The sequence below is a fragment of the Larus michahellis genome, chromosome 10, assembly GCF_964199755.1.
Source record: "Larus michahellis chromosome 10, bLarMic1.1, whole genome shotgun sequence".
Taxonomy (NCBI): domain Eukaryota; kingdom Metazoa; phylum Chordata; class Aves; order Charadriiformes; family Laridae; genus Larus; species Larus michahellis.
In genome coordinates, this window is record NC_133905.1 from 15,830,547 (window position 1) to 15,962,622 (window position 132,076).

The 132,076-nt window shown below is 49.5% G+C and overlaps 3 protein-coding genes and 1 long non-coding RNA gene across 7 annotated transcripts; 1 reads left to right on the plus strand and 3 right to left on the minus strand.

Annotated features, from left to right (window-relative positions):
- Positions 1-5,060: 5,060 nt before the first annotated feature.
- LOC141749420 (uncharacterized) lies at positions 5,061-24,370 on the minus strand. The gene is made up of 4 exons (XR_012589348.1): positions 24,297-24,370; positions 8,695-8,900; positions 7,820-7,942; positions 5,061-5,688 (listed from the first exon to the last, which is right to left on the minus strand). It is a non-coding gene; the product is annotated as an uncharacterized LOC141749420 (long non-coding RNA).
- Positions 22,355-27,509, plus strand: CAV3 (caveolin 3). Its single transcript, XM_074602855.1, has 2 exons — positions 22,355-22,647; positions 25,458-27,509. The coding sequence occupies exons 1-2, from the start codon at positions 22,534-22,536 to the stop codon at positions 25,797-25,799; spliced, it is 456 nt and encodes a 151-aa protein (XP_074458956.1). The 5' UTR covers positions 22,355-22,533; the 3' UTR covers positions 25,800-27,509.
- Positions 27,510-28,443: 934 nt separating this feature from the next.
- On the minus strand, positions 28,444-35,928 carry OXTR (oxytocin receptor). Its single transcript, XM_074602854.1, has 2 exons — positions 34,827-35,928; positions 28,444-29,912 (listed from the first exon to the last, which is right to left on the minus strand). Exons 1-2 carry the CDS (start codon positions 35,755-35,757, stop codon positions 29,665-29,667), a joined length of 1,179 nt encoding a protein of 392 aa, XP_074458955.1. The 5' UTR covers positions 35,758-35,928; the 3' UTR covers positions 28,444-29,664.
- Positions 35,929-59,770: 23,842 nt separating this feature from the next.
- On the minus strand, positions 59,771-121,292 carry RAD18 (RAD18 E3 ubiquitin protein ligase). Of its 4 annotated transcripts, XM_074602995.1 has the most exons (14): positions 121,132-121,152; positions 120,625-120,706; positions 120,153-120,234; positions 116,534-116,595; positions 114,989-115,059; positions 106,774-107,129; positions 104,518-104,617; positions 100,944-101,128; positions 97,445-97,521; positions 96,581-96,641; positions 90,577-90,711; positions 87,202-87,358; positions 75,740-75,802; positions 59,771-64,436 (listed from the first exon to the last, which is right to left on the minus strand). In XM_074602995.1, exons 3-14 carry the CDS (start codon positions 120,223-120,225, stop codon positions 64,334-64,336), a joined length of 1,443 nt encoding a protein of 480 aa, XP_074459096.1. In that variant the 5' UTR covers positions 120,226-120,234; positions 120,625-120,706; positions 121,132-121,152; the 3' UTR covers positions 59,771-64,333. The 4 variants fall into 4 exon arrangements, with proteins under 4 accessions (XP_074459096.1, XP_074459095.1, XP_074459094.1 ...); XM_074602994.1 differs by lacking the exon at positions 120,153-120,234 and having other exon boundaries at positions 59,771-64,433; positions 121,132-121,292; XM_074602993.1 differs by lacking the exon at positions 120,153-120,234 and having other exon boundaries at positions 121,132-121,281.
- Between the last annotated feature and the right edge of the window lie 10,784 nt (positions 121,293-132,076).

Sequence of the window (132,076 nt, forward strand, 5' to 3'; positions counted from 1 at the left end):
AGAGGTACAGTAGCTCTCTCCTCTCCGAAAGCAGGGGAAACTTGTCTCATCATCCCATATTAAACTCACGGGTTTGTATATGCCCCGTGGAGCAGGGCAGTCGCTCGCCGGGCACGGAGCACTGTGTGCTCACCCGGAGACACCCAGGACACCCCTTGCCTTCGCTCATCAGGGACCACCGTTAAACCCCGCTCGCTGCAGCCGCGCTCTGCAGAGCAGCAGGGACCAGGAAGAGCAGGAGGCTCAAACCGCCCACAGAGAGGGCTGAGGGCTGCCGCGCATCCCCCACACCCCATCCTTGCTCGCACCCAGCACAGCAGCTGGAAGTGTCTCTTCCCCAGAGGCTGGAATACTTGCCCAAGGGTGCTCTGGCCTGTGGCGAACCAGCATGGAATGGGAAGAGGAGGAGCTGCCCAGGCGTCTTCTCCAGCCTCGCTGTGCTGGCCCAAACCTCAATTAGGATAAGTTTTTCTGCCTAATTTTTTTTTTTTGTTTTATCCCAGGAGTAAAAATAGTTGGGCTTTGTTCTTTTGGGTGGGTACCAATAATTTTTAATGGCAATTTTCCCATTCAAAATGCACACTCCAGACTATTTCAAGAAGTAAAAACAGTTCTTTGCCAAAAGCAAGTGCTAATCCTTTATCTGAAGGTATTAAAATACCGTCGTTAGTTCAAGCAGAAAAACAATGCTTCCTGCCAGAACCAGAGCTATCTTTTCTTATCATTAAGTCATGAAGGGAAGAAGCAATAAATATAACAGTACACCAAAAAATGGTTGTTCTAATGAGTAAAAATAACTCTGTCAGAATAGGTACATGTAGCAGATACTTATCCAAAAATACGGAACTGAATAGAATAGTCCAACGGTTTCAAAATGAATGTGTGCTCTGGCATTGGCAACTGGAATACCAGGATGCTGCCGGATCCCCGCGGGGCAGGGCCGGGGGGGCCACGGGCTGCGGCGGGGGCAGGGTCAGGCCAGGAGGGCTTGAGGCTCCTCTCTGCTGGATTGGCCACCAGCCCAAAGCCCAGGTGCTGCCCCTCGCAGGGCGGTTTTCCAGGCGGATCAGGGATGTCACACTGGTGCCGTGGCCCGCCGCTGCCCTGCGAGGCACCCTGTGCAGTGACAGGGGCTGCAGGGAGAAGCCACGGGGAGCTCACCTGGACCCGCAGGTGTGAGGCACTGGCAGGCACCTCTCCCAGTCAGCAAACAGAGTGGGGGGTGTCCACGGCCATGTCCCAGGGCCCGGGGGCACCATCATCTCCAGAGCGTCCACAAACCCGCCTGGGATGGGGGAACAGGGCAAGAAGAGGTAGTGTTAGGGCCATGGGAACCTGCCTGGGTGCCCTTCAGCACCCAATGGGAACGGGGACAGCCACTGCCACCCCCATCACCCGCAAAAGGAGCCCCCAGTCCGCACCAGCTGCCCAGCGCTCCCCCTCGCCCATGTTTTGGCTGTGGTTCTTTCCCAAGAAGTTGAGCCCAGTCCACCAGGTCCCTCCAGCTGCAGAGACTGGACACGTGCGGGGAATTGGTCATCAGCAAATGGCGCAGACCCAGCAGGAGGACAGCCCGGCACCCCTCACAGCTTGGGGGCAGGGGAGCTCGCAGGGCTGCGCAATCCCCGGGCACAACATCTTTGACTTTTTCTCTGGAAAAAGCCTTGCAGAGGGGCAGTTTTGCCCTCTCCTGCCCGGCCCTGGGAAGGCCGGCTGCCCACTGATCGCTGCCCCAGGACGCCAAGCCCCTTACCCTCCCAGGCCTCGCTGGCTGGAAGAGTGCTCCTGCTCTCCGTGAATATTTCCAGCTGGTGCTGGATAACCAAATGAGAATTAATGGTGGCAGAGAGCCCGCTGGAAGGGGACAGAGCTGGGGGCTGAGCCCCGCTCCCCACCGACACCAGCATGCACTGAGTTTCACAGGACTGGAACCAGTTCCCGTGTTGCAACCACCGACTTCCCGCTGCTGGAGCGGCAGCTGGGAAAGAACAAAAACCAGAACGGGCCCTTGTTTTGCTGAGAGGCTGCTTTTGGGCTGGCCGGTGCACGGCTCTCCCCGTCCCACAGAGGGATGGCAGAGAGTGTCCTGTGTCCCCCCATGAGCTCCTGGCGCGTGTTCAGCCCCGTGATGAACACCAGAGCGCCACGCTGCCAACCACAGCCTGTGCTCCGGTGCTGACCTCCGCAGAGAATCCTCACCGCAGCTCAAGAAAGCGATGCGCAGCTACTTTTTTTAAAAATTATTATTAATTTTTTTTTTTACATCGGCAACAACACATCACCTCCTTACTTGACATGTGTTCAATGCAGTCAGGCTCCAGCCCACCGTGTGTTTTGTTGGGGCAGCCCTACAGCGGCATTTGCTGGCTGCAAACTGTACAGAGTCATCTTTGGCTTCATCTTCAGTGATCTATAAGATGCTGGGGCAAAAAGAACAAAAACAGGTAGTTGGAAAATGCGTAGTTGATGTGATCTCCTGAAAGTTTTTTAATCACAAGGGGAAAAAAAAACATTAGAAGACCAGTCAAGATTCATTAGCAATTTCCATGCTTCATTTAAGGTTGTCCACATGGAGGTTTTTTTTAATAGGCCAAATCATTGTGATTTTCCCTAAGAGCAGAGCCCCCAGTCTCAGCAAAGAGCTGGTTTAAAGGTCTGTCTCTAAGCAACCAAAACTCAGTGCACTTGAGCGCACATTTGCTTGTCATCCCCCATCACAGCCCCTGCACAAGCGGGGCCAGTCTCCCCTTTGGGTCCGACAAGGAGGAAAGCAGTGTCGGAGGAAGCCCCACAGCTCCTCCCGCGCAGGGGCACCACTGTGGCGCGTGCTGGGACCACCATCGCTTCGCTTTCATAGGAGGCAGAAAATAACTTGTCATGTTATTTGAACATATTTCAACAACAGATGAAAAAGATGGTTTACCTCTCTTCCACTTGAAACGCCGCGGGTTTTGGAGGGGACAGAGTGGGAGAGTGTTCATGCCCTGGAAGGCAACAGGAAGGCGAGATTGCTGCTGGCATTCAGTGACTTGCAGCGGTACCGCTTAACGTTGTGACGAAGAGCCAGGTTCCCTCATCAGAGAGGGTGATTTGCTCCTTTACTCTTCCCTCTCCTTCCCCCACTTCCACTCCTGCTCCCCATTGCCCTGGGCCCTCACTGGCCGCGTGGTCCCGCGCGATGCTGCGCCTGCGCCAGGAACCTGCAGGGCTGCTGTCGGCACTGGGCTCCGTGGCCACCAGCTGCAGGGTGGGCACAGAGGGCTCCTCGCCGGGACGGGGAGCCGCAGCACCGCCAGTGTGCGAGGGGCTCAACAGAAATGATCTCTAGAAACGCCCCCAAAGCGCAGTTACAAATCGCCACTGGTGTGCAAGGAAGAGGGGTCCCCAGGAACTCTGCGAGCAGCATGGGCGGTATCTGACACAGCATTTATCACTCCGGTGATGAGATCTTTTCCAGTGCTTTTGCAGCAATGGGAGAGCTGGACATCAAACCAAAGGGAAGGCGAGCAGCCACAGCAGAGAACAAAGGCAAGTCCCAGGCTGCCTTCCCAGCTTTTGCATCTCATCTGCTGCTTTGAAATATGGAATAGACAAGAAAAAGAAACAGATCTCAAAATGATCTTCCAGAGGAATTTGTTCAGGCAGATTCGTTCAGCTCAGTGCTCTCTTATCCAAATCAGCTGCAAAACTAAGTTATTTTGGTGGTGAGCAATGTCCTCACTGATTTCAGACTCACTCAGAAAACAACCTGCTGTGAACCAGCCCTCTCCTCCTAATCACCTGGAATAAACTCACTGCTCTGTCTCCGGTCCTGCCCTGCCTCCCGGCTTGCTTTGCTCCACAGCGTCCTTTCCCACTCTGGCACCCTCTGTCCCCTCCTGCCTGGACACCGGCCCAGCCCTCGGAAGAGAGGGTGCTCTGACATTTGCTCCTGCTGCAAAACCAGAATTTCACAATGCTGCCTTCCAGTACATCGCAGCAGGCAGCAGCACTGGCCAAATGGCACCCTATAGCCCTTACCGGCCAACTGGCAGCCTATAGCCCATCCATAGCTCGACAGGCGCAGCAGGGCTGACCAGCGCGGCCACTCCAGAGAGCGCGACTTTAGCATCAGTCCCATCACCCCCGGAGCTGCTGGTGCTGCCCATACCTGGCGCATCACAAGGGGGAGGAAGGGGAGGAAGGGGAGGAAGGGGAGGAAGGGGAGGAAGGGGAGGAAGGGGAGGAAGGGGAGGAAGGGGAGGAAGGGGAGGAAGGGGAGGAAGGGGAGGAAGGGGAGGGGTCTGGGGCTCCGGGGCTCCCACAGCTCACTGGATCTTCATTCCTGCTCAGAAAAATGCATACATAAAGCATCCCAAATGAAACACGTTCTGGAGGCAGGCAGGCTGGGCAGGGAAGCTTTGTATCAGCCTGTTCTCTCCTTCAGAGCAGCAGCACCAGCGAGGGGATAATAAATCTTGGAAAAGGAAATTGGAAGAAAGTCTGTGACTGAGGGGAAACAAAGGAAAGCAAATGCATCTCTGTGAGCGGTGGAACTAATGAGGTTTGGTTCCCTTCAGATTTGCCTCTTGGTGATGAAGCCTTGCAAAATCATTCTTAAATTTTCTGTTCTCTGCCTAGCTATGTTATCCGTCTCTTTTTCCTGCTGACAAACTCTTACCAGACAGTATTTTGAGGCACCCAGTGTGCCAGCTACCACCTTGAACTGCAGAAAGGTTCAGCCGTTACTGGCAGCACACTCACAAATGTCCCCAGCTGCCCATTCTTTTTAATTTGGGAGAACGGGCAGAGGAGGAGGATGCTCTCGGGGCCGGGGCAGAGGAGGAGGATGCTCTCGGGGCCGGGGCAGAGCAGGAGGATGCTCTCGGGGATGGGGCAGAGCAGGAGGATGCTCTCGGGGATGGGGCAGAGCAGGAGGAGGATGCTCTCGGGGCCGGGGCAGAGCAGGAGGAGGATGCTCTCGGGGCCGGGGCAGAGCAGGAGGATGCTCTCGGGGCCGGGGCAGAGCAGGAGGAGGATGCTCTCGGGGCCGGGGCAGAGCAGGAGGATGCTCTCGGGGCCGGGGCAGAGCAGGAGGATGCTCTCGGGGCCGGGGCAGAGCAGGAGGATGCTCTCGGGGCCGGGGCAGAGCAGGAGGATGCTCTCGGGGCCGGGGCAGAGCAGGAGGATGCTCTCGGGGCCGGGGCAGAGCAGGAGGAGGATGCTCTCTGTCGGTACCTCACTAGATGGTGCTGTGGGTCCAGGAACAGCCGCCGCCGCCCGCACTCGCTGCTGGAAGGACGGGCTCACCCGCGTCTTCCTTCGCCGATGCGTTCGTTAATGATAAACTAAATATACATTTTTTTCTTCTTTTTTTTTTTTTTTTTCTTTTTGCTCGTAGCTCTCCGGAGCGATTTTTTTCCCTACGGTGCAATCTCGATGCCATGAAATTTTCACGAAAAGGTAACTAAGAGCATAAATTCACCCCGCACTTCAAAGAATGATATTGAAATGTTCCTTCTTTTAGAAGTTTTGCAGTGCTCGCCCATAAACGCACCCGGGCTCTCTCCCCTGAGCTCTCCTCTGCGGAGGGTTAGGTAACGCTGGCGGCGTTGGCTCAGGGATGCAGGGACAGCAATGTGACGGAAGAGGATACGAAGCTCTCCTGGCCTCTGGAGTCGGTCGGGACCTTGAGTCCTCGTGTCTATTCTGAAAAACATGATGAAAGATTTGAAAATGTGGCATCTTCCTGAACCAAATCAAGCCCTCTAGATTCCAGAAAAAAATGTCAGCCAAACATTTAGGCTTTTCACTTTGCGTTATTTGTTACGTAAAGTACAAAATACTGTACTTGGAGGTGGAAAATAATTTCCAAATCAAAGTTTGAAATATTTCGATAGCATCAGAATCTCCCACACCCAGCTCCTACAGTCTTCCATACTATATTGATCCAAAACAAAATTCTAGTTAAATAATTCCAGCTTGATAAAATATTTAAAGCTGGTGTGTCTATTACCAACATCTATTTTTCATTCAAAGCTCCTAGGAGCACCTCTGTTCTTCAGCCACCTTTATGAAATATTCCTTTCACCTACTTTGAAGAGTCCATACAAAACCTTTTTAAGAACAAAGACTATTTCATACGAGTTCTACAAAGAAGAAAGTTTAAACTCTCAGTCCTTACTCTGCAAATGCTCTAGAGCACCTGAACCAGCCACCATTGCATTTAAACTGACCAGAATAAAGTCAGGAGTGCTTGCATCTGGGTTTTTCACCCCCCTCTCTATTTTCTATACCAAGTAGAAAATGCCCAGTCACTAGTTTTAGGAGGGATATAACACTGTGGTCGACGTCAGTTCATTTGTCATGTGTCATAGTTCACTAATGACATTTTAAAGAAAGAATAGCTGTAGCCGTGTCCATGCGACAGTCCCAGGGAAGGTGAAATATGCTCCCAACCCTGGGGATCGACGGTGCTGAGGATGCCCCAGGTCTCCCCTGGAAGGCGGCGGTGATGCAGCCCAGCTCCGAAAGGTGCAAACCATCGGCACTTCTCCCGCCTCTGGGCCAGATTTGATAGCTCAGCAGCCCTGGAAACCATGCCAACAATGTAGATTGACAAAAAAAGCAGCATTTGGCCCCGAGTCCCTCCAATATTTGTTTTTACTATAAAAGGAGAACTGGACTGTAGATGACACATGGGTTAGCTGATCTAGTTACACAAGTAACTGGGAAAGCAGAGTGTTATGTTTGCAAATGCTCTTTTCTGCTTTTGACAGTTCAAATTCTTTTTAAACTTCACCTCAGGCTGCAAGAGCTGTTCTGTCCCCAGACCTGTAGCTCTGCTATTTTAAGCGCTAATAAGCACCGTCTCCCTATCAGGCACTGCTCATCTCGGAGCATCTCCATCCATTGACCGCCTTGAAGAGCTTGTCAGTAAACCCAGCTCTTCGGTTTTCTGCATATTCAGAAATACTATTCTTCCTAAAGGAAGAAAGCTGTACTTACAGCTTCCAGGTTTGGAAAGGAAACCCAGTGGGGTCTGACTGAGCACACCACGGGCCCAGCAGCCCAGGTCAGCACCTTTCTCCTCCTCCTCTCCTGGATTTCCCAGGGTGGAGGCTTTGCCATCAGAAGTCTCTGCTTCCCAAGACAGCCTGGGTGCAGGCAGTGCTGGAGAGCAAACCCGGACCCCCAGGCAGCAGGTTCCAGCTCTGCTTCCCGCAGGTCTGAGGCTCAGAGCCCCAGAGGGTTATGTCTTTATTTTCATTTTACAGCCATTTTACAAAGATCACCAAGCAATAAAAAAATACAGCCTCAAAAGCAACAGCAGTAAAAGAAGGATGGCTGAGAGTTTAATCCAAAGCGGCACAGAGCAATCTGGGAGCTTTGCCTCAGCTCCAGCTACTTTATCAACTGCGGATGGGAGCCAAACCGCAAAATGTGTGATGGGGATTCACAAACCAGAAACCTGGAGCTACCCAGAGCTGCAGGGGCTTTTGAGACCATCTCCAACGGCAGGGCAAGTAACAAACACCCTTGTTACCGTACAAGAAGCGGGAGGGTGGGGTGGAGGCTTGCGGAGTGGTGGCCATTCAGGCTCGGCGGGCACAGCCCTGGCCCGGGGCTCCCCTCGCCCGGTCCGTGAGCTCCGGCAAAGCTCGGGGATGTGGAGGGGCCATCGCCCACCGGATCAGCCCCGAGCCAGGGCTGCGCTTCTGAAAACCTCACCAGTTCCAGAAGGGACACCACCACCTCCTGCTCCTCCTCTGCTTGCCGCTGTATTTGACAGCGTATTTACCATGAAAAGAAAGGATTTTCTGCCCGTGTTAAGACCCACCTGAGATTTAACGTTTGTTGTTAGCCTTGCCTTTGCACTCGCAGGTGGATGCGGCTCAGCAGCCGCCCTCCTCCTCCGCAGGTGGAGCAGACGTTGCGCCCTTGTGCGAAACAGGAGCTGTGTCTGTTGTCAAAGAAAAATAGCTTCAGTGTACGGTGAGAAAGCCGTTGTGTACCTGCATTTCACCTCACTCAGCACCGCGAGGCGGCTCCGATGCAGCTGTATGAGTGTGCCGTACTCCCCCATCGCCCTCCAGCCGCACCACCTGAACCCCTCACCGGGAGGGCCGTCACCAGCCTCCGTCCTCACTGCCCGGCACGTTCCTCCCAACACCCGACTCCTCCCCGGCACATTTAAGCCCGTTGTGTTCTGCCTCGCTCACCACAGATGTGCAAACAGACAGAGTGAGCCCTTTCTCCGAGCATCAGCCCTCAAAGCATTCGCACAATATCGTTGGAAAAAATTGCGCTGAAAATGTCAAAATGGGATTTTTGATTGCTCTGCTTAGGTGGAGGAAGAGCATTTGCAACTAAGCACATGGCAAAGCAGACATGAGCACACAAAATATTCACATGTGCATTTATATTTGTCTGGGAAAAATACTGTTGGAAAATGTTGCCCTTCTGCTTATAACCACTGTGTCCTGAGGATGAATAATTTTGGCTTTTTCCAAGAAAGGGCTCCAAATCAACCATAATAGCAGGGTTTCAGGCTACTTCTTGTCACCAAGGGACAGGGTTGGTTGATCTTGCCATTTACTCCCGCTGACACCCCTTCAGGAAGGGCAGGTGAGCCGTGGATGTGCCTCCGCGTGCCCCGGGGCTTCTCAGCTCTCCACCCCTGCTGCCCAGATGAACTGTCGAGTCGCCACTCACCAAGTTGGCCTTCGCCAGAGCAGGGTCCCACTCTCCCCTCTCCGCATGGAGATGTAGCATTCCCCCCGCAGCACAGGTGAACCCGGCTCCAGGGTTCGAGCTGCCTTTGCGTACTCCCCACCACGGCCCCGCGGAGGCTCCGGCGCCCTGTGCTTGTCCTCTGCAGGGATGCACAGCTTTCCCCTCTCCGTATCTAAGTAGTAGGGCTTAAAGGATGGAAGATCTCAGTCTTTAAAGTGATAAAGCTTTCTCACCAAATTCTTTTCCTTATTATCAAAACAAGGGAAAGAATAACATTTATTCAATCACATGGCTATTAAAGTATCTATTTTTCTGGACTCTGGCGCAGCTTCCCTAAAGACAGCATTTTCTTCATGCAATACCAGCAAGTCTTGGGCATGACTTTAGAGAGCACAGAAATAGTGTGTGGAAGGAGAAAAGCAGTATCGCTTTCTTCCAGATATGGATACCAGTTCCAATGAGGGATTTACACACACAAATACAATCCCTTTTGATTCCGACATAGCTGGCATCTCGTTAGACCCTCTTCTACCTTTTCTTCCATCTATTATTCCATCGTCGATTCATTTTCTTGTACTCTCTATTTCGGGCCATCTTTCGCCTCATCTTCAGTGTGGCTCAATCAGTTTTTCTCCTTCAGCCCCCACAAGCACCCCCCCCAGCCGCTCCTTCCTCCCCCGGTGCGGGCAGAGCCACCGGGGCGCTGCCTCCACCCCGGACCTGCAGCCCAAGGAGGTGGTGGGCACCTCTCCACTCCCTGCCACCCGACACAGCCAGGCGTCGCAGCTCCTCTCGGGCATCCCCAGGAAACAATGGCTCTTCCGCTGTGGGCTTGGACCTGCCCAACGCACACTCCTGTCCCGCTCACGCCTGCCCCAAGTCAAGGCAATTACACCGTCCTTTGCTGTCACTGCTGCCAGCCTTCCCCTTGGACCCTCTGTCACCTCAAGGGTGGCCAGCCCTGTCACAGCTCAGGCAGGGTTGTGGTGGCAGTTTCTACCCACCCCCTGTGCTCAGTGGGGCCATACTGACATGGGGCAGGCTGGCTGCGGTCCCAGCACACACTTGTACAGTTTTATGATATGTATGTTCATGCCGCTTCCCATAACGTCCTCCAGATTTTAAATCAATCTGCAAAGCCGCTTTGTGATGCCTGGAAATCCAGGAAAACCATCACGTCCAGGTCTGGATCCCATAGCTCAGAGGTCTCTTGCCCGTTAACACATCCCCATAGCCCAGCTGCCACCACAGCTGGAGGTACAAAAGGCCACCTTAATTACCAAGGTGTGCACCGAGGGCTGCACCACCCCGTGACCCACACAGACGTCCTCTTGCACGGCTGAAGGCAACAGCAAAGCTCCCATTTGTCCCAGAAGGGCAGAGCTCTTTCAGGAAAGCTTAAATTTGCGCACAAAGATTGTCCAGCTACAGCTAAGCAACCGCCACGCTGTGGTTTGAACAAGGGCACGCTGTCACAGCTACTCATGATTTATATTGTATAGTCAGGGGAAGTCTATGAATATTAATTCATTTAGTTCTGCTCTCATAAATAGACCTAGACAGCCAACACCCATAAAAATACAAATAGTCCAGTGTTAACTCTTGGAAAACTCCAGCATGAAGCCGGAACAGGCTCACAGATCGGCAGCACGGGCCAAACCCGGCTGGGGTTACTGCCTGCAGGCAGCTCCAGCCACAGCAGATACACCCGCACCTCACAGGATTTGGCTCCCACATACTTAAAGGCAAAGAAAAACATATTAGTGTTTCCAGCCTTCACCATTTTGTCTGCAGCTAAAATGTCACTTTTAATAGAGCGTAGCTTGGTGTATAGAGCTGCTGTCCCTCTCGGAGAGCTAGAAAAGCCACGGTTGGACTAAATGATCTGAAAGGTCCCTTCCAACCTAGACAATTCCATAAAAAACGCGTCCCAAGCATCCACCAATGGATGTGGACAGACCAAGATGAAATCCCAGAAAGCTGTCTGTAAGACAAAGGCAATGGAACAAAGTAAAGAGTATTTCTATTTCTGTTAGCCTTGAGCATAGCAATCAATAATGTCACGCACTGAAGAACTGTTTATCTCAAATGGAATTTCCCTTCTCCATTTAAACATCTCTGATACGTGCCTTCCACATTTCAGCTCTTCTTAGACACTGGTGAAATCGCCTGGTTCCTATAACATGTTATGAATGGTCCTGGGTGCCCTGCTCACATTAAAACAACACAGATCAGGTACTAGGTACTGGCCACGCTCCAGAGGACACAACAGCGTCCGCATTCCTACAGAGTTACAATGCTTCCTCCAAAGACTGGATTTATATCCACATCCAAGCTAAATAAATCATGTACCATGGTCCCTAAACAACGCACTTATCACACTTAGTGTGAATAACGAAATGTCATAATATTTTTCCAAGACATGTGGTTTACTTTGTTTTCAATAACTAAGGTCTAGCAGCAAAAAAAAAAAAAAAATGGTGATGTTTCTTCTCAGTGTTACTCCAATCTGCTAGTGGAAATGGACCTTGTGTGGACGGGGCTGGAGGGGCGGAAGGTATCTGGGACTCCCCCGGAGCAGGATCCAGCGTGGCCCCATAAGGCACCATCTCCTGCTCAGCAGACCCGGGCTGGGCGCAGCTCGCCAGGCGATGCTGCAAAATTAAAGCCAAGGAAACCCCCGGAATGGGCAGCCCAGGAGCAGCACCCTGTGCTCGGGCCAGACGAGGAGTCCATGATCCACATCAGCCCGAACCGGTGGTCACGCTTCGGGGACAGCCCCGGGAATTACCTGCAGGGACATGCTCTGGAGACCAAGTCCTGTTTCCCATGCTGTGCGAACTCATCTCTGGCTGTGTCTTCTGATGCAGCGTCCCACTGCCAGCGACAGCCAAGGGGACAGGTAAGAGTGCCAGCAGGTTCTAGACAATCTTCAAAGCTGGAGGGGGGCAGCACCAGAAACATTCACGCTTTCCCCATCGGAAAACAACCTACCATGAGGTGCTTGCCCACGGAGAATTTGCCGACTTGCTCCAGCAACACCCCGTGAAGCCCAGCTCCCGCAGAGCATCCCCAGCCCTGGGCCACGGCGGGTTCCTGACCTGTCCCCTGCCCCACCTGCACCCACCCAGCATCGTCTCAGCCTCCAGATACACCACCACGGGAACACTGGCAAGGGTTAATTCCCCCATTATCATTATTTTTGGCACAAAAGCCTCTCGGAAAGTCTGCCCTGCACAGCTCCCACGCTAGACCATCGCCAGGGCACGGGGAATAGCCATCAGCATGGCCATGGGCAGCTGCAAACACGGACCTGCTGCTCTCATGGCAAGAGCTGGAGGTCCCAACACACCCAGAGCAGCAACCGGCTCTGCCAAAGCCACCTCTGCCTCCCCGCTGCCCACGGGATCTCCCACCAACCCGCAGGGAAAATCGCTGCAAGACCATGGGCAGGCTGCGAGGACATACACCACATTTAGACTGGTGGATGAAACGGCAAATTCAGAAGAAAATACCTGTAACGCTGTCATTTATCAAGGGCAAAAAATTAGAACAAGACTGTCATGAAGTTGTAGCAATAACCACCAAGTTTTCATTTCCGCTCTGAAACCCATCTTCCCAAGCTGTAAATCAGACTGAAAATCATGAACTATATATTGAAGCTCTGTAAACTCTGTCTCTCAGTGGGATAAGGTCTACGCCTGGGTCTCTCGCCGCGGGGTCCCTACCTTCGCAGCGCAGCAGGAGATGCTCAGGTTTAAAACGCGAGTGGCAACAGCAATGTAAACCCCATAGGAACGACTCTGCTCTATCCGGACCTGGAGCCTGCCGCAGTCAATAATGGGCAAGGAGCACCACCGGTCACGCCACCGCTGCTTTTTGTGGCAATATTTGTCCTGGCAGCTGCAGCCTGTGGTCAGGGCCCCCGGAGAGCAGCGCACCGGCTGGAGACGTCTACGCGAGATATCTGTACTGATGAAAACCCAAGGTATGCATTACCCTGCTAAAGCCCAGGAGGGAACAGCAAAGTGGCTTGGACCCGAGCGCAATCAAACAGCAATCCGTTCCTGGCAGTCTGATCTTTCATGGAATAGAAATTCTTTTTCATGTCGAACAAAGACTTTAAGGATTGAGAGATCACTCTGGCTTTGCAGAACTGGGCCACGGTTTTTATACATGCTTCATCTGAGCAGACAGTATTTTTCCAGTTGCACATTGCCACATGCGATGCTATAGATGAAACAGTCACCCGGAGGAGAGGGAGACGGGAAACTCTTTTCACGTTACTATATTGGCCAGTCTCTTCAGCACTGTTTTTTCACATACTGTCAGCATACTAAGCTGGGATATTAGGTGCTCACAAGCTTGTCGTCTTTTCTTCTGGCTTAAAGTAACCCCACTTTAGGGCTGACGCTACCTGCAGGGACCCTGCGCCCTGCCAGCCAGCCCACCAGTGCCACAGGAACACCGCCTGCCCCATTGACCTTACTTCTAAAATTGCTGTTTTGGGGGGGAAATGGTCAGCAGTTACATTGGAGCCTGAGTCCGCCTCAGCATTTAGCTTTTAGACAGCCACTGCCAAAGAGAGTACCACCACAATAGGTCAGAACAAGAACAGGACAGGGAAGAGCAGCTGAAACCTTTCACGTGCAAAGCTCCCACTGCTAGAAATAGGCATCTATATTCTGCACTGGGTTATTAAGAGACAACCCCCCCACCTCCCAGGGCTCGAAAGGATTTTATTTGCAGGCATTAGGAGCCTCCTGGACGTGCCACAGCCAAGCAATATTGATCAACGCTGCAAAAATCCCTCTGCACATCTTTGCCATGACATCATCCGACGAGCAGCATCTTTTCTTATTTATGAGTGGTAACAGGCACTGCTTTCTGCACTTCAGCTTTGGCTGCCTCGCACAAACACTTCACGTCGTGCTTTATTCAGACAAAGCCCAACTTGGCCTAGTTCCTTCCAAAGACGGACCGGGCTTCTGAGCCCCGCTCTTTCAACCACGTCACCTCTCTGCTACACTGGAGTCCATCACGAGAGCACTGTAAAACCTCCCAGGCGGGAAAGGGGAAAAAACATCAGCTGGAGCAGCCCCCCCCCCGACGACCAGGTCAGACATTCAGCAATCCCACCCCACGCACCCTGCTCCTGCCATTGCGCAGGGTGAATTTTCCCCTGATCTCCCTTGGACCTCAAAGAGGGTAGAACGCTTGCTCTTCTTCCTCACGCATCTGGTCTATGTTGCCAAAAAAATGCCAGTCTGGAGGATGAGGGTGGAGCCCCGAAACCATTGGTAAAACCTTCCTTCTAACAGCAGCACTCAGCTGCAGCCAGGGGCAGGCTGTGAGGAGACATGCCCCAGTTCTCCCGGGCTCCTCCATCCGGGCCGGGACAGTCGGTGTGGTCCAGCTGCAGCGTGGCTCATGCTGGTGAAGGAGCAGAACCACAAGTGTATTTATGACCTGTCCTTGCAGCGCAACAGCGGCTCCTCCGCACCGCAGCAGCATGAGAAAAGACCCCAGGGCCACCCAGGACAGGATCCGGCCACCGCAGCCAGCCTCCTCTGTCACATCAAGGTTGACAAACTAAGCGGTATCAACCCCAACTCTCCTATATACACATCAGCTGAACTCTCTTCCCACTTCAACCCATGGAGCTGGAAAAGTGAATTTGACTTGGCCTTGCCGTCCCTGGGTCAGCCAGCTCCCTCCCAAATGGGAGGATTTGGTGACTTTTACAACTGCAGCTCCAGTTGAGGTCTGCATAATTTTGGCAATAGGTGCTGCGCAGCAAAGCTAAACAATACAGGGAATCCAGGCAGCAAAATTAGCCATTTCTAAAAATATAGAGATAAAGTAGTAGGGCATCGCACACCGCCATCTGCTCCCAGCCTCACCCCACCACCGCAGCCCCTGGGAGCAGCAGCGGCCGCGTCCCACCGAGCCGGCTCCCGGTGGGGCTGCCGGCAGCAGAGAGAGAGGTGCCCATGGCGGGGGACGCTGGCCCCTGCCCCCCCCGACAGGCTGAGGTCAGGAGAGCAGAACTTCTTACTTTCTTCTTACTTAAACCCGTGTTGCAGAGCCCCCATTTGGGGTCATTTTCTTGCCAGCAAGACAGTTTTAACTGCCCGATTCCCCATCGCATTCGCTGCAGCTTGGTGCAAAGCTCTCCTTGGAGCCCTGACTGCCATCTTCTGTACGCTGGCACTGCTGCCCCTTGTCACCCGGCTCCTCGGCTGCAGCTTGGAGCCGCGTTTCTCTTTGCTGACAGGGAAAGCATTATGCTACTGCTGCATGGCTTTTGATTAAAGGAAAAAAAAAAAACAAAAACTAATAACACCAGGATAAATAATAGCCAAAGGCAAGTTTCGACCCTAGTTCTAATCGGCAGCTCACCAACTAGTTAAATCTGATTATCAGACTACCCAATTGGTTATGTCACAAGCGATAAATCAAGAAAAGACTCTCACTTGATAAGGAAAAGCCAAGCAAGGCTATTTTAAAATGAAAATCCAAAGGAATTTAGAGTGCTGGTGTGAGAGAAAAGAGCTGAGATTAAGAGGAGATATAAACACAAGCTGAAAGGGGCCACTCCAAAACCGTCCTCCTGTGCCTTCAGCAGAGGAGGGACAGCATGCTGTGAGCTACTCCAACATGGGGTTTTCTCGGAGCAGGCTGGAGGGGGACGGCAAGACCCTGCTGTTGGACCCCCCCCCGCCCTGCTTGGCCTCAGTGACACCGCGGAGCCATCAGCCAGGGCTCCGTGCCCCCGAGAGTGGCAGGGTGCAGCCGGCAGCACCCGGGCTTTGGGTATCCGCACAGCGGTACGGCCGGCCCTGGCCCCAGGGCTGCTGGTGGCCCACAGCAGCGTGCAAAGGGTGCAGAAGGGTGGCTGCTGCCCTGAGACACCCCAGCTGCTCCACACCTAACACGCTTTTTCCCCTCCAGTCTGATAGAGGACACAGCCACTTGTTCAACGGTTTAAACGTAGCTTTGCCCACAGCCGTAAGAAGGTGATTGAGAGGGATTTAGGAAATAGCTAGCAGTTACTCACAGGCTCAATTAGTGCCTGATGAGCTGCATAACAAGAAATGCAGCTGCAGATATTTCATGTGATACCCTGTGCTCTGATATCATTAAACACAGCATTAAAAGCAGAAACTCTTCAGTACCTGGGGCGTCTTAATGTGATAGCACCCTTCGGGTCTCCCACTGCCCTCCAGCATCCATCCCTGAGACCCCCAGGTCTGGGACAGCCCCATCCCCCTCAGCCATCGGGGAGGGCTGCATCCCATCCCCCCAACCCAGACCCAACGGCTCTGAGCGCAGCTGGTGCGCCCTCAGCCTCTGGGCATCACGGAGATTGTGAGCAAACACATCCCAGGTACGAGCAAAAAGCAGCTCATAACTAAAAAACAATAGTAAGAGTTGTTGATTGCAGACCACAGGATGAAATGCAGCTCTACGTGCTTTGTGTCACAGCTGAGCTCTCCCTCCCTGCGCTACCTTGTGGGGCTCCACTACAAATAAAGGATTTCCACCAGGACAGCCCAGCTTCTGCTCCCTGTGATCCCGGACTTGCCCTCTCCCGCTCACATCCACAGCAGTGGCAGCACCTGCCTGCCCGGAGCACCCGCTCTCCAGCCCCACAGAGCATCCTCAGCCCGTTTGTGTCCTGCTGGGAAAACGGTCTCGGGCTCCTGTCCCAGATGAGAATGCAAAAAGATGAGGTGGTTGTATATCCACGGGGGCATGAATTTGATATTCATAGACTTTCTCTCTCTTCTAAAGGGCAAAACACTTTGAATTGAAACAAACTAAGACCACGACTTGAATGATAAATGAATGTTTTCTGTACTTCCTCGGTGAAATTTAATTTTAATTGATATTAAACATGACAGTGCTTCTACTAAAACTTTTATTTGCCAGCCACCTATTACAGCTGCCTCCGAAATGGCAATGCCATGACATCCCTACCCTCTGTGTCTTCTGTATGCATTAGCACTTGAGGACAGACGAGCAAGGACCCACCCGAGCAGCGGGGACGCCGTGCCGCTGGCAGGGAGGCAGGGCACTGCTCTCCACACCAGCCCTGTGGGGCCAGGCTTTCCATCCAAGGGCTCGGACACAAATAGCTCCAGCAAGGCTGCGTTCCTCTTTCACAATAACAGGGAAGGAGATCCAGGCAGGAAAAGGGCAAGGTGCCGTTTGTGACGAAGCAGAGTTCTGGCTTGCAGAACCTGTGAGAGGCGAGAGAGACCAGGAACAGAGAGAGGGAATTCGAGGCAGATGGAGAAGACCCATCCCATTCACTTGGAAGCACTCAAAATTCCCTCAAGTGCTCTCAAGTTGACCAGCAAAAGTGTGCATTAAACACTTTTCTCACTTGGGTTTTTTGCTCCTCCTGCGCGTTTTGATCCAACTTGTTTACGTCAATAATAAATGATTTCTGGACATGAAACTCAAGGTGCTGCATGGTGCAAACCTTACATGGCACAAAGTCATTGCCCACGGTTCATCCTGGTGCTCTTTCAAGGCGTCGAAGGAAGACAAGGAGATGATCAGGTGTTTGCAGCTCCATTGGCCAAGTTTGCAGAATTGGTACCCAAAATAAGAGAAACTCATCCCAAGCCTGCACACGCCTTCTCCTGCCACCAGAGGAGACCCAGCCTCAGCTTCTGGCCTCCAGCACCACAGGGGTAACGTGCCAGGGAACCACAGACAGGATCACACATCACCACCGCTTCCAGGCTCCCGTTTTCAGGGAGAGGTAACACTAGGGAATGGATCATTAAAATTGAGCTTTAACCTGCCACAGACAGTCAGTAGAGCTAAAAAGATGCTCAAGGGAAGGAGACATGAAAGGTAGTTTTGTTTTGCTTTTTAAGACGGATGAAAGGGGAGCTCTGCTCCAAGCACTGAAGGCAGATCTGGTCCCTCACTCCCATCTGGCAGCACCTTCCACTCAACTTGAAGTACTCATTCATTTGCTTTCCTCGTTACACACGCTAAGCTGAGCTGAAGGATTAAAACCCCCTGAGGTCAGGACTTATGTACTGAGTCATTCCTCCTGCTTTCACCTAAGACTTAATTTACCAGCATCGCTTTGTAGCTGGCTCTCCTCTCTCCCATGGCATACCGCATGCTCTCAGAGAACTCGATACCAAAAGCTTCCAGTTTCTTCTCTTTCTTTACTGTTCCTTCACTGCAATTCTAGGCTAATTTTCATAGGAGCTTTGATTTCTATGAGCTTTATTTCTGCTTTATTCTTCTCTACTCGAGAAAAACAACATTTTACTTGCCGGGACCAAGCAGCAGGTTATTTATCTGACCTCTAGAAGCCTTCTAAATCCATAGCACCCATCCTTCTAGCCCACAGCCAGCCCAGGTTTTAGTGATCTGTTTACAAAAAGAAATATTTCCCTTGAGCCCCCGTGTAAGGCTGGTCAGGGGGGAAATGGTAACTCTTCGGTTACCAACTCTTTGGTTCTGCAGAATTTTGTCATAAGGTTTCCTAACAAACATTCTCAAAATGAAAGACGTGCATTTCCGTGCAGCTGGGCTTTGGCTCCTGGGGGGCTCTCAGCCACCGGGGACAGGCAGGGGGTGGTGAGGGGAGCAGCACCCAGTCCACGCGGCAGAGGCAAAGCGAGAACATCATGGCAGCCCCTCTGGGGAAGGTCTGTCCAGCAGAGAACACAAAGCGAGCTGAGGAGCACTCAGCAGGCTGTGGAACTTGCCCTGCTCCTGCCGGATCACCTCTGCTGTGTGTGTAACTCTTCCCATTCTCCTGGGAGAAAAGCAGCCTTCAGAGACCTGACATACAGGGAGGGAGGGAAAATACTCCAAGCTAAACAACAGTGGTGGAGTCTCCTCCGCATGCTAAGCGATGCCTGACACTTTGGGAAGGTCTGGGGATGAGGAGGACCAAGCCACTTGCTCAAGCTTCTCTAGTAGGCTCCAGACCAGCACAGAGAGCCAGCGGCAGCCACCGCACCTGTGGGTGTCACGGCACAAAGCTTCGAGAGGGGCTGCTCGTAGAACAGGAAAGAAAGCACAGCAGCAGCCAAGCACCGAACAAAGGAGGCTCCTCAGCGCAGTGGTCACCAGCAATATCGTATTTACAGGGCAGGAGCCATCCTCTGGTAACGGGCACACCCCAGATTCCTGCAGCAGCGTAGGGAGCTGGGTTTTAAAGCACTCAAACGTGCTGCGTGCATGCAGGAACACTCGATCTGCCCAGTCTTTTGCATGAGCCTGAATCCCTCCCTCCACGCTCGGAGCTGGACAGACAGACAGGCCAGGGCTGGCTGGGGACGGCCGCACGCGGGGACCAGCTGGAGCTTAGGACTGGCCCGGAGCCTGGGCAGGCTGGGGCAAGAAAAACTCCGCAAAGAGAAACCCCCGATTTGGAAGGAGGAATGCGTTTGCTATATGAAAGCTGGACTTTATATTGAAAGGTACGATGACTTTATTGCTGTGCATCTGGAGTGTGAGTTGGTGCAAGTGAAGGGCACTGCCAAGAAATTAAAGGCTGAGTCTCCCCACGGCCAGATTGGGAAAGAGCCTCCGCAAGACAAGCCATGGCCAGCAAATTCTTTCAATCTCATCTATATCCATCCCCAGGCAAACATTAATATTTGCTAAAACTGATATAGTTTTATCATCTATACTTAGCAATTAAACTTCTGGTTGCCCTTAGTTACTAACTAATACTACTGTTAGTCCACTGTAGCCTCTGCACACCAGAAGCTTTTACATGGTGTCCCATTCACGGTGTTAAAGTACTAGGAAATAGATTTATTTATAGCATCCATGGTGCAACAGAATATTCCTCCTCTCTCTCGTTGCTACTTGAGACGCGTACAAAGTGCACATCGGCCACTCCGCAGGTTCACATTTTCCTACTCCCACGCCTTGGCCGCCAAAGCCGTGTGCCCGGGGGCAGGCAGCACGGACCAGCCCAGCCCGAGCCCAAAGACAGCAAGTGACTCACGCCATTAGAAATCCCATGGGAGAGGTGGGGAGGGCTCAGCGAAGCAGGGGCTGCACCCCACGGCCACACTGCCATCCCCCTGCACAGCCCTGGGGCTCAGGGCAGCCAGCCAAGCCCCCCTGGGCCACAGGGAGGGCACATCACCAAATCCCCCCTTCCTGGGGTAAAGCCTTCCGTGCGGGACAGGTCGATGAAAATGCAGCAGAGCAAATACCTTGTGTCGCACTCCTCTGCCTGGCCGGGGCCAGCGCTGCCAGCAGCAGCTGTGCCTCCTAAATTCGGCACTGGTTCCCAGCCAAGTGAGCATTGCTCGTCCATCAGACGGCGGTTACTCACGCACGCCGCCTCCACTCACACCAGCTGTGTGCTCCTTCAGCTCAGAGTAACGGGAAAACAGCTTATTTTGCAAAAAGAACCCTTGACAATCTATCCTGAAGTGCTCAGCCATCGCAGCAGTGATGCCACAGAACTTTGTCAGAGAGGAATTCAGCCGTGGCAGAGCAGGTCTGGCGTTAAAGCCGGTGCCCAAAGCTTTGGAGCATGGAGGAGTTTATACTCGCAGCGCCAGCCTCTGCTGGGTTTGGGCTCTTCCAGCCGCTGCTGCCAAGCAGGAGCTGGCGCTGGCACTGTGGCAGAGGGTGGTCACCGACCGAGCGTGGGTCCGAAAGCCCCTCCGAAGGGCAGAGACTGGCAGCTCATCCAGAGCCAGGCTCCGGGTGCTCCCACACCCGCCAGCTCCAGGCACTGGCTCCCAGCTGCGTTAGAAACCTGCAGCTGTGCTAACGCTGTAGGAAGGGAAGGGAACGGGGCCAGACCGAGCCACCCCGCCAGTGAGAGACCCAGGGATGCGGAACTGGTGCTGCTGAAGGGTTTCCAGTGTCCTTTCACCGGCAGCAACGCAGCCAGGACAGTGTCACCTGGAGCACGCTGCCACAGCCTACCCAGATTTAGATCCTCAACCCCACACTCGTAAACCCTAACAGAATTTGTCCCTTACCATAGATGCCTCCTTTACCCTGCAGTTTTGCGTGGGTCCTTTCCAGCCCCAGTTCTGCCCTTTCTCTCCCTGCAGGAGGAGTCCAGGAGGTCTCTGACAAGCTGCGGCATCACAGTTTTAGCTGTGGATGTGTCACACCTCAAGACACCACCACATCTGCTTTCACTAGAGCAGAAATCCCAAGAAAAAACAGTTTCCAGACTGAGGTACCACCCTGACTCCAGAAAAAATGCTAAGGAACAGCAGGGGCAGCGGCAGGAGTTAGAGGAGGCCGGCAGCCTTTGCCCTGCGGTAGCTCAGCCAGGCCCTCGCCATCACAAGTTCTTGGGGAAAAATGAATACGCCCGAGAGCCCTGCGAGGCCTCAGCCAGGTGGAACGACACAATCTCATTTCGCGCTGTACTACATCAACTCGAAGGGCTGGAACAAAACCATTGCAGTGCGGAAAGCACCAGGCACCGAGCCACGTGGGTTCGATACAGAGGGCGCTGCCCAGGCACGGGTGTTTCTGGAAGGCAGCAGCCTTTCACAGGTCACGTACCCCCCCCATGCCAGCCGAGCCCAGCAGCTCTGCCGTGCCCGGCAGTGGTGCAGGCACCACTGGGGCACTGACACCCCCCCACACTCAACCAGCTGCAGTCACGCCCCCCACCCCCCCCCAAGAGGTTTTGCCTCCCAACCCCTCAGTGTATGGTACCGATACGCGGGGCTCACGGGGGGGAAGTCACAGCCACCTCGGCTGTGTCACCCGCACAGCACAGCCGGCTGTCACCAAGGGCATCCCCAGCACCACATGGGGAGACTAACACAGCCACAAGGGACACGTGGCGGGAGAACAGAGGTCGGTTATCCCAATATTACTTCAAATGAAAGCATTTATAAACTGATTTAACAGAAGCTTTGGGTGGGTGGTTGTGGGGGTTTGGTGGGGGGTTTTTTTGGGTTTTTTTGTTTGGTTGGTTTTCTTGTTGGGTTTTTTTTTTTTTTAACAAAAACACATGAATTTTAAACAAATCCTCAGTTCACGAAAACCAAGAGAGCAGCAGAGAGATTAATGAGGATTACCAAAATACAGCACAAGTTAAATAAATCATCATTAATGTGCTAAATGTCACTGTGCCCAGCGCTCGTGGAGGAGACACGCCAACCGTTATCGATCTGTGGGTTGGTCAGTTGGATTTCCCCAGGTTTCTTTGTATGAAAAAGCTGGAATCGAAGGAATCCAAGCTGATACCATGAGCTGCATTCTGGGCTCCCCGAGGGACCCCAAGCCTCGCTGGCCGTCCCAGGACAACATGGCTTATCTGGGTGATATTTATAGATGCGATTCATGTCTCTCCTGAGCCGCTTCATTTACAGAGTCATAAACAACTATTTCCCTTGTAAATGGCTATTTCTCTTAGGCTTTTGAGGACTTTTGTGCCAGTTTGGCTATCGTTTCTCCCACGCTGCCTCCCCGCGCAAGGAGGAAATCCCAGCTGCAGGGCTGGGCTGGGGGGCTGCACACCCATCCCCTGTGCCACCCTCGCCCCGGCTCCAGGGCCGCCAGCCCCCCCACACACATCAAACCACCCCCAGAGGTGACACTGCGGGGGCTGTCCCCAGCAAAGCCCCTTTAAGGGCTCTGGGGCAGCGGCGGGAGGCGCAACATTAATTTTAGCCTGGAGCAGCGCCAGGGGCGCAGGGCTGCAGGGCAGCTGCTGCGGGCAGCAGGGGGGAGCGCCTCCGCACCCTGCCCTCCCCCGGCCTCCCCAGCACAGCCCCTCGGCCCCCTCCCCAGCCCGCCACCGCCCGCAGCCAAGCTGGCGGCAGAGCAGCCATGGCAGAGGAACAGACGGAGCTGGAGGAGAGGATCATCATCAAGGACCAGCACACCAAGGAGATCGACCTGGTGAACAGAGACCCAAAGCATATCAACGAGGACGTTGTAAAGGTAGGATTTTCCTGGTGCCTCAATGCAATCGGTATATTGGCGTTGTCATTCCCTGACCTCCCCCAGGGCTGTAAGCCCCTGGTTTATGTGCCGCAAGAGGTGGCTGTAGGCCGCCTCAGGCTGTAGGGACGAAACCTGCCACAAGCCACAGCCCTGCTGCCAGGGCGCCCCAGGTGCCGGCCGGGTGGCTGTGTGCTGTGCATGGCTCCGATTAACACAGCATTTCCCATTCCTTGGGGGCGCTCCCCGACTTCATGGGCTCATAGCTTGAAAATCTGGGGGGGGCACCTTCCTTTGTACTAGTAAGTGGGTAAAAATAAAACAGGGTCAGCCCATATCACTAATTGAAAAGGAACCTTGGAAAAAGGCTGCTGATCTTCAAGACCTGACAATCTGAGCACCAGAGCATTTGGATCCGTGTTGTCCTACTTGGAAGAAGATTGTTTCTCCCCCACGGCAGCCGGAGGGTGCAGCAAGCTGCCTCTGACTATTTTTGATCAAAAGGAGTTCTCACTCTAGCTGAAGAGGGAAGCATTTTCCCAAATGCTGACCACCAGAGCTTGGCTGCTCTAACCTTTGTTAGTATTACGGCACAGATAAATTTGGCCCAAAGGAGATCAGGAGGAGATGGAAGGGTTTTGTTAAAACTGCACCGAGAGATCAAAGAGGACGTCATGCCAGAAGGGACAAAGCCTGCTCACAAAGGCTTTGGAACAGACCATGACCTCAATCATACTGCTGAAATGCAAGCTTGCATTTGTGCATTGAAGCACAATTACAGCTAAAACCATGCACATGGTCAAATGGGAAGCCCCCAGATGGGCTGTGACAGTGACAGCCATGGTTGGGCACCCTTCTGGCACAGCGAGACGTGCCTGGAGCAGCAGCCAGGCACCTCAGTACCTTGAGCCCATTCCCAGCAGTGTCCCACATCTGTGCCACACGGTCCCAGCGCGGCTCAGCCACACTGCCAGGGTGGCGAGGACCCGGGCAGCCTGTGCCAGGCAGCGCTCCGGGGGACACCTGCCTGCTCCCCAGCTTAGGGACATCACCAGCTACCGCCAGTGGGTAACGCCAGCGCCTTCCAGGCCACCCCTAACCCCTCGTGCCAGCCCCATTCCTCCACCCCTGCCTCTGCCCAGTCAGGGATCCCCAAAGTCTGGAAGAGGATTTTCAGGCTCATATGGCCACGCTGCTGCTTCATCAGAAGGGCAAGTTTTCAGAGCATTTGCTCAAGCTACCTCATGTTCCTCCTGCCTTAAAAATAGCCCAGCTGATAAGGCTGGGGAGGGAGGGCAGAGCCAGCCCTGGGGATGGGGGCACCACCCACCCCGCTGCCACTCGCCGGGCTCCTGCACCGCCGTCCCGACGGGAAAGCCAAAGCCTCCCCTCTGTAGCGGGCAGCAGCACCCAAACCACCCCGGGCACGGGGGCACGCGGTGCTCCTGCAGCACAGGGGCAGAGAGGCGCAGGGGGGCAGAGGGGTCTGCAGGCTGGGGGGTTCCCCTGGCCATAGATAAGCCCTCCCGAGCTTCACGGAGCAATGGCTGGGATTTGAGACCACATTACAGCAGTGGCACCAGCCAGAGGGGTTTTACAGAGCTTTAACAGCCTCCTCCCAAGCAAAACAACTGAGCAACGAGCCGTACCTGCATCTGCCGGCCCTGAGCACCCCCATAAGGCTCAGGGTTCAGCTTCTGCCTCCACCACTCCTCCAGACCCACTGCCAGCAAATGAAGTAGCAAGGCAGAGACTCTCCTCTTATACCCTGCTGCTCCCTTCACTAATTGATCCCCTGATTAGCTCATTAAGCCCTCGGGCAGCTGTGCAGGGCTCTGCTGCTCGCTTTCCCAGGAGCTCCAACTCACCTGGCTGCAGATCCCTAATCTGCGTCGATACTTCCCCGGTACCTCCTGCCCACTCCAGGAAATTAAAGATGACGCAGAATGATTTCATGATCAAAGTGCTTGCAAAACCAGAATGGATATTGCAAATTAACACAAATGTACAAACAGACACATTAGCTTCCCGAGGAAAGGCCATGCTATTTTTCAAGACAAATGGCTCGGCTCCTGCATTCCCTAGAAATGAGCTCTGCCGCACTGATATCTCCACGCGTAGTTCAGAGGCTTTTAAGAGTATTTGTCATTCAGAGACACTCCCAGCGCCTGCACATAGCAGCAGTGTCCCTGTAAGGGCATGGCCCAGCCGATCTCTCTCCCGTGTCAGATAGAAGGCAGGCAGGCAGACTTGAGCACCTCGCCTGCCCAGGTATAAATAAATTAATTGTAAACCAAGAGGGCTGTTGGATTTTTATTAGCAGAAACCACCTTCTTGCCGAGCAGGTGGCCCATGTCCCTGAATGCTAAAAAAGGCTAGGAACGGGCTCCGGCCTCCTCCGGGGTAAACACTCCCACGCACAGCTCCCATTGCAGGGCTGGTGCCCGGCGCTGGCACCTGGGGGTACGGCAGACGGCAGGGGCCTGGGGACGGGCCATGTGGCCCGGGGTGGCCAAGCCCAGGGGCTCCTGCTGCGGGCTGGGCCTGTGTGCCCCCAGCCAGGCAGTTCCGGGAGCCCCCCACCACCTCCCGCTTGGATCCTGCGTGGAGCGGGGGCTCTGCTGCTGCAGCGGGGCTTGTCCTCGCTCAGGGGGTGCCGGGGGTCTGCCCCCGCCCCAGCACAGCCCTTGCTCTCCCCAGCCCCTCCGTTCAGGCTCTCCTCTGCCGCTGCAGCAGATCCTCACCCTCGCACTGGCGCCCTTGCTAGCCCCCACAACCCCCGCCCCTTACACCCTTCTTCTCCCTCCCAGGTGGATTTTGAGGATGTGATAGCTGAGCCTGTGGGAACATACAGCTTTGACGGCGTCTGGAAAACCAGCTACACCACCTTCACCGTCAGCAAGTACTGGTGCTACCGGCTGCTCTCTGCCATCCTGGGCATCCCCCTGGCAGTCGTCTGGGGCTTCCTCTTTGCCCTCATCTCCTTCTGCCACATCTGGGCAGTGGTGCCCTGCATCAAGAGCTACCTGATTGAGATCCAGTGCGTCAGCCGAATCTACTCCCTCTGCATCCACACCTTCTGCGACCCGTTCTTTGAGGCTCTCTCCAAGATCTGCAGCAACGTCCGAGTTGCTCTCCGGAAGGAGACCTAGGTCCCTAGAGCCGCCCCCACCAGCCCTCGCCCGACCACCCCTGCCTCCTGCCGTGTGCCCTGCCTTCGCGCACAGGGACACCCGTGCCCAGGGACCTGCAGTGTGGTGGGACCCTGCGGCAGAGCTGCCGGGGATGCTCCCTGTAGATGGAGGCATGCCAGGCTGCTCCTTTCTCCACCCCAAAGCCAGAAGCTTTAGGAGAAGAAAAGCCCGTTGAGTCTCAGCAGCCCAGGGAGACCCCTGTGCTCTCCAGGCCCCCAGCATCACCCTCTGCTCCTGCGGGAGGGACCACAGCATCTCCCAGACCACAGCCCTGGGCCACGACCCGCAGCTGCAGAGCGAGAATCGAGGGTGCAGAGATGCTGCTGGACGACAGACCAAACCCTGCACGCTTCTCCAGCCCTTCCTTCAGTGTAGCATCACCAAGGCATACAAATTATTATTATTTGCTGCAAATGATTGTTGTTGTGGAAGCTTCTGTATCAAATCACGCTGCACAAAAGTTTTATGGATAGAATAGCGAAAGCAAACTTTTCTTTTTTTGTGTGTGTTTGCATTTCAGCAAAGCTTTGAAATCCAGATCAATTAGTGCATGAAATGTTATGTCTGCCTCCTGGGAGCACGTGCTGGGCCTGGGCCACCAGCAATTGCAAAACCGCATGTGGCAGGGTGACTCATTTATTAATTGTGGGGCATCGTTATCCTTTGTGGCCAGGATTCCAGGGGCAGCATGGGACCGGTGGGCAGCTGGTGAGCACGCCGGGGCTGCAGTGGGGCAGCTGGGCAGAGCCATGGGGAGTAGCGAGAACAAATGGGTTTTGATAACTTCACTTGAGAAATGAGAAGCTTGGCTTTACGTAAAGCTTTGGCTTCTTTCTCAGGGAGAATGTTTACTACAGAATCACAGAAGGGTAGGGGTTGGAGGGACCTTCAGAGAGGGCTCTACGTGCTTGCTTGCGTGACGCTGGGCAAGCCCTAGCCTGCAGCAATGTGTTCTTCTTCCCCAGCTGTCTCTCTGCTCCATGCCCTGCCCGGCTCCGCAGGAGGAGAACCTCGTCCAAGGCACTGCCTTGCGCCCTTCCCTCCCACAGCATCCCACGGCATCCCACGGCATCCCACAGCGGGGCTCACCCAAGCGTGCCGGGGGAGCGGACCAAGGACCCTCCTCTGGGACACGGCCCACTCCCAGCCACTCCACTGAAAACATGAGGATGAGGGGAAAAAAATCCAATTTGGAGCTATTTCCTCCCCTGTATTGTCAATTAATTTGCTTAGTCCATCCTTCATGAAGCCATACTTTGAGGCACTTAAAGGCTTTTTTGGCTCTGGCCTCAAGTGCTTTGCTGAATCAGGGCCCAGGAGGTCTCGTTCAGAGGTTATTCTCGATTGTATTCATGTGCTTTTTTCCCTTGGCTGCCAACAAAGACTTGGAGCCAAAGTTTCTTGTAGTGCCATGCCAAGGGCAAGAAAGAGTTAGATTTTCTATTGGTGCTCTTCCGATGGGTTGGGATTGTGGTCTTTCATTATTCCATAGCAATACAGCACCCATGCTCTACCAACACCAGGCCTTGAGATGGATGGAGTGATAAAAAAAAAAAAAAAGATATTTAGATAATATTTAGATATTTGTAGGGGAAAAAAGGTCTCAAAAACATTTTATCATGAGCATTTTTTAAAGCTTTTTGTGGGAATAAAAATAATTAAAAACAATACTGGGATTGTATTCTTTTTAATGGCTTTTTGTTCTAGTTGTTCACAGCTTGAACCCAAAAAACCTCCAAAATCCTGATCTCCCCTCGCAGTGGTCTAGGGGTTCCCTGCACGTGGAGCCCGCACTGCTCAGTCATCAGCACTTTGCTTTTGAGCCTTTGGCAGCATGTTAAATATCCTTCCACCGCGACAAAGCTGGAGTTCCTCTGCCCATCCCCATGTTGCTGCAGGCCGGGGATGGCACGGGAGCTTGGCGTCACTCGTCTGGAGATGGCAGTGTCCCCACGCGGGGGGCACGGCCCTGCCTGACCCCGTAATTGCGGCCAGAAATTGCACCCGGGGCTCGCCAGGCAATGCCCTGCCTCTCCCGGAGCTTCCTCCTTGCTCCGTGCATCAGTCCCGGGAAAATCTACCACCACGTTGGGTTTCCTTCCTGGCAGACGGAGGATGTGCCAGACCCTCGGGTTCCTGATAAAATTCAATTTTCAAAACCCCCCTCCTTCTTCTGGGCAGGAGCCAATTACTCTCAAGGAGAAGGAAAATGAACACGGGAGGAAAACGCTATGTGCTTTCCTATTGGATTTAAACCAGCCCAGTAAAATATGCTGACACCGAATGTGCTGGGTCGTACTTAGCAAATGTGCTGAGAGCTCACTTGAAGCTACTAGAAAAAAAATCAAAGGAATGCCAGGACGTGAAAGGTGGAAATGCACCTGTTGATGACAGTGAAAAAATAAAGTACATGTTTAAATGCATTTTTCATATTCATTCCCAACATGAAAGGGATGCATGCAGGCCTTGCTTCTGCGCCCCCCCCTCCCGCTGCAGTGAGCGAAGGCAGGGGCATTGTCTGCGGTCCCCAGCTCCCGCTGCCCGCCACGCAGGGAAAGCCCCCGCCGCTGGAGCCCCCCTCCAGCCCAGCTGTCCCCCCGCCAAGGGCTGTGTCACGGCGAGCGTCACGCCATGGAACAAAGCGGCGTGCAGGTCTCAAGTGCTTGGTGCCGTGCTCTATAAACAAAAGCATCGTTACACGGAGCACACTTGGGTCTTGCGTTCAAAGCGTCGTTTCCCATCGGATTCCTTCATTTTCTTAGTCTAGTGCTCCTTCTGCACCTCCCCTCCCGCTTTCCATCAACACACAGTCAGAAAACTTTATTTACAGGTATTTCTTAACAATAAAAAATCCATGCCATAAGCATGACCTTGTGCGTTACAGAGCAAGAAAATTGCATTGGTGTAAAAGACTAAATGCGATCTGCGGTAAACCCAAAGCAAAAGCTTGGTCTTGGGGGACTCAGCGGGAGTTTTTCTGTTAAACCCCACGGAGTCCAGCCGGCATCCCAAACGCCTGCCTTCAGAGAAGCCTTTGAGCACACTCAGCAAACGTGTTATTGCACAGATGCCCTGACCCTGCAGTGGTGTCGCTCCCCTGGCCCCCGCTGCCCCGCACGCGCAACCTCACACAGCACACGGAGCCAGAGAGGGGTAAAGACACCCGGGCACCAGCGCTGTCCCCCCACATTGTCCCCAGCCCTGTCCCCTCTGCGCCCCTGCCCGTGGTGGCAGGACTGCCCTGCTCTGTACCGGCGGTGCCATGGGGCTGGGGGGCAGCAGGGCTGGCACCCAGCAGGGATGCAGGGATGGGGCTGTCTCTGCCCCACAGCGCTTCAAGTGCAGCAAGCGCGCCCACGTTGAGAGCCCGGTGCCCGCAGCGCTGCCCCATCCTGTGGGATTCCTGCTGCAGGCGGTGGTGGGGCCGGGTGCCGATGCCCGTGTGCCCGGGCTGGCACCTCTCACCCTGTGCTGCTGCCCCTTGCATCCAATGGGGACATAACATGCCTGTCCCAGTGGCACGGGATCATTCGGGGCAAAACCTGTCCCTCCCGGTGGTACCTAAAAGCCACCGATGACAGTGGTTTGGGGGCTCAGAAGCAGGTTCCTGGCATCCAGTCCCAGGCAGCACTGAAACTTGGACGACAGAAGTCCTCCTCCTCCCCCCTCAGTTAAATAATGACTGCTGTACATGCTCACACGTGCACAGACATATATACACCTATTTACAGAGAACCCCCCTTGCTTGTCCGAATCCCAGCTTTTCCCTGGGAAGCGCTGGAGGCAGCAGGGCGGTGGAGCGAGGTCCCGGCCGGCGATGCCCTCACGTCATGGATGGATGCATGAAGCTCCTCTGGCTCGTGCTCTTGCAGCTGAGGACGAAAGAGGAGGAGTTGCTCTTCTTGCTGACGCTGAGGTCGCACGCCGGCCGCGACTTCAGGTAGCGCGTGGAGCAGCAGAGGAAGCGCCGCATCAGGTCGTGGAAGAGGTGCCCGGTGTACAGCATGTAGATCCAGGGGTTGCAGCAGCTGTTGAGGCTGGCCAGGAGCATGGCGATGATGAAGGGGGAGGCTGCAAGGCAGAGAGCACAGCAGCGTCAGGACACAGCGCGGGTGGTGAGAATCACTACCCTGGGGTGCCAGGCACACACCACGGTGGGCTCTGCCGAGAGCCCTGAGCTCTGCCGGCATTGCAATGCCTGCAGGAACATCACGGTCGGTATATCCGTAAAGAGCTGGCAAATAAAGGGGGGGAAGCAAGTCTGGTTTTAAGCAACTCAGTTCTAGGTTTTTTCCCCCAGGAGAGCTGTGTTTCCCCGCTCAGCTCCTGCGCTGCTGCCTGCTCAGCGCTACCCTAGAAATGCCTGGCCGAGGGGCAGAGCTGCCCCCAGCACCACCTGCGCAATTTGCCTCTGCGGTGCCCAAAGCGGGGAGGAGCGAGGGCAGCCTCTCCGAGTTGCCATGGCAAAGAGCAGAACCGGGAACAAAAAGAGCTGCGTGGCTCGTTTTTCCCCACCTGTGGCCGATTTGGGGCTGACTAGCAGCTTCCATCTGCTCCGGCTGTGGGGAAGCCACACTATCCCTCGGCCCCAGGGCGTCCCCAGCTCCCGGGCTGTCCCCGCCACCAACACAGGGCCGACAGGACAGCGCCCTGCGTCCCATCCCTGCCTCATCTGTGCCTCTTTGCCTGGCGCTCTTCCAGCCCCAGGAGCGGTGGCATTTTTCTTCCCCTGGATTAATTTTCACATACGACACTCTGCCAGGGGAAATGAAGGCCATTTCCATCTCAGTAATGACGCCCAGGAGCCTGGCAATGCCTGCTGGCTGCAAGCGGAACGCTGGCGACAGGAGGCGATGGCGGCAGCGGGGTAACAGGATGCCAAGTCTCTGCCATTCCCGGGGCACAAAGTACCCGACAGTCTGGCGAGAATGGGCCGGTGGGACTCGCACCCGCCGTGGCAGCCCCGGCCCCCCGTGGGGCAACTCCCCCAGAAGCGGCTGCGGGCAGGGACGGAGCCTTTGTTCTGCTCCCCGCGTTCTCAGCCCGGCCCCTCGTCCCCTTCTGCTCGCAGGGGACGTGCCAGCAGCGAGGACGCATGCTTGGGTTTGGCTGCTTCTGGTCCCCTTCTGCCTCCGCAAAAATCCACTCGCAGTTTTTAAACTAGAAAACAAGTGTGAATAATGAATACTAGTTTCCAAATTCACCTTTAACCAACTCATGCATAATTCCTGCTCTAGTGATGTCTGGTCCAACCGCTTTTAATTTCAAGCATATGCTAAAAGGAATCCATGGGGAATGGCTTACAAATCCTGGGCACAAGACCTGAAATTCATCATAGCATTTCTATCCACTTAAAAAAATCCATCCCCGGCTGACTCAGCTCTTCTCTCTCTGAGGGAGATAAATTGAATTTCATGGAGCTTACTGCAGGGCAGGAATTAAGCATGGATCTCTCCCTCCTCAGCAGGGCTGCTGGTGATCGCCGAGGGGTGCTGCAAAGAGCAAGCTCTGCTCCTCACAGACCTTCCCTCTCCTCAGGCTCCAACACCCCCACGCGGGATGGGGTCGGCGCGCTCTCCGGAGGGGTCGGCAGAGGCAGGAGGCCGTGCCCGGGGAAGGGCTGCCGGACCCGCTGCCAACGCTGCTGCAGAGGGAAATGAAATGAGGACTGCTCCTTAATTCCCACACCCAGACAGATGCGATCACTCACAGCCCACGACTCAAGGCATCAGCTCCCGAGATTAAGGGACCAATATAACGGAGTTGCACTGCTTCACAGCCTCACTATTACCTTCACAGATGCTTTAAGCCAACTTTGACTGAAAGCTCAAAATGCCACATATAGCTTAAATTATCTGTAAGGTGCATGGAGCAGAAACCTCATTTAAACTAATGTTCTGTGAAGGATCCCCAGAGCCGAAGCTGACACCTGAATCACAACCTGCAGCTCCAGACCACACTTCCAGAGGCTGTAGGTTTGCACAGCTGGCAAAGGTGGGGACCACCGCTGCCTGTCCCGGGGACACCCCACTGCCAAGGGGGGACATCTGATTTCCCGATACCCCACCGACACCCCCAGCCCCTCCCCGGGCACGCAGCAGACCCACTGACAACCCTGGCACCGCAGCAGGGCTCCAAAGTGTTCAGCACAGACTTTGAGGCACTGTCACCTGCCCAGGGCAGCCTGGGGAAGGGACACCCAGGGGCTGCCTGGCCCCGACGTTCCGTGGAGCCCGATGCTGAGCAGGGCGATAGCGTGGCGGGGGGAGAGGGGGCGTGGGGCCACATGGGTGGCATAGCCTGGGACCCCAGCCCCATCCTGCGCTGCCTGGCACTGCTCAGGGCGAGGGTCCAGCCTCTGCGCTTCACTTGCCTTATTTTATTTAAGTTGTTTTTTGAAGTGAGGAAGACCTGTGTAGAAAGCCATTGAAGTGGATCAGTACTAGCAGAGTGAGACCCCTCTGATTATCACTCTATAACTAGGAAAGGAGGGCTGCTTCAGTTTGTTTCCTTTACAGCCTCATCTTTTACCCCTGACACACCCCAAACCGCAGCAGACTTTGCCCCTGCGAAGGTGCAAGCACGGCCCGTGACAGGCCGGGCCAGGCACCAGGCAGGAGCAGTATCGGAGCTATACCCACAGCAGACCAAGTGCCGCGCATCCCTCTGCTAACGGCTGACACCTGCGTCTCACCGCGCTCCGGGATGCAATGCACGGGCAGAAACCTGCAGGGCGCCTGCTCGGGATTCATTAGGATTCAGGTAGGTATAAGGAGACCTTCCCTTGCCAAGGACACTCTTTATGTCATCCTACATAGAGAAACCTAAATATTGCCTTAAGTAAGCGACCCTCCATCACACAGCCTTTGTGATCTGCTCGTCACCTCCCGGGGTGCAGCCCCTCGGTGCTGCAGACACGACGGAGCCCCGGGCTGCACAGCGAGCACCCTGCCCGCCTGCGTCCCTTCCTTCCCCAACATGATGCCCGTGCAGACTGCAAAGCCTGCAAGACGAGAAACAGCCGAACTCCTGTCTGCCACGGGGCACGCCTCGGTCGGGCGCCCCGATGCTGCCCGGCCAAGGCAGCCCAAGCCTCGGAGCAAAGGAGAAGAGATCCGGGACGCTGGGCAGCACGGTCAGGAACGCAGCAGACAAAGCCCGTTTCTTCTGCAGAGATGGGGACCCTGCCGCCCCTCTCATGCCTCTGGGCTGCCAGGGAGGAGGAGGGTGGGCCTGGGAGGAAGGGCTGGGGTCTCCCGGCATTCACCATCCACAATAACCCGCCCGAGGCTTTTCCTCCCCGTGCCATGAAAGCCTCCAGCAAATGCCCTGGCAAAACTACCACCCTTTACTGCAGACACGGGCCCCCGAGCAACAGAAAGGTGAAGGAAAGGGGAGTTCGTTACAACTCAGCTGGGCTGGAGCTTCACAAAAGCAAAGCAAAGCCGAAAGCAAAGGCGTCGCGGGGCCGATTGCGCCGGGGGGAGCACGAGAAAGGTTCCCGAGTCAGCAGGCAGGCCTGGGAGCACACACCCCGCCGTCCCCCCGCGCCGCCCGGACCAGCACGGCCGCAGGGGTTTGTTTGCGGATGAGTCAGGTGGAAGCACTCCAGATTGCAGGTTTGACATACAGCGAAAGGGAGAGATGCGACTTCATCCCAGGGCACATCTAAAAGCTAGAAGTTTCTGCCAGCCTGAATCAGGTGGAAAACCAAGAGATGGCCGCCTGGAACACCTAGGGAGGTTTAAAAAGCTGTGCTTCACTCCTCCACCTGAAATAAAAGGAGCAGAGAGGAGCAATAAAGGCAAAGTAAGGAGAGCTGGTGCCAGGCAGGCTACCAGCTTCGGTTTCTGGTAGAAGAGATGTGAACGGGCTGGGGGAGACGGCAGGTTTTCCACCGAGTGCTATATAGCTGGAACAGGGTTAAAGAGGGGAAAGGAGTGCCGGTGTAAGCAAGCCGAGCCCTCCGCTGCACAGCCCCTGCCGCGGCGGAGCTGCCGGGGGAGCCGGGAGGGGGCCACAGCTCATCATTGCTCTTTGATGTCCCCAGACTCAGCATTTCGGCTGAGTTGGCTCAGTCTGGCCAAGGAGAAGCTGTCCCTGGACGCACTTTTCTCACACCTCACAAACTTGTGCAGAGTTTTTCTTTTAAGCTTTCCCGGGCGGTTCTCCCTGTGGGTGCAGAGGGACCATCAGCCACCTCTGCCCGGGGACAGCAGACACGCACAGCTACAAGTGTGCAAAAGCAAGGAGGGTAATATATTTGACTCTGTCTGCAACCTTAGTGATGACAGGAGCAGCCAGCACCAAGTATAAAAAATGGCAAATCAGTGACACCATGTCCTTTAGGAAAAGCGTTTGCCCATAAATCAGTGGCTTTCTGCAGGAACTGTGCTTATTAGTCAGAGACAAAATAACAGCAGCTCTGTCCCGGGATGGATGGGAATGGGAGAAGAGCAGAAAGAAAAGAGGGCAAAAGAGTAGAAAGCAAAGAAGTCAGTGAGGACAAAACGATAAAGCAAAAGAAAAGAAATCGGTCACTAATGCTGTGCAGTTTTTCTCCTGAGGCCAGCGCAGGGCTGAGCTCCCACCAGCCCCCACGATGCTCCAGCACCCAGGGTGGGCAACGGAGCCAAGAGGAACCCCGGAGCAGCCCCGGAGGGCTGAGCTCCCACACCCGGGGACAGTGAAAACCTCCCGAGCCACCATCCACATAGCCCGAGCCCTGAGTTGTGGTGGCCCTGAACTTGCCGGGGGCTGAGCCAGCCCTCGCCTGCACCAGGGAAGCTCACGTGCGGCTGCTGCTGCCTCTCGGGTGTTTTCCCATTTCAGGACTTTTTCCTGTCTCCCTCCCAGCCCCTGAGACCCGGCTCGGAGCAGTTTCTGGCTGTCGCTCACAGACCCCGGGCCCGCTGCCGATGTCCCTGTGGCCACTGAGCTAAGCAGTCCATGCAAACAAAGGGCTATGGGAGGGGGAGGACATACCTTCCTGCGGAGCATTCGTGTCCCACACAGACCACATCTGCACAAAAAAAAAGGGAGTCCAGCACACTATGAAAGCTAACACTATGATGAAGGTCATTTTGACTGTCCGGATCTTGGCTTTGGAGATGAGCCTCGTGCTGCTGACCCTGGCAAACGTCGTCCCGCTGCAGGAGCTGGAGCTCAGACCCACATTGGGCCCGTGAGCCGTCTTGAGCTTCACATTCTGCCAGATTTTGAAGCTGATTAAGCCATAGCAGATGCTCAGCATCAAGACAGGGATGATGTAGACCATAAGGGTTATCCAAGTGACATAGGCTTTAGGTCCCCAGGGCTGTATGAAATCTGCCCAACAGTCATAAACTCCATTCCCCACATCCCTCAGAGAAAATATGTGGATCTGAGGGATGCTGACCAGCAGGCAGAGCAGCCAGGTGAGGAGGACAGAGACCCGGTCTGCTCTCCTGTGCAGAGACCTCAGTGGCTGACAGATGGCCAAGCACCGGTCCAGGGACATCAGCAAGAGCATGTAAGTAGAAGCAAACATCCCCACTACCTGCAAGTACTTAATCAACCGGCAAAGGAAATCTGGCCCATAAAACCTGAAGGTGATGTCCCAGATGAGCTGGGGCAGCACCTGGAAGATGGCCACGACCAGGTCAGCGATGCTCAAGTGCTTCATGAAGAAGTACATGCGGGAGTGCTTCTGCCGGGTGGTATGGATGGCCAACAGCACGCACAGGTTGCCGGTCAGGGCGAGGAACAGGATGAGGCAGAGGACCGTCACCTCCACCTTGGCCATCTCCTCGTTCCTCTTCAGGGGGTCCGTGGTGGTGTTCCTCCCGGAGGTCTGGTTCTCCAGGCGGAGGCTGCCGTTCCCCAGAGAGCTGTTGATCGTCCATACGCCGCTCCCCGCAAAATACAACTTCTCCATGACCGGCTCCGTCCCACATAGAGCCTGGTGGCAGAGAAGGTGGGTGGCAGATCCTCCACGAAGGCGTCCCCGTTCTCGCTGGCCGTGTCCCCGCCGCGGCTCTCACCTCCGCAGGCTGCGCCGCTCCGTCTCTGCCTCCCTCCGCGGAGCAGCCTGGCCCTCCCCGTCCGCGTCCCCGGGGCCGGCGGGCTCCGGCGGCTCCTCCCTGTCCCCTCCCCGGGCACCCGACGTTTCCGCAGGCTCCTGCCCCCAGACAAAACCGAAGCGCAGGAGGCGGGTCAGGGGAAAGGGCCGTCAGAGACGCCGTGTCCCCGTCCCAGCCCTCCCGTGCTGCTGTTCCCCGCACCCAAACCCCGCTGCAGCATCATCTCCCCGTGCCCGTACAGCCGGGGGGAGCGGCCAGCTCACACCCCCCCCGCCTGAGCAGCCCCGCTCCCACCCGCCACGGCCCGGGCAGCTCCCCGGGGAGCGCCGGGGTCCCGCTCCCACCTCCGGCCCTTCCGGGGGCAGCCCTCGCTTCCCCTGCCCCGCTGCCGGCAGCGGCCCCGGCGGGGCGGTGCGGTGCGGGGCCGGACCCGGACCCCCGGGCGGGAAGAGAGCCGGGGGCTGGATCCTGACCCCCCGGGCGGTGCGGGGGTCCGGGACGGACCCTGCCCGCCGGCGGGCGGCTGCGCTGGGAGCGGCGGCCGCGAGAGGGAGCGGCAGAGCGGAGGCTGCCGGCCGGTCCCACGGTGATGGGCGGCGGCTGGCGGCACCGGTGCGAGCGGGGGCTGCAAAACCCCGCCGGCGACCAGCGTTCCCTCGCCCAAAGCCCCCCGCGACCCATCCCGTCCCGCGCCGGGCAGACCCCTGCGTGGGCGTGAGACGCGGAGGGTGGGAGAGCACCCAGGCCGGGCTCACCGCTTCTGAAGGCCGGCCCCGGCCCTCGGGGGCCCGTAGCCTCCCGGACGGGCAGAGCAGGGAAGACGCGGGGCGGCGAGGCAGGTGGGGTTTCCCCGGTGTAGCGCTCGGGCACGGCACCGAGACCCCGGCGAGGAGCTCGGCCGCCCGCGGCAGCCGGCTCGATGCTCTCGTTGTCTGACAGGCGCTGCGAGGGGGTGTCGGACGGCAGCGAGGAGCGCTGTTCGGGGCTCAGGGCTCCGCTGACCAGCCCCAGGTGGGTGCCCAGAGCGGGGGCTCCAAGAGCCCCCAGCAGCTGGAGCTGCCGGTCATGAGCAAAACCCCACGGCATCTGCGAGCACAGCCGCCTTCAGGGGAGGCTCGCCCTTCTGTTACCTGGCAGTTAAAACAATCACAAGAACTTTTTTTTTTTCTTTCAGGACGATTATTTTAGAGTATTATTAAACTTCATTTCTATAATAAACCAAATTTCTATAAAAGAAAAGAAAGGTGGCTATTTGACATCATTTTTGTCCTGGTTTGTGGTACCACAACAGTTTGCCATCAGTGCCACTAGCTCAGCAGCACATTCCACTGGTTTTCCAGAGACTGGGGCTCCCTAGGAGGGAAGCAGGGACCTAGGAGCGCGGGCAGGAGTGTTCAGGAGAGCATCTAACCACCTCAGCTCCCCATCCCCGAGCTCAGTGGCAGCAGCCACCGAGTCACTCCCAGGCCTTGTAACCAAAAGGGTGGCTTCAACGGGAATCACCTGGCCTGGCCGCTGCAGCCCCTGAACTGCAAGCACAAGCCAGCAGGGCTGGTGCTCGTCCGCCTCTGCTGCCTTCCCCTGAAAGCCACATCTCAAACTCTACTTAGCCTAGCCTTAGGCCTTGAATAAACATCTCTGCAGTTATTTTTAAAGATTTTTGGGAACCTTTAGCTCCATGCAAGATGTAGAAATATTAAATACTTTGGCAAGTTCTTCCCTCCAGGGTTCACGTTCTTCCTCCTTCAGGCAATAAAACGGCTGTGGGAACTGCTGAGGATAACAACTCACCATGTGCAGCACTTTTTTTTTCATTGTTCTGCCTTTTTCGGGAGGGTTCTGTAGGAGGAACTGACCGTGGGTGAAATCCTGGCTCCAGTGGGGTCAAGGGGAGGTTTGTCCTCGTCTTCTGCACGGATCCTCTAGCAGCTTGCAGGGCACCCAGAGATGGTGAATCTGCTTTGGGACCCAGCTGGGACGGCAGCACTAGTGAGGTACTCGCCTCAGGTGAGACAGAGCAGCCACTGGTCCTCTTTGCCCTCAGCTGAGGTGCCATTCACAACTACAGGGATACTAATTTCCTCACAGATTAGAACTGAACCACTTCTAGTGCAGAAAAGAGCCGTACGCCAATTGTGTTGCTTAGACATGCTGCAGCTGAACGCCTCAAAGAGTGGTGTGTAATTGCTGAACACATTTTATTTCAACAGTGAATCATAAATGCTAAGCTGTGAAAGAGCTCTCCTAGGATTCATCCTGTTTGTCCCCTTGCCAATGCCAAACTGTTCCCAGGACTGCCTTTTCTAACGCTCTGGCTGCTCTGATTCAGAAGTGCAGGGGCTTAGTGAGCCGCTCGCTGTTGAGGTGAAGGATCATGCTCCTTGAGGACTGAACGTTGGATTTAAAAGGCTAAGTCATGGAAGGTTTTCATTAGCTTTACTCTAAGTGTCTTGGCTACAGCCAGGCTCTTTGCTCACATCGCACTTGCAGAGGCAGGAGCCTGGAGGGGATCGGTGCAGCTGCGTCAGGGAGCCGGGGCCTGCGAGGGAGCATCTCCGCTTCCTCATGGAAGGGGGCTGCAGTGTTACCCCTCCCCATCACGGAGGGGATGAATTTCAAGAGAGATGCAGACGCTGCTGGGTGCCCTGGGTGCACATGCATCCCCGGCCATGGCAGTGTGGCCCCTGGCCCCCCACTGCTCCCCTTCACCATCGCTTTCCTCTGCCCAGCCTGCCTCCTCCCCAGCAGCCATTTCCCATGGCTTTGTGTCTGGACAAGCTTCAGTCAGAGCTTTGTGTGCACCTTGGACTGGTTTGCCACTTGCTGAGACAGCCAAAGTGCTCCCACTGCCCAGCCATGAGGACCTGCCCAGGGAAGCCATCCCCATTCACACAGAGCGTTGCTTCCCTCCTGGGCAGCTCGGCGACAGACACCATTCACCGGGGTTTGGCATCGACCTCGCCAGTTGTGCAACATCTGACTCTTCCACGTATTTTCTCATCTGTGACCCTGTTTTTTGGCTGTCAGTTTGGCACTGAAGATGTTTGTTTTAGTAAGCACGAAAGGGAAGAAATAAAAAAGAAACCTCTCTGGTTGAAAATCAAATTCAGTAGCATAAAGCAGGTTGGTGTCCCGACATGGTGCCGGGGCAGCAGCAAGGCTGCGGGGACGGAGCAGTCCCCCTCCATGGCGTTCGCAGCCCAGCTCCCAGCGGGCTCTGCCCAGCTTATTTCATCCCAGACCCCAAAACTAAATGGCTTGAACCAGCTCTGGGACACATGTATGCCTGTCACCTGGGCTCGCAGGAGCCGTTGAGGCTGACGCAGCACTAACGCTTTGATAAAAAGAAAAAAAAACCAAAACCCAAACCAAGCCCCGCAGGTGCCCGCTCCTCCGCCATGGGCTGCACCGCCACATTGACCACTGCCTGGCTCTGGATTTGGCCATTAGCCTGCGACAGCATCCCGGTGCTACCTGACGCGTGCCAGGGCGAGGGCAAGGCTCATAGAGGAAGTCACTCCGTCACTAGACCAACAAACAAGCTTTTCGGCAGCTCCGGGAGCAGAGGTCCGAGCTCCCAGAGCCACCCAGCCACCGCTGCCCCCAGCCCCAGCCTGCGGCGGAGCTCCTGGGGCTGCTGCTCCCGCTCCCTGCACAGAACCCCCACCCCGCAGCCCTCCCGCCGAGCCCACACCTGCCCAGGGGAAACCGGAGCTTCTCCCGGTCCTGCCCGGGAAACCTTCCCCTTCCTCACCTCCCTGGAGCCCCTGGCGCAGCTGGCCAACATGGCACCCAGCGTGGTGCATGGGAGATGGGCACAGCTGAGGAGGGTGACCCCAAGTTATGCTCGGGGCACAGAGAGCAAAAGATGCAATAAGCAGAAAACTCAGGCTTTTTTTTTTTTTTTTCCCTTTTCAACCTTCCCTTGCTTATTTTCTTTTTCTCAGTTTCTGTTAGAGGAAAATTTCCAACCAGTTCTCAAAACCACTAAGTCCAGTCAAAATAAACTCACCCTGCCACTGCCAGCTGCCATAAGAGTTCACTTCATTGCGCCTATAAACATTAATTTGAGCAAATAAAGATGTGACCGAGCAGCGGCTCTGTGCCACACAGCCAGTGCCCGCGGGCGCAGCCCACGGTGACACCAGTGACCGTGTCCTCTTGCAGGGGAGCCGGGGTCCATTCTGCCGCGGCTCCCGGTGCTGGCTGGCAAGTTCGGCCTCCCGACCTGGGAAGACAATAACGCTGTCACTGTGTGAAATTAAAATGCTTTACTGTTAATTGTGTGGGCTTGTTGCCTGCTGTGTGTCTGTGCCATGGAGGAATGGTTTTGGTTTTGCAACTGGAAACTGTATTACTGGCAGACGCCGCTGTTGGGGGGTTTCCCTCCGTGAAGGCGTGAGAGTCAAACGCAAGAGCTCGTCGTTCTGTCCGTACGGCAGTTTTCTCACATAAAAATTTACCACGTGTAGAACCCCAGCAGGGGCTCAGCGAAGAGGCACTTGCTGAGAACAAGGTGGTTGTTTCGCTGGCAGAGCCCTGGGCACAGCAGGGACGGGGAAGCAGCCCCGCGCCCCACGCTGAGCCCCACGGACCTTCTCCACAGCCACGGTCGGACTGAAGGCTCCAGCCATGAGGTTTTAATTGCCTCTCCTTCAGCCTGCAGTGGGAAGAGAGCAAAGGGAACGGCTGGAGCAAAATGTCCCACCTACGCAGAGCGGGTGGCTGGGGCTCGGGCCAACATCCCGCTCCTGGTGCCATTCCCTGCGCCGGCCCCGCAGCAACGGGGGATGCTCGTAGCCCCTCACAGCCCCTCGCAATCCCTCACAATCCCTCGCAGCCCTCGCTCCTTCTTCAGGCAAAGCGGCGGCTGCCCCACAACTCAAAAACCAAACACACGTGATTTTAAAGCAAAGAATCTTGTGAGAATGAAAGGGTTTTCTGAGTCACCCCCAGCTCCTTCCAGCTTTAAAAATTCAAGGATGCCATAGAGTTGGAAACATTTTTATTTTAAAAATACATGCTCTGGAATAATCAAAAGCACAAACGCTACACAAAGCTAAATTTAATTGCGTTTCAGTTTACTGCTGCATCTGAAATAGCTGTTTTTCCAATAGCTATCTTGAATCCCAACTTTATAGTCCCCATGACACAAGAGGTCTGGCAAAACTTCAAGTCCAGGCCACTGTTTTACAGAAGGAGTCGCAGCCGCTCATGAACTCTCGCGTATGGACGTGGCCCATAGCAGGCATTGCAAGCTAGAAAATCAGGATATTTTATCTGGCTGCTTTTGCATGGGAATTTATCTTTATCCTAGAATTTTTTCCTAGTCCTCACCCCCTGCACTCAGTCTACAAGAGGCCCGACTTTGGTAAATTTACTAAAAATACAGGGATGTGCAGTCCCATGCTCACACCTCCCTGGAAAAGGCGTAGTAGTGCTTCAGTAAAAGCTGCTGAATGTCAGGAGCATTAGATAAGGCCTGGGAATATACTAAGGGCAGAGAGAATGATGAGTGTTTCCCTGTCTGTCTTAAATGTGCACGAGTGAATCCCCAAGTATGATATAAAATTCCCACATAACTATCCGTTTGGCATACTGATTTTCAGAGGAATACACACTGAGAGGAAACATTGTAAAATGTACTGTACTTAAGTCAACAGGTCTTTGGAGATGGAACATGGAAATACAAGCGATGCACAAAATTATTTGGTCCCAAACACTCATTAAAACTTCATTGTGATAATGAGGTCACTGATCATTGGTAATGTGCTACACGTCTTTTTTAAGATGCGGGTAAAATACTCCTAGGTAATGCCATACCAGCACTTACATCATCTGACTGCCCAAACCATAGTCTTGGCCTCAGTATTTTCAAACGAAAACAAATGCCAAAACTAGTCCTCAGATTGACTGTAGTAAATAATCTCATGGGAAAACACAGCCGAAGGCCGTGGTCACTTCAAGCGTTCCTGCTCTGTCCGCGCACAAAGGGGCTTGTTGGGGCTCGGCACGGAGCTGCTGTGATAACTGTTGTTTTGTTTTGGAAACTATATCATCAAAGCATTGCTGGGAGGGAAAAACGGGCCAGAGAAGCTGGCTTGCACACAGGCAAACGAAAAAGGGAGGAACAACTTGGATGCTGCCGTCTCAAGCTTTAGAAAGCGTTTCCAGTTGAAAAAGAGAATTTGCATGAGTTCATGCCACATATCAAGACCATGTCTTTTTGTTTATCTAGGAACACTGAGCTTACTCAAGGAACTCGGTGTTATGATCCTTTTACATCATGTTGCTGTAAGGTTCACGGGATTGAAACCATTTCCTTCAAAGAAGTCCTTTACTTATTAAAAACTGTCAGCCTCTGCTCCCGTGGCCTCCTGCCCCTGGCCGTGCAGGAGCCCAGGTCATGCTCATTCAACTTCTCCAGATAAAGTCTTGAAAAAGAGCCTCAATTTGTTGGCGTTAAACCAGCCCCCGTTTCCATAACCGTTACCATTAATGCTGCAGCACTGCAAGTAAAAATCCCCCCCAGAGCCTCTGGAGATGCGCCAGTGTTTCGCTCGGTGGCCAGAGCTGCAGAAGGATGCCACCTCCTGCTCTCCCGAGGGACGCAGCAGCAGCGCCCCATGCAAACCGGTGAGCTTACACCTGTGCCAACAAGAGAGGGCTATGGGTCCGGCTGATCCTATAATCCAGGCCGATCCTGTAATCCAGAAAGTCCTGTTCAGGCTGTGGCAGACCTTCGCGAGGTAGACATCCAGGGTTTCTGCAGGGAAACCCACAGGTTCCCATCTTCGTCCCCTGGGGCGCGGGCTGGGGGGTACCTGCCGCAGGGGGGGAACGGGAGCATGGGCACCAACACTGGCTGCAGTGGGTCCATGGTGGGACCACAGCAGAGGTCACCTGCGGAGAGAGGAAGGGTGGCGGGGGTTACACATGTTATACCCAACATATATAACTCTGCACAGGGTAATAAACACCCCCTCCACACCCCTCCTTGCAGGCGCTGAACCCGCCTGGCTGAGTGTACACAGCTCCAGAACGGCATTGTTCATGCTAAAATGTTTCTCGCTTCATCCCATTACGGCCTCAAAGCCCATAAAAGTCAATGGAGCCTGCACAGACCTTGGGAATAACAAGCTGACCTAATAGAGGATGGTGGAAATATGTATACATGTGGTTTTTAACAGAGACACTTCTGTTTCAAGCTTTTGGGAGATTATATGCGAATTTTACTACTTCTTCTGTTTGTTTGTTTGTTTGGGTTTTTTTACTGTACTTCTGTATAACTTCATGCTATTTATTTCAGTTGCCCTGAATGCTCACTCATCAACAAGGAGAAATCAAAAGCAAAACAAATGTCTCTGTTGCGCCGAGGCCATTCTGGCTGGGGAGGGCAGGGGGTACCCGGGGGGACGGGGCCTGCTGCCCCCGCCTACACTGGGCCGGCAGTGGCCGCCTCCGAGCGGCTGAGGCCCCGACGAACAGCCATCAGAAAAATGCAAGTGCAGCAATAGCGAGTTTTATGGCATCTGCAAAACCAAGGTACGAAGCGACATATTATTGAGCATCACCTCCTGGCACCTCGGATATTAACTGAATATTTCCATACACGTAGGTATGCATCAGTCATGTAAGGCCAAGTACCTGCTGTGCAAGCCCTGGCCCCGTGCTGCCGGCTGCAACCCGGGCACAAAGAGCCACAGCAGAACACTTTTCTCCGTTAAAATGAGCCGATTTCTATTTGAGCATAACATCTTGCCTCGTTACAGTAAAGATAGAGGAGCCAGAACAAAAATCAAATATATACGTCTGCTTATTTTAATTTGTGTTCATATGTAAATTAGAGAATTAATATATGCATAAAAGAAAGTGAATCAACTTTGCTGCTCGCCATCACTTCCACAAAATCTGTGCTGAGTGATACGAAAGGGACTGCAGTCCTTCTCAAGGTAATGAAGCATATACCTGTGTGTATATACAGGTGTATATACGTGTGTGTGAGAGTACGTAGGTAGGTGTACGTTTAGAAATGTCCACAGCGGAGTGTGTGCGTGTGTGCGTGTCTATATACACCCCCTGCCGTGGCTCACTGGCCGTTTCTCTCGCGGAATACCTGCCATGCGAACCACGCGCCTGGGCTCCAGCAATGCATCCGCGGGGCCAAATAATTAACCAGGGCAGCAAGCTCTCACTCCGAAAATGAAGCCCAACTACATTTATACAAACTTTTCTGCCTCACTAATTATTCCCCATTTGCAGTAATGTGTTTACCTTCTCCTTCCCGAAGTTAGTAATTTGTCCTCCTCTCTATTTAATTTCAGGTGGCTGATTTGGAGCCAACTCACCAATTTGTTAGAATCACTTGGAATTCAGGTCCGCTCCTCCAGAGTGCTTGCAGCAACTCCTCCACCGCTGGGCTCTGAAAAAAACATGATTATTTACTTTCTTCTGAATGGAAAATAACCGGTGTTAGGCTCGCCCAACAGGCAGTGGTGATGATTTAGCTTAAATTCCCACACCTGGGTAAGGCATTCCAATCCCAAAATATCTCTTCTTCTACCAAAATGGACTCGCCGTAAACCAAAGGGTCGTTTATTTATTACCCCTGCCAGCAAACACGCCACACTTGGAGAGCTGGCCTCGAGGCGCCAGGGCCCTGCCTGTCCCCTGCCCACGTCCATCCTCCATCGCAGGGACACACAGCCCCCGCCGTGTCCTCGGCTCCCCCCGCCTGGCCCTGCCTGCGCTGGCACCTCTCAATGCCGAGCAGAACCTGGCCCGGGCTGCCCTCCCGCCCCGCAAAGGGCAGCCTCCCCCCGGGCTCAGGTACGCTCGGTTACTGCAGGCAGCTCTCGAGGAATAAAGTACCATCTGGTTTATATAAGCGGAAAAGCTCCCCGACTGCTTGTTCTTGGCTGTCCATTTTACCACACTCTATTACAAAACCACCTTCAAGAAAAACACACTGCGGTTGTGCGTGCTGCGCTCCAGCCGCCGCTGCCCAGGCGGAGGTGGGAAGCTGCAGCTCGGTGCCAGCGCTGTGCAACACACGCGCACCCACGCACGCGTGCACGGCCCTGCTCAGCACGGGTGCCCCTGGTGCCCCCAATACGGCTGCTGGAGGCAGGATGCTGGATGTGGGAGGCAGGACGCGGGAGGCAGGATGCTGGATGTGAGATGCTGGATGCTTTTTTGCTGGCTGGTGGAAGCGGCTCTGCAGCTGCTTCACACACCTGCACCCAGCACCGGCTTTGTGGGACGGGGCTCGGCAGCTCCAGGGAAACCCCCAAAGCCGGGGTGGTGCCTGCAAGACTTGAACAGATACAGCTCAAACCTCCTGGGAATAATCACAGAATTGCGGGCGGCCTGTACTCAGCCTTTATGACCCCAGCCAGGTACTACTCAATACTTCTGCCATGTATAAAGTAATCAGGATGGAATACTTTATTATGAAACTTATTCTCAGCTGAAACCTTGCACAAAGAAGTGTGTAAACCACTTAACGCAAAAACACAAAAAACCCACCCAAAACCACAGCATGCACGGAACAGGCTGATTTAAAGGCTTTTTTCAAGATTATGGCATTAAACTTTGAAGACGACACACATTTCCCCCCAGTCACTGCATGCTTCATGCCCTGGGCGTTCACGCAGTTTTACACTCTATTTTCCCATCTGGCACGTTAGTTACTTTGCAAGTTCTCAGTCTCTGCCCTCAGCAGCAGGGCTGGTCCCGGCCTCGCAAGGCTGCGTGCTCCGTGTTATCCCCCTATATCAGTACCTGCAAGCACTTCTGCCTTCAGCCCATTGCATTGAATAAGGCAAAGCGGAAAGACCCACTCTGCAACGCCTACCACAGTGGGCTGCTTTCACCCAGATATTTTTTTTTAACATCAGAAGTTAAATAGCTGCTTTATAGAGAAAGGCTTCAACTGGGAAAATTCCTACTATCAAAATTAACACTTCTGCTGATTAGACGTTTCAATTTAAAATGTGTGTTGACACCGGGCAAGAGTTAGACACTGGAGCGCGGGGCCCCAGATCTGTGGCGTGTGGGACCCTCCTCATATGGGTTCCCAGAGCCACAACGGCTTGTACGAACAAAGGGGTCTGGTCGCAGTGGTCCTTCCAACAGGGCAAGCTATGTAATCATCATTTTTTCATTCTGTTTTATGTATTTTGTTTGGGTTTTTTTAAACCTCAAATTGCATTTTCTCGTGCATGACCATCACTTAAAAAGTCAACACAATGGAGTGCAAGACAGCAGCAATTTTTCTAAAAACCCCTAAGCAGAGGAGCTCTCACATGCACAGCAATTTTCACTTATGCAAACTAAGTCCAAGTAAAGTAATTTTTTATTTTTTACACCGATTGTTCCTTCTGCATCTAGACATATTCAGCTGGCTTTTAAACCAGGCCCTTTCCGTCAGGGTCAGTGATGGGTTTGTCCCTAGGTGAATCCAGCCCGTCCCTGGTAAGAGGAGCAGCAGCCAAAGGTGTCTTAATGGGCATGAACGGAAACTAAACAAACAAATGTAGGCATTAATGAGCAAATCAGAATAACAAGCTGTGATTTGTCAACCATTATCAAGGTAAAGGGAACTCAGCTGGCTCCTTAATTAATTGTCACTAAGTGCGAACAGGGGCCCAGCATGTTCTGATCCCCTGCCAAAGGCTTTCCAGAGCGCAGGGGATGAGGAATGGCTGATCCGCCACGGAACAGGGAAACGGGGCGCTTGGCGGGCAGTGACTGACGCGGGGGAGAGCCACGCGTGGGTTTGCCAGGCAGAACCACGCCAGGGAACCCTCCCTCCCGGGGGCGGCAGACCCTCGAGACCCAACCCCAGCCCCAGCCTGATTTCCCGGAATGTTAAAAGCTGCAGCAAGTGGTGGGGACGTAGCATCCTGGAAGACACAACCGTGCAATAGGTGGTCCTTGCTGCCTTTTCTCGGGCAGCAGCAGCCCGGGCAGGGCACACAGCGGACAGAGCTGCCGACGGGGCTGCTGTTGCCCTGCGAGAAGGAGCCATCTCCAGCGGCAGCGAGTGCTGCTCCCAGGATCCCGGCGGGAGAACAGGGCCAGAGCACAGAGAGCATCCCCAGAGAGAGGCGCGCTTTTCTGGGAAACCAGCAAAATATGTTCCCTTGTGCCCTGCGTGACGATGGTCGTTAACCCAGGCAGGCGCTGAGCTTGGGCTGGGAGCTGCAATCACAGCGACGCGACCCCCCGGCTATAAAAAGAGACATGATTCACATGTGAACCCAAAAAAAAAAGGTTCTTTCTAACAACAGTCAGACACAACTCGCTCACTGAGCTCACAACAGTACCAGAGTAATTGCCAATGCCCCGGTGAGGAGACGGCAGGGCAGTGCCGTGCCAGCCTGGCCTGCCAGACCGTGGCTCCCTGTCCCGAACGCAGCCAAAGCCCAGCCTGGCTCCTGGGACACCAGCAGCCTCTGCCCGAGCAGTTGGATGCCACTCCTGGAGATCCTGGCATGCCACGTCTGCCCGTGCCCGGGTGGATCGATGGGGATCGCAATGGGGTTTAGGGATGCCAGGTCCAGTGCACTGATCGCCACCGACCGCCCCGGAGCACCTCTGCCTCCGCTGCCCAAGGGAGAGGTGCCCGTGAGCCCCTGCCCCACAGCTGACAAGGAATTAAAAGCCATTTTGGGGGCTATCGTTTTGAGTGGAAAATTACTTACTAACAAAGATGCTTCACTGAAATTTTATCACGCCACTTCATATGCATAAAAGTAGCTGCCTGACACGTACAGCCAAAGGGGAGTCACCCGGGATAACGAGGTGAACCAGGGACAAAAAGACCACACGTGTTCACATCACACGTGCAGATCCCCAGCGCTGCCGAGCTGCTGCCTTTTTCCCCAGTTAACGGTGCTGGGGGAACCAAAGGTTTGTTCCAAAAGTCCTCCTGCACTTCCCCGCTGCGTTACTTCATCTCCTAACTGTGAATCAAATATTCCAAAGCAAGGGGGGGAAAAGGGAGAAATCAGGGGCCAGTTTTAAAAGATTAGACTAATCACGACTAGAAACCTTTTGAATTTCAGGACAGAGTGTGTAATTAGAATGTGTGTTACACCTCAGCTGTGAAATCAGCGCCGGCGCAGCAGGAGAACAGGCTGCAGCAGCTTGGCCCCGCGCTGGGCAGGTCGGGGGGGGCTCCATCTGCCAGAGACGGGCTGAACTGTAAAGCGCTCTGCGGGAACGCTCCCTCTGTGGCCACCGTCGCAGACTTCCCTCTTGGCTTCATCTGCTTCCAACGCAAGATACTGCTCCAAGCATTAAATCATAGAACAGTTTGGGTGGGAAGGGACCTTAAAGCCCACCCAGTGCCACCCCCTGCCCTGGTCAGGGACACCTCCCACCAGACCAGACTGCTCCAAGCCCCGTATATTCCATACCCCAACACACGCCCAGTGCACAAATCGGGGCTGGCCGGGGGCAGGGACGCGCGATCGCTGCTTGGGACCAACTGGGCAACCCATCACCGGGTGGTCAGCAATTGCATTGCAGCACTTATTTTGTATATTCTTTTACCAGTACTATTATTATTATTATTATTACTTCTTCCTTTACTGATCTATTAAACTGCCTTTATCTCAACCCACGAGATTTTTTTAAATTTTTTTCCCCTTTTCCTCCTTGTCCCACTGAGGGGGGCAGTGAGTGACCGGCTGCCTGGTCCCAGCTGCCGGCTGGGGTTAAACCCCCACAACGGCACACGTTAATTCCAAATACTCTTTTTTATAAGAGCGTGGTTGGTTTGTTGAATGAGTTAAGGCAAGCTATGCTGTATTTAATGTTATAATTTATCCAACTGGTTTCCTCATTAGCATTTTAACGCAATCCTACGGCTTTCCGCTATCCCAGCAGAGTGAGCAGGGAGACAGGGGCCGCATCCTCACATGGACACACTTTTGCCCCAGCGCAGTCCCTCTGCTCTGCAGAACGTGCTGCTGGATCCCCGTCCTTCCAGGTAAACTCTTTCTGTTTCACTTGCAGACGTTTTTATATTTTTTTTCCCCAGGAAACAAATGAATGTTTTGGATTTTTAGCCCTCTGATGATTCAGTTAATGAGGAACCTGCACTTAACCCAGGCTTTCACCATGAGCCGAACACAACAAACAGGACAAATACTCACTGCTCTAGCGCTTGGCTAAAGCATTTCGGACCTTCATTGAAAGGCACACTATAATACTGATGAAAAATATGCTTCTGCCACAGAAAATACTGCCTTTTTGTCTTAAAAAATGTGAACTACCAAAACATCAAAAATTCAACTGGACGTTAGACCTGGAAAGTCAATGGGGAAAAAAAAAAAAAAAGTCAGCATTAGTTAAAGAAAGCAGATACTTTCTGTAAAAGCTTTCGTTAACTGGGAAAACCAATTTTCCCCTGTGATAAAAGTTGAGATGGAAAATTTTCCAATCACCTGATCCTATACCAATTTTCAGAAAATTAAACCATTTTTCATCTTGTTCAGACTCTAAAGCGTCTACAAAAGCCAGCTGCTATTCTATTACTTCTGACACAGAACACCTAAATAAAGATGGGAGAAATTTGACAGGAGAAATCAGGCCCAAGTGGTCTCATTTGGAAACAGAACTCCGGGACTACGCTGATGGTCAGGTTTCTCTGACCAGCTGCGGCATTTGCGTTTTGCCCAGGCCAGGCCGTGCGGGTGCGTTCCCACCCCATTCCTGGGCTGCCGGGCCCTGGTCGCTCGCGGGGGCATGGAAATGGCTTTGGAGAACAGCCACGGGCGTCACAGGCTGCGGCAATTCCTTTCATTTCCAAAGATATCCCTGCCCGAGAAAAGCAGTCTGATGGAAACACCTTGTCACCTGCAAAGCAAAGGAAAACCGGGTAATCCCCCCCCTCCAAATCCCTGCTGAACCCCCCCCGCCACTGCCTCTGGGAGAGGGACCGGCAGCGGGAGGCCGAGGGGACCCCGATGTCGCTGCCCCCCAGCTCCCCACCACTGCCTTTCACACGCCTCCCAGAGACGCGCTGTTGGGGACGGACATTATTACTGTGTCTGTGATTATTTTGTTTCAAGCGTTGCCCTCCTGCCCTGGCCTGAGGGACCGCTCCGTGACTAAATTAATTTCCTCCTGAATGGATTTTCTGCCTAAAGCCGCCCTTCCCAAAGCTTTCTGGCCGCGACCCCCCGCGCAGCACAAGGCGTTTGTAGCGGGTGAGTGTAAGATGTGACCAACGCCATCCAAAAGTAATGAAAAGGTGAAGAGAGAATGGCGTGCCCCGCTTTATGATCCCTCAGAATAACTGTGTTTTTTCCTGCCTTTGCCACCCCCGTTGGAGCCGAGGGCTGGGACACACGGGGCTGCGCTGAAGCCCAGGCGATGCTCCGCTCCGCAGGCGCTGCTCGGGCAGGAGCCAGCACACCGGCCTCTTGCTGCATCTCACCGCTTTTAAGCGCTGCCTTTGCTCCTCTTCGCTGTGACTTTTGTCCCCAGCCCGGCCGTTCGCAAGTCCCTGACGGCTCCCAGTTGCCCCTTGACTCGGTGACGGAGGAGCGGAGCTGCCCAAGGGAGCGAGGGGACGGGACAGCGTGGTGAGGACACTGCGTTTCCTCCGGCAGTGTTGTTTTTTCCCTTACATTATCCAATTTATGTGAATTTAGGGCTGGTGAGAGATGTGCAGCCAACAGCCCTGGGGGAGCCATCGATGGCACCCTGCCGGGACCGGCAGACAGCGGGCACCGGTCCTGCCCAGGCACCCCGCTCCACTGGAATGGGAATGAGAGCCACTGGGCCACCAAATCCACAGTTTTTTCCTAAGCCTCTGCATTTCCAGGGCTGTCTGCTCCACACGCCTCCGCAGCTGCTCCGCACGCCCAAACGCCCGCTCAGGTTTGTCACATGCACAAACGAAACTGCCTGCCTTCGGCAGTTACTCACAGCTTGTCACAACAAGGACAAAAACCCCTGTCTCACCCGATGGTCCACTTATCTCCGCTCATCGTGGTGCTCATCCTCACACAGGAGCGTGGGCCCGCGGTCCCTGCCCCACGTGCCACACACCTCCGGAGGCACCCCCCCCAGGGTCTCACAACGTTTCTCACGCCCTGCAAAGCCACCAAAGGAGGTGACAAGCCACAGGAGGAGGTGATAAGCCATGGGAGGTGACAACCCACGGCAGGAGGTGATGCACCAATCGCCTGTGAAAGATCCCAAAGCGGTTTCTTAAGCTCAGATGTCTCTAAATATGCCAGAGAAGATGCTTACACCAGGTACATTAAGTGAACACAAAATCTCCCTCTTCAGCAGATGCCCACATTAGACTTTAAATGGTGACTTCAACAATACGTGATATAAAAAAAAAGAGTCTCAGCAGGTTGTTGACAAACCAGTTTGATTTATGTCTGTGTTGAATGTGTCCTTGCTCCTCTCTCTCTCTTCTATTACACCAAGTAATTGCTTCATTATCTTAATGCTCCAATTATTGTGGTAGCACAGCTCTTTAGCTTATTTTCAATGGAAATGTAATCATCTGCAGCCACACCAGTTCACTGATCAAAGATGTTGCGGAATTGATGACCTGCTTCATCCCTGCATACGAATGTCTTTCCAAGTCGCCACCCAGCACCACCCTGGCTGGTTTGCCGAAGCTCTTTGCGATATTATTGCTCCTCAAACACAGAAGGTTGAACAGTTTACCCAATGACGCGTGGCGAGGAGTCAGTAACAGCTGAATTTGCGTGAAGGGATCACCAGGATCAGGTGCCGGCGGGTCCAGCGTTTGCTAGTTGCTCCTGCGGTGTGGAAAAACTCCAGAGGAGGAAACTCGTCTCTCCAGGACAGCAGTCGTGGCCGAGCACAGCGAGACACTGGCCCGCTGTGGGGCTTGCTCAGAGCGCGGCGGGTTGGCCCCACGTTACTGGGCAGCTCCGGTGGGTTGCAGCAGGTGAGTGCGTGTCCCAGGAATGTCCCAGCTGTCGGGATGTCACCTTAACGCTGAGGCTTGTCGACACACTATCAAACTCCGGAGGAGCTGCAGTAACTACCCCCGAAACAAATACATCTGATTTGCATCTTTGTTTGCAGGCTTGTTTAATTGCTTGACACTGGCACTAAATGAGGCACAAGAGACGCGCTCGCGTGCGCTGGGATCTCTGCTTTGAGCCAAGGCTACATTGGGAAGCACAGAGATTTATTTCTGTCGATGTCCACTGAACGGTTTCAGAGCCCAGGGCGGCGGCTGCAGGGCAGGAGCTGAGCCCTGACCCACTCCTTACCCCGCGGCACCCGGCACCTGCGCGGCAGAGCCGAAACCTGGGGCGTGGATTTCTGCCTCTGCAGAAAGCGGGCTGGCAGCCCTTCCGTGCAAAGGCCTCCCCAGAGAGGGCTGCGGGTGGTGGCGTGAAAATTCAACATGGGGCACAGAGATTCTCCCACGTAACAGGGCAAGGAATGTTTCACGCTGAGGGCGGTGAGCCCCTGGCCCAGGTTGCCCAGAGAAGCTGTGGCTGCCCCATCCCTGGAGGGGTTCAAGGCCAGGTTGGACGGGGCTTGGAGCAGCCTGGTCTGGTGGGAGGTGTCCCTGCCCAGGGCAGGGGGTGGCACTGGATGACCTTTAAAGGTCCCTTCCCACCCAAACCATTCTGTGATTCTATAAGTTTAAACTTAGATATAACACCTGCTGGAGCATTACAGGGTAATAATACTCATCAGCACCTGCAGGACAATAATAAGAGCAAGTCTTTTTAGATGAAAAATAATTAGAGCACGTAGAAGATTTTATGGCAATGCCACTAAGTGTACGTTTAACACTGAGAACAGTGATTAAATCCCCGTGTGCTACAAACCTTTCCAAACCTCCTGCTGTCGCTCTGCCCTTGCTCTCCTGTTCACACGGTCTGCAGGGGCTGCAGCCCCATCCTGGAGGTGCGGGTGGGCAGGAACGGGCCCACCTCCCCCCCGAGGGACCCCAGGGTGCCCCACAACGGTGCGAGTGAACTGTTGGGACAGAGCTGGTTTCACCCACGCCAACCCTGAACACCTGGCAGCAGCGAGGTGTGCAGACCCCGCAGACCCCGCGCCCCAGGAGTGCCGGGGCTGCACCTCCTCCTGCAATAACCCCCCCAAGGCTGGCAGCTCCCTGCACTCCCTGTCCCCTCCCTGCCCCACAGACAGTGACAGCCCTGTGCCACCCACTCTCAGCATCGCCGGCGCTGGCCCTGGCAGCCGGGCGAGGGAGGAAAAAGGGCACAAAATCCTCTTAACGCCCACAGGGACCAGGGAAACGGCTCACCGGCCACCGATTTGCAAAACCCTGAAAAAAACTTTAAAAGAATGTAAGCTGTTCAGTGTCCGGCCCTGAGGTGACCCTAATGTAAAAAAGTGAAATGAAGACTTGAAAATGGGAGTCCCAGCCTAAACTTGCTGCTCCAGAAAGGCTATAAACTGACAGCAAGGTGGTTTGAGACGGCAAGGGGGATCATTTCTCTTGCTGAATGGCTCATGGGGCCATAAAAGCTGCCATTTCCACAGCGTGTGGCGCCGTTCGTCACCGAGCTCTCTGGCAGAGCCGACATTCAAGGGGGGGAATTGACTCATAGGGTTGAAAAATTCCTCCGTGTGCTCCTAACGCTGACGCGCAGCAGCAAAACTGAAATTCGTGACATCCTTTCCCCAGTTGTGGGGGCAGCTTGGATCCAACTCAGGCGGGACACTTCCAGAGAGCCGAGTTGCCAGAACCAAACCGGCTTTCAGGGGGCTCTCTATAGCCTGTTAAACATGCCATGCAACTGTTTCATGGAAAATTAAACATTTTGACCAAGATTGCAGCTTTAACACGTTCACATGCTGTAACAGCATGGGGGTAACGGTCGTTTTCCAACAACAGCAAAATCTTCCGTCCTTCCATGCCCTCCTGCAGCTCCAAGGCTGCTGCGGGGACCCCCCAACCTGGCCTGGAGAAGCTGGGGAGCACCCAGCGAACCCCGACGGGAGGCAGCAGTACCTGCAGAGACAGATTTTGAACGGCTCCTGCCCTGCCCTGCCCTGCAAAACCCGACCTGACGGGAACGCTGCAGTCGTGGCACACGGTTACCTCGATGCAGCAGCTTCCACACGAGAGACCGCAGAATTGGTAAGTTGGGATGGAAACCCAAAATTTTGCTCAAAGCAGAGCCAATACCTATGAGTCACCTACGCAACACACCTATGCCACAGAGAAATCATTTGCTCTTCGGGGGGAGGCTGCTAGAATGCTGATGGGTTTACTTTCGGTAGGTGTGGGCTCAGCTCAAACACGCTGCGGTGAGACTTTTGCCTTTATTTGGGCTAGCACCATCCAGGAGCTGTGCGTTAGGTAAATCACCTGTGCCTGTGAGCCAAACCAATGTGAGCTGCAAATAAATTGTTGTCTGCAGGGCTACTCCAGCGAGGGATTTAAAAAGAAAGGCTTTTCCTGGAGAACACAAAGCGGTATTCGATCGACTTTGATCGTACCTGGAGAGGCAGGGATGATCTTACCGGGAATCAACAGCTCGCTGCAAATTAGTACCAGCTGAGGGGCCTTAGTGGAAAAGAAGACATGAAATAGCATCAGTCCTCGCCGCAACAGCCCGCAGACCCCCAGCCCCTGTTCCATCCCCTGCCCCTCAGGACCCTGGCACTCCACAGCCGCATCCCGCAGCATCGCCTCCCGCTGGGCACCCCCCAGCCGCTGTCAGGGTCCCCACCTGGCTCCCCTCGCCTTCCCGGGGTCTGTGCCGGGGCTCAGTCCGCCCCGCTCCTGGAGCACCACATCTGGAAAAAGGGGGAGGGGCTGGAGACCCCCGAGAAGGACCACAGCTCAGCCTCTGCCCTCCCACTGGTCTTCAGCTCGCTGCAAAATGCCTAAAAACACGCTGTCATGTTTCATTTTGAAAACACGACCCCCCTAGGGAGGGGGTACGGTGGTCCCTGCGCCCCCCATGGCTGCCATGTGGGGCAGTGGTGTCCCGGGGAGCGTGGGGGGAGCAGCATCCCCAGCTGGGGACGTGTGCCGGCAGCTGCACCCCCGCAATTTATAATTACTTGCCAGTCATTTCCTTTCCAGTCATTAAGAGCTCCACTGAAATAAACACCCTTCGCTCAGCTGCTGTTATGAATGGCACCAAATAAAGCAGCCGAGCATTTCTTCCAGCAGCACTAAAAAAAAAAAAAAAAATAAAAGTCACCAAAAAAAAAAATAAAAATCCCAACTCCGTGCAGGGTACAGCGACGCTGTTGCTGAAATACTGGTGCTAATTAACAGTGTTGTAGGAAGCCGGTGTAGGAAATGCAGCTCTGCACGAGCAGCCCCTCAGGTCACCACACAACACCCCGGTGACATTCCTGCCGGCACACTCGGGTTTCGGCTCTGGCTGCTCTTCGTTAAGCCCGTGTTGCGTGAAACGGGGCCACTGTGGCCTTGGCTGTTCCCAGAGCGTGGCTCGATTGCGCGTCTGGTCTCTGGTCTGTCCCTCCTACGGCAGCGCCTCCTGAACCAAAACTCGGCGGTGGGACTGTCACCTCCGTACTGCTGGCCCTCCCGCCTGCGCTCCGAGCAGCCGCTCTGTCTTCGTTTAACGGATGGCGGCCAGGAGAAGACAAGCCACGGAGGGTTGCGTAGCTGACAACACGTACCACAGTGGGTACGTGATGGAGGGGACAGCGTGGCGAGGGAGGGCAGGAGGCAGGGCAGGGAAGCACAGAAGGGACTTTCAGAGCAATAACCCCGCAAAGTCATTTTCTCGGCAGCGTGCCGGGTACCTGAGTGCGGGTGGGTTACTTCTGATAAGGCTGGTGAAAAAGCGATTTGCCAGAAAATTTGCTTAGTGTAGTTCAAGAGAAAACAGACTTCTTGGGCCAACTTCCAGACAGTTCAAAGGAGCTTCCAAAAGAAGGTGGTGATGAGCCCCAGGTCTTCTCAGGGCTCTCTTCATGCGGTGCACGGGCCCAGCCAGCCGCCAGCCCCGGGCACAGACCCCGGCACCTCCTGCTCTCTCCTGAGGGATGTTCCTCATCCCACACAGAGGGACCTTCTCAGTGCATTCGCTCCCTTGCAGGGACCAGACTGTGCTACGATACACAGGTCACACCCAGCTGGTGGGGGGGAAATTAAATCTATGCAGCTTTATAGCAATGCTGTTTGCTGTATCGACAAGAAAATCAACCCATATGCATTCATGCCTCTGCCCAGGCGCGGTGGCACGGCCGCGGCTCGGATCAACCCTCCATCCCATTTGCACCATGAAGCGACTCGTGTGATGCCACCCGGGGGGGCAGAGAGCTCCCGAAAACGAACCGGGGGTTCTGCCCCAACTCAGTGCTTCCCATCACTACCGCAGCACAACAGCATCCCTCCGGCACCCTCATGAGTGCCAAAAGCGCCCAATTTCGGAGGAGCCAGCGGTGTGGGTGCGGGTCCGGGGAAGCGGACGACGACCTGTGCTAGCAGAGTGCATCCCCCGAGCAGCGCACGCCAAGTGCTCGTTAGGGGAATGCTCGTTAGGGGAATGCAGAATGAGGGAGGCTGGAACGAGCCACTCCTGCTCCCTTTCATCTTGCAGCACCCGGGTGCCCCGACTGCAGCGCCCACAGGAACGACACCCAAGGGCCCAGCAGCTTTGAAGGGTTTAAATTATTCATGGTAAAAACAACCCGCTATGAGTTTAACTCTGATCCATGCCCAGCCACTGCAAATTGGCTTTTTTTTCTGTAATTGCCAGTAATTTGTATTACAAATTGCGCTGTCTGCGGCAGCGAAAGCAGGATGCAGCTATTCCGATGCCTGGGAGGACATCTGACACGTAAAAGCAGTAACTATCACTGCTCGTCACGGGGCCCTGCCAGCCATCTAAAATGCGGATCCTGGGAAGTGTCGGGATGAGTTTTCTCAACCATACCCGCTGCTCCACCAGGGATGCTCCCCCGTGGCAGGGAGATGGGAAATCCTGCACGTCGTTCTTCAGCATCCCTCCCACATTTCGGGCTCCACTGAAATCCCTCCAGCTGCAATCTGGGTCGTTCACTCTTATTTCTGGTGAGCACAAGAGGGAGAAAAGCGGGTACCAGTCACAGGAAGCAAACAAGCATCTCCAGCAGATAAATTGTAAATTGGCCGTTGATAGTATTTCCAGGCAGAAGTGCCTCTCGGAGCGCAAAAGCAGAGCTCAGATTTCAGTATCACACTGAATTGTTTTCAAGGACCTGTCTGAGGACGGATCATCACAGCAAAAGCTAACGCCACACTTAAAAACCCAGTGAACCAACACGAACAACAAATAACTGGTAATCACTTACGGAGTAGACGTGGAAGGTCGGTGAGAAAAACATGGTTAAACGTCTCTAAAGATCCTCTCTAAATACTTGTGAATTATTTGCTCAGCTGTAATCAGGAGGCGCATTAAGTATTTAATAACGCAATTACTTGAAAAAGATTTTAAAAGGCTTTTGTTAAAGACGTACCACGGAAGTGGGGATTCCAGCGGTCAGGGAGGAGGGTGGCCAGGCACTTCTGCACCCTTGGGGGCAACCATTATTTTTACTGAAGTTGCTTTATGACTGCAGCGCTCTCTGTTACTGTGCAAAGCTGGGCTTCCCACGCAGCCCATGCCAGCGATCGCACCCTCTAGGAAAATGAAATATTTCATTTTATTTTATTTCTAACTAATGTGCAATGCCTTCCCGAACGCCTGTGGCGGTGGGGGGGGACGCTGCAGGTCGCCTCGCTGGGTGGCAGCGGAGGGGACACCCTGCTTGCGCTCAGACGGGTGCTCCTGGGACCGACACTGGCCCAACCTGCCCAGGAGGAGTTGTGTCCGCACCTCAGCAGGGCCAAAGCAGCAGGCTTTGGAAACGCTGCCAACAACGCAAGAGAACGGCCCCCGGTACCCGTCTGTGTGCACATGTACCGGGGATTACCTGGGGAGGGGAAGCTCCTGAGGGCTTTGTGATGCCCTGCTTCTGGCCCACAAGAGTGACAAAAAGTGGCCCCTACATCAGATGAACCTGCCTCGCATTTACCCCTCCTCAGACAGCTGCTAAACCCCCTCCTTTAAGCAGAGGAGGAGGCCGGAGAAGGGCGGGTGGGCGCTGGAGGGGAGCAGTGCTCAAGATTGGGTGGAAATGGCAACGGGGGGGTTTTAGCTGCACAGCCCGCCAATCTGCGCTGGAGAACGCTCTCCAGCTGGCTGCACAGAGTATCAAAATAACAATGTAAAGCGCATTTACAGACGGCTGTCAGAGAGGCTTTCCTCCAGGCGCCCGCGGGAGGGACCAGCGCTGCCCGCACCACGCGGACGCTGCGCCCGGCAGGGACCGCGGCAGCAGGCGCCGTCCCGAACCCCGCTTGCCGAAAACATCTTCCATGTGCCCGAATGCAAAACTCCGGCGCAATCCCACAAGCCAGGCTGAATCCTGAAATTCCGCCTCTGGCTTACTCAGAATTGTACCAGTGATTTATAACTACGGAGTAACGGAGAGCGTTACACAGCTGCTCATCGGAAGCCGGCACACATGCAAACACAGTGGGCAGCGAGAAGAAACCGTAAGGTAAAATTAAGAAACCTATTGTCAATTAGGAGCTCATTTAATCTCACACTCCGACTTGAAGGAGAAGATTCCTCGGGGCCTTTCTGGCTCGCGTGTGCCTATAAATAGCATCACTCACGTAGAAATGGTAGCTCTATTTACCGGGTTTTATAGTAAAGCAAGCAGCCTGAGCTGCAGCTGGAGGCCCTGGCAGTCATCCGATGCGAATCTTCACTGTTCCTTTCTTCCTACAGTCTGAAAATGTAATTTCACTTAATACCTTCCTGATGTTTTTTTGCTGTTTTGTAGTTTAGCTTTCCTAATTTGCCAGCCTTCTTACAGTTTTGTGCAAAGAATTCTTCTTGTTAGCGGCGCTGCCACCGACACAATTTGCTGGAGATCTCAACTTTTAAGATTACCAGTGTTAAAACCATGGCACGATGAAGGATGCAGAGATTTTTCCAGGAAGACTCAAAGCTGTATCTTATATTAAGAGATGCCCTAAAAAGAGAGATTTCGAACTCACTCGAAGCATTTACAGACGAACACCCAAGTTCTCCCAGCTGGACAAGCGACAGGGTCCCTGCGCACGCACACGGACGCCCCCCCACCGTGACCTACAGCTCTGCAAACGCCCTCGGAGCGACCTCGGAGACAGTCTTTGAGCTGCAGGATCAATTCAAGATGTAATTTTCTATCTGAATAGGCCGGGCGAATTGTTTACAGAAACCCCCGTCCTGAAGACGAGGGAACTCCCCGGAGCTCCCCTTTCAGAACATGACTTTGCTGTACCCAAAACCGGGCTGAGCTGCCGAAACACCAACGGGCAAAACTGCTTTACAGCAAGGCTGTCTGATGGGGAACCAAGCAGTAAACCATTTCAGCAGAGATGAGGAAGTACCCAAATATTCGCCTAAGCCTGTCATTGCAATGACCCAATGCACTAACCAGGCGCCCAAGCGCTGGGTGGCCTCAGCAGCCGCCCCCTCCCCGTGCCAACAGCGGTGAGGGCAACCCAGCTCTGCGCGCACAGGGGAACAGGCAGAACAAAGAATACAGGAAAATAAACGCATTCCTTTCATGATTCATCAATCACAACTCTCACGCTATAATCTTCTCCCTAAAAAAGTGGCAGTTTTCAACTCATCTACCCAATTCTTGCATAAATCTGTACTTTTGTTAGAGAAATTACAAGCTTGGTAGAAAACCCGATGCCCATGCGACTAGTTGTGGCACAACCTCGCATTTAGGCAGCACTTTCCCTCTCAGCCTCGCCAAGCAATTGCTGAGGTACCAAAACCATCAGAGCATCCCTGGCTCTGCATTTGGTTTTTAGCGCAGAACTGCAAATACTTTCCAAAGAGGCGGCTCATCCAGCTCCTGCGGGCACGTACCGAGACGCAGCCATGCCACGGGCTGGGATGACAAACGACGCTCCCACCGTTTTGGAGAAGCCGCTGGCACCGGGGGGAGGTTCCCACAGAGCCTGGGGAGATCCGGCATTTCCAAGCGAGAGGGAGGGGGGCTGCTGCCCCGCAGCCATCCCTGTCCCCGTCCCCCACCAGCGTGGGGGGGTAAAGCTAAGGGTGTTTCTGCCTGATATCACGGCTGGCTCTGAAACCTTCAGGGAGTTATTAAAAAGGTCAAACTTTGAGAAGTATTTCAGGCTTTTTTTTTTTTTTTTTTTCCTCCCCTTTAAACGTACCTTTTGAACCGGTTTGGAAGGAGGCTGGGTCTCAAGGTTTCCTTTTTCTGAGCTGAATTCTAGCAGGCACAAAGTAACCCAGCAAAACCCCAAGCATTCTCTAATAGACGCATGGAAACGTCACCTTTCAGAAAATACGACGTGGCTGAATTTGGTTCTACATCAGCCCCAATACACAGTGCAAACACCGGCTGTGACGTACTAAACCATGGCACAAGGAAGTGAAAAATGGCTTTTTGCAAACGGAACAGCCAATACGCCAACAAGGGAGTATTTGGGAGCTCACTAAACCCAAACAACCATCAGATGGTTGCACCCTGGTACCCCGTCACTCGCCGTGACGCCGTGTGAAGGGCCAGTGCTGCCGTACACCAGCGGCTCCACGGCCGGTCCCAGCGCCGAGCCGAACCCTCCTGAGCCGCGGCAGCCCCTCGCCAAGGGGAAGCGCAGCAGCACGTCCCGGTCAGTGCTGGCGTCCGCAGGCTGGCACCCCGGCCACATCGCCCCAATCCTCGCGCCAGGCGGGGCTTGGGGAGCCACAGAGGAGCCCATGACAACTCCAGACACAAAAACGGTTTGGCTTTGTAATGGATGGATCAACAGAAGCCCAGAAATGGTTCTCGTTCCTTTATGATGCTAACACACACCTAAAATAACAGGATTCACACAGGAAAAAAAACCCACAAAAGTTAAGATCAGACTTGCAGGATCGTCTCACAGTGGAGTCTTTCACTCACCGAAGTTAATACCCTAGAATTTATCTATAATATTGTGTTTTACCTAATCATTAAAAAAATTGATTTAAAACTGCCTATACTAAGAAGTTTTCTTAGGGAAAGGAATATTGCATAAAGTGTTCTCCCTAAGTAACGAGTTTTGGCAAATAAAATGGTTTAAAAAAAAGAAAGTGAAAACTTAATTAAATCCTGCTCTTTGCAAGCAGGAGACTGGATGGATTCATTTCATCCAGCTCGTTGCCCTGCGCAGCTCTCGAAGGCGGGATGGAAATCCCCGCTGAGCATCCCTCGCCGCGCGGGAGCGGAGGGGTCGGGATCTGCTCCAGCTCTGAGCCCCCATCCCGCTGCCCCCGCGCTGGCTGCATGTCCCGAGTCACCAGCTGCTGCGGGAGCTGCCGCAGACGATGGAGCGACACACAGAGCGCTCCAACAGCCAGCGCAGAACCCCCTCCAACCCCCCGCCCGCCAGCCCGGGCTCCCTCGGCGACTTGCCTTCCTTTTCACATGATGGTCCGAGTCATTTGCGTGATGAGAGGGCCGGGATTTCTGCTTGGGGCTATTTGTCCCCTCAAGATTTTTCTCCTCCAGCAAAGGAGCGGGTGCAGCCTCAGAATTGCTCCTTTCCACTTGTCCTTCCCCAGGCACTGGGAGTCACGGCTCCTTGCGGGAGGAAGGGGCCGGAGCATTACACTTGACTCAGTCACTTAATCACCTGAAAAAAAAAAAAAAACCCCAAGAAAAACAAATTATAAAAACAGCACAGCCTTAAGAAGGGTTTCCTTAAGACTCCCCATACCTCAACCCCCGCGCACCTGCTCAGCCCCCCCAGAACACCCCCCGGAGCAGTGGCTGCCGCCAGGGCCGCCCGGCTCAGCCCCGGACGGGGCCAGCACGAGCCACGGCCCAAAGCCATAGGCGCGGGGCTGGGCTCCCTCCCGACTCTGCGGGTCCCGGGGGTGACGGGGAAGAGCCGGGCACGCAGCCGCAGGTAGCATTTCCAGGCTTGGCACCCGGCACGGCACAGCGCGTCCCAGGCATCGGCTGCACGGCCACGCCGGCGGCACGAGCGAGAGCAGCCCTCGTGCCAAAAGCAACGTACAACAAATAAACATCCAGGGCCTGTGTTTGCAGAGGACAAAGTGGATGCACACAAGAAACAAACATTTTGGGTTTAACTGAAAACAGCTCTTTGGGGAAAGCCCGCCCCAAGATGGCAGGTCACCCTGTGGTTCACTGCAAACGACAACACAAGGGTCTAGAGCCAAAACATTTGCACAAGGCTAAAACATTGCTAGGAAGGGTCATGTCTCCCCACATCTGCCCAGGCTGACAGGAAGGGAACCCTCCGAAACACACACCAAAGCGCGACTGAGCTCCAGCTTTCGGCTCGGAGAAATAATGCTTTGGTTGAATGAATAGAGAGAAAACAGTCACTTCCAAAACTTATGACTTTTTATATATTAAGGAGTATAGCTTCAAGGGCAACAGTTTTTCTTGCGTTCTTCAAGTGCCAGGGGACGCGCTCTGAAGTCACGGTGACAGTCGGGATGTTCCGCTGCCGCCTGGGACGTGCACGGCCCCAACAGCAGCGTCTCGTCTGGCTGCGGGGGGTACAAAGCCCCTCGCCAGCCTCCGCACCCACACAGAGCGCGTACTTCACATTTCATCTGCTTTTATTCACTTTCTATATCGATTTTTTTTCTAAGTACTTTCTAGCCCATACTTACTTAATAAATCAGACTTTTTCCCCTTACTGGGTATTGAAATACATTTTCATCTCACATCACTAGTTATTGTCATTAATGACAGATTTAACCCTGCAAGCGCCACCCGGTTCCAAAGCTAGACAACGCTGACACAACACGTTTATAGCCCCAGCTCTCAAAAAGGAAAGCTCGCAGACAGCTAAGGACCACGGGACCCCCATCCCCACGCACCGGCACTGCCCGGCATCCCGCGTCACCCCCGTCAGCCGGGCAGCCCCCGCCGAAGAGCGAGGACACCGCCTCACTAGAGGCATATTCACTGTCCCCTCTGCAGCTGCGTCTCGTGTCTGACCTTCCAATTGCACTGACAGAGTTTGCTGAAGCTGTTCTCTGCGCATGACAGGCGACATCATCACCGTATTAAAGAAAGATGACGTGCTGCTAACTCAAATACCATTAAAACGTAACAATAAAAACCTCCAAGGGATGCTCAGCGGCTGAGGTAAACCGATCTGCATGAATTTCATTGACCATTATGCACACAAACATTTTTATTCTTCTCTGGCTAACTGCACAAAATTTAAATCTGTCTTGTATTAATCACTATAATTAAAAGGCAGACCCAAAAGCAGAAGTCAATAATTACACTCTTTTAAAAGGTTTGCTTTCAGTAAAAAACAAAACAAGCAAACAAAATCAGCTTCCTGTTTTTCCTCTGCATCTACTTACCTCAATGCAGCGATTACAGTTTGTATTCGCCACAGATTCAACCCGTTCTACACAAAAATATTGCTGGGAACCACGGTTTGAATCATGGAATCACAGAATCGTTTAGGTTGGAAGGGACCTTTCAGATCATTGAGGAATATTTTGGAAAGCAAAATGTCCAGTCCCGATTACAGCTACCGTCTGAAGTCAAAAGACACAAAGACCTCAGCCCTCGACAGACTTTGCGCTTTCTTTGCGGAGTTCTGATGAAAGGCGATGGCCAAAGCTCCAGGGCTCCGTAAGAACATCTTGCAATATTTTGCATGGTGTGTACTTTGCTTACGAGCTGTGTTTTTAAAAACCTGCCCAGTTGTTCAGCTTTAATTTTGTCGCGTTGCTTTATTTCATTACAAGACTTCATCGTTTTCCAAGATAAGACTTTAATGCTAATATTTATTTTAAAGCTAGAGTATTTAATCTCCAACAACCTTCCAATTTCTTTCAAATTTAATGACTTTAAACTGAAATAATGACACATACTAATGAGAAAGTTTACATGGATATATTTAAAAAAAAAAAAAAAAGCATGTTTCTGTAGAAAGCAGCTCGCCCCGTCCCTCAGCTCCCCCAGGCCCCATCCCCAGCCCAGCCAGGGAACCGGAGCATCCGCGTCAGCCCGACCCCGGGGAAAACGCTGTCCCATGATTGCTTCCCAGAGGGCAGAGGAAGCATCTGCGGGACGCAAGCAGGGACAGCGGCTCCACGCAGCCCCACGGATCCGCTCCAGGCTCCAGCAGCTCACCGGCGCTCCATGACCAACCTTAAACTTCAACGGCCCACAGAGCTGGGAACAAAAATCCACCAGCACACCCACCTGGCTATTTTAAGGCAGGTTGAATGACAGTCGTGAGAAAATTCAGCATTTTATTAAAGTACCCAGATACACTGAAATCTGGAAAAAAGCAAGAGGTGTTTCCCAGCGTTAAGCCTCCCGCGCAGGCGGAAGCTCCGCAGCAGCGCAGCACTAGCTCTTCTTCCGCTTGCTCTTGGGAAGCAGCCGATCGCTGTCTCGCGCTCGGGGCTGGTGTGACTTTCTCTTGTTAGCTCGCAGGTCCAGAAAACTGCTGCTGGAAAAAAAGAAAAAGGAAAATAGGGTTTTGAATATTTCACCTTCACTGGAGGCTGCCTTAAAGCGCTGTAAGCGGTACGTGGGCACACACACGAGCGTGTTACTGCTGATGGTGAAGAGAAATACAGCCCCCACGAACTGCCCCGTTCACCCCGAGCCCGCAGGACGGGGCGTCGCGGGGCCTCTCCCGTCACCAGGGACCGGTTTGGACGGGGAAGGAGCAGCAACGACCTTTCAAATTCCTTGTCCATAAATGAGAAGAGGCCCTGGCACTGACGAAACCCCATTACATTATATCAGAAAAGGTCAACCTGAAAGCGAGCCCTCCTGCGCGGCACAGCCACCCAGCGCAAGGACGAGGGGTTTTGGCCACGGTTACCCAAGAAGGAAAGCGCGTGGGACTCCCGTCTTCAAACAGGCTCTCTTTGCCAGAGGCTCTTCTCATTTATGGACAAAGAATTTTCCACTGGAAACTCAAAGAAGTGTTTTCTTTTTAGTCATAGAGTTAATTTTAAAGAAAAAAAATTGTTAAACTAGCCATATTTAAATTAAGCAGCTAATTTCCATCATTCAGCCTCAGAGCTTAAAATTCCACGTAGTGTTGACATGAAAGATATTGCTCATCCACCAATAGCTATTACTAATTAAACAGTCCTTACAAATGCACTCTTTTTTTTACCATTTGCTAGGATGAATCCATCTTGCAGGGATTATTCATTTGGCTTAAACTGGTAATTCACAATGGAAAATAACAATGGAAAACTCTCCAATGCCAAAGTCCGCATCCCTGCTGACTGCCACGAGACATCCACTAGCAGGGATGAACGGGAAGAGCTCGCATCTCCACGCTCAGTTCGGCGCCAGGGTGGAGGCAGAGCTCCTGCAGCTCCGAGACCCTCAGCCACGTCCCAGAGGACCAGCGCCAATCCCGGCACAATGGGATCCAGGCTGCGCCTCTAGAGCCGGCGGGAGGATTGAACGCACGCACCTGCAGAGCACAGGGAGGAGACGATGCATATCCATGCCCTACCCGACCCGGCGCAGCCCTCAGCGCCGCCGGCCGGACCAGTGGGATTGCTGTACTGCGGATGGATGGCGAAGGCCTTTCCCAGCCTCACCCTCCACCCCCTGCATTCACGCGGCGGCGAGCACCGCTGCAGGGCGACGGGCAGAGCTGTGGCCGTCCGTAATGTCTTGCATTTGCTTTGGCACAGCATCGCTCTCTCTCTTAGATCAGTATTCTCCTTCCTCCAGGAAATAAAACCCTAAACTTGACTATCTGTGTAAACCCAGATAAGAGTATCTCAAAGTACTTCCAAATGTCCTTGTAGCTTATGATGGCAAAGTAAACTCTCTGTGGCAGCCTTCATCTCATACCAAATACCCTGCTGACAATAATGATATTTGAGTTTGAAGTGCTTGAGGACAACTGCTTTTTATTTTTACTTCCATAAATACTTTTACAATCCCGCCACTACTTATAAGTATTTCACTTTATAGAGGACCTTACAGATACGACTTTCTACTGCCCTTTTATTACATCCAGATTTTGTTCCGGAATGAAGTATCTCCCATTTTCTACTTTTGTTTTGCTGAATTTAAGATAGGATGCAAACATCAGGAAAAAAATTAACATTGAACTAAATGAGGACTTCATCAATTATTTTCCATAGAAATTAATAATATTTAAAAAAGGAAACTGAAAAAAAATGGGGAAGTTAATTACAACTTTTACTAACCTAAAGCTTTGTAACTACCAGTAACCCAGAGAAGATACTGGTCACAGAAACCTGTTCCAAGAAATCAGTGATTGGAATCAATCTAAACACCCACCCTGCAAATACTCTGCCCTTTGTCCCAACCGGGCCCGTTCACACCACTGATAGCGGCTGGGGGAGCTGGGAGAGCGCTTCAGTGCGATGCCTGCGCGAGGCCGGGGGCTCCAACCAGCGACGCAGCCCCAGTACCCAAAGGGCACCCCACGCCAGCCAGACACCATGGGGATGCCCCAGAGACACTGTCATTACATATTTCATTACAGTTTTCATACTTACCGAGCCCTTCAGAAATAAACCAATAACTAATTCTTGGTAAGTAATATTTTAAGTTGGCCAAAGAGACAGAATCTGTGCCCAGTACCAGGACCGGTGACTCCAGAGGAGCCTACAACCAGTTTGCGCCTCAAATGCCAGTATAGAATAAAATCCAGCCAGTAACATACCTGAGGAAACACACACTGCACGGGAATCGCTCCACTGAAGCAGTGTGACATTTCACTAGAGAGAAAGGTAATAAAGTCCAAGAATAAGCTGCTTAATGAGGTTCCACTGCATTATGGGGAACTTGTGGGGGATGCAACATATTCAAAAGGCTGAAAAAGGGAAATACGGGGAGGGGGAGCAGAGAGGCACAAACCAGACCAAAACATTTGTTTTTCATACAGCGCTCCCCAGGAAGGTCAGCTATCGCAATCTCCGTTGGAACACTGTGTATATGGCACATTGTTTTCCCCCCATCGTTCCCTTGTCCTCCAAAGGAGGTCAGAAAAGAAAACCAACTAGAGGGATTAGAGGTGTAAAGGAACATGACTTTACAGAAACTGGTTTTGTTTCCTCTGGGAAAGAGAAGACTGAGGAGAAATGGCGATAGTCTTCCAAAGTGTAAAACCCACTTCTCTCCTAACCAGGCTTCTACGCGTCACTCACTTTTCAGCAAAGAAATAACCATCCTTTTGATGACGGTGCTAATGAAACAAATAAACACCAGGAGACTGTGGAACCCTCACCACCGGGCATCTGCATAGACCCATAAAACAAGGACCCAGCAGCCCCTTTCCCACCACAGCAGGTACGGGATTTATGGAGACACCAGACAAATGACTGGAAGCCTAGTAATTTAACAAAGCCCATTTGAGTTCCAAAACTCCATCTGATATTATTTTTACTATAGTTACAGGAATACAAATGACTGCACCTGCAAAACTTTAGAAAAAAAAATATTTTCTTATTCATCTGACACCTCTATGAGTTTGTCTTGACCTGAACTTAGGCCTGCCAGATGTCAGCTAACGCCTTCACGCAAGAACGCACATCTCCTGCAAGTCTGGCAAAAACCAAGAATTGCCAATACCAACTACTCCAGAAAGCACAGTATAGAGCCCCAAATGACACAGAAAATCAATGCTTTGTCTTCTAAAATCAATCTCCAGCTAGTTTTCCCTACGCGCTCACCACCCCGGAGGTGAGAGGATGCTGCAGGCACGGGCTCCTCGCGCTGCCACGGCTCCTCTTTGGCAGCAGCCGCCTCCAGCGCTCCCATGGAGCGGAGTCCCCTGCCGAGGGAGCAGCCCCCCACCTGGCGCTCTCTCCCGAAGTGTAAAGGGTACAAAAGAAAACACAAAATTCACTAAAAAAAAAAAAAAAAAAAAATCTCTTTTGATTACAAAATACATGATCACATTCACAAACACGTGATCGGGAGATTTGTGTTTCTCCCCAAAACATGACTCAGCAGCCTGATGCTGTCATCTGCAGACACAAAAACGGGTTAAACAAGCAATTTTTGCCCGGAGACTTTGTTTAATAAGGCAATTTCTGAACGCAGGGTCCATGTCAGTCTAATATTAAATGCTTATCAAGCCACAAACCTGTAAAGTCGCAGGCACTGGTACAACCCCGTAAGCCAGCAACACACTGAAGCCAACAGCGCTATCTGCATACAGAGCTGTGTCCCACAGCGGCTCACTCGTGATGCAGAGTTTCATGCCTCACCTATTAACACTTACCCGCACAAACACGCTTGCTCAGAGTCAGGAACTTAATCTATACTTGAAGGATTAAAACCTTACTCTCTTTCTGAATTTGAATTTAAAACCACTTGTCTGCCAATAAAAATTCAAGTCACCAGCAGCAGAGACTAATAAACCAGTGTGGTTCCTGGGGAAAAGCAGGCAATGGCTGGGTGCGCCTATTCCGCGGGGGCAATGGGAGGCAGAGACTGTGGAAAACCAGCCTTGGCTGAAATGGCTGAAGGACTTGCTCCGTGGAGCCAGGCAGGGCTGAAGTAAATGCATCCTTCGGAAAGCAGCCAGTCAACCGTCACGGACCACGTCTCTCCCTAAACCAGCCCTGGTCGATGTAGTGTTATCTTGCTAATGTGGGACTGCCGCTTACACAGTCTCCAGAAAATTAAGAGTTAAAGGTGACTTTGACGGAGTTAAGTATGTTCTTCGGCCAAAGAAAAAGGAAGTTGCCTATTTTAATAATTCTAACAACAGAAGAACAAAGAATTTAACTCCGAACTGTCTTACCCTGGAATATGTGTGGAAAATGTCTCTCCACTGCATGGTTGAAAAGACACGCTGAACTAGGACAAAAATGAACGCGTTCTGATCTTTGATACACTGTCCATATCTGAAAGCTTTCTTCTTAAGAATCGAGGGAGCATTGGGAAGCCTCCAAACTCCGCACAGCATTGCCAGGCACTTCGGAAAGTCCGAGCACCCGCAACAGAGGCAGGTACCCGCCGGTACGCCGTACCTGCTGCAGGGACGCCGGCACCGTGCGGCAAGTGGCCAGACCCGACCGGGACACTCCTCTGTAAGGGGGAGGGACCAGCTGCAGGGCGAGGAGCCCCCCGCGGCAAGGAGGCCCTGTGGCAAGGAGCCCCGCAAGCCAGGAAGCTTCTGGGAACCCCAGGGCCTCTCCACACGCATCTCCTGGTACAGTAAGGACATAAGAGTCATTACTTCAGGGTGTTTAAAATAGATTCAACTTCGGTTTACGTTCATTTTAATTAGGCTAAGAACATTTTTGTACTCTTAGACTGTGAGCCACTGGTCGCATGGCACGGTGCCACCAATATTAAAAACGCAGAGCAAATGTACTTGACCTTCTACAGAAATGTGCCCGCGTTAGCATTTGGTGCGACAGATCCCTTCCCATGCCATGCGGTGCATTTTATAATAATGAGGTTTGCTTCTCCAGGGATAAGGAGATCCCAACTACACACTACAGGGTCGTTTGTCCCCATCTCGGGTCAAGTCAGGCACGGACAATGCGACGGCATTTCTAGCAGCCTGCCTCACCTCGGGGCTGAAGTGAACTTGTTTCTCACAGCATCAAGGTACGCTTTGAGGCAGGCGGGGATCTTGAATTGCAACAGAGCACAATTAATGACTAACTGTCCTTTTGGTAAAAAGTCAAAAGTCCTTTGTTTTGTTTTGGGTTTGGTTGTTGTTTTTTTTTCCCTCCACACAACAAACTCATTTAGGAAATACATCCAGCAGGTACCATTTCTGAAATTTCATTAAAAGCTCTACAGAAAAGCTGCAACTGTATTTAGGAGTGAAACTGAGCTATGACTGAATGGTAAAGTCACTATAAAAGTCACCCATCAATCCCCACATTAATTTTTAGGCATTCAGATCTGGTACTGCCCAAAGAACTGACCCAGGTGCGCAGTTAATGGGGTGTCATCAACCACCTATTTGCCATCCGCACCAGGGAACCGTGAGACTTTGAGTAAGTGCCCCCAAAGAGGTGCCCGAGAGCTGAAATGCTGCCTCAATTTCATCAGGTACCGAGTAATACAAACTTATGTCATCCCAATAACGTTACTCCACAGCAAGTGGATTTGTTGCTTAACAGACAATGAGAAAAGCAAGAAAAAAATCCCTTTTGAAAGCTCAGAGAGCATCGAATTGTGTTTAAGTCAATTGCCGGAAAGGAATGAAGTTTTGCAAAAAATATGCTCCAACCTGCCACTAAAATATCCCTACACTGCTCCATTTGTGCACTTTCACAAATAAATAGCAAGGATGTCATATACAAATGAAAGACGACTCTAGGGAATTTATGTAATATCTCAATTTTCATTAAAAGCTACAAAAAAATAGACAATTTATTCTAAATGCAGAATATGTATGTTTATTGCTTCTTTATTAGATCTGTCATGTAAATTAAAATGCTCAACAAATCACCGTTCTCACTGAAAAAGGCACAATATCCTGGTTCAGGACTTCATCTGTTCACACAACTCTCTCGCTCTCTGCTAAGACATAACTGCACCGAGAGATGCTGTTACGGCCAGAGCCCCTTCAGCTGCTCACCCGGACAGATGAGAAGGCTTTGTTTGGAAACCAAAGCTATAGATTTGCGCTGAGACTCAACCATCCCATCTCCCTCTTGCCATTTTTTCATCTGCTTAGGGAAAATAAAGAGTCAGCGCGAGTTTTAAGCTTGTTTTACATGGTCTAATTCTCTTTCAGAGACCTTTAGTCCATAATTGTATGAAACCTGTAACTCTGCTGCTAACACTGGCAAACACTAAAAAATAAAATGGTGATAAAAAAGCCTGTGGGAGGATCCAGTCCCGCCCGTGTCACCCCACCACGGCACCGCAGAGACCATCCTGGGTTAGGGACAGGAACATGGAGCTGAGTTTTCCCCCTGCCAGGTGCCTGGCACCCGTGCACCGCCTGGACACGCCGCAGGGGACACCAGCTCGCCGCTCCCTCTGGGGAGGGGAGAGGGGGGATGAAAACACTGATCTTCCTTCCTGCTCCCAGGAACGCACTCCCTGAATAAAGTAAATTCAAATTATCAAGCCGTGCTGTCACTACTCAGCAAAGAGCAGCCCGTTCATATCTCCTCCACTGAAGCTTCAACTTGAATTTAACCCTTCCAGAGACACAAGAAACCCCAAATCCAAACTGTGGAAAAGCGTAAAATAGGAAGATATTCTTTAGAAGGACTCAAAATCACATTTGACAAAAAGGAGTCATTTACATACAGAAAAATAATTTTCTCCATTTCAGTTCACAAAATGATCCTGCTTTTACGGATCATGCTCTGGGGCAATACTGGCTTGCCTTTAGTACGGACAAGTAAGTGCAATAATAAGGATTTGCATCTAAAATACTAAGAGAGCATAAAGAAACGTATTCTCCCCGATCACAGCTGTAACTAAAAGAAGACCCCTTGCCCTGGTCTTGCTCTGCAGAGCCTCAGCCAGTTTCGTGCCTAGACCTGTCACCAACAGGTGGGGACGTCCCCACCGCCAAAGGGAGACCGTGTGGGGCAGCACACAGCAACGCTGTGACAGGTTCCGTCCCCACGCCCTAGTATCAAATAATGTCAATTGGGATTTCCAGGTATTAAAAGATGTAACAGCCCAGAGATGGACTATTTCAAAGTATTTTCATCAGTACAAAGCATGCATTTGAGCCCGAGCGACACGCAGACCAGCGCTGCGCCTTTCACGCTTCCGCAGGGAAGGTGGAAAGCTGATGGAAAGTCCCCTCCAGGACAGGGATTCAGGCTGTTCCTTAGCTCCGGGCCTTTGTTCTACATGGAAAAACCTCACTTCTGGTAATCCCACCCACCGGCAAACGTTTCATGTGCTCCAGAGGCACGACGGCAGTATAACTCAATGCCAATAGTTTCAGTATCTGGAAGGCTGAACTGTAACACCACACGGGGCAAAGGCAAACGACATCCAAACTACCAGCCTGGCGAACGCGTCACTGCACACACAGCACCCAGCAGCAGGTGCGCCTTCCCCCCACCCCCGGCTTTGTTTGGTTTTGAGACTTTGCAAAATACAACTACCCTTGAAAAACAAATTACTTGGGACAGAGAATGAGGCAGAAATCTCATTTAGTTTTAGGCTAGCTTTACGGTTTTAAATTCTGCCCATTTCTAGCGTCGATGCCTACAAGCTTCCACAGCAGAATGGTAATTACCTTATGTTCAAAAGCGTATTAAAACACAAAGCCAAAAACTGGAGCTTCTATATGACTTGGTTCTCTCGCTTGGAAATATCTGATTGTTAACTCTTACAAAAATAAAGTGAGAGAAGTGGTATCTTTCTGGCATAACCCAACTCGTATAAGATCTGGGCTGGTGCTGAGACAGAGCCGCTGCCTGTCCGTGCCGTGCCGGAGGTGCCTGCCCGTGGTAGGGCTGGCAAAGCCCAGCCCTGGCTCGCTCCCACCCGCGCCGCCCGGCACCCTGCAGGACACAGTTCTGCAACAGAAAGAATAGCTTTCAGCAGAGTTGTACATCTGCTGTACTTAACATTCTTCTGCACTTACCCAACCTGGCCTAACTTTGTTACCATTCCACTTAAACAAACCCACCAAATGACTGAGGAGTTTCTGTGTGAAGGGAATTATCAAAGGAACAAATGATTTTGCTGTGGATATGTATCATAACTAATGCTAACATCCAATACTGCTAGGTAGAAACACTCCATTAACGAGCTCCAGCGCTGTTTTCATTATTGACATTCCCATTTCTTCTTCCACCAAGGAACACGTTTTTCCAAGTCATGCAAGAAGCCACAGATGCCAAGCCCTGAGGGCACAGCGTATTCTCTCCTGCACTGCAGAAAACAATGCTGCCAGTTGGCATCTCCAGAATGGAGTTCGGGGAGCACACAAAAAGAATAGACAGTAATTTGATTGCACCGTCACCAAAATATTGCAAGCCACTATCTGCTGATAAAGAAACTGGAGTCCACCACCTGCAAGTTTGGGGATTGCAGGCTCCAAAGATACGGAAAATACAACTGGGAAGGCGAAGACTGTTGGCCTTGCCATGCACTTTTACAACATTTCGCAAAAATATTTTTAAACCGGATGATGTTTTTAACACGTATGGTAGACTAGCTACTACCTGCAACATTAAAACTAGATGTAATACATAGAAGCCATATACTCCAGGCGTTACACGGACAAGTAAAATCTCATGAGAAGTATATTAAATATCCTCATACAGGAAGCACAGAATCACCAAACCCAAAGTTTTCCCTCAATAAAAGGGGCTGCGAGGAATTCTTATAGAAAATACTGAAGAAGTACACAGTCCCCATGGTAATTAATTCCCATTCTACCATTGTTTTAAAAATGTATACCTCTTGTTACCATTCCTCATGCTGGTGCTGCTGCAGAACAATTCACCCCATGGCTGTTACCCCTCGGCCTGCTCCCGAGCCCTGCCGGCACGGGGCACCGCAACCCCGCGGGGTACAACTTCCAGTCCCATCCTCCCCACCACGCCACAGCAGGCATCTACATACTCAAAAGCTGAACCGATTGGGTGCATCTTTATGCCAATGTTTGCACCCTAGTAAAGGTGACTGGCTTTAAAAGCAAAAGCACACAAGCTCATCACACCAACATCGGCCGTGCCACCCTCGCACCTTCACACGCATCAGCTGAAGTAATTTTAATGGGTACAGTTTGGAAAACTGGAAGCAGTTCCAGCCAGAGGATTTTAGGTTGCTATGGAGTCCCGGTTTGTCATGGATAAAGCAGGATGCTACGCCAGCCATGGGAACAGCCATTCGCATGGTGCTCTGCCGCCAGCCTCGTGAACTGCCTTCACACAGCCCATCGCTTCTGAGTTCTTAGGTGCCCATCCTCGTCTCCTCGTGGCTGCCCAGTACCGTCCCTCCCGCCCCTGGGTTCCCACCAAGTGAGTCGGGGCAGCTCTGGTAGCAGCGGCTTCGCCGGGTGCGTACTGCCACGGACAGAGATGCAGTACGCGAGACCTGCTCTCACACAGCTGGCGGGGCCGCTCTCAGCTGCCTTGGCTTCTCCGCTCACGTCTCTCACTCCTCTGCAAACACAAGAAGATGCACTCAAAAAACCCACCCGTTTTCTCCATCTCTTGCTGTGCATTTTCACGCCTCAAGCATCAAGAGAATGCGGGAAGCTGCAGGACACTGGCCGGCTCCCTCACCTGCAAGCCCTCCAGCTCCAGTAGCCACATTCCACCTTTCCTGGTTTGATCACAGTTCAGAGCCACAAATCCTGATGGATTGGCTTTTATTCAGGAGCCCTGTTCCTCGTGATCCAACTCACTGAGATATACTACTTCACAGGTTAATTGGTTATTACCCAATGAGGTGGTTACCAGGGACTTCAGATGATCCCTGACACCTATTTATCACACCTATGTCAAACTTAAATCTTGTAGCAGATCTAAAAACATCTGTGAAAGACAGCTGTGGCTGCTGCTCTCTGGTACCTGGCAGCAGCACCAGATCGTCACCAGGGGAGGGAGACCAGCATCTGCAACGTGTACAACCAAGTATTTCATACTTCACTGCCCGTCTCAACCAGTCACTTGCAGAACTACAAAACAAAGTGCGCTTGTGAGCGCCCTCGCAGTAAAGGCGGCTCACCTTCCCAAAGCGATGCCTCTCTCCACAAGAAAGGCTTTACGATTCCTCTCTGTTTTCCCAGTGGCGAACTCCAACATTGACCTCTGATGCCACTGTAATCAAGGCCTTACCAGTGCTTCCATTAAAGCTCCTTAACATCCTTTAGATTATCTAAGCACACGCTTTAAAAGTTTCAAATGTTACTTTTTTCATTGATTATGAATTTTAAGAGCTGTCACGATCTATTGACCACGTACGTATGTATGTAACGGATAACAGAGAAAATTGTGTCATAAATAGTCTTTAAAAAGCAAACGAAGAGAATTAAATGCAACATGGCTCTCATCGCGCCCCTAAGACCAACCACCAAAGTGGACATGATGTTCCAAGCGATCCCAGACGGAGCCAGTTTCAGCTGCAAGGGCGGACTGTACTACTTGTGCAGGCTCCACCAGCCTTCATTCCTGTTTCTTTGTATAATCACTACAAAGCTTTTCAGCTGATCTAACATTGCACTATCCCAAATTTCACTATAACTGCAGACCTTCAACACCCCCGCATATCCCGTATTTCCTCTCCACCTCCATGTGCTTCATTCGGTTACTTCAGGAATGCCTGGATGGTTTCTTAGTATGTCTTTGTACAACACCTTGCACAGCTAAACCCAAATATTACCACGATATAATAGAAGGGGATATTTAGTTTTAAGAAATAAAGTGTTAAGATTTTAAAAACAAGACAGTGTTCTTCTCTCTTCAAACTGAAGTAAGTCCAAAAAGACGCTGCAATTCCAGCATGTTCAACTTGACAGAGATGTAGGTGGGACTGACAACAATGTGACTTTAAATACAATAGAAGATCAGACTGTCTTAATTTTCCATAAAAATCAGTTAGATTAGAACAATGATTTTCAACTACTCATCTGCAGATCCTTGGAGCACCCAGGTATTATTTTCCAAGGATCCAAAACCACTGACCAAACTGTATCTCCCACTACTGGGGAGATCCACCCAGAACCTGATGTTTCAGAGACATCCGCCTCTCCTGCAGCAAACGCCTGGGATGCCACAAACTGGAAACTCCTGACCAAAATCGGTCACAAGGACTTCTCCACGCATATATTCCACTTACTTGTCAGAGGATGTTGAACATGTCTCAGGCTCTTGCAGATCTCTCAAAATGTCTGAGCTGGAGCTGAAGGGGAAAATAAAACAGATGTAAATTATTTTAGCAATACCTACAGCAAAGCAGGGCTCCACTTGGCAAAGGCGGTGAATCCGCACTGGCAAGGAGAAGCCATTTCAACCAACGGGAAATAATTTCTACCAACAGCACAGTCCAGAAAGTTCTGGCTCTGCATCACGTAATTTTCAGAGTTACTACTGGGTCCTGTTTTCATTATTTAACATACAATTCCCTGTTCGTGGCTGCCTGTTGGTAACTACAATACCTTTATATTCACACGCACCAGACAATTTCTCTGGAGAGGATCTGCAAGATACTTTGGTGGGTAAAGTACAACATTTCAAAGAGCAAAGGCACTTTCAACCTCAAAACTCAAAGCTTAGGTATAAGCTTACATTTTTGCCACAACCAAATCAACATCCAAGCAAAAAATGTTAACGTTGAAATTGTTAGCGACAAAAATCCAAACTGCACGACTGTCAGCACGTCCAGGTAAAAGCCAAGTGAAACGCGCTTTGCTGGACACACAGTAACTCATCACATGAGCAGAGGGGACCCGTTTTGAGCTCCTTGAAGCCAGTCTTCCTTGTCAAACCTTCCGAGGAAAAGGCACGACCCCGAAGGCAGACAGAAGCATACACTACGCAGCGTCAACCTGCTGCCATCTGCCCCTGAAGGAACGTTTTGGCTCTGTCATCTGATCACATGTTCTGAAAAGAACACAACTGACCATTGAAAGACGTATTTCATAAAGCTGTTTATTTCTTAATTAAAATAACTAATTTAAATCTTCAATGGATGCTTTTCTCAGACAAAGGAGAAAAAAAAAAAAAAAAGCATCTCAGTGCCTTGGAAACTGCAAAGGGAGGTGAATGAGGATTGAATCAAGCCCGATGCGTCACAACTTTTTTCTTAACCTGCTTGAAAAGATTATTTAGCTTTTCATCTTCACACATAATTTTACATTCTAATGGGACAAGGAAAATAAACTATTTCTTTCTTAAGTCAGTATTTATACACTTACTATAGAGAACGCATCAGGTCAACCTCAGTACCAGTGCTGGGCAGGTGAAAAGCTTCAATGTAAAGGATTTAAGATGGTAACTCCAAATAAATAAATAAAGACGAACAACCCTACATCATGAGTTTTCCGCAATAAGCTTAACTCTGCCAACCTGGCTCACAAGGGGCTCGCGCCGGTCCCGTCAGTGCTCAGCAAGCCTCCAAGCCCTGGCAGCAACGAGCGCCCAGCATGCCATCCCAGACTGCTCTGGTGAGAGCGAGCACGTCCACGCGCGCAGTTTTCACGGGTTAATTTGTTTCTATACAAAATTTAAATGTACTTTAAAGCTTCTCCAGTAGTGAAGAGATCCATAACACTAGAAGCTAAGCACCCCTCTGCAAGGCTGCGGAGGGGCTGCCTTATCCCCGCTCCCCCCACAGAAAGGGGGGGTTCCCCAGCTCCTGCGGGACCCACCAAAGGGATCTCCTCCGGGCACCCACACGGCACGGCTGGAGCGAATGTGTTTGCTACATTCCTATGTGTTTTACAGTAGTCACAGAGGCTACTTAAATCAGGGCATTATTAAATTCAGCTATCGCTACTGCGTCAACATGGGAAGAATCCACGCGGCTGTAGACAGACGCACAAACGTACATAGACACCTATTTCATTAACTCCAAGTATGAGCTCAGTGATGTCTGTCAGACCCCTTCACGTCCTCAAAGTTAAAAAAAAACCCAAACCACACAGATGTCTTCAGCCTATATTTGAAATAAGAAGAAAATTTTGTCAAATTCCAATAAAATCCCAATTAAGCAAACACAACAGTCTGGTCAATTATTGATAAATAACTTCTATTGCACATTCAGGCTCTGCGATATAAACCATTGCAAAGTTCTCAAGTACATGCCAAATTGCAGGGTGGCAGAAATCAAATAACACATTGGAAAATGTTGTTTTCTGGAAACTATCTTTCAAAAAGACGTCTGGCAGCTCCAACAGTCTATACATTATTGCAGAAATCGCATAACAAACTATGTCACACAAACAGTTGGGAGGTTTTAGTGTAAACCCAGGGACAGCACTTGGACACCAGCTCTCTTGGATTTACTTTAAAGCTTTTACAGGAAATTATTCCCCTGTTTGTTAGAAAATAGCAGGCAGATTTTCAAGAACAGGAGTCAGCAGTTAACCAAAGCACTTAATATTTATAACATACTGCATCATTAGAGAGAAGATAATAATTCAAACACGAGAAGGAATTTAAACCCAAATAATGTCATTGTGCAGCCGAGGAGGCTCAGGGTGCAGAGAGTGCCTTGGGCACACCCCGGCCACTGCCAGCGAGCCCGATGTGATGCGATGGGTACATGTATGCCAGGCAGCCAGCAGAAGTGCTCAGCCACACGGTTTGTCACCACCACCGGGGCGCTCCTGACCGCACACATGCTTTTGGCAGCTCCCGGTGTCCTGCCCTGGGCCAGCACAGCCTGACCGCGGCTCTCCGTGCGCACGGCTGATCCCCCATCGCCGGGCTCTCTCCCAGAGATGCGGCCAACGCGTCCTGCAGCGAAACACAAGCATCGCCTCCAGCGCCTGCCCTCAGCCGGGACGCAGCCCCAGGGATCCGCCATGCCCCACGGAACGTGTGACACGTGCCTGGCCCTAGGGCACACCGGGATGGGGAATCATGTGCAAACACTTTTTTTTTTTTTTTTTTACCTTTTCTTCTATAAATTAATAAATGGCAGGCAACTCTTTATAAGGTAGCAGGATTGTTTTCCTCCATTACCATTTTGTCCCCTCCTGTTGCCTGTTCTCCCCTCTGAAGTGAGACTCATCAGACGTTACTGTGGTGATAACTATAGAACCACCAACAGCATTTCAAGGGCGAAAAACACCAGACTAGATTAGAGGAACTTTTAACACATGCGCATTCAGCGAGAAAGATAAATAGGAAAAAGATACCAAAAATACACGCAAAGCACTGGTGCCATATGGAGAAAATTACTTTGAAACAAAATGGATTTAGAAGCTTTGCGTGCCATTTTAGAAACTCTTCAATAGTTCCCCAGGAGCTTTCATGAGCTGACGAATAAATCTGTCAAATTACAAACATTACTCAACAGAGCGGTTTTAATATGGAAACAAAAGACACCTGAAACCAAAAGCCGTGACTGCATTTACAGGGAAAAAGGGTTTATCCCTGCATGAATTACCAATACCGGTGCCCAGGGTACCTGGAAGTGGAGCAGGCACAGCCCAAACCAGCCCCATGGGCGAGTGCCGGGGTGGCGAGGAAGCCCTGGGACACGGCCCGCGGGAGGCAGAGGGTCACCGGCTCATCCCAGCTGCTCCTCAGAGCACGCGCTGAGCAGGGCTCCGTCTCGGTAACGCGTCTGTCTGCTGGATCCCCACAACCCACCGCGCTCCCTGCGTACCGACCTGCCTCTTCCTGCAGCCGGCACTCAGGCAGCCGTTCACATTTCTTATTTCAGCACCAAATCTAATATGAAACGGTCAAATGAAAAACACGACAAAACACACTGCAAAAACAACAGTGGATGGGGAAAGTTTTGACGTCCAGCAGTTTTTTTTACCCTCAAAATCATAAGTCCATCAAAAACTCATTTTTGGTTCACAAACTGGATGCCCAAGGAATAAGTTATTATCATACTTCTAAATCCTACCCTGATGTTCCAGTTACATTTTTTTAAAGCAAAAAGGGGGTGGAGGACAAGGGCCTATTTGTGTGCTTTTAGTCCCCTAAAATAGAAAAAGAACAGGTTTGATGCCTGAACATGATGTACTTCCTTGCCTTGAAAATGTAGCGTTATTATCATTTATCACCAACTGTGTAACAAGCAAAACAATAAAAGTGAAAAAATTTGGCTAACACTCAGAACAATAATGCAAGCGCATAATTTGCATGTGTAATTCAGAGTCCGTGCCTACCAAATTATCTTAAAACTTGAGCACAAAATGTCCTCAAGTGAGTGAGTTACCACCTCGGCCCAGTGGTGCAGAGGGAGCGGGCTATCAGCTCAGGAGCGATCAGTGCCCCAGCAAACCCGATCAACCCTTACGCTGTAATTGCCGCGAGAGACCGAGGATTGATGTAGGTGACGGGACGAAACCAAGCTGCAGCGCTGCCAACCTCCCAGCTGCAGCTAAAATGCCCTTTGTTTCAGAATTTCTTCAAACAGTCCACTGTTCCAAGCCAGTCACTCAATGAAATGCTTCCCTGCATCGAGTCTCTCTTAAACATCAATTGCTTTTACAAAGACTGAGAAATTGCTTGATCTGGAGTTGAAGTAATTATATACCTTTTTTCCACACGCAGGGTGGGGTGGGGGGTGGTGGGGGAATAAAAATAAATAGAAGTTTGCAAATAAAAAAAAAGCCTCCTTAAATATAAACAACTTTTCAAGTAAGCAAAAGAAAGTTTGACCACCAAGGGAATTCGCATTTTAAAATAATTCTTTTTTTTCCCCCCTGAAGAAAGCTCCTAAGCTGCTCTTATCATTGAATGAATTCACTTAAACTGAAGAAAATGAATTAAATAAAAAAAGAAACAGCTACCTCATTACGTCTGTTGTTTCTCTAAATCTTAGCCTAAGGGGCCAAAAGAGATCACAGAATTGAGAATAGTTTTGTTAATTTCGTCGGCGTTTTCTGCCTTTTCAGTACCCCGCAGGTATCTACCTGCCCCGGGGCCAGACAAAGCAAAACACGTCTTCACGCTTCATTCAGGCTCCAAATCCAAGGCAATTTCCCACAAGAGGTTTTCTGTCCTTTTCTTTAATAAAGGTCATTACTCTATCCTAAGATTTTACACATCAGTTCCAGATGAGCAAATTTTTGTAGCAAAACCATTAAAGCTCTGAACCGGACCTGCTCCACGCTGACAGAGCAGGCGACAGGGTGGGAGGAGGTTTCCTTTCCTGCACTTAGTCCCATCTCCAGGTTGAGGAAAGGGCAGCTCCAATGACTCCAGCCATTCCCCAACTCTTCTGCAGGATTAGTTTCCTCAGGCCACTTATAGACAATCAACCAAGAGTAAACTATTCCTTTCTTGACCATCATTTGGATGTGACCCCCCCCCAAACTTCCCCCCCAACCCCAGATAAACACACCACCTTAAAATAGCGAGAAAAAAGCTGACGTAAGTGTGAATAACATGTCTCGTTCTAAAAATGAAGGGAGCAAATGCCTCTTTGAATTTGTTTATTTTAAGGCAGATTAAGTTCCTTCTTGGCTTCGTGGTGAACAGCCAGTGTCCTTTAATCAGTCCATCTCGCTGGGCATTATGTACTTCGCTCTGGCACGTGCATTGTGCATTTCTTTCCTCGGTGCTGGCAGGAGAAACGAGCTCCAGGCTGTCTCGTTTCACCAATGTCATTTGAAGGTGAAAGCCCGGTTGCAAGGAGTGAGGGAAAATGGTTTTCTCCACCGTGCAATCCTGCTTCCACCTTGACCTGCCCGGGACAAACAGCAGGAGCTTGCTGCTGGAGTGGCCGCCAGTCCTACGTGACATCCAACATTCACTGTTTACCACAACGTCTTCCCTGGCTCCCCACCACCTCCTCTCCACACCACGCACCCCTGGCACCACCGAGCATGGCGTCGTCTGCCCGGCTTTGGAGGACAGCAGGTTTGCCAGCTTGGGGCCTTCCCCCGGGCTCCCCATGGGAGGGCTCTCATCTATACTAACCATTACGGAGCTTCCACTGTTTCACTGGTTTTCCTGACTTTTTCCAGGCTTTCTGGGCTTTCAGTGGCCTCCTCTGCAGCTCGGGAGCATGCCTTTGACGCTCTCCTTCAGAAAAGGAAAAGATCTGCTGGATCTTTCTTAGGAATCTGCAACAGTTGGGACATCTAGGCTGAAGCAGGAGAGAGTTCTGGGGTACTATCACTTCTGTTTTCAGGGCTCAAGGATGTCCCAACCCCATGGCTGTCGAGTAGGGACTGATGTCCTCCTGGATACAGGCCATGAATAACCACTTTCCCCCATCCACATCTGGGGTCATCCACTGTTACTGTTTGAAATGACTTGTCCAGGACTCTCCCCACCATGTCTCACACTTCTTGGCCATTTGTTACAGCTCCCAGTTTGTGGAAGAAAGGTATGAATCAACAACATAGCAGAGAAGCATCGTCATCCTTCCATGATGAACCAACCCACATTTGAGGCCAAAAATCAAAGATAAAACACTCCTGTCTAACACTGTAATATACATCATCTCTGAGCCAACGTAGTTCAAGATTTATTAAGTCAAAAATGTACTGAAGAACTGAAAAATGCAGTTATTCCTCCGATCAACACATTTTCATATACCTTCTCATGTGACAGTGATGGCCAGCTGCAGGATCAGGACAACGCTTTCTTTAAACTCTGCCAGCAACTGACAGGGAAGAGCCTGCAAAGCTTTTTCAGCCGCTCCGTCCTGTCAACGGTCTCTCCGGCAAACCCACGTCTCCTGAGAGGTTTCCAAAGGATTGCTGCCATCCAGTGAACTCCAGACTAACTGAAGCACAGCTCCCTATTTCTGCCTCCTCTTCAGCTGATGAACTAAAGCCCAAATTCTGCAAAGCACATAAATCCCAGACTGAGTGACCAGCTAAATCCAGATCATAGATCCTGATCAATAGCTCCTAAACTTAATGTCAAAAAGCCCCATTTACTGCAAATGAGGCCCCTTGCCTGGGCACGAATCTCACCTGGCAGACGCTGCAGTCACGCCATGTATTCCAACGGCAGAGAGATTTATACAAGCTGCAGATATAGCACTTCTCCACCAGGATTTCAAAATTAAGTCACTGTGTTTCAGCGTACACCTCAATATCTCAGACGAGGCCAACAATATATATTATCTACTGCTGCAAGTCTTCCACTCCAGTCATCAAGAGCAAACGCTTTCTTCTAACACAAAGTTTTAAAGATAAATAAGTTGATTAAAAACCAGGATATTATCCCCATTATATAAAATACTTTTAATAGAATATTTCCTCTACACAGTTCATAACCACAACACTTATCACTGTCCCACCTAGTTTCATTTCCAATTTTCTTATTGTTTAAGTAGTTGCATAAAATTTGGCTTCAGTCCCAGAAAGTATAAGAATGCAATGGGACTATTTATATGGAGCACTAAAGTTCTATGAAAGCTTTATGCATGACTTCATAGCTTTGAAAAATTATCCTTTAGAAGTCATGGCTTTGTTTATCTGTTATCCACATATTGGTGGGATCATCAATTTATGAAGAGACCAACATGTTTGAGCCAATGCTATAACCTCCATGCATGGCCTGTATCTTTTTTCCAACAGGTGTAAAATTTTCACATTTTCTCAATGAAAGTATCAACTTTTGAATAATATCAGTACATCAGTGATTATTGTACAATGTATGAGTTTCTAATATTGACTAACTGTGCTCTCAGGAAACATTGATGTGAGATTGACAAAAGACAGAAGGTCTTATGAAGGAGAAAACACAGGAATCATTAATGTATTTGCAGCATCTTTTTACAGAGCAACCCTCTAACTTCAAGATTGTTTTGTTATATTCCTTAGGCTGCTCAAAATCCTAATTTTCTTTTAATCCATCATACATCAGCCTTCCATTTAGAAGTGCACTCTTCATAAAAACACAGTGTGCCGATTTGGACTTACAAATATATTTCAAGTTTTGACGTTTCAATGTGAAAAACATTTACCCTTGTCAAAGGATATCCTCTTATTATCAGAAATAAAATACAAGCCTCAGAAAGTCATTGCTTGGTACAATAGCACAATGCTACTTAAACCCTCAACAACTAAATCATTCTTTTTTGATTTGTGCTATATTTATTGCACGACAATTAACAAAACATTAACCCCATAGTAACCAGAGAGTGACAAAACATTTCACTATTTCATGCAGTTTATAGAACTACACCTACTTCTTATAATCTCTGAATATCTTGCCGTAATTCAGGTCCGGTTTGATTACGCCGAAGCGTGTCCGCAGGGGACGGAGCAGGAGCCAGCTCCGCGCGGAGCTGTGCAGCCCCAGGCAGGGCAGGACCTGCCAGAGCACCAGGGCCAGACATGGCATCGCACCGGGACACCCGCCCTGCTGGCGAGCCCAGCACCGAGCAGCTACGCGAATAGCAAAGAAGAAAAGCACATTGAATTCTTTTTCATAAGCATTCCCCCACACTAGTATTTGGAAAGGGGATGATCCCTGTAACCTTTGTTTTGTTTCCCAGCAAACTGCAGCAGAGCATTCTTCAGAGAGGTACCGTTTGGCAGGAGGAACACTGCGGTCAAACGAGAGGGGCTTCACAAGGCAGCGGGTGTCAGGAGCTAAGCTTTCCCTCCGTTCTCCTTGCTGTATTCACCTCTCCTTGAGCAGAGCAAGAAAACAGGGGTTTGGCTGTAAAGGATGAGAATCTACAGTGTGCGATGCCCAAGGCACACTCCCGAGCCCAACTGCCGATCACTGGAGTTTAATACACAACAGAACACGGTGAAAAAAAAAAAAAAAAAAAAAAAAAAAAAATCACCATCCGAAGAACCCTACCACTTTGTTGAACTTCTTGACCAGTGCAGTAGCTAGCTTTTAAGGTTACACAAACTGCCCTATATTTAAATAAAAATAAATAAAAAAAACACACCACACATACAAACCAGGGGATATGCACAAAGTAGGAAAGCAAAGAGAAAATCCCGGAGAGATTCTGAAAAAACAATCCTGTGCAGACTCTAGTAATCCTGTTCCTCTTCCACAGGGGTTGAATTTAAGAGTAAACCACAGGGAGCTATTAAGCATGTTTTTTTAAAAAGGAGGTCCAAATATCTGTGATGCATACCCACCGGTCTGTGCAACCGAAAGATTCTGTGTGTGATTCAAGAAGTCTATGGAAATATTTCATTTGGACAGGGGGAATGCATAAAAAGAAGGAATAAACAACTCTGCCTTAAGCCAGACATAATGCAAACAAATGCACACTTTCCAACAAAACCTGCCAACTTGGTTCATGAAAGCACACTCACATCATCAGTAACTGCCACACGCTAATATCCGCTAGCAAACTTCCTTGCAGACTCTTAGACACCCTTTCATCCAGACTTTAAGTTTATATACACAAGCCTGCAGACAGAAAAAGGTAAAGAATGAAAGTTTAACTTTGATGTTAGAGGCCATGGGGAGAATCATTCATAATATCATTCACACACCAAACTGGCAGCGAAACAGAGATTTAATGATACCTTGGATGAGCTAATACAAGCCCTTTCTATCTCCCAAGAACTCACTCTGTAAGATTAAAATACCAAATTTTCCAAGGTCCTTAATGCCAAAATGTTAATTTGCAATCAAAAAAATAAATTAAGTAAAATTGGGAAGAACAGGAACATCTCATGTAAATTCTGGATGAGGAACCAAGCTGAAGGCATTTATTTTGTGGGACTGAAATAACAATCAGAGCTCTCGGGCAACCACAACAGCGGGCACGGTGAGAGTGAAGCAGCTCCATCCATCATCCGCGGCCCTGTCAAACGTGACATGGTGCACAAACCTGCGAGAGTCGGCCTTGCCATAGCCTGGGGGCTCTGCCAGGGATCCTGCCCCAGGGGGGCTCTGCCACACAAACCGATGGAGGCTCCCTGCTGCCACGTGCATCCCCAGCACCTCCTGACAGCAGCGGAGCAGCCACGGCCAAGCTGCAGACTGGAAAGCTGAGGCTTCAGGCACATAAAACCAGTCCCTGGAACAAAGCCACAGGGCCAGCTTCTTCCCTTCTAAGTAAGCGCTGAAGAGCTGTTTTCCCTGGCCCGTTCCATCCCTCAGCACAGACCCCGAGTGCAGCAGCTTCAAGAAGAGACGGTCCCCACCCAGACCAGTGTGAGCAGCGAGAGCCTTTTCGGAGGTGCATCTCCCCCTCCAGTCTAGGGCTTGGCTCCTGGTCCATTTCTGAAAGGGCTTCAGTGCTTGAAACGTGTGTGTGGGGGGGGGACCATCTCCAGAGGGTCCTACTGAGATCTGTGGATTCTGCTCTGAAGACCACAGACCTGAAACTAATATACTCTAATATCGGGCATTACAATGTGCAAGTCTCTTCATAAGTCCAAGGCACTGGACCCTATTTTAAAAGTAAAGAAATTACCAAGATAACAGTTACCTCTATCACGGGGAAGGAAAAACTACCGTCACTTGCAGGACACCCTGAGAAACTTAGATAAAACTAGTACACATCAGTAATCTTAATAGGTTTGTTACACATTAAACAGCAAATACGATGATGTGTTACGTTTATCAATTTTACAGTAACAATTCAGGCAGAAGGACACATACAGTGAAGAAGGGAAAGACCACCGGGAGGGGAAGGTCTTTATTGGTACATAACGCAAGTCTGAAGCCAAACAAAAATGTAACAATATGTTGAAACAGCAACAACGACCTTTTCTGCCTCTGCATAAGTGATCTGCCCCAACAGCATATTGCTATTTACAGACAAGTATTTACTATAAGCTCCCATTTAGTCAGAGACAGTTATTCTGTGTTTGTTTTCAATGACTTTTTCACCTTTCCTCCAGAAACTGGGGCCACAGCTATCAGTATTGCAGTAGGATATTCATCTGAGTATTCATCATCATCTTTTGATGCTTGCTCAGTAGTAGGTAGCAGATTATGATCCATGAAGTAAATATCTTAAACAGATACAGACGCTACCTTCAGAAACTAGACAGATCTTATCAGCCATAACAGGTGAGTCTCCTTCCAATAAAGTTATCATTGAACTATCAAAAGCATAGAATTTTACATTATTAATAAAGCGTTCCTCAATCCTTCATTTTCTGAAGCCAAATAAGGCAATTTCAGGAAGCAAAACTAAATGCATGACGAAAAAAAAGTGAATGGCTGTCAGGACTTCAAGGTTCAGTGGCATTCTACCACTGACTGCAAATAATGGGTCATTTAAACTCTATTTCCTACAGCAATACTCAGCTTAAAGAGCTACTAAAAGACTTAGGCTGTATCAGGTTTTGGACCTCTCTAAATAAAACCTCAAAGAGAAAGGAAGGTGACGCAGTGGAAGAGAAACACCAAACATTCTCCTGGTTCCACAGACATTCCACTCACTGTTTCTGTCTCAAAAGGAAGATTTACACTATCACCCCTCTATCCAGTCATTACAAAACCATCAAGTGAATTCTAAATGTGTATCAGCTCCATCCCTTGAGCAACTGAACAGCCAGAAACATGGAGAATGAATCAGTAACCGCAGCTCAGGAACCCATCCTCTGAAGCAGGAGATAGATATATAGAGAGATACAGAGACAGAGAGACAGACAGACATATATTGCTCAAGGTCACTGGCAAAGTTTTTCCTGGGAGAAGAGACTCTTCTTCACTAACCTGCTTGTAGACTCAGACAACAGTGAGAACGCAGGAGAGCCTGATCTCTGGCCTTCCTCCAAGGAACGAGATTCCCTCCCTTCGCCATCAGGCGCTTCTGGCTGGGGTAGCTGGGCCTTTCCAAGGACGATAGCTGCGTCGTGCTCTTCCATATGTTCTACCAAGAAGAAAGGCAGAGATTAGCAAGAATGACAGAGAAAAATACCATTCTTTTAAGAAAAAATGAAGTTTTAAAATATTTAAATACCAATGCCTCATTCCCACTTATTTGCTTCCCGAAACTCTCACAGTTTCAAAGGTTTAACTTCTTTTCGGCGTAGTAAAAAAACCCTCCACCCTCTAAGAACCAGAGACTGGAACGGGAACGTTTCATCGTTATGAGTTTCAAACATGAACAAGGAGAGAAATAAAGAGTAAGGATGTTTGTCACATTTCAGAAGATGAGACTTTCTTTCAGAAATTAGCAAACACTTAATGAGACAGCACTGTTCTCCACTTCTTGCTACCAATTCACTCCATCCACTGCGCGAGACAGCTTGATCGCTTTAAAGTTTTACAGATCAAGTTAACAGGTTTGTTTTCAACAGGGGAAGCATTACAATTTACTTCCTTACGCATCTAAGAAAGACAGTGTCAATCTAGATAACTGGCATTTTCATTTTTTGATAGCAAAAATCATTTCTAGTCAACACATATCAGACACAAATTGTAAAACCATTCCGTTATTTTTGTGTCAAATGATTTTATCTATGAGAAGATGAGCAGTGCTGTGAAAAGATACCTTCTACCTCTCTAAAGAAAAAGCAAACATAGACTAGGAAGTATGGTATGCAAAGATAAACTTCCCTTACACCATACCCACAAATATTTTCAAATGAGTTATTTATCTAGAAAGTTGCACAGGACCATTAGAACCCTACTGAGGCTTATCTCGCTAACAACCCTTACTATGGCCATTCAGAGAAGTGCCCTGCCCACCCTCACGAGCCAGGCCACGTTCCTGCTCCAACCTGGGACTCTTCTATCCCAGCAGAAACGATCTTGACAGAAATGGCCAAGCAGAACTAGAATTAGAGTGTGGAAGAGCTATGCAGTCTTTGAATTTGTCTACAGTTTGCCCTTTCTCTTCTGCTAAAATGTGTTATTAAATATCAGGAGCACATTTTTGTCTGTTGAAAACAACCGGCAGATAACAGTGAGTCAGTCGTCTAATTAATGACATATAACTCCGAAATTAATCAGTTAAAAATAGCAAAGGTCCTGTGCAATACCACAACCCAGAAGAGGTGTATGACAAATATTTAGCAAATCCTCATGATGCTCCCCCTTAGGCACAGCAAAAACCTATGTTTAAAATTTATAAAAACATAAAGACCGGAAAACGAACATTTTAAGTTAAAAGATGCAAAACGAGACAACGTAAATCAGGAAGGGAAGATTAAAACATCACCAAAAACAGAGTAAGATTTTCAGAGAGGTTTAAGTTACAGCAAACAACATTACAGTGGAGGGCAATGGGGGATACAAAGGGGTTGGGGTTTGTTTTTTTTTTAAAAAAAAAAAAAAAAAGTACATTTGAATTCTGTAGAATGCCACTGCTTCCATGAGAATCCAAATAAAGGATTAAGGAATGCATAGGAATGCATACAAGCCTTTGCTCTTAGCAGTTGTGCTTTCAAATGGCAAGTCATCAGCCCGCTGCTGGTCGTCTTCCTTTCACGTATTATCATTTCCAGTTTAATAAAAAGGTAATTGCTGTTAACAAGGAACACTGAGGAAACAGGCTTTAGGCATTTGTTCCTTCACCCATAAATCTTCTTCTTGATTTGTTTGTTTTTTCTAATGGCTTACAAACATTCAAGCAGGTGCAGACATTTGATATAAAACGAGAAACTGAAATTTCAAAGATTATTGAATGCTCAGTGCACAAAAAGCCCCATGAATATTTTGCAGGTTTGTGAGAAGCAGACGAGGGGGTATCGGGTATTTCAGTCACCACGATACAGGTTGATACACCTGATATAACTTATTTTCTACCTGAGCACTCTTTTGGAAAAATGATACGGCTTTACTTCAGCTTCTCAGAGCACAAAGCTCCCCAGAGGCCAGGCACCCAGTACCTCACAGTAGTCGACCTCTCCAGGGAGCATCGCTAGAAATTAATATTTCAAAGTCTGTGATCCCATTATCTAATAACCCATTGCTTCTGTCTCTGCTACAGAAGAGGAACATCACCATAAATTACGTCAAACAAGATAAACTTTATCCTTGAGATTCCTTAATTTTTACCCTTCACATGGAAAGGATTATGCACTGCTTCAAGGCCTGCATGAAACGATAAGGATAAAATTCATACTATTATATTGGTATTTTCATTTATTTTTATTCTTAAGAACTCTGCTAGAAGAGACAGCCAAAGATTAATTCCATTCAGCTAAGGAAGAGCGGGGATTTGTGAAAGCTGATACAAACTACACTGCCATGTTTTCCCAAGGATACAGGCAACAGCACATCCAATTCTGGTCTATGGAATTCTCTCCAAAATTCAGTATGTTGAATTCATTAAAACTCCGCAGGTTATATTAGGTTGAGGAATCCTCTTCTAAATCACACATTCAAAGATATATGTACACTGACAAAGCAACCAGTAACATAAACCAAAGGAAGCTGCACAAGCCCACAGGGAACAAGTTAAAAGCACACACGGGTATTTCTTGGATGCCGTGGGCAGTGAGGATAACAAACATATGCTGGATGCTGTTCCTAACTCATAAAGAACTGAGTAACTGCAGTTGTGCATTCCCACTTTTCACTATGTGAAGTATATAAACACAAAATGAAGTGAGTTAAAGGCAACATACTGTATAAACAGTCCCAAGGAAGCCAAAGTATTTTATTGTTTCAACCTCAGGACAAATAAACACTTGCTCCAATCCACACAAACGTTCTGCAGTTCCCAATTACCGACTTCCCATCATATTGATAATACAGAAAAGCTGAAACCCAGCAATACCCACAATCACCTTCATTTCCAACTTGCAGATTGTCCGTGCCCACTCTCAGCAGCTGCAGTAGATTTGACTAGAAGCTGAGATCCCACTTCAACCAGGTAATTAAAATATGCACCCAAATCAAGCACATCTATACACAATCCACTAAAATTAAACAAATCATGTATTTATCATGGGTTGTGCTTATGTATCACACTAAAATCAATGAGAGTCAATCTTTTTAGGGTCTGTTTGATTTTTGTGCCTGTTTTCCCCCGAAGGACTGTGGGAGAAGAACAATGGGAGGAAAGAACATTTCTTTGGGAATCCCCCACTCATTAGCGTGGATCGAAGAGCGGGACTACATGAAAACAACACTACTAACCTGTGGCCGCTGGCGATTCTTTGACAGTGACTTCTTCTTTGTTTTGAGCACTTTCTGTTTTCCTCTTACCATTTTTCTTCCACCGATTATTTACTTGATCCACCAAAAATTGAAATTCACTTCTGTGTTTGTTTCCTGCAATGCAAGAGTGCGTTACTGATCTCTGCCACCGGCCTCTTAAGCTATGCCATGGAAAGTGAAAAGGATGTGAACAGAAATAAACACAAAACACGGAACTAAAAACATTTTTGTTACAGCAGATGAAAACCAACTCATCACTGCAATATGTTCCATATTCTATTAATGATCCAAACCTGTGTTTATGCTTTCACAGAGTTACCCAGTAGCCAAGAACACTTGCACGGAACTGTGTTTGTTTCTTCTTTGTATTATCTTTCTTTTCCCCCTAAACTTGTTCAGTATTGCAGTTACCATTGTGACAACATCTAATGTTGTAGTCAGGGCACCAAGCCTGTCAGAGTTGAAGGAGCATCTGGACGATGCTCTTCCTCATACACTGCAGCTCCAGGTACCCTGCAAGGAACGCTCCGCTAGAGAGAAAAGTCTCACAACTATGCTGTGAATTGCTTTAAAGTTACTTTGGGTTTTTCCCCCTGTTCCTGCAGTAAAGCAATGTCGAAAGCCTTTGTGTCATGCTTATTATCCTGTTTTGATTCAGGTCCTCTAAATAACAGTTTACTGCTCTTTAGCATTCTCTTTGCACTTCCAGCCACTTCGTATGTTTTAAGCAATCCTCTGGTATTCAGTCAAAGCAATGTTGGTTTTTAATCTAGATACTTCAAATTCTTTACTCAGAGGCTGGGAAAATACTCAGGATTACCTAACCCTCACTAGACACGAAGGGAACACTGTTGTTTTCCCTACAGAACACACCAACTTCTACTGAAACAGCGTATTTGTGTGCAGCTCCCCAGAGCTGGTACAGCCTGAAAGCCCATCAGCCCTACGCATGGCTTCATCCCGATGCGTTACAGCAAAGGAAGCAACTGGGGATTTCCTTTATTTGGAAGGACTTTCAACAAAATCACTCTGAGAAGCAGATTTGTGTGTATAACACACACCGGGGTGCACACGCAGTGCCGACAGCAAGGGCTGACTGATGACAGCAAAGCACATGTCCTGCTGAATTGGGTACTTGGGCATCAACTTCCAGCCCAGCTGAAACAAACAACTCCCTCATTACTTTTCTGGTTTGTTTCTTTGCTTTTGTTGTCTTTTTTCCAATCAGTCGCTGAATCACCTTCTTTCTCCTCCGCAGGGTGGGGAGAGGCAGGAACAACCTGACCCTCCCCGCAGGCGCTCCCCGGGTTCCCCCCACCCGCAGCTCCCTGTCCCCCCCGCGCTCCCCCGCGGCCCTACACCTTCTCCCCCTCCTGCTTCCCGCACCCCATCCCACCCAGCCCTGGCTCCCCCGCGCACAGCACTGACCCCCTCCCGCACTGCGACGCCTTCCCTCGGCGTCCTGCGCGGGCACCCTGGGGGACGGGGTAGTCCAGCGCCCCAAGAGGGACAGCCCTGGCCGAGCGCTGCAGGGGGCACGGCGCGTTAAAATCAAGGCTCTACATCCCGCTGCAGTTGCAGGAAGGGGAAAAGCCAAGAGAAAATCCTATTGAGTTCTGCCCCGCAAAAAGAAGAGGATTTAAACCAACTCCCTCTCCCTGCGCAGCTGAAACCGCCACATAAGGTCAACAACTCCTTTAATAAAAAGAAAGTTCTTGTCCCAGCTGCTCGTGTTTGCGCCGCGACACATCCATTACATAATCGCTTTGGCGCTTCAGTTTTTCCCATATTACTATTTTTTGTTGTTTTGTTTTATGGTGTAACTCCAAAGCTTTTCAAGTAAAAAAAGAAGCGTCCTAGCACAGCAAGGCACTATCCAGAGAGCCTGTAAATCACCCCTGCGCTGAAACGACATACCACGCACATTTCATACAACTACAGGCATCTCAGTAATAAAACAACCGCAGATACAATTACAAATATTTAAAACACAAAACATAAATCAGTAAGCCTCTGACTAACGTTGCAAATTAAAAGATTTATAAAAAGAAAGAGCAACAGAATAAACGTTTTCTGAACACATGTATTTCTTTTCCTGTAGACGTTTTTCACTCTTTAACTAGAGGCCTGATCATGAAAAAAGCAGGACGAGGGTGACACGGGGCTGACGGTGTCACCGAGCTCCGCAGGAGCAGCAGGAGCTGCTGCAGGGGACAGTGTACTTAATTGCACCTCCCAGGCACAGCTCTGGCGGATGCTCAAGCAGAGTTCCAGCCAGCGTATAATCCAGCAAGCCAAAATATTAATTGCTATTTCAAAAACACTTCACACACCAAAAAAAAAAAAAAAAAGGCAAAAAAAATACCAACAATGTAATTTGCAATTTACCAAGAGCATAGGAAATTGTAAAAATGATAAGAAGGAAAAAAAAAAAAAAAACCACCAAGAAAAAAGGGTTTCATCACAGCTCTTTTACCTTGCTTTTCAGCAAGGCTATTACATAGCTCCAGTGTGTTGTGTGTTTCATATGAAATACAGAACAAAAAGTATATGGTTGGGTTTTCATTCAGAACTTATGCCAGAGTTAATTAATTCAGCTATGAATTAGGGACCTAGGGTGCAAATGTTAGACATTAAAAAGGAAAAAAAAAAAAATCTTCTTCATTGTGTAATAAAGCTTTTTAAAGTCCATCTGTGCTACAGTAAAAAAAAGGCATTTGATAAAAGTTCTTTTAGTCTCTAACTGTCCTCTAAATTTAATGTACAATTCTTTTTTCATGCTCATGATTTCTTCCCTATTGCTTTTGTAAGAAATAATTTGCTGACACTAGTTATCATTTGCCTCTTTGGTCATCACTTTTTATTAGTTTTAAAGCCATATGTTCCCATTTAAATATTTTTCTATTGTCTCTTTTTTCCTCTCTTTTGTTTTTTTATATTTTAGATATTCAATTGAGCTGCCTGAGGCTAATTTATTCACTTGGTGATCTTGATAATTTTGAAACCATATCCTTTTAACAGTGTAAACTCAATAAAATACCTGGGTTTGGAAAATTGAGACGGCACTTATTATCTTCTTGTTCTAAAGTGCACACAGCAGAGGAAGAAAAGGAAGGACGGGCACCGCCAACCCCTGGGCACCGGCAGCAGCGCGGTGCTGGAAGGGCTGTTTCGCTCCCCATTCCCACAGCAGGACTGTCTGCAGGGCTGCAACACCAACACAACCAGGGATCCAGCTGCACGAGGAATTTGGGCACGTCCAACATTTAAAAGCAGCGAAGTGGGGTTTTGTACAGGAGGAGCTCCCCGGTGACAGCCCCGCACCCGAGCGGCACGTCCCCTCAGCAGCCCCTTGGCTCCCGGGCTGCTCCACGCCAGCCCCACCACCCCCAGCGGGTCCAGGTCCACAGGGAGCAGGATCGGGATCGGGGCAGCCGCACTCCCGGCAGAGGCAAGCGCAGGCTCCATCCTGGGCACTGCTCTCCGCAGATGCAGCGCAGCACCCACTGCTACATACGGCGCAGTGCTCTGCTCCACGGGCCGCCGGCAGTCACCCAACTCGGGATTTGCTCTTCACACAGCTACTAAAGCCTTGTGGGGGACAACAGCCAGTTTGGGATTAATACTTTTTAAATTATTTTACTTTTTTTTTCCCCCCCCTGCATTGCATTGCTAGAGATTTCTGTGTGGCAAGAGAGTAACTATTAACCAGTTACTTGGAATTAGAGAAGCTTAAGATTCAAAACCACAAACAGTGTGTGTACACTTAAAAAAAAAAAAAAACATTCTCAGCAACAAAAAGCAAGGGAAAAACTTGCTAAAGATTTAGGCCCTTATTTAGCCTCCACAGAAACCCAACTAAAATCAACAAGGCTAAATCTAGCTGCATTATGGAATAATTTATATGCCTGAAGCAAGGCAAGGGAAGACAGGAAATATGACCATATTGCAGATTTAAATACACCCTTAACATAATCAGAACAAGTTGTCCCTTCGCTGCTCTGCTCCTCGGATGAAGGCAGACCAGTCCGATGCGCACTGACTCTCGTTCTAGCCTGACATGGCTAACGAGCACGTCTGAGCGGGCAAGCAGAGCGCAGGTGAGGCAAAATGAGTGGGAAACAACAGGAAAGAATTTGTGAATAACAAAACACCACCAGGGAGCTAAGTACAAAGTAATGCTTTCTGTGTACAAACACACAAAGAAGGGTCAGGAAATCATCTGTAAAAAGCAGTTTACATTAGCCATTTCTCCACTAAATTACTACAGCAGGATGCAAGCCCTGCAATCTTCAACTCCCACAGGCGTGTGTGCTGCTAAACTAACCACAAAGGTGGTTAGATGGTTCCAGGGAGAGAGAAAACCCTGGTCCTGAGTTTAAGCACACAGTAAGGATAAACACAGTTTAAAATACTGTGCTTTCCCAGGGTCAAGTTAAGCAGGAATCAGTTCTCTGTTGGGGAAAAAAAAAAAAAAAAACAAACCCACAAAACAAACAACAAGCAAACCAAAAAAGACCACCCCACCCCCCCAAAGGAAAACCACCACAAAATTGTATCATTGAGCTATAGCTCTCGCTGCAATATTTTTCTTAATTTTTGTCTCTTCTTTCCCTTAAATATCTATTCCAGTTACACTTCCTGAAACAAATGGTGTTACGCTGCCACGGCAGGAGCAGGTTTAATAACCAACACAAACAGAGGGGACTCGGTGTAAAAAATGAAACAAACCGTAACAACAAAACCAGAAAAAAACCCACCCAGTTTGCACTGAATCCCGGTTGCCTGCATGGGGTGGGGGGGGAAGAGGTCAACCAAAGGAGCAGAGTATTCTTTTTCAAAGATCGCTTCAAAATGAGGGGGCTGGACCGGAGGGGAAGTGAAAAAGGATGCAGGGAGGAGACAGGAACGCGCGAGTGCTTGTGGAGAGGGGTATGAAGGACGGGAGCCAATGCGAGCAGCACCGTGAAACCCTGGATGATTCAAGAACCACAGTATACAAGTGAAATGTAGAAAAAGCATTTTTGGCTGAGTTAAAACATACTTTTTAGCAGTAAGGGCCACTTTGACAACTGTAGAAGTCTAAAAAACACAGGGTTGAGAAAACATGCAGCCATAAAATATTTTAGAAATACCATATAAAATAGAAACTACATCGCTTGTTAGTTGCTTGCACATACAATGTATATGCTCTATGTATGTAATTTGCTTGTACATATAATACACACAGATTCACGTGCTGCAAGCCCAAGTTTAGAACTGGCAAAATAATTAACCAATTTACATGAACCTGAGTAATTCAGATTATTCTCACAGAATGTGCCAAAATATCTGGGGGCAAGGAAGGGTGAAATCTGTCAAGCAAAGCACAATCAGCTTCCCCCGCAGTCACAACTGCTCTTCTGTCCTTCAAAACTGGCACCATAAGAACTGCGGAAGAGCCTTATGCAGAGCGGGACACTGAAACAGGGCTCCCTGCCACGGGACAGCCAGCAGCCCGGGGGCTCGAGGGGACACGGCCAGCATGCACGGCAGCTCTGCGGGGGCTCGGGGAGGCCTTCCAGACAAGTTCTGCTCCTTAGTTCTGCCTTAGGGCTCCCAGCGAAACCGTGCAGCTGCGCATCACACATCCAGCGTGGGAGACAGAAAACCCCTACTTTGCTGTCCTTGATGTCCATCACAGATAGGAGGACCATCAAGAAGGTAAGTACAAAGCGCATGAACAGAGCTGTGCCAAGGAGGCCATCAGCTTCCGTCTTATCCAGCCCTGGCATGAGTGTTGTCAAACGTCAGTACTGAACAGAGACTGAGTTTTGAAGAGGAAGTTTCAGCCCAAAGAAAGAACTTCAGTTTTGATTTATTAAATGGGTTGCAGGGGAAGCACACACGCATGAAAAGCACCACTTTTGTGTGTATATTTTGGAACAAAGGAAGGGAAGGCGAATTTAAAAGCAAAATGAAGCGAAACTCGCATATTACTTACGATAATCAGTGTGGATCTCATCTATTTCTTCCTCTGTCTGGTCCTTTGTGAAGGTCAAGCTCTACAGAAATCACACAGATGTTTATTTACAGAAACAAAAAGATGATAAAGTTGCATACTTTAAAACCAGAGACTTAAAACTGGAAGAAGAATCAGCTGTCTGCTTTTCCCCCCACCAGCTCTTGCCACCTCAGCTGCAGACAGTAATATATATTTAAAATATGTACAGCGACATAGGCAGTGTTAGGTAAACGGTTGGACTCGATGATCTTAAAGGTCCCTTCCGACCTCAACGATTCTATGATTCTGTACATGCTGTCTTGCTTTGCTTTCCCAAAGTTAAGAGGGCTAAGCCAAGCCACCCCATGTTAACACCCAGCATGTGTGGACCATAAACTATTTCCTAATGCTGTGCAACAAACATGCTCCAAAAGTCACAAAAGTATCATATGTCATGGGAAAAGAACAGGCACTATTGCTGATACGGAAGCAAGGAATTTGCTAGCTAAATCCTAGAGAATTCTAGGAAGCAAAATACTCCCCACACTGCCGTGGAGGGTCAAAACCCTCCAATATGACCAAGGGGAACATTTCTCAAGAATTTTTATTGCAATCAAACAAAAAAAAAAATGCTCCTACTTAAATGGTTTGGGCATACAAACATCAGCAGTGCAGGAAAAACTGCCCATGGCAAATGAGTGGCATGAGAAAATAGTGTTGATTTTAAGATGGCGTATGAGAATTCCAACACACAACCTGGGAATCTGGGAATTCCCATAATAAAGTGATAGACAAACATGTTCAGTGCCCTCTCGACAATTTCTCCTAGCCATCCCCCTCTGAGAGCAAAGATAATTAACTTACATTTTCACCGGTTTTGTTCATTTCAAGCTGAACCCGAATCTTCTCATTCTTTTCCAGCTCTTTAACAACCTCTGCAACTGTTTGAAAATACAGGAAAGGGAGCTGCTAAATTAAAAGATGTAACAGCATGATTTAAATTTAAATCACAAAGAGACAAACCAGCATTAGCTCTCCAACAGTGAAAACTCAGACTCCAGTCTCGGGCGAATCCACGTGGCATGGTTTTACACCAGTGAAGCGGTTGTTGGTGCAGAGGCAGCGCTCTGAGCGGCAGTGCCCGGGCTCGGCAGCCACAGGCCTCGGCCGAGCTGCCCGCAGCTGGTCCCAGCCACCTCCCGGGACGTCACTCTCATTTCCTTTGTATTAAATTCATGGGAAAATATAGCCTTTTCCAATCATATTTGAATCTTTCTCTACCACACTATAGTGTTTCTGTGGCACGCAGGCATGTTTTTTTTTATAAAAAGAGTTTCCATTTTATAATATAACTTTAAGTGGAAGATAAAAGAACGACATCTGCTGTTTCTCTTATTTTTACCTCCAAGGACGGCCTTCCAAGGCAACACAGAACTGTCTGCAGACTTATGGCCAAAACCCATAGTCCAAAGATGAATTACAACCTACTCCAGCAATTAGGTCAGACACCTCAAAAGCATATGAACAGACATAGCTGTGTTTTGTTAACATTTAACTAAAACTACAGCTATGCAAGGCCCTGTAGGGTTTATTTTGACACTTTTACAAATCTGTTTCTACACTTAATCATTTTCACAGAGCTGCTAGGTATTTCTTAAAACAAACACTTTCACTAGACAGTACAGTAGCCAGAGAACAAAAGCTTATTAATCTGTGAAGGAATAAAACCTGTTCAAAACTGGTTTAAGCAAAATCCAGCAATTTGGCACCTCTGCTTCCTCAGAAGCTCAGCACTGCAGCTTATGTAGTGACCTTAGGTTCACTGCTACCGCCCAAAATGCATGTCTGCATCTTAAGTGTGTGAGTTTAATAATTCATCCTTTACAAATAGGGACTGAGCCAGAACTCAGTAAAAGTTTAGCTAGTCTGCCCTAAATAATGCAGAAGTACATCATGAAACCCTTCATCTAGCCAGCACGCATGAAGGACGCAGACGCTTGGTGCTACCTCATCACCAGCGGCACGTGAAGGATTGCTCCAAGAGCCCAGTACCCACCACTGCGTGAAAGACTATAGGAGACCCGCCTGCTCCCACAGCGTCCGTTCTATCGCACCTCCAGTGGACACGGGGCTCCAGTCGAACCAGCACACTCCTCACACCAACAGCAGGGCCACCCCGGCCCCACCACCCTTCCTCTCCCCCCACCGCAGCTACCGCGGCTGCCAACAGCCCACAGTCACTGTGCTGCAAAACTGCTCCGCTCCTCCTCAGCCATGGGACACGGGGGGCACACCTCCTCCACCTGCCGCCGCTTTACGGCTGCTGCTGGCAACTCACAGAGGGGCTTCGACAGCGTCTAATTACATTTCCAAGATTAACATAAATCATAGCCTGATTGAAACTCAGATACAAGTGCTGTTCTCACAGACTTAAACAACAAACCTCCTAAACTTCTATCATTGCTGAAGTCAAACACCATCTCAGTTCTGTGTGCTCGTTCCCATCCCAGAGACTTTCTGAAGTCCTAGAAAACAATTTTTGAAGGCATTTATGTTTATTTTCCAAAGTACTTAGGCACAAACTGAGCAGTGACACTTGGCACCTAAATCACTTGGGCACTTCACCTTCTGCTGGGGGTAAAAGGGGTGCAAGCGAGCGGCTGCGTGGTTCTAGTTGCCAGCTGGGTTTGAACAGCACCACCTTAGTCAACATCTTAAAATGGTTAAAGGAGCAAAATGAAAAAGCGAATAGTGTTGGCTACAAACTCGCTTTTCTCATACACTTGCTCTCACAATCCAAGCCAAGAGCTGGCAAGTGAAATCAAGATTTCAAAAAGCAGGAGCCTAAAGTTTGGCTGCTAAATTCAGATTTACAGTCCTCAGTGACGGACTTTATTTTTCAAAAAGCACCACATCTGGTGGTTCTGCCTGTTTAATAAAGGAGTTGAACACAGCCCTGCCCACTCCCTCGGTTCCCAACAGTCCCACTCCCAGCAGGACTGGTCCAAATAGTTTCTGAGCCCTTCAATACACACAAAACATTCAAAATTGTTAACAACTTCTGGAAGAAATGGCAATACTGTGCTTCAGGACTAAAGCCTCTCTGAACACATGGAATTAAAGAGCTCAAGCTGAGGGTGAGGAACAGCATTTCTCACCTCTCCATCTCTGAGGTGCCCAGAGCAGCTCTCGCCAGCAGCAGGACTGACCCCCGCTGCAGACCGGCAGGCAGCTCCAGCCCCAAACCAGTGCAGAAAATACAATACCAGCTATATCAGAGTTTCCAGGACACTGACAGCTTTGCAGCTCCCAGAAGAGTAATATCAGAACACGATCCTGTTAGAAATTCTGTTAAAAGGACTGTTTGCCTTAAGCTTCTAAGCAAATAAAAAAATAATATAACTATAAATCCGGTGTCTATCTCACCCACGCACGCCGGTGTGTTTGTGCTGTTACTCGTACCACTTGCAGAACTGAACGGCAAGATGACAAATGACACATCTTTAAAAAAAGATGCGTGTTTTCATCTTGTGTAAAATAGAATATAACAAGATGAGCTGGGACAATTCTCCCTCTAGCTCAATACATGCTATTCAAAATTTTAAAAAATGGCCACTCTGCCTGCAAAGCCTGGCAGCACAACCCCCCTCCGCTGCTCCCAGCTCCAACCCTGGCATTTCCAAGCATTAAGCCTGAGCACATGCAGCACCAGACTGCTGTTCAGAGGAGGTTTATATTGCACTCACGTTAGAGACTAAAACACGTTCTCCTTATCCCATACAGGTGTTTAGTGCTATAGTATACAGTCTGAGTTTAATTGTATAAAATTGCTGCCAAACACCTAAATTGATATAAACTGCAGCAAAACATTAACACTTTCTTATTAATTCATTCTACCCTTACCTATTACCTCCAAAAAGAAATTTAATTCTGAAATGAAATCCAATAAAAATATAAAAGTCTCAGTGCACAGAAGGAAGAGAACAAATTCCAAACAAAAGATAAATTAATAATCCATTCATTTGCTAAGAACCTCAGGTATTTCCAATTTTTTTAAGTAAAAGCCTTGGAGTCTAATTTGGAGACACTCATCATTTTTTCAGAACACGGTTAGTAAACCAGGAAGTATCAAAGCACTTCAACACATTCTTGCTGAATACTTCCAGAGTATAGCAACACGTTTCTGGTTTTCCTTAAGTTTCCTTTTTTTACATTAATCTTGATTTGTATAAGATAAGTTCTTCCAGCTCCAGTTTTACCAAATATTCAAGCCAGCCTTATTCCTACCCTGAGAACTAAGAGAAGGAGAAACGCATACAAAGAGTTTGCGATGGTAACAGCTTTCCTAGAATTTCTAACTTACCCGATTTGGGATTTAGAGAATCACATTGAGCGTTATACATGTGCACAAATTCTTGGTGTCTTTTAATGAGCTGCTGCCGGGTCCCGTGGGTAGACAGTCCATGTTCCTTTAGTTTCTTCCTCAAATCACGATCAGAGAGCAAGTTGTAAACAACTTTAGACATAGGCTTCCTTTTGTGAGCAGAACTGCCAAAGGAAAATTAAACAAGCTTTTTTTAATAAATACTGCTATGAAAACCAAAGTACTTACATTTTTACAGGGCATTTCTGGGTAATAAATACTTGAAAGAATTATTTCAGTCATGACAGACACACAACCAATTACACAGGGTATCATAGATGCAACAGCAACAGCTCTAGGAAGCCAGAATACTTTTTCCATGTGCCACAAAGAATAATTCAAGTGTGCAGAAACCAATAGTCTAGTCTGGTCTTCTTTAGGAAAAGATGCAAACACGACTCGTGTGACAAGTACTGCAGCTCAGTTTGTAATATCTACAGCAAAGGCTTCAGAATCACATCAGCAAACACAGTATTGTACATCTTCATTAGGATGAAGCCTACATTTGCTCTGAATTCAAAAGAAAGTTCACATGAATTCAGATTGCTGAAACACAGGTTTTCGACCCAAGCACTGGCCATGTCTTACCTCAATGGGTTGGTGAAGTTTTAAGCCATTAAAACTGCAAGCCAAAACTTGCATTAGGAGATTTTTCAGCTTTGTGGAAAAATGACTTTGAGAAAGATCATAGAGTCATGGAATGGTTTGGGTGGGAAGGGACCTTAAAGCCCACCCAGTGCCACCCCCTGCCCTGGGCAGGGACACCTCCCACCAGACCAGGCTGCTCCAAGCCCCGTCCAACCTGGCCTTGAACCCCTCCAGGGATGGGGCAGCCACAGCTTCTCTGGGCAACCTGGGCCAGGGGCTCACCACCTTCACAGCAGAGAATTTCTGCCTCAGATCTCATCTAAATCTCCCCTCTTCCAGTGTAAAACCGTTCCCCCTCATCCCACGGCTCCCCTCCCTGATCCAGAGTCCCTCCCCAGCTTTCCTGGAGCCCCTTTAGGGACTGGAAGGGGCTCCTAGGTCTCCCCGGAGCCTTCTCTTCTCCAGGCTGAACCCCCCCAGCTCTCTCAGCCTGTCCTCCCAGCAGAGGGGCTCCAGCCCTCCCAGCATCTCCGGGGCCTCCTCTGGCCCCGCTCCAACAGCTCCGTGTCCTTCTGCTGTTGGTGCCCAGAGCTGGAGGCAGCCCTGCAGGGGGGTCTCCCCAGAGCAGAGCAGAGGGGCAGAATCCCCCCCTCACCCTGCTGCCCACGCTGCTGGGGATGCAGCCCAGGCTGCGGGGGGTTTCTGGGCTGCCAGCGCCCATTGCCAGCTCGTGCTGAGCTTCTCATCCACCAGCACCCCCAGGTCTTTCTGCTCAGGGCTGCTCTCCAGCCATTCTCCACCCAGCCTGGATTTCTGCTTGGGATTGCCATGACCCAGGTGCAGGACCTCGCACTTGGCCTTGTTGAACTTCCATGGGGTCGACACAGGCCCACCTCTCCAGCCTGCCCAGGTCCCTCTGGATGGCATGCCTTCCATACACAATACAGTCATATGTACCTGAAAGCAAATCTGTAGTTCCCATTTAACAGAAGGGTAGTCTGGCAACACACAAAGTGCCATTAAAAAGAATTAATAGTGCTCTCAGATGAATAACATCTAAAACCAAAATGTACTCCTTCACACCCCCTTATGTCAGAAGAATGCAACATTCCTGGCATAGCTAGGGAAAACATCTTAATTACAGGAAAACGCCATAGAAAATTCAAGTCCTACTACAAATTTTGTCATCTAAAATTAGCAGAACAGTTTCTTTTTGCACAAATTAGCTCAGTCTTCTCTACACCTCCTGGTGAAATACACGAGCCAACAAAAGTACTGCAATCCGTCTACTGCCTTGCTCGTCTTCAACTTAAATTATTTATTAGTTACAGAAGAACAGCATTTAGTTAGATGCTTTTCTTCCTGCAGCAAAATACAAGTTCAGCTGCACTGCTCTGAATTACGGAGAAGTTAACTTTCTGTTGTGAAAGCAAGAGACTTATTGGAAAACTGTATTTAGCACTTTCGACTTACTATGTTGAAAATAAATTTTAAAGTTTAAAAAAAAAAAAGCTTTCTATGTATTATAATTCACCAGCAGCACGACCCAGGAGAGCAATGACAGCTTTGCAAGCAGACAGCTACAGGAAAACAGTTCACAACAGTTTTGAATCATAATGTTGGTGTGGGTTTTTTTCCCATCCTTGAGAAATGCAGTGTTCTTTGTGAACATACACTTACCTGTTGTAATTACTCCTGTGCAGGTTTGGGGGACTAAATTATCAGTTCCGCTGAAATACTGCTCAACTGTTAACATAGCATGCCATGTGCTCCTAATTTGGGAATAAAAAGAGCTAAAATTCCTCAGAGAAGAACTAGAGATGTGTTGTTACTGAAACCCAAACAACACTGCCATAAAATAAATACATTGCCAAAAAGCCAGCACTTCACAGACAATAGCCGGTCCCTAAGGAGAAGTATCTTGCATGATACTTTCTTAAGATCAAGCAGTCTAGATAAAATAAGCAAAGTTTAAAATTCTGTTAGGGACATGGGCTGGAGACCAAAGAAAGATCTGGCTTTTATTTTCATTCATTGAGAACAGAGAAAACACTAAAACCATCCCCAATAAAAATTAAAATGTAACATCAGATTTCAATATTAATTTACTATTTATTCATCTTCAAAGTCCTTTAGCTTACAGATTGCATTCTAAGCATGACTGGGCAAAAGAAGAGCTTTAACATAAAATTACTTTGTAATTGAAGGCTCAGAGGAACTGGAAATGCAAGCTTGCAGTAAAACCGCATGCAGAGAGTCCCTCACAGTTCTTAAATCTGATCAGTTAAAAACAATCGTGGCCTAAATTTATGCTAGTAAGTAAAATAAACGGAAATTACACTTCTGATGTGAATGGGGCGACCGTGACGAATTCTAGGGTGGAGGCAACATGTCAAAGGCATGCATTAATCTTATGGAAATTGAGATCTTAAAGAAACAACCTTGACTGTGGCAATTTGAAAAGAACCACAGCGAGCAGAGTAAGGTGCAATTTTTATTTTTTAACTTGACAGCCAGTGAAGAAATTGTCTTTTGGCCCATCTGGATTGGGGGAAGCAATTCATTCACCAAGTGAAAAATGGGAATAAGTGTTATCTGAATAGAATTTTAATGCTAGTGAGCAGAAATGTGACGAGAATAAGGTACAGATTAAGTTTTACTCCCTGCGTTGAATTCTTTAAAACATTGTCCAGTGTTTTCTTGCCACTAAAAGCCAACAAGTAATTCTGCTGGCAATCCACTTACTTTCTTGAGAGGGGAACATCACCGTTATCGTATTTATACAGTGATTTTAGAGGAATCTATACAGCAGGTAACCAAGAAACAAACAATCCACTGTATTATAACCCATCAACTTATAGTTCTTATTTCAGCAGTGCAGAAAAATGGCTACATGCATATAGAAGTTCTCAAAGTTGTTTCTTACCTTCTGAGGCTGTCCTTCTTCTCATCTCTGGTCAAGCAGCTATCCAGATGTTTGTTTATATATTGCTCTGGAATAGCAACCTCGCAAACAGGACAATCCACTGAAAAGCAAGGGAGAAGGAATTCACTAGCATGTATATTGCAGCAAAGAGCAAATGTTTTCATCTGAAACAGTAACTGTTGATTGAAGAAAATGAAAATCCAGAATTTCACTTTTTTTTTTTTTAAAACATCTGGCATGTCTATCCATAATCTTCATTTTCCATTTCCATTTTCATTCCAGAACATCTATTTCCCTCTCTATGTAATATCAGAATGGTTCTCATCTTCCCCGCATCAGATGGAATGAGATCTCTAATAAAAACCTGGAATAACATACATACTACACAGAAACCTAGGGGCTAATATAAACATAAGCATATTTCCATGCTAATGGCTTTCACTTTTGCAGTATTTCACTGCTAAATAAAGGAAGCTGCTTCATTTTGGTGAAACAGTATAGCACAAACTTTATTCCTATGAACATAATGTTCCCAGTCTCGGGCTCTCAAGAGGCCTGTGAATGCACGCGCTAACCCTGCCACGCAGGGATCCTACGCCCCAGCCATGCCTATACTCATCACTCAGTACAGATAACCAGATCGCGTGACGTGGGCTCAGAGGCTCACAAATGCCCCACAGCACGGTCCCACTCAACTCAGAATTCTTCCTGCATCGTATTTGCAAGAAGCACCTATAAACATTACCTGTAGAGACAGTCGAAAAACACAGACTGAAAATATTTGTCTTTAGCAATCACATTATGTCAAAAACTAAAGGCTAACTTTAAAGGAACAGTATGAGAAAGCGATTCTTTAACTGACATGCTCTGTATTAGTATGAAGGAAGTCCGTTTTCATTTAAAAGACAAAACAAAAAAGAACCTACGAAAAACTCTGTGAAATGTTGTGGGAATTGAGGGAGTTATCTGGTAACACTGCTTTGCAGTTCCTGACTCCCATGACATCATATTCCAGTCAAAGGTTAAAAAAAAAAAGTTGGGACCATAACATAACACAATAGTTCTGAGCAGTCTATTATTGTATTTGAAGTTAACATTTTAATTCTTAACACAGGAACAAATAATACTCGCTAAACCCACTTCAGCACTGCCTCATTTCAAGTCTTTCTTTTACACTGTTTGACCAACTACTTTGCATTTGTGGAAATAATTTCAATGTGATGCATGCCTGAGGATTTAAAAAGGTCATAAAATGGTAAGCAAGTGAAAAATTCATTTGCTCAAGAATAAATGAGTGCTAAAATTTCATATGAGTTTTAAATTACTAACGTGAGCAAGTTTTATGCATCAGACTAAGAAATGTAACTTCTGGCTAAGTTGATGCCATTTTCCTGTGGCAACTTCTCTGGCTGTATTACATCTTTAAGCAGTATTTACCCAGCTAATGAACAAATAAGAACTTCAGAGTTCCAGCTGAATAAACTGTTAATCAAAAGACCAGATAAATATGAACTAGTAAGAATCAGTGCTGGACTGATTCTACAGTGTACCGTCTTTTATTTTAATTTCGGCTTTTAATTGGGTCAATAGGATGGCTGCTACCCTGTCAAAACTAAGAGGATTCTGTCACTTTATTGTAGTTGATTAGTATAAATGGGCATTTTCATGCTTCAAAATAAATTAATTATAACACTGTAGAGTTACAGAGGAATAAAGCAGATTACTTTCTTCTGGAGAGTGTATGAATAGGAATATTAACAAAACTGAAACCATGATCATTTTGATGGTGGGTGCACCCCTCAAATAACAAACGCATTATAAAATACCTTGCTTCTGATTAGTTAAGGATAGGAGAGCAGAATGAATGTCGATGTTGTCTGTCTAGTCATTAAGGGGAAGGAGAAGAGAGAATGATTTCATTTTTTACTGAGTAAGCCTGTTGTGCAACTATTGTTTTTCAGAGCTGTTACTCAAAGCAAAGGAATCTGTAAGTGCTGAACTCCATTTAATTACCTGGCATCAGCCCAGGCTTCCTCATCAAGCATACGCTTGTAACAGAGCCGTCCCACCAAAGCAGTATCTGAATGAAGTGTTGCCCAGTTCAGTGGGAAGCAGCTGAACGTGCCAATGCCGATCAGAACCACGCACAGAAATGAGAGGAGTGCCACGTACTGAAGGGACTCTAATGCACACAGCCAACCACAGCCACGGACTTGGGGAAGAAAACAGGACAAAACCAAAAATTAAGCATCTCACCTTTCTTGACTCCTTTTACCACAGACGTAGAAGGCTTTTCATGAGTTTTGGTGCACTCGGGACTCTCTTGTGATCCCACTTCACTCTCTTTACCATCAACCTCTGCAGAACTGCTGTAAAGGTTATGGTGTTCCTCAGTTTTGAAAATCTTCCGATCTGTTCCTGCCAGGCCGTCTGCCTTTGTTGAGGTGCAAACTTTTTCCTTTTTCAAGAATCTGTCAATCATTGGCACCTCTTCTTTTAAAACTGGACAAGAAACAGGACTCCTACTGTAGCTTTTGCCAGCTGAGTGCCTGCTACTGGCCAATGGAGATGAAATCCGTGGAGCATCCGAGACCAGCTGGAAGAGCTGTTGTCTAGAAGCATCCAGAAGACAACATGCAGTTAGGTACACTGGACAGTATTAGCTTGTTCTTTGAAAAGAAACCAGAATGAAAACAGATCGAGCTTTTTCTCCATTCTGTCCTCCCTCTCCTCCTCGCTTGCACGCAGTGCTTGAGGAGCTCGCACCACCCAGGAGCACAACCCCTGAGCCTCACCACGCTCTACAGAATCTTTCTCATCTTCAAACAAAATAAATTACATTTTGCAAGTGTAATAAAACGCCTCCGAGAACATCAAACGGAACAGAGTAAAGAACAAAAGGTTTTCCCCCTTACTTGAAGATGGTAGGGGACCATTTTCAAGCCAGAGTACTTCAATCACTGTGTCATAGAGCTGTGACAGAGGCTCCTGAAAGCAAAGAGCTTCGCAGAAAGCGCTGCCATGTTCCTTCTGTCCCTCCTCACCATGGGTCTCATCAGCACAGCTGCTCACTGCCACTCAGCTGGAGAGAACCCCACCAGGAGATACCCACATGCTCGTCAGCTCTTGAGATTTAGTGTCAGGTAACCTGAACGATTTCAGTCACCTTCCATCAATGATCAGCCAAAGAGCACAAACCCTCCATTCTCTTCTCATCTAAATTAAGGGGAAAACATAACCGCCCTCAAGAACAGCCCCCTTCAGTCTCCACTGGAACACTTACCACCCAGCTGTGCGTGCTTCAACCCCACCCGTACTCCCTACCATCCGCAGCAACAGCAAACGTTAAGATGCGAGTTAAACAGAAGTCTCTCTTCAAAGCAATAAACTTGCATTTTATCGGTAGGAACACAGTAGCAGCAGAAGGTTCATTCTCCTGCCTGTCTCATTAGTACTTTTAGCTTTGAGCTAATATGAAGAATATATTATAAAGTCACAGTTGTTCTGCTCGGGCAATGGCTTAAGATCTTAGAGACATGTTTTATTCCTACCCTCACCCCAGGGGTTTTTGCAGAACCCTGTTTATTTTACCACGTATTTTACACAGATCGATCTAAGATAAATTAAGCCAGAGGCTGCATTCTTGGCAGGGAGACTGCATAGCGACACAGCAGCTAGCCTGCCCGCATACCTCGTGGTTCGCTTTCACGCCTGCATCACTGCAGGTGGAGGGAAGGCTTTCCCAGCTAACATCAACGACAGACAATACATGTCCCACTCTCACCCACTGCTACTTTGACAAGAGTCCTCCACGTCCTGAGGGTCACAACAAAATTAGTAACATCCACCCAAAACCAGCCAGCAGAAGTACACATGCAGTCATTAGCTCATTCGCCTTTAATTCACTGCTCCATCATCCCTGGGCAGCCTGCACACCCTCCCCTTGTCCGGCTCTCCGAGAGTGCCAAGCCTGCCCCGGGACTCGCTACCGTTCTCACAACCACCACCTGCTGGGCCCCAGCCTGCTGCATCATCAGGAGTCCTACCCCCCCCAAAAAAAAAAAACTCAATTACCATCTACAAGCTCTGAAAAACTAGGACTGTTTACAAAAAATGGAAAATCTTACAGGGAAAGGAGCATCTCCCTAACAACAACTGGAGGAGATGGATTCGCCTCTTAGAGATACTCTGTCCCCACTTGCTAAGTGGGGTAGGGAGGACCTTCCCTTCACTTCTTTTTAGAGCAGGATAACACAAAAAGAAGGGATGGGAATAGGGTTAGCTTTTGAGGATGCTAAGGAGCCTAAGAGCCCCTACACCAAAAGGCACAGTGTACCCCCACGTGCCCCAATCCATGCTGTGCTGAAGATTGTTCAGCATTGGGTAACCACTTGGAAAACTCTGCAGTCTTTTAAAATAAAGATTTCTCATGTCTGAGAAGAACAACTAATTGAGAACTGCCTATATGCATCAATTTGTTTTTCAAAGACACGTAAGTCACAAGGTGACCCCACAATGATACTCATTTAAGTTAGGTTCCTGGTGAACAAGCGGAACACCCAGCTCAGCACACCGAACACTGCAGTGGTTATATTCAGGCTGGATCCAGAAGCCCGATGTGGAGTTTGAGTTTCCTGGATTACTGGATGCAATGACCACACCCGTCAGTGGCAGTTCACGTCTGTCCTGTCCCAAGACACTAACTTTCTGCTGCGCAAACAAGTGCAATTAAGTGTGGCAGCAAAACTATGTTTGTCTGTCTGCTTATGCCTAGATATGGACTGGAAGTTTTGAAGGAGGTTAATTCCCCGTCTGACACAGACACAGAGTGGTCGAGCTACTGTTGGCGCAGGATCAACTGGACGGGGAGCTCAGGAGCGAGTTACTGGGAACATAAACTGAGCGTCTTCAGGCAGCCCTGCTCCTGCTCCACAGCTGCTGGTTATGAGACGTGTATTTCATCCAGAAGCACCAGAAGGGTCTGACAGTGTGATCTACTCAGCACGGCCATTAGCAGCAATAATCAGCAGACAAAGTATCACATTTTACTGCAGATAAACGCACAGAATTCTTCAACTTAAAGGTAACAAACTATGGCCTCAGACGACTTGTCACATCTCAGATGGTCATTTCTACAATCAGGTTCTAAAGCAAACAAATTAGTTGCCTTTTATTCTTAATACACTTAGGCAAAGTTTAATCCTCAAAAAGATGCAGCTGGGTGTTCAACCAAAGATGTACTTTTTAAAAATTTTTTTTCCCCCTTTTTGAACAAGGAATTGATCTTTTGGCTATGTAAAAAAAAGTCTGTTTCGTCAGGCTCCCCAGGTTTTCACACAGGCAGCCTTCCACTGAAGTAGCTAATCAAAGTCAACACACAATTCTTTTGGCTATTAAACAACCAATTTTACACAAAAGCCCAGCATCCTGTGATGCAGCATGGCTCAGAAAACATAAAGCAGATCCATAAATGCAATCATCTGGCATCATATCACAGTTTAGCTTTCCCATAAAATAAAGAATGATACAGCCCCAAAAGGCAAAAATATCTGAACAATTAAGCAGTTGGATATATTCATTGCCTTCACCTAGAGAACGCAACTGATCTCCCTCATCTTTTCATTGTATTTTCTATAGCTTTTGAGAGCTCCTCCTCTTGTCAAAGTAACACGTTCTACTGTTTGTAACTACCAATTACATCTGTTTATTTTTCTACAACATATATTCACTAGCTAAAATGGATTTCCCAATGCGTTCATACGAGCTGGCAACACTCCTCAAAGTCAAACTTCACATCAGTTTATCTTTTCACCAGTGTTATCTTTTGCTCAACATTTCTTTCTCAGGAAGCATCACGACAGTACAGCTTATGGTACCTCAAATTCCCCGACGCAGAGACTTTGGCAGTCTGATTCGTCCCTCCAAACACAGGGCCTGGACCCGAGACAGACTGCCAGGCCCCAGTGAGGGGCAGCTGAGCAATTCCGATGCCGGCTGAAAGGAGAGCTGGCGGGAGGGGTGCAGCTCCACGGCTGGCAGAAGCAGGCGGCAGCCACGCAGCAGAAGGCTCAGAGTGCAAAGCTCGGCATTTTTGCAGTGAATCCTGTACGAAAGGACAGGCTTCTGAACTCATGAGAGCTGCTCCAGAGCTGACAAGACAGACTACCCAAATAGAAGACTATCTCACTTCATATGCAACTTGTTAATACTTGCATGAAGGCAGCCAGAATAGAGAAATCGGCTGAAGAGAAATTCCAGATTCTGCAATAACAGCTGTCTCAATAAAATATGGTCTGGTATAAAAAAAAGAGAGAGAGAAACCGGAAAAACAGTACAAAAACCAAAACCTGTCCTAACAATAAGCTGATAATAAAGGTTGCTTTAATTACGCCATTGGTCCACAAATAATCAAACAAAGTTCTTCCTTGTATTAAAGGATTAAAACTCATGAATAGACTTTCTGAAGGGAACTGATATTGGCACAGAATCAATGGAAAGAACAGGAGGACAAGAACATTAAAACTTGTTTCCAGAACACACATGAAATCTCTGTATGCCTTTTTTTTTTTGGTGGGAAAATACAGAAAATGCTAGTACTAAATTCAAAAAAGGAGAGAAAAGTCCCAGACTGTCTTTTCCCAAAATGCGGTATTTTGGGCCCGCTGAGTGGCTTCACTGGCTGCGTGATGACATCTAGTGGCCCTGACGGACCTGCGCCCCACCGAGCAGCACCCCACACCCCGGCACCCCAGGGAGGGAAGAGCCAGAGCACCGCCAGCACCCCTCCCACAGCCCTGGGCTCTCCCACGGTACCTTTATCAACTGCCACTCCCTCAACACCAGAGCCAATTACTCCAATTTCTCCTTATTCACAGGAATTCTGATAGTTGTGATTGGAGTGACCCGGACAAGCATGACTGCCCTGGAAGATTCACCTGGCATCCAAAGACAAGAGAAAGCGAGCAGTTGATGGAGAAGTCCACCCCCGACCATCACCAGACTGTCCAGCTCACCTAGAACCTGATTCTACTCGTAAACGTCAGGACAACACAATTTTCAAAAGTCTGCGTTTTGCAAGCAGTTTTCAACATTATCTATTACACTGTTAAGAATTTAACAGAGAGTACTATCAGTTCTGAAAGGTTTTAGCAGATACAATTTTACCTTCCTGGCACAAAAGCAGTAAATGCATCACAGCTGACAAAACTGTTTAAGAGCAGAAGCAGCACCTTTAAAAGCTGAAAGATGAATCAACAGGCACTGTTACGTCCACTACCCAAATCCTCCTCCGAGACCCAGCCTCTTTAATCACTGGCCTGGGGTAGGACAGGGAGTTACCCTTCTTTTAGTTTAACTAAAAATGGATGGTCACCTTTATACACTGCGTACAGCATACTCTCTCTGCCAGGCATGTTTTAATAACAGTATAAACATCTCACAAAATTTTTTGTTCTTCAGCTCTGCAAGACTCACCAAAAAAATTTCACTGCCCTCCATCAAGATCCTGGTTCCCATTTTATCGTCTGTTTACTTCTCCCTTGCTGAAGCAGCTATGAAGCAGAGGAAGTAGGTGGGAATCTAGTGCTTCCACATAAATAAATTCCAGGGAGGAGATGGGGTTGTGAATCTTCCCAGGAACAGCTCACACAGGACAGTCCTAACTGTCCTGCAGTCCTCCTGGAAGTTTAATCAGTGTATTAGAAATGACAGTACCTGCTCTCTCAAGCACTCGGAGTAGATGTGTTTATTCCTCTGACTCACTAGCTATCAAGTAACTCTGATTAGGAAGCTAAGATATAAACCTGAAAGTTAAAACATATTTTTCTTCCCTATGTATGAAAAAACCACAGATCATTTTCAGCAAGGATTAGTTTTCTACTTATGCAAGTATAATTTTAGGTTTTATTGCTAAATTTTCTAACTATGTGATGCAGAAACGGACAATTTCCATCAAAATAATCGCTTTATTAGAGGACAAAGAAATTAATTTCAAACCACCGAAACTTTAAACTTGTTGGTTTTGAAGACACTGGCCTCATTGCAACTGATAAAAAAATATTGTTCATAGAGGAAAGATGGCACAAAGAGCGCTCCCCCTCCTGCTCTCCTGACCTGCCCTGAGTGATGAATGCTGCCTGCAAAGCGCGGCAGGAGCAGCAGAGAGAACGCTGACCAAAGGCTGCTCTCACCCTGCCAGGAGCCTCCTGCAGCTCCGCAGCCTCGGGTCTCCTGAGCACAAGGGCAGGGACACGTGAATTCAGACCTGCTAAAGCCTATTCAAACCACTCCTCTACCCTTCCACGCAGAATATAACATTAATGGGCCACAGCGAACAGCACAACATCTTCATTTTTCCTGGGAAACGTCAGAGTCCACCACTTCTACTGGGAGGAAGCAGGATTCCCACGACAGCACTCACCGAGCACTGATGATCACGAAGGCTCTAATTCCGCAAACACTTGTGCCCAGGCTAAATGCTGAGCTAAATGGGGTCGGCACTCAGGTCTATTTAGAATGATTTCCATTCCGTGCACACACTGACCTTGGCACACAGCTTTTACTTTGCTAAGTACCACCAACATTAACATTTTCTTTCCCTACGGGCCTGACTTAAGAAATGCGTTTGCATTTTGTGAAATATTGAAAAGATTTAAGGCCTAATTTTCATAAGCGCCAAACTACCTGAGGCTCAAAGTCAGGGCAGGATGGACTTGAAGAGCTCAGCACATTTCAAAAATCAACCCCTGGACTTTGGATTTGGTTTGGGAAGGGCCAAAAGGAAACTTGGGGAAGGAGGGGGGAGACAGAAGATTTGTCCCATGTCAGCATCGCCAGGGCAGAAACCAACAATGCTCCTGTGAGCTTTCAAGGCCAGGCTGGACGGGGCTTGGAGCAACCTGGCCTAGTGGAAGGTGTCCCTGCCCAGGACAGGGGATGTGGAACTAGATGATCTTTAAGGTCCCTTCCAGCCTAAACCGTTCTATGATTCTATGATTTACCAATACTCGTATCACATAAGACTCTCCAGGTGAGTAGCGTTCCCCTTGATCTCAGGGCCAGCTGCAGAATAAACGCGATCCCAGGCCGAGAGGCATGAACACAGGGCGCCCAGCATCTGAGGCAATGTGAGATTTACTCACTGTCTATATTCCTCTTACGAGCCTGTCTCATTAGAGAGAGTTGTTGGGCCTTGCTTACCGGGATCCAGAAAGAGCCCTGTGCTGGCTGTGTCCTAGCTTACCCCCCAGCCAGTGCAGAACAGGACACCACAGTTTGTGTCTAACTTTATTGATCTAACTTTATGTTGAGAAATTGATCGAACTCCAAGTCACAAAAGGAAAAGATTATTAAACTACTCTGACCGGTAAGATTTATACTGATCCATTAAAGCAGTCAAAAAAAATTAACGTTTAAGATTCAATATCATAATGGATCCAAGTCAGCACTACTTGTTCCCTAGAAAATTAGACATTACCAAAAAAAAAAAAAAAAAATAGTAATCCATTTATTACTAGGAAATACCAAAGCTAAAATAATGGAACTGTAGAATTTCAATTCTTCAAATAAAATCAATTCAATCTAATAGTGGTCATACAGAAGATGAGATCTTCATCACAGAAACTCTCTCAAGAAACAAAGCGATCAACTGAACTATGCTTCCTGTCACTTACGAAGCCAAGAATCTCACTGACTTCAAGCTCCAAGTTCCTTTAAGAGAAAAAGAGGATAGTATATTTGTTTCCCATAGACATAGGAATACCCACAAAATACCTAGCAAATCACTGAACTGCTTCTAATCAAAAGAAAACAGACAGATAATACAAGAAATTGCATATATCTACTGTGGTAAGTGTTTACCAAGTTATGCTTATTCTGTTGTTCCTGTCTTTCAAAGGGATGAGAAGATCAAAAATGAATTAAAAATGAATGGAAAAGTAGATAAGAAATCCAGGTGAAAGCACATTACTCCATTACTTCCCTTATCCAGGAAAACTCACATTTGTGGTCCCTCAATACCTACATTTTTCCCATCCAATGACTTCACCAAGAGAATTCTCTTGCAAGTGAGCCATTTCCACTGGACAAAATCCTTCTGTTCAGGATTTCCCCTGCACACGTAGGAAGGATCTTAGAAAATCTTTATCACCATTATTTTCCCTGTAGAATCCTGACACATCTGCTTGACTTCCTACGTGCTGGAAGAGGCTGTAACTCACACGGCAGCTAACCAGAAGCAAAACAAAATAAGCTTACCCAACCTCCACACATCACCTGAGTGGACAGTAACCTCCAGCCAGAAAAGCACAAACGTTTGTCTTTGACAACACTTCTGTGACACCACATATTTTTTCCCCCACTCAATCCTCTCCCTGCCCCTCTGCAAGGACTCCTAGCCTGCTCACACACAGTCAGTCCCACCTGCCTTGCCAGCTGCCAAACCAGAGAGAGTATTCATAAAATTACAGTATACCTTGCAGAATTAAAGCTCTTCACTAGTTCATCTAAAGCCCGGTTGTTTTTCAGGTCCGATTCGGAGACTGCCTATTAGAAAAGGAAAGAAAGAAAAAGAAAAAAGAAAATAACACAATAGACATTCAAGTGCAGTGAAAATGAGTACCCAGAAAATGTTCAAGTGATCAATAATTTGTTTCTTGGATCAATGCCTCAGCTACCCCCTGCTAAATTGCTATGTGAATGAAGATGCATACATCTTTTTTCCTGAAAAAATTTTTTTCCTGAAAAATACCTCAAACTAAAATAACTGCCTGAGAACTCTAAGTCTGGAAAATGGCACGTAATAGATGAAAACGAAGGATAAAGCTAAAGCAACAAAATCCAGTGTACCCAATCTTCCACAATGCTTTATTGTAGCACAGTTCTAATTATCTTGAAAACCAAACCAAGGGTCCCATGAATGTGATAAGAACCTCAAGCAACAAGGCATGAAAACGGATGAGGGGAAATGTTAATCTTCTGATTATGGAATGAAAATATGAATTATGAGATGGCTTTCTCCATTCAATTCATTCTTTTTAAACAATTTCTGATTTTTATCTCTCTGGCTGTCTCTCTCTGCTCTTTTTTACAAAGCTTTTATTAGTCTTCCTCATATCAATACCTGTGATTTTTAAGAAGGCAGTAGTAAAATGTACTCCACCAAGTAGTCTGCACTTGTTTGAATGTTTAAAAACTGGCAAAGCTACAAACAGATCTGTTTTCCAGACTTGAAAAATCTAGACCGGTTCACGCTTTAGAAACACAGAAGAATATTACTTCTATTTTGCCAATATTCCTGAAGCGCCATTCATTGTTTTTAGGCAGCCTACCATTTTTAGGAGTTCAATAAAGCCCAGTGGGCTTAAGATGAAAAGTTAGATTAAAGTTTAGAATAAATTGGATTCTGTGTTTCTTAATGAAAAAAGGCCTTCAAGTCAGATTGTAATAATCACCCACCTGCAGCGCAGGCCAAACTTTCCTCTAGTGCTTTTCACACTTAACCTAATTCTCATGGCAAACGCCTCCTCTCCCTGGTGCATAACACGGTCCTCTCGTCCCCAGAAAGGCTTCCCCGTACAGTCAGTGAGTTTTAGGACTAGGCGGTCTGCAGACACTTCTAAAAACTCCTTGAAAGATGAAGTGAGGCCACTCAATCACGGAAAATTTAAGTGCTTAAATTTCAGCACTCATATTTTAAATGACGGTGTGTTTTAACAAATTAAGAGGCAATGTTAAATCTTTCGCAACAGATTGTATACACAGCTCTGAGCCAAAACCTAGGTTTGATCTTCCATCTACTTCTGCCGGTGCTGACAGAAGAGTAGCTCTGAAACAGGAGAATTCCAGTTGTAAGAGCACCATGCTTCGCCCAAAGAGCTGCTCACCAAAAAGAAAGGGGGTAATATACGACTAGAATTATTTAGCATAGTCCAAAGGGAGTGAGGCTCCTGAGATTTGCCAAAAAAAAAAAAAAAACAAACAAACAAAAAAACAAGCTGAGGAAGAGAAAACCACTTACCACACAGCATGTTGGGCACTGAGTTTTGTAGGACAAAAACTTGCGTATACAAAGTGAGCAATCTGGAAAAAGGAAATACATAATTTTTAAAAGGCATTCTTCCAAATGCACTTTAGCATCCTTATTAGTATATTTTCTTTTTGTACAATATATGCAAGCTATTCCACAATACGCAAATTGAAAATACATAGTTTTTCCATAGAATTAAAGATTGCCATTGTAGCAAAAAAAATAAAAATCCGTATTTTATGCAAGCATCTTTCAACATTTAATCTCAGTCCGTCTGTCAAAAGCAGATGTTTACATTTGTTTCTTTAACGCAAGACAAGAAAACCTTAGTCTGCTACCACCACTAAAAGTGGTGTGCTTGCACTGCTCACTCCCCCAGCACTGGGTTGGTTTTTTTGACATGACTACTGTAGGATCACTTTCATCTTCCTGCATAGCCCCAGACAAACTCTCTATCCTCTCTTTTTCCCAGGTGTTTCTTTCCCTTTCCAAAACAATACCAACCTGTTGTTGAGGGAAAAAGCTAAAAAGGATGGGAAACAGCACTGGAATGCTGAGAGACAGCTTAAATGTTTCCCAGGAAAAGCAAGTTGTATCATAGAATGGTTTGGGTTGGAAGGGACCTTAAAGCCCACCCAGTGCCACCCCCTGCCCTGGGCAGGGACACCTCCCACCAGACCAGGCTGCTCCAAGCCCCGTCCAACCTGGCCTTGAGCCCCTCCAGGGATGGGGCAGCCACAGCTTCTCTGGGCAACCTGGGCCAGGGGCTCACCACCCTCACAGCAGAGAATTTCTTCCTCAGATCTCATCTAAACCTCCCCTCTTCCAGTTTAAACCCATTCCCCCTCCTCCTGTCGCTCCACTCCCTGATGACAAGTCCCTCCCCAGCTTTCCTGGAGCCCCCTTTCAGGATGCTTCAATAGACTCTCTGGTGAAATATGCCATGAGCTTCATTTTGTGGCAGTAAATTCCCGAAGTTATTCTACTTTCTCTACTTGTCTATGAGATTTCATAACCACTTCAAGACAGAAAAAGTTTCATCACTCTCCAGCAAAACAAACATTCACTTACTAGATCATTACTGGTCAGAGTCTCAGCGCTTATCACACTTGGCAACAGGTACATAACGTATATTTCAAAGACCCTCTATGAAGGGGTCTAAAAAGCAGCAGGAGCATTAATGCACTAATTCAACACTTAAAACTGCAAATCTATCTAAATACTCAAAAATTACATTATGTAGTAAGATGTGATATGGGGGTGGAGAAATCCATAAAAAAAAATTTTAACCGGATGAATATGAATCAACTTGCAGATCTAGCCTCCCAACATCCGACAGCCAGTCACCTTCAGTAAGCGATGGGACTGACCGATGTTCGCAGCCATCACTGCTCGGAGCCAGGGCAGCTGAAGCGTGTTCAGGGATGATAAATCACATAAGCTCTTAGCCTTAAAGTTTGTGCCTAGGGCTGGCTCTGGGCCATGCAGAGAAGACGATGGCCTCACAATTCTCTGTCCCCAGTCCCTTCTCTCCCACTCGCCTCCTCTTCCTATGGGAGAAAGCCCCACCGCGGCCCAGGTCTCACCCTGCCATTCCTGGGGGAACAAATCAGTGTCTGTCTACTGTAGATGGCACAAACACCAAGAATTAAGTGGTGTCACAAAGTTTGCTTCCATCTGCACAGACAGACCATACTCACCTGTAAAACCGCATCTACCAAACTAGTTATAAGACTCATCCACAGCACTGTATTTCAGTAGAGAGAAAAGAAAATCTCAAAGTATTAATTTAATCTGAGAACCAACATTGGATGCTTAATGACAATGACAGAGTGAAAGCATAAAAAAATCACTGCCAGCAAATAGCAGTCTCTATTGACTTTAAACTGGAAGCAGCGAGGTTGTGAGAAGAAAGAGGAATAAAACAAGCCTGGCATGAGAAAAGTCAGTAATGCCACAACTTACACATCACACATCAAAGACCACAGCTGTTTTTTTAAGTGAGTGAGCAATTCTGAAACCTGCTTAGCTGGAAGCATAGTAGTCATTACAATACAGATTTAAAGAATGGAAAATCCTGGGTGACAAAAAAGAGCTCCCCCCAACAGCTACAGCCAGTTTCTATGAATAAGTCAAACAGACCCAGGTGCCCCCGCCCACCTTCCGAGCTACGCTGGCCCAGAGCAGGGCTTGCAGGGCTGTGCTCGTGCCGAGCTGTGCCTGCAGTAAGGGCTCCCACTCCAGCTGCTGCTTCACCGGGGCCAGCCCTGACAGCGGAGGCAGCCAAATGCAGAGCTGAGAGACCCTCAACCACCGCCTGCCACCAGCCCTGGCTGGTCCCAGCTGCCTGGGCTCCTCAGGAGAGCAGCATATTAACACCCCCATGCCAGCGGCTATGCCCACGGGAAGCAGACCTGGCAGCGATAAACTCTTACACTATCTTGGCTTGAATAGAATGAGTTTGTCCTCTTGGACTGAAAGTTTCAGAAATCTCAGGGCCGCAATTCCCTCTGCCCCCAGTGAGATGTTCGTATCACAGGAGATGCCATCTTCAGACGCTTTTAGTATGTGAAAGAAACGTGAACGGCACATCTATTCTGCATCTAGAGATAAAATCTGAAGAACACAAAGACAACCAAGTAGAAAGTATTTCAAGAAATCTTGATTTACTGTAGAAAACTTAAGGTTGATGCAATTTGCGGGGAGAAATTAAATGTGTAATCTGATAAAAAAAAAAAGAAGGGAGACAGATTGTTTCTGAAGTTAAGGGCCTCTGAACCCAGACGTATCACAGGCAGGCTGGAACACCAGCTACTCCAGAGAATTTCCAATGTGCCCCACCATAAATATGCTGTTTTCAATGGTGATAGTTTTGCCAAGCCAAACTACATTTCATTGCCAAACTACAATGTCCTCCTTAATGTACGGAAAAGGAAGTACTATAGTTTCTGAAAAAAACAATTATAAGCATTTATTTTAACGTGAGAAAAGGCGATGTACTTCGCCCTAATCTGACTTTCAGTAAACCGCTCCGCTGCCACGTTCCAGCAGCTATCAGCCTGGGGCAGACTGAGCAGCATGGAAAATTTTACCTCATAACACTTAATGCTCTCTGCCATACAGCTTTGCATTTTGTTCCGCCCTCAAGATGTTATGAAAGATATTTAGATGAAGAAATGTAGGAATAGGTGGCGTTTAAGTGCATTAATCCAGACAACATGTGTTTGTGTTGTCAGAAGGTTGCGACCGTAACTGCACGAGGAAAGGTTGCTGGCTGCTTATCAGCTTTCATCCAAAAGAGCTCCTGAGAGGCAAAGGGCCTCACTGGCTAAGCTGCGAGTAGAGAAGCTACATGTTCTCTAATTGAAATAAAGGATCGGTAACCTCTGCTCTACATGCCAGTGAATAATAAATGGTCAAATGATGACTTGTCTCTGAAACTCTAAACTCTTTCGAAGGCATCTTTCAGTAGTTTTCTGTCATTCAGCTAAGGCGCAAGCCAGCCCATAGGGCACCCACAAGGTCATTCTCCAATCTTGCATTTCCTGGGAAAGATGTATGAAGACCAAATCATTCACTCAAAATTTGAGTGCACCTTCTTCAGCCCTACCTGTCTGCCTTAATCTGCCAACTGAATGACAAGTCAGGCTTAAACGGAGTTGCAGGCCACGACACACTCCCATCACAGCCACCTGGAACGTAAGGCAAGCTGCACTTGCATGAAATACGTTAATTCTAAATTCCACACAGTCACAGGACAGAGGGAAGAATGATCTCACCACCCCTTTATTGACCCACTTACCTTGGCTCCTGCTCAAGCAATTTTTATTACAACTCAAGTAAATTTAAACTGCAACCACCAAGGCAACAGTGATGTATTGAACTGACCCGCCATAAGATACATTAATGACGGAACAGGCGGCACAGACTTACAACGAAAAGGACGGACCAGTTTTGCGGTCAGCGTACGCGGTCAGCACTCCCGCAGCAAGTACGGGATGGGACGAGTCCCGCAAGAGCAAGCAACGGGCGGGCAGCCCTGCCAGCGTGCCGAGCAGCCGCGCTCCCGCCGCCCTACTTACAGTTATGCGAACACTGAGGGATGATCATGGCGATGCTGAAGTAATCAAAGCAGATCCCACACCGCAACAGGTCATCCACTGCCTGCAACGGGAAGCCGGGGTCACCGAACGGCCCGCGGTGGGACACGGTACGCGGCCGGCTCGCTCGCACGCTGTCGCTGATGTCCCCGCACAGCGCGGGTTAGGAAATCCCCCGCAGCAGGCGAGGGCGGATTCAGCGTCCGGGCGTTCGCCCGCAGCCCCACAGGAGCGGCGGCCGCCCCAGGGCAGCTCGGGCCCGCCGGGGCACGGCCAGGCCCGGAGGAGCGGGCCGGGCCCTCGCCCGCCGCCACGGAGAGCCGCGGAGAGCAGCGGTGAGCAGCGCGGGCTGTGGGGCCAGGGCGGCTCCGCCCGGGGCCGGGACACCCCGCGGGACGCTGCCCCGCTGACGCCCCGACCGCCATCTCACCCTCCCTCCCTCCTTCCCTCCCGCCGCGCCGGCTGCAGGCCCCGCCGCGCCTCACGCACCTTCAGCGGGGACAAGCTGGCCGGCCACAGCGGCTCGGACACCGGCAGCGCCAGGGCCATGGCGGCCCGGCCCGGCTCTCGCCTCACGCCCGACCTGACCCGCAGCGAGTCCGAATCCCCCGCGCTGAGCCCTGCGCGCCGGCACCGGGCCGCGCTTCCGGCGGCGCGGCGGCCGCCGGGAGCTGTAGTCCGGGCCGCGGGGCCGGGGCCGCCCGGGGAGGGGTCAGGCCGGCGCCCCCTTCGTCTCCACCGGAGCTGCTCGCTTATCGGCGTGCGCCCGGGCCGTTCCGTTAATCCCAACAGCCCCTGTCCCCCGTAACCGCCCTCCCGGGGCAGCCCGGCCCCGCCGAGCGGGCGGCCCGAGCAGGGGCAGGCCGAGCCCGCCGGGCCCGTGGCCCCTCGCTGCCCGGAGGAGGGAGGAAGGCGAGGGCCTCGGCGCGGACCCTGGCGCCGCCGCCCCACGCGGGTGGCACCGGCAGCGGGTGACAGCGGCTGTGCTCGGCCTCGGGGCGCGGCGCGGGGGACACGGCCCCTCCCCAGAGCAGGAGCTTCTCCCTGAGCCTGAGGGGCCTTGTGAAGCGGTGAGCTCCTCCTGTCACACCTGGAATATGTTCAGTTTCATTTTCTAATTAAACGCCTTGGGAAAATTTAAAATCCTATGGGTGACTATTAACTGATTTTTCAGCACCAAATGCATCACCTACTGGGCATTTTCAATACTTTCCCCTTTTTAATGCACCCGTGGAAGTCACCTCGTAGCACGGACATCCCCAAAGCAGCTGGGGACGGCAGTGCTTTCTGTGCATTTCTGTAATGGCACTGATTCCGAGGCATTCCTCGTGTTCGTTGATCTCCCACGGACAGCCCATGGATGCCATAAAATTGTCAACCGCAGTGATGGGTTGTTTGCTCAGGTGACAAATGAGATGTGATCCCATAAGCTAGATGTGAGAGTCTTCACCCGTATCTTCCAGGACACGCTCATTTAAAAAACATCTAAGACTGTGCCAATGAGATTTGGAGAAACAGTCCCCTACGTAACTTCCCCTCTGCAGTTAACCTGCTCCCCCGCCTCCCTGTCACGGCTGGTGCTGTTTGCGTCTCTCAGTACAGGTGCGCGTCAGCCCTTTGCTATGGGAACGACCTTCTGCTCAGCGTGCACAGGGCTGTGCTGGGTTGCCGTGGAAATGGGCATCATCGCCATCACCGCTGTCCTGGGCACAGCCAGACCCGGCTCTTTGATTTCCACAGAGGGGACATCACAAAACCCAGGCTAAAAATACACTGTCTTATGGATGAAAAACAAACAAACAAAAAAATATGGCAGGTGATCATGGCTGAGTACTGCCGATGTGGTTTCAGAAGGTTTAATAACTGCCAGGCAGTTTTGGGGAACTTAGCACATAGCCAAAGTCACGTAGGATAAAAATGCAAAACAAATTGCACCGTGTGGGTGCAATCCAAATTTCAGAAGCCAGGCATTTACTGAGACCTGCACCAAGGCTCCGCCGCCGCTGCTCAGGTAGTGCCCACGGCACACGGTGCACACCGAACAATGTCAGTCCCCTTGCAGGCACTCCACTCTGCTCTGCACGCAGCTACAAATATTCCTGCTGGAATTAAATTTGTTGTAGCAGAGTTTTTTACACACACGGACACACAGTGCATACACTTAACTATTTTATATATTAGTCTGCAGAACAATAATGCCTCACTTTGCCTCCTTCATTTCACAGGTTTGTTTTAAGCACGTCACTTCTGTAGCTGCTGGTGACTCAAATGTGCTGTTATCCAAAAACCATGCACACGCATGCTTGATTTTTCCTGTAAGATGAGCTTTTGTAACAGTGTCATTTCCATGGTTTTACTCCTAATTTGTGGTAGTCTGATTTTCGAATCAGTTAAAATAAAGTCAAGCTCTGTGAACTGGCACTCAGTAATTCACATATATATATATATATATATATATATATAAAAGGCACTCCATGACCCACAAGGTGGAGAAGGTCAGAAGAAACACTCATAATGGTCTCTGCTGGCCTTATGCATTATGACTGTCTGAATTTATATATTTGAATGGATCTGATTACTGTCTGACGCTTGCCAAAAGAGCTAGAATTTACAGAATAATTTCATTGCCAATTAAGCACCCATTCTTTTCACCTTAAGGAATCCATTTCTTCTGCTTTCTCTGCAAGCTGTGAAAATTTAATGTACCAGTCTTTTACGGTTCTTTTTCAATTTTCTGTTCTTTCTCTTCCCTTCTGCATTCTACAGATCTCGTTCCAGGTTCACACACTTTCTGACATGAGCTTATTGCTTGGCAATTAACTCATCCTCCCCAGGAATGGACACGAGGGTTTCATTACTACAGCAACATATTTATTTTTTATTTTGGTAGCCTGATGAATAGCAAAGGGCAATGAGTTTACGCCCAAGCACCATCCACACAGGCTGCTGCTGATTAAAAAGCAACTTAAACTATTTCCACGGTAAAAGCACTGTAGCAAAAAAAAACTGGAAAACCTGTGCTTTCACCTGAATCCTTCTCCATCATACCAAAAAAGAGAGCATGCACCCTCTTAGGCAGCATGGCCAAATTACCCCTTATCTGGCAGGAGGGATGAGCTCAGGGCCGCGGGTCGCTCCGTCTCACGGGCAGCGTTTAGCAGAGCCGTCCTGCAGTGCCTCTGCTCGGCAGTGGCCCTCTGCCAGGGATCTGGAGAGACACGATGCGGGGTGGCAAGGACAGAGCTGGGGGCCGTCTCAGCCGGGGTCTCACCCTGGGGAGGGGCAGTCCTCCATTAGACGCAGCACAGGACATTTCAGTGGGAGCTCTGTCTGGCAGAGCCCCCCAGCCTTGGTGGCAAAAAGAGCGTGGTTACTGGCGAGCATTTTTCCTGCGGGACACGGCTCTCCCGGCGAGGGCACAGGCACTGGGAAGCCTCTCCCACCCCTCCAGCTGTACTGGGCTGCGGGAGGATCTGGTCAGGCAAAAGGCTCCCGCCTGCTCCAGCATGATGTGCCCCAGGGAGCAGATTTAAACCCCGGGCTCCCGCAGAGTGAGGACAGTTATCCTTCTCCGTAGGAATGCTTCCCGCTGGTTTATTGGCACTTTGGACTTTGGTGCAGCAGTACTGAACGGGTTTATTTTGCTGATCTGCCAAGTTACAACTTGTTATTATACGCAGAACAGCAGAACGGGGAACATATACACTCCTCCCAACCCTCTCAAATATTCACTTAAATTAAAATACCAATAGCTACCAACCTGCATTTCTGTGAGCTTGTTGCCCTGTTCTGTTAGCGGAGAGAAACGTATGGAAAAGCTTAGCAGGAGGTGGTGTAGCCCGACACGAAGCAAATCTCCAAAAGCTACTTATTTTCGTATGTACTGTTGAGACAAAGAAAATATTTAAGTGGAGTTTTACATAGTTCCCAGCTGGTTGCGCACAACTTAATAATGTAAAAAGCGCTTGTTCCCACATGGTGCTCCAGTGCTCCGTACAGAACTGCTGTTTTTCTCTGTGCACCGACAGGCAAACGGCTCATCTTCAGCTGCCCCTAGTAGCTTGCTCTTAAAACAAAACACACCAAGATCTGCCTCTCGTGTATGTGTCACGGGACATACTCTGTGATAGAAATACACGTGCACCATGGAAACAAGCCTCTGGAACACGAGCATGTAGATTGGAGGAAAATCTGCAAAAGAACATACTGTACTTCAAAAAAAAAAAAAACCCAAACCCAAACCATAGAACATTTTGAATTGATTGTTTCTAAATATTTTCAGAGATTCCTTAACATTTAAAGCAGTGGAAAGTTTCTCATCACGCCATTCCCAGCTAAAAAGACGAGCCTAAATACCATGAGTAAGATTGTTCAAAAACATTTAACATCGACCTAACTCTGCCCTTATGTTAAAGTTGGCAGTAATTTATTGATTTCTACATGACTAAAGTTAGTCTGATGTTGAGAATTTTAGAACAAAAAAATCCCACCATGAAGTACTAACTCTTGAGACGGGATGATGCAGAGTCCCTGTCAAAGCAATCCTTTCAACAGCAATCTGAACTAAATATTCCCTGCGCCAACCAAAATAACAGCGTTTCAGATGTGCCGTCTGCCAGCGCAGATAGCCTGAGCAGCCCATCAGGCCAACACAAGTTAACCAAGACAAGGTTTGGCCCAGAAATGTAGCTACGACCCAGCGCTTGTCCAAAGAGCTTTCCTCGTTCTTTCCTGGACTGTCCCGAAGGCACCGGACAAATGCCTGCGGCAGCGTGGCAGAGGGGCAGCATGTAACAGCCTGGGGGGCAGCCGTGGGCTCAGCACCGCAGCGGGAGCTTACTCTGCAGTGTCAGAGGTTACTTACGTGACAGCCGGCACATCAACTGGCATCATCTTTTCCTAATGAATAGTTTTAGCTATAAAACGATACTACCTGAACGTATCAGTGATTTACATATTGTCTTGTTTCTACTTCCAAAGTTTTGTAAGCAGTCGAGATTATGTGCTACAAATATATAAATATCTATTTTAATCAATACGTACAACCTCTGTCATTTAGCAAGTCATGGGGGTTCAAACACAGGGGGTTTACACAGAGTCATTGCTGGAGGTAGAGGGGTGAATTTTCAATGTCCAGTTAGGCGTTTCTACCCTAGTTTTATGCTTTAAGTAAAACGTAATCTAGCTGTGACATTTACTGCATTAGTAACTGGTAGCACTAAACACGTTTTTTTCCACATCAGGAATCTGTTTGCAGGCTCCTTCCCTCTAAATCAGACCTTTCAGGACGCCAGAAGCAATAGAAATCTCATCATTTCCCCACCCCCAGCGAAGGCTGGGTGCAGCGGAGCCCAGGCAGCGGGTCCTGGGGGCAGCGGGGCAGGTGAGGAGCCGCAGGAAGGCGCCCAGGAGCAAGCTTGGGGTGAACAAAGCACAGGAGGGACTTGCCGCTCACCGTCTCATTTTTGATGATATTTGGCGATACAGCATCAGCATCAGCAGTCAGCAGAGTAACTCTGGCTGAGAGCCGCAGTGCTATTTCAGACCCTCCCTTTCGAAGCACGCTACCAGCGCTTCTTAAAAGGTCTGCTGTTAGAGTTTTGTATGGAAAGAAGTATGTAAAGCTGGGATCAAAAGTCTCTCTAGAGTGTACTCAATTTGTCTGCCTTAATCTTCTCATAATAGTCCCTATTACCCAGATCGTCATTTAAGAACTGCTATTGACTATTAGAAAAAAAATGCAGACAGACTTCTCAGGCATGAAGCTGACGAGAACAGTTCAAATGAGACATATAAATTACTTCACTGAAAAGTTCACTCTGGAAGTATGGTATTATTTCACAAAGCTAAATCCCTCTCTTCTCCCACATACCACAGTAGGGTACTCAGCGTTAGCACTGGCCTGGGATGGGGTAGGAACACAACTCCCGCGGGCACAGCCACGCTCGGTGCTTCCTGCGCGTGTTCCCGGGGCATACAGTCGCTTTTCTGTGACCTGCCCAGGAGCTGGTGCAGACCACAGTGTGCTAGCACCTCAAGAGACCAGGATGTAAATATTTGAAGGATTGTGCCAATATCGGTGTATTTATCCTCTTAATATTCCTACAACAGAGAGAGCATTTTCCGTTTTCACAGGCAGGAAAACTGGGACATTCCGATGCTCACTGTCAGCATCTAATTCCTAGCAAATGTCTAGCGCTTGTGCCAAAGTTCTCTTTTCCGAGACAGAAAGAGCTAGCAGAAGCAGGAAATTTTATTCTTTTTCCCCTTCTTATTTCAGAGTCTGAAACGGTTCATTAAAAATAACAGCATTAGTCTAACAAGATTATGCAGAATTGCTTTCTTTCCTGTCCTTTTCAGGGACAGGAGGCACTGACGAAAGTTCACATTTCTGCTTCAAGGATTTTTCATGGTACTGAGCTTTAGTACTCGGCCCAGACGTTGCCCGTCAGCCAGCGATGCCAAGTGCTGCTTGGCTGACAGCAGCTGATGGGATCAGAGACCGGAGGGGGCATGGAACGAGTCAGTGTGGGCAGGCGGCATTCGGCAGTGCCGGGATGGCCACCACCACAAGGAAAGGACCGGCTGTCCAGTGTGTGCGCCGTTTAACTGCTGGGTATTTTAGCTAAGAACAGCATGTAGTGAAGCACAGCATGCAGTAAGATGTGCCTACATTGGTATAAAAGACCTTGCTCAAGCTTTTTTTAAATTAAAGAAAGCAAAGGTAAAAAACAAAAGCAAGTAAATACATAAATAGCAAATCCAGAGGTCGACGTACATTAGCGTGAATTTGAGGTGCTTTGTCCTTAGTGAACAGAAAATGAGCTCATGCGGTGCTTTTCACCTGGGAAAAACACGGGTTTGTAGCACGACGGTGGCACAAGCAGCCGAATCCGGGACCGCCTGAGCGGCGTGGGGGAGTCAGCCCCGCGGCAGTGGACGTTCAGCTCCGAGGAGCTTGTTGTGCTGGACAGGAACGAGCCAGGAACGTTTCCCATTATCAGCGTTTCTGGCAAACGCTTGTCCTTTCAGCACAGGGCAAGGGAATGAAAAGGCACAAGCCACAGAAAGGCCTCCAGCTCCGCAGGCATTTCTCATAGGTGCACCTCCTGTTTTTAAACAAGCAGTAGATGAAATGCCTTCTGAAAGTAATGGAAGACTTGCAATGAGATAATGTGTTAGACCAAAAATTACAAGCCTTTTCACTCAATGTTTACAGCCTCTAACTGTTGATTAAATAGTTTAGTTCTTCCTATACCACCCGCTTGGCAAGGGGCATTGACCAAACAGGCTGTTTAGCATGGCAGAGACAGAGAAGGGGCTGTTCTGCAGGGCAAGGTAATGCTGCCGTCTGCTCCTGCCATCCATCTGATGTCCTCTAAATGGTGTAATTAAGCTTTGAAGTAGTGGGGCACAACGGAAAGTTAAGCTTTGTGAATGTTACGTACTCGTTTCCTTGCAGTGGCTGTCAGGAAATACTTCCATCCCACATCTTTGATGCTATTTGGTTCAGTGGACTAACCTGACCAAAAAAAATCACTGTTCTGGGTGCTTCGCCCTCAGGGAGCTGCACAAGCAGAGTCCAGGCACCTCTGACACTCCTGGGGCATTTCATTCTGTGTTTCCATCCTTTCCTCGGAGAGCTGAGAGCTGGGCAAGCTAGAGCATCGCGAGCAAACAGAACCACCAGAGCACAACGACAGGCACGGCACTGTCTGAAGCACACGGCATTGAGGGCGTTTTGCACAGTGAGGCACTTCACAAAGGCGATGGCATTGCGCAGAGAGATGTTTTATGGCTGCTTTTACACAATCCGGTTTAAACCGCGATTCATCTTTAGTGGCAGTTTACGATTGATGATCGGCATCACGGGGGCCCTGTGAGACTCTCGTGCATGTTGCAGCCTCTGTCCCTCCCCCAAAGCATCGCTGCTGCCGTTTGTGGCTGGGCACCACGTTCCCTGGCAGGTGACGGCGCTGGCTCTGTTCAGCTGAAGCTCTCTGGGGAGTTTGTGTCTGTTCCCAGTTCTCAAACCCACTCGTTCAACTTCAGACAAGGACCACCCGTCCCTCACCTTCCTTCTCTGTTAGCCTGATCAGGAGCTTCACGTGGCTGCTGTAAAGCTTCTAACACCTGCAGCTGTGAATGTGAATGACTCCTTTAGTGTTTACAATTGCCATTTTTGCCATGCCTGAATGTCCAACCAGAATAAAACCATTGCATTATACATTTCTACATTGCCCTCCCTGCTGTAACATCTCTTTGAGAGGTCAAAAATATGACCTTCAAAGTCAAGGTAAGGAGCAAGTTATATGATATGGATCATTACCCAAATATAGGTTACTCACACTGATCACAAATAAATGAATCCCTTCCCTTCATACGACACAAAGGCCCAAAATCTAGGAAAATTCTTTTTAATTATACCTCACCTTTTCTTTGCAGGACAAGCAGGCCAATTAAATGACAATGCAATGAGAAATGCTCTTTTCCAGCGCAGAAGAAGCCGGAGCGGGCAGCGGTGGGGGCTGTGTTGGGGCTGTAGCAGCCTCTGCTCTGGGAGGGTGGGGAGCTGCAGCAGCCCCCGTGCCTGCCGGGCTGCCTCCTCTCTGCAGGGCAGGGACCTGCTCTGCTCCTGCAGGTACCAGCAGGGGCTCTGCTGGAGTAAACGTGCTGGTGGGAGCGTCCCTGGCACACGGGAGGAGTGTGTGCGATGGCTTAGATGGACACCTCTCCTCCTGCCGCCCTGCTCCCTCGGCGGATCCTCCACCCTCGCCAGAGCTGCCCTGACGCAAACGGGGACCCTCAGGCTCCATCCTGTTCCTCGGACTGGGTGAGAACCTTCCAGTCCGCACCTCAGCACAGCATCACACCTCCCCGACTTCATCAGGCCAAGCATCCATTACCAAATGGGATTTAAATGCACTGTTAATTAGACTCCGATGTTTGCAGCCTATTGTCACCTTGGCTTTGATGAAACAGGGAAGCCTGCGTCTGCTGAACGGGGAAACCACGAACTATTTGAAGAGCCATTACAAAAATAGACCTCAGCAGCCATGGAATAAGCTTTCATCAGATACAGAGTGCCTTCCACTCAAAGCCCGGGCTTAACTTCTATGTCTTAATCAACCTCTGCAATTAGATTAATTGTGCTGTCAGGGAAGATGCTCGCGGGGAGGACTTCACACTTCACAGGGGTGGAGTGTCAGAGCAGCAGGCGGGGGGGTGGGGGGGGGGGGGGGTCAGCCCTGCAGCATCTGTTAGTTTTTTCAACGTGTATAAATCACTGGGAGATTCAAAGACATCAGACAGCAGAGGCTGATTCAGAGGCGCTATTGTTTCTTCATGTCATCAGCTGTTGGCCAAAAGCCTCCACTTTAATGACGGTCGCACCACCCCACCGCCGTTTTCTTGGCGAGCAAAGTGCAGCAGCCTCACAGGCAGCGAGCGGCCAACGATACCGAGAGCTTCGGGCACTGCCTTCTGAGTACAGACGACAACAGGGAAATGCCCGTAACCTTTCATTAGTCAAAATGTTCCCAGACCATGTGCTGAAAAGTGTTTATCCCCCGCAGCAGAGGTTACACCGACAGGTAACGCCGAAGTGCAGCCAGCTCCCTTCTGCTGTTCTTTGTCTGTGCGCAGGTCCACAAGCATCTGCATCTGCTCACTTCACACAGAAATGTCTTAAAAGCACAAACAAAATCCCTTTTTTTTTTTTTTTTTTTTTTTTTTTTTTTTTTAAGTCTACTTCAATGTTTTTAGGTCAATGTAAATCAGTGGAAAAAAATCTTTGAGTCTTACAGAGCAACATGGAAACTTCCATGAAGAAGCTGTTAGAGTTAGCGGCTGAAGGAGCCAGAAATAATGTTTAAACTTTCTCTTGAACTGTTTTGAGATGGACACGCTGAGTAAAATCACTCTGGGCATTTCATAATAAACCGATGCTGATCGAGTTAGACCTGACCTGAGGGCAGCATGAAATGCCAGGGGCTGCTTGACAGGCAGCTCGGGGAGAGGATGGACCCGACGCAGCCCTGACTCGAGACAGGGACACAAATTCAAATAAAAAGCCATCGATGAATTAGCCTTTGCTGATTTTGGCCTTCTGCCACAGCAGATGCATGTTGACGTTAGAGCGCTGCTGTTCTAGCACATGCTGATACCTCCCATTTGGACACTGATGCTGATCCAACAAATGTTATGAAAATCACAAGCAATCTCACTAGCTCCGAGTTACTCCAACATAAAAACTATCAAACTGATAAGCTGTGCACAGCTAGACGCATTGGTAGGTCTGTAATATTTTCCATCCAATTTGATCACGTCCAACAGCTTATTCTTTTTCCAGCTTTTTGGTTTAGAGTCTCTGTTTGGCTGCTTGGTTCTGAGCCTGGGTGCAATTCCTCCCCCCCCGAAAAACCTGAACAGAGTTAATTCAGCTACTTATAGAAAAACAAGGACGCTGCATGCTTTTAAGATACAGTACCAGCAAAAAGACCCCATAATTAACATCCAAGTACCAGGAAAGGCAGCGCTAAGACCCTTTGTTTCTCAGCATGAGACTACTTTACTTTCCAGGGCTAAATTCCTTTTAGTGATTTCCTATGCAGTTATTCCACATCTCTGGGTGTGCACAACATTCAGCGCGCTGTATTCACCCCCAGCGAGAGCTGCAATTAAGGTAACAGACAGGAGCTATCAAACAGGAAACAACATTTTGCATTCCCACGCAGAGGAAAATTGGGTAAAATAGGTGAAATACGAAGGCAAAAATGTCAATACATTAATTGAAGTGTTTCTCAGTTGGTATTTCAGCTCTCGTGCACAGATTTAGCCTTTTTCAACTGAAGCACTTGGGAGCGGGGTTTGGATACAAATAGCTCCTAGCCTCTTGTGCTGTGCCTTTGCTGACTTGCCACCAAAATGCTCATCGCTAAGACTTTTTTCTTTTGCTAAAGAAAACGTTTGGTTTGTTCTGCTGCTGCATTTATCATTTCACTGACGCCCTCCCCTGTTGCTGAATATGAAGCAGCTCTCAGCCTGCTGGGGTGGCACAGCTCCTTCTGCTCCATCGCCAGCCCCCGGGGGAGCTGCTCCCCCCAGCCAGGGACAAGTATCCCCGTGGACACTGAGAGCGGCACCAGGCAGGGGCAGGCAACGAATGCAGCGGTGCATTGGGCTGTGACTGCACCCAGGGGTCAGATTTACAGAAGAACCCATAAATCCCCAAGGTAACATCCACAGGAGTCAATCTCCACCACGCAGCTGTGTTTAAATGCTTACAGCAACAGCGTTTAAATACTTACAGCGACCACAAGAACATCCCCTCTGCCTTGGAAACGTGGAGCAGAGCAGCATTTCATCCACCTCAGTCTTATGGTGACCAAAATACGATGCTCTGGAGGAAGATAAGACCACATCTAAAATGCTG

What these genes read in the sequence shown, in the direction of transcription:
- CAV3 (XM_074602855.1), top strand. Translation starts at nt 22,534, where the DNA reads ATGGCAGAGGAACAGACGGAGCTGGAGGAGAGGATCATCATCAAGGAC. An exon ending in TCAACGAGGACGTTGTAAAG is followed by an intron (nt 22,648 to 25,457) that starts GTAGGATTTTCC and finishes TCTCCCTCCCAG; the next exon opens with GTGGATTTTGAGGATGTGAT.
- OXTR (XM_074602854.1), bottom strand. Translation starts at nt 35,757, where the DNA reads ATGGAGAAGTTGTATTTTGCGGGGAGCGGCGTATGGACGATCAACAGC. An exon ending in CACGAATGCTCCGCAGGAAG is followed by an intron (nt 29,913 to 34,826) that starts GTATGTCCTCCC and finishes TCTGCCTTGCAG; the next exon opens with CCTCCCCCTTCATCATCGCC.
- RAD18 (XM_074602993.1), bottom strand. Translation starts at nt 121,191, where the DNA reads ATGGCCCTGGCGCTGCCGGTGTCCGAGCCGCTGTGGCCGGCCAGCTTG. An exon ending in AGTGCCCAACATGCTGTGTG is followed by an intron (nt 115,060 to 116,533) that starts GTAAGTGGTTTT and finishes CTTTTCTAATAG; the next exon opens with GCAGTCTCCGAATCGGACCT. An exon ending in TTGTCTGAGTCTACAAGCAG is followed by an intron (nt 75,803 to 87,201) that starts GTTAGTGAAGAA and finishes TTTCCCCTTCAG; the next exon opens with CTCCAGCTCAGACATTTTGA.